Below are 115086 nucleotides of genomic sequence, written 5' to 3'. Positions count from 1 at the left end.
CCTACCCCCGCTTTAATACTGCTGTCTACCAACGTGTTGGCTTTGGTCATATTGTCATAATGAAGGAAACAAGCCAGTCTGTGTCACACATGGGGATTTCAGGAAGCTAATTAACAGGAGGGAGCTGTGGGAGTTTCTGAGAAGCTGAGCTCTGATGTAACCCAAAGCCATGAACTAGTAAGCTTTTAGATGCACCAACCATACATAATTTATGTTTGTCAGTCACATGACAGCAAAGCTCATTTTGCATAATGGATACTTGTGATGGAAAAGTGCTTACAGGGTTTCAGCAGAGCAGACAGACCTTTCATCTATCTGTATCAAAGAGAAATTAAACTATTACGGGAGTTTGCAGTATGCCTGTTGAAAACTCTGAAAGTAAGGCTTTAAAGACGTGCAAAACCTTCTAAGATGACGCTCGTGATCACAGAATCATGGCATCATAGAATGGCCTAGTTGGAAGGGACCATAAAGATCGCCGAGTTCCAACCTCCCCTGCCATGGGCAGTGACACCTTCCACCAGATAAGGCAGCTCCAAATCCCGTCTAACCTGGCCTTAAACAGTTCCAGGAATGGAGAATCCACGGCTTCTCCGGGCCAGTGCCTCACCACCCTCATAGCAAAGAATTTTTTCCTAAAACGTAATCTAAACCTACGCTTAGTTTGAAGCTATTCCCTCTTCTCCTGCCACTACGTGATACTCAGAAGTACCGCCGCACGATCGGCCATTTACACCGCTTTCCGATTTGGACAGGATTCCTTTTCTCGCCGGCAGTTCCTACCAAAAAAAAAAAAAAAAAAAAAAAAAAAAAAAAAAAAAAAAAAAAGATCCCATGTGGCGGCAGAGCAGCGGGCGCCAGGAACGCTGTCGGCAGGGCGTAGAACCCACTGCGGGCGGCGCCGCGGAGCGCCCGAGCCGCGCGGGGCTGCGCGGGGCTGCGCGGGGCGGGCGCGGGGCCGGCGTTACCCGCCGTCCGTTACCCGACGGCCCCGGCACCCACCGGCCCCGGCGCCAGCATCCCGGTGCCAATGGACGACACGGAACAGCAGCTCGTCCCGGAGCCGGCCGAGATAGCTTATTTCGGCCCCACCTCCCTCACCTACCTCCCCGTCGTCCAATGGTGGGTGCTGTCCCCTTGCCCGCTGCCGGGGACTGAGGGTGGAGCGGGGAGGTGGAGCGGCCGTCTCTCCTTTGCCGGGGGTCTCGCAGGATGTGCCTTGCCACGGGGAGTGTAGGAGTCCGGCTTTTAATTCTCGCTGTTTCGCAGGGCGAGACTGTGGTTTGCTGCAAAGGCCCCATCATCATGGTGATGCATAAAGGACACCAAGAAAGCAGGGCAATTTTCCTGAAAGACCATCTTCTGCCACAAGCCTTAGTGGTATGGAGGTGGTTTGACGTGGGGGAAACGGGATTTTGTCTCAGCCTGCCCACTGGCTGGGATCAGGCCCCTGGCAGCCATCCACTTGGTGTGATGCTGCAGGGCAGCTGTCGGGGATCTCCCTGGCTCCGCCACTCGTGTCGGTGGGCTCTTACAGCACACAGCTGGCTGCGAGCACGTGGCACACTGGCACTCGGGGTGGTGCTCGGCGCTTGACATTCTCCAAGGTTATTTTTTCTTGTGCTAAAGGTCGAAGTCCTTAATGAGACACTTTGTGTAGTGGAGGAAGGTTGTCACCATTGTTTTCTTGAGCTTTGAGAAGAGCTTCATCTGCCGTGTGACACCCAAAGAGAAACCAGGGTTACTTTACTTCTCTCCCCAAGCACAGATGAGTCCTGCTAGTGAATAATGTTGAAGCTTTTGTGAAACAGTAACAACACATACAAACTTTATTAACTCCTCACATACAAACATTACACATACAAATACAAATTTCATTAACTCACAGCAAGTAATCTTAAATAATTTTACTCCCCCTGTCAGTCGTACTTAAACAGTGGGAGTTAGTCTGTGTTTTCACTGTGATATAGATACCACTGCTCCCATTTTAAAAGGACTGAAGGAAGAGATTCACACAAGGTCGTTCATCCAACAAGTCTGAGACGCAGCATAAAACTGAATCATAAGCCATCCTTGAAAAGATGAACTAATGATTTTTTTTTTCGTCATGACAACCTTCTTTTCATGTTTTGAAAAATTTTAAATGCTCAGCTTCATTTTACAGTCGGTGCATTTCCAATAGCAAACCAGATTTTGGTCCAGAAATGCTTTAACAGCTGACCTACCAAACTCTATAATGGCCTGGCTGCTGAGGGTTCACACAGGATAGGTGCCAAACCCTAAACACTTGGAGTCTATGTGAGGTTCTAAAATCAATCAGATAAAAATCCCTATACAGTTTGTGGATACACAGTAGATAAATGGAGGAGGTCTTTCCCCCTGTGTCTTTTCTTTAACTTCTACCTTTCTCCCTTACCATGCTTTCCTTTTGATTTTTTTTGTCTTTATTCGCAGTTCTTGTTTGATACATACCATAAAAACCCAGGTTTTAAAAACCTTGGGGCTAATAAGCAAGAAGATAAGTGCTGTGCTCTTTTCTGTGTGGATTGTTTTCCTGATAGAAATATTTTTGTATTATGTGTCAGCACTAAGAAGGTGTTTGACTTACTATTGGAAAAAGACTGGCAGCTTAATAGACAAAAAATTCACAAAATGGAATTCCCAAATACTTTGTCAGTAAGTAGTTAAATGCTGAGGAAAAACTATTGGCAGAAACCAGCTACTGGGGCATGAATTAATTTATGATGCACTTCCAATGACTTTTGTGGTATTATATTAAGGATGAATTTGAACTTAAGAATTATCTCTTCTGCGACTGCTCAGTTGTGAAGGGTTTTGAGATGCTTTAGAAGAAAAAGCATTTCTTCCTGCTGGGAGGCTGAGCTCATCAGGACTCTTATGTAGAATAAATTTCATTTACCTTTTAGCCTGATGATGGGAAATACCCTGTTAGAGCAGCAGATCCCTTATCTTTGGGTGCAGGTTCCTGCTCAGGTCTAGCCATGAAGCCTTTGCTGTTGGATGGTGGGGCTGGAGGTGGTCAGGAGCTGGCACGGAGCCCAGCACAGCCTCTTGTGTTGTTGGGTGAGGAAATGATCTTCAAGGAGGTATAAGTGAGGCATTTGAGGGTCTTTTGCTATGGAGAAGGAAAGCTGGGGGAAGCAGATGGCATTCTTCAATTGATAAAGGAGAGGAGGCACAAATTAACAGGTGAGGTAAACATCATCGAGCTGCACAGAAACCATATTCTTGCTCAGTCTGTTCTAGCAAGCCAATTTGCTGTAGACCTTATCCACTGTCTACTGCCAAAGCCACGAAGATAAACAGCCAGGTTGCCTGAAATCAGGGTAAAAAAAACAGAGAATGCTGATCTAAAATCCACTGACTTATCATATATGGTAAATGTGAAAAGTCTGCCTTCCCAACCGGCTGGATTGTCAGTAAAGGCATAGTGAGTAACTGTCACTGTGCTGCACTAGCATTCAGCTGATAGATTAATTGAATATGCATAAATAATTTGGTAGAATGGAAACAGAGTCAGAGCAAGAAATCACCATGATATGAGCAGTGTGTCATTCTTTGAAAATTAATCTCTCTGCTCCTTTGCTTCAGCTTTGCTCCCATATTTGTACTATAACCTATTATCTTCTGACATCAAAACCATTGGCATTATTTTATAATTAAAGATAATTTTTTTCCTGGTGAAGGTAATATCTTAGGCTAATAAGTAACCAAGTATACATTTTCCTCACCTTATTCACACAAGTAGTTGCATTTACTTGACTATGACCATTCTGATTAGTAGGATGAATCAGGGATTTGACAAAAGGATGGATATTTAAACATCTAAGCCTGTTTCAATCCTGGTAGTTCTGTTAAATAGTAGCTGTAAATTAAAATTCTGTTCTTCTATCAAACTTGTCCTAAAATCAGTGAGGTTATATGAAGACAGAATGTGGTCCTTTTTAGTTTGTGCACTCTGTCCCAAAACACCATACTGCACATTTTAGATGGAAAAATGCTCATATTATTATTTTTGGTATAGTCGATACCTTTCTATTTAGAAGACCAAAGTTAGATCCTTTGATATAACAACATTTTGCATCTGACAAATTCTAATACTGTCTGTATTGGTGGTAATGTTATAATTGTGTTACTGAGTTGAATTGTTCTAATTAAAAAAATACAGGAACTAGTTTATTTCTTAGCAGAATCTCACATGACCTCTCTTACATGTTGAAAACAAAGAAAATAGGGCTTTAAAGTTAAAAATAAGCAGAATATACAGATATATGTATTTATATGAAAAAGTATATTGTTTCCCAGGATACAGATTAACACAAAGGAGGTAGCTCTTTTTGTTTCTATGCTTCTCTAAAATCAAAATGACTATTACAAGTTCACTGTAAATCTGATGAACTATAAAAATCTAACAATTCTTTCTTCTAACTCTGACATAAACCAATTTATGATTTTTGTTTTAAAGGCTAGCTGATAATTTCTATTTGTGTGGAGGATGCACTGTACCCTGTCGGCTACTATATGAGCTCTGTATTGAAACCTGCAATCCAGATTTCAAGATTCAAGTACATCCATCCACCTTTGGAAAGGTACAGAGTAGATAGGATATAGAAGATAAGAAGTAGGGATGCCTAAAGAGAAACCCTGATCATCAGCTATACACACTGCATATTAAAAGACATTAAATAACATAGGGGAATGAATATGTAATGAATTATGCTTGTGCATTTTCTAATGTATTTCTGCTAAGCCTTCATATAGATGCACTTGTACCAGAGGAAAGAGTATTGTTTGGCATGAAGTTTATTTTCTTCAGGGAACTGGGGTATGATACACTAGCAAAGATTTCTTTTGACAATGTATTTTTGAAAGTTTTACAGTTTTCTTTTTTTTAACAGCAGAAAGTTACACAACTCATTCCAAGGAGATGACTCTTCTGTCTTTAAAAGATATCTTCGGTTGTTACATAATTTTATACTTTCCCTTTTCAGTATACTTGAGGAGATTTTGCTTCCAAACATACCCTAAAAAGTTGTTACAGAATCATCCAAGCAAAACAAATGCAAATACAGAACTGAATCTCCTTCTCCACTTGTCTATTACATAGAGGTTGATACAACTCACGGAACAATTAACACTTAGAAATCCCAATTGCAATCAACACCCATAGCTATTCAACCTTTTTTTTACAAATTAAGGAAGATAGAAAGCCTTGTGTATATTTCTTGTTCAAGACTTCTTATTCAGGCCTCAGGGCTTCCTATTTTTTATAGCTAACTTTCTATGAATTCCCACAGTAAAAGCTACTAGGCATTGTTTTAACATAAGCCCAAAATTATTTAAGTACAAGTAGTACCTGAAGTCAATTTCATTTGTGTAGCTAACTCCATTCTAGGAATCATTTATCTTAATTCAGTTGAATCTAATTTTTTTACTGGATAAGTTAAATCACTTCTGCTGAAAATTATTATTTGAGTGAGTGATCGGGTGTGATTTATTACCATAGCTTAATGGATCATCTAAGACTGTGGGTAGAATTTGCCTGGGTCAGCATAGACTTTGGCCATGAAGTTTGTCACCTTAAAAATCTCTAGGTAGCCGCTGGAGAGAAATAAGTAGTTATACGTTTCCTCACACTAAATGAGTCACCTCAGACAGCTCTGATGAAAGGAGCTTCAGAACTGCCATTTGTTTTTTCCCATTGACTACATAGTCTGTAGTGACTATCTTAGACTTCTCTGCCTTGTCGCCACATAGATGAGATTGATCCTATCCTGCCTGTACCCTTCTGGTGCTCCAGCACGGCTGAGTTATCACCTGTAAGCTAAGCTTTTGTGTGGTTTACCTTAATGTGTTTTAAGCTGGGACAGGCACAGATGAAGCATGAGTCTGGTCACATGGAAGAGCTGATGAGCCAGAGCTGCTGTGGGCTGGTGCTTGCAACTATTTGCTCACAGCCTTAACCAACCCAGTGCTTTGCAGTGCAAGTTAACACATCCCAAAGCAGCAAGCTGGGGTGCAGCTCCCCGGTGCCTTGAGATGGTCTGTCCTTCTGCAGCAAGAGAATGGACCTTGTAGCAAGAAGCCGAGAAGAGCAGGAACTGCAGCAATCCTGGTTTAACCTGAGTGCATGTGTAACCAGTTACCACAGCCTATAATGGGCTGAGCTATTAATAATTTACCAAGCTGTAGTAACCTGACGGTGCTCCATGTGTGTGGACTGCAAAGGCTTTTGCAGTCCAGCCCCATGTGGATTAAACTATGTTGATCGAAGACACTACTAATCTCATCTGCCCTATCCCTCTGCCCAAATATATAACTGTCTCTGTAAGAAATGGCAGCAGGAGGAAGGATATGTCTTGTGCCACAAAAGCCCCAGTTTCATAAGCTGTCCTTTTAGAAAAACGGGATTATGCTAAACTACCAATTTGAGAAAGGAGCAGCTGGGGTGGGTGCATGCAGAAACATGCAATGAACAGGTCCATCATAAAAACTAGAGATGCATGTTGATGAGTCCTTTATCAGGCCTTTGGACCAAATACACCAAAACCATTGTGCAGAGTCCAAGCTTTGTGCTGCTGAGTGGAGACTCTCCTCACTCCTCACTAAAGGGAGTAAACCCTCTGTTCCTGCTATATTGGGAATTTTAGAGTCCTGAACCCAGGTGTCCTGAGTTAGTCTTTGTCTTCACAGGACAGCTCATGCAGAATAACCGTGGTGAAGTGGATTATTACCCTGACAGTATCTAATTACTCTGTAGAGCCCATCCTTGACAGATGCTGTGTGACCTCAGTTCACACCACCACAGTGGTCAAAAGGTTGCTTTGCAGCTTGATGATTCAGGTCCTTTTAAGACAGATAAGTCTGGCCCTATCTTGTCAGTACATCTTCCAAGACCGAGTGGGTAGGTGAAACCCCTTGTGTAAGTCCTTCTTAAATGAATAAGGCTTGAAGGTCTGGCGGAGTGTGGTACCATCAGGGCACCTTAAAGTTCCCCCAGCTGATTGATCCTGCCCTGGCTGCAGGGGGTCTCTTGGTGTCAGCACTGTTTTCCAGTGCAAACTATAAAAAAAAATTCCTACCTGAGAGAGGTAATCCCTTAAATTACTTAGCCTTGGATCTGCAAATGTCTGATTGAGTTTAATTCAACAGTTACCATTTGAGAGGTATGCAAGAACAGGTATTAGCCTGGAAATGATGAAAAGCAAAAAAAATGATTAAAGATAAAAAAATGTGGCAGATACATTTTTGCATCTTAGAATGAATTTGCCAAGTATCTTTAATTTTCTGTTTGTTTATACAGCTTATTCAGTTAGTTTTCCCAGGCCTGATGACGAGAAAACGGACCACAGCAGGGAGTATAAGGTATTGGGTTTGTGTCCTTTGAAAATGTTATTTATAACTATTCTAATAAAATTTTAAAGTGGCTGACTTTTCAGCCCCAGCACTGTAATATGGCAGCTGAATTGTTGGTTGCAAGTCTGTAACACAACACAAGATCCAGAGGAATTAATGGTGTAACCAAGGACATTAAAATAGAGTTAATTCCATGAAAACCACCACATCAGATCTGCTTTGGTAAGGCATGAATTCCAGATTGGACTGCTTTTTAAAAGACCTTAGTGCTCCAATTTTTACTGGCTGTTAACAGCATAGTTTGCATGAAGCATCTGCCAGACATCACAGCCTTACTGAGAGCTGTGATGTCTGGCCAAGAAAGATTGGCTCTGGGATGCACAGGAGTGGCAGCCATGATTAATGTCTATATTGTGCTTTTTTGTCTTTACACACATCCATGGAGTGACCCAGCATATACTGATGGTCAATGGAAATGCTGTACAGTTTCAAACCATTTAAATCAGACAACTTCAGGTCCTCCTCCTAAATGTCCTTTCTTTTCCCTTCCCTCTTTTCTAGAGCACGGAGAGTTTAATGCGTTTTCATATCCAAAGTTATGGATGCTGAACATCCAGGCTAGGAGAAGAGACACTTTAAGGTCGTTGAGATTGAATAATTTTACAAACATTTGGTGTAGCAGTCAAGTATGGGCTTTGAGAACAACATGCCCTTACTTGATCTGTGACTTGTCTCCACTAGTCTGGACTTGCTATCAGCTTGAGCCAGGAGATCCTTTATTTTGGGAGTGCCTCACCTCAGACACTCCTAGGCTTCCCCTCACAGCAGACAGGATTTGGGGTAGGTGTTTGGTAGCCTTCATGCTCTCTGTTGCCATCAGGAGAAGGTTACCTGCTCTCGGCTGCAGGTGGCCCCAAACCACGGCACTGCTCCCCTGGCTCCTGGTGGCCCAGCCTGGAGGAGCCAGCTGGTGGCACCTTGGTAGCAGAGATGGTGGCTCTGTTGCTCACTGAGCTCAGATATATTTTAGAGAAGGTCTGGCAGTTTTCTTGAGTTTTAACTTGCCATGACACCGATGGGCCACCCAGTCACTGAACTACTGTAAATGATGAACAGCTGCATTAAGTCCTTCAACTTCTGTGGGGATATGGGGACCTCTGTCCGCTAAGAGCCTGGTTCCTGAGTTCACTAACTGTCCTGTACAAACCTGAGGCACTCCATTCACTGGGTTAAATTTTATTCATTTAGAAGAGGGTATCATTGCAGGACAAAAACTGTTAAAAGGAGTTTGTAAAAAGTTTGTGTAATTATTTTCTGTTTGGGAAAATAAGCATTCAACAGAATTTAAAAAACAAATACAGTTTCTTTTACTTGATCTTTTCTTGGTTAAATAGAATGATCATTTGCTTTCAAAAGAGGATTATGATTTATTTGCTGACTTGTTGAAAATCATTCAGTTCATATTTTTTAATTTCTAGATATCATTATGATGGAATAGCTATCAAGAAGGAGTCTTCCTTTTATGCACGTTTTTGCTGTCTTCTGTATGAACAAAATTATCTCAGGTTTGTTTTTTAAAATGTTTTAATCAAAAAAATACCACATGATAGTCTATATGTTTTCTGTCCATAAAAATCTGTAAATCATCTGTTGAACACTGACAGTAGCATTATGTTTTTCTTCTCATTATAAATACTATGAAAGTCCTGTGCCATTAAGTGCTGTGCCCTAACAAGCTGCATTTTGGAAACAGACACTGCCTAATTAGACTGCCTAAAATCGGACATTTTAGCCACGTAGATCTTAAGAGCAGGAACTCATGCTGAACCTAAAATAACAGCTTAATATGTTGAGACTCTAACTGGGAGCGCAAAAAAAACATATTGAAATGGCTTCTTGACATTCTGTCACCTTCCTCATTAAACAGTAGGCTGAAGAAATGTATTAAAGTATAAATGACTGTGCTGTTTTGAAGAGTCCTACACACAGTCATGTTATCTGGAGTTTTTACTACTTGAAGCAATACTTCAAAAATACTTAATTCACTTGATTTTAAAATATCAGATTTTAAAATCACCTCTTGTAAGAGAATATCAATAAGAAAATGTGTAAGACAAGTAAAAATGGATTGCAAAACTTAAAAGCCTAAAATGAATGTATGGTACTATGGTGGGTTAAAGGGTAGACAGGAGCATGTTGTGGGCAGGAGAGGAAGAATTCTCATGGTTGAGTTAATGGTTCAGATAAACAAACCACAGGCTTGAATTTCTTCCCAGAAAAAAAAAAAAAAAAAAAAAAAAAAGGAAAGGGAAAGGGAAATGCTGTCATTCTGCAACAGTTTTACACTCCCTTACACTGAAGAAAAAAAGAAAAATTAGGTGCAGAATATGCCTTGGACTTTGAAGACCAGGCTCATATTCTCATTCTCCTATAGGTTCTCCTCCTGTAATTAGGTTTCCATTCTTTAATATGGAGATACAGCATTATTCTATGGCATGACTGCTAGTGGCATACAAGTCAGCCTATAAGGACCCAGATATCTGGTGATGCTGAAACTGTTTTAGTGATATTTTATATAATATTTACTTAATTGAGTGCATGCTTTGGGAGAACACGGAAAAATTACAGCCATAGGTTTGTTGCCTTTCTTCACCCATTTTATGGCAGGTAATGTTGCAGAAGTCCACAGATGGACAAGGTTAAATGTTGAGACAAGACAGAGGATCAGGTTCTGTAGATGATCAACTGGCAGTCTGTTGTTGTGAGACTAAACAAATTATTGATAGGAAATTTGAGGCTGGTTTCCCATGTCACGCTTACTGAAGTGATACCCTTCACTTCCTCTGTACCCAGTATACCCAGAACAGGCCTAAGGTTTGACATCCACAATGAGGAAAGGCGTTGTCCACTGTTTAAGGGATACTGCAGGTCTCTGGCCAGGTCTCTGCTGGTCTTTCCTTTTCAGGCAAAGAAAGGCGTTTCCCTGCATCTTCACTTAAAAATGGCAATCTTATTGGGCATAAAAGGAAAGCTGATGGTTCTGGTCATATGAGAGCTGAGAGAAAACAGAATGATTTGAATTGTTGCTCTTTTTTCCTCTCAGTGTAGAAACATGAGGAAAAAATTTATAAAGTAGGAGGAACCAAAGAAGCAGTGTCAGCTGAGTTTGGGGCAGGTGCAGAAAGAAGGACTTTAGCCACTGCTGGGAGACAGACACACCACATATGCCAGCATAGCTTCTGTCTTTGGCCCTCCTCATGGAAATGAGCTATCTCCTCTATGGGCTGGGGAACACGGTCATGCTCGACCGTAGGTGAGCTGCTGCCCTGGCTGCTGCAGGCCTCCTCCTTCTCCACCAGCTGCAGAGGTGCCTGCTCAGACACCTACTCCTAAAAAACTGTATTTAATTTGGCCAAGCCAAGGAATAGGATGTGCATTCCAAGGAAAGGACTGACATCAACCAGCCACCTTCTGATCTTGATATTGGTTCTTAAGATAAACACCTGTCCTATTGAGAGATGATGAGAGAGTTGGCATTCTTCAGCCTGGAGAAGAGAAGGCTTTGGGGAGACCTTATAAGCACCTTCCAGCACCTAAAGGGAGCCAGCAGGAGAGCTGGGGAAAGACTTTGTACTGAAAGAGGGTAGGCCTCAGTTGGATATTAGGAAGAAATTCTTTACCGTGAGGGTGGTGAGGCACTGGAACAGGTTGCCCTGAGAAGTTGTGGATCCTCATCCTTGGAATTGTTCAAGGCCAGGTTGGATGAAGGTCTGACCAACCTGCCCTAGGGGAAGGTGCCACTGTCCATGGTAGTGGAGTTGGACTGGATAACTCTTGACAGTTTCTTACAAACCAAACTATTCTATGATTCTATAACTTTTCAGATTAAAAAAAAAATCAAAGTATAAAGATCATATTCAGACAAAGATTATCTTTCTAGCTGCAGTAGAAAAGTCCCGTAACTACAAAAGTGTTTTGTTTGATGCTTCCTTCATTGAAGACAACTTTGAGAAGACACTAAGATGTTGAGTGAAGCCAGACAGCTGAAATTAGAACAGCTTCCAAGCCAAATGCAGCTGCATGTCCCTGTCCAAAGCCAACATGCAGGCCCCCAACACCTGGGCAAATGGGTGTCACAATTGCTTCTTCGTATCTCATATAGCACAGCAGGAGAAATCAGAGAGAAAGCAGTAGAAAAGCACAAAACACAGCCAGAGAAGGATGAGTAGCACAACTCTGAATGAAATAATTAGGTCACATACTTAAAAACCATCTGCTTCGGCCAAATAAGTGAATTAGTTGTCATTTGTGTGGAGTTTGGTAATTTTTTTGCAATTAAGTCATGAAAGAAATAACGCATCTTTACTGTCCTATCAGTAGGATTCAGTACTTTTTGAAATCACCATTAGTTTTTCATGACCCAATAAAACTGATAAAACCAGCAATGGAAAAGTCTAGATTGGTTTTTTACTTAAAAATCGAAATTTTGAAAAAGTAATTAAAACTTTAAGACTTTTTCACCTGCAAGAAGGAATTGTGTTCTTACTTAAGTAATATGTATAAACACAAGCAGGGTATTTGACCTATAGTCAATTTTTGAGAGTGTATTTGTGTGGAAATTTCCAAATCAGAGTGAAGAATATTTTTAATGTACCATTTTAGTGCAGTCCAGTGCCAGTCTGTTGTCCAGACCCCTCTAATGGGATAACTCCTCTGGCTTGCTGCCATTTCCCTGAGGCAGAGGCCGGGGATATCTGTTTCAGTAGTGAAGGTTTCCTAAATAACTACTGCGCCCTCCCATGCCTGAATAAAATCCAACAGGCAGATGCTTTTTCTGTCACACCAACCAGAGAGGAAAGTGGATCCCTGAGCCCAGCTGAGATCACAGCATCCATCCAGCCTGTGGGTTGGCAAAGAAAAGAATGGTTTCAAAACTATCAACCACTCTTTCTGATTACTGAAAAGGATATTTCTTGACCATGATAGCCAGCAACTGACATGGTGCTGGTTGTGAGGAACTAGGCTTCTGAAGGATCTGGCAGCTTGGGAGCTATGCTTGTTGGTGTCACAGAAATGGCAGTAAGATTATAATGGTTTGCCTTTAAATACAAAGAAAGCATTTGCATTTTGATAGTTGGTGAGACCTCGGGTGTGTCCAGGTTGGAACATATTCTCACAAGGAGTGATGAGGATGGTCTTACGCAGCACCTGTGAATTGGTTCATTTAGAAATCTTCAAGTCTTTGAAGATATGTGTACCATAGCTCTGATGATGGTGCTATGAAAATAGTGTAAATATATGCAACTGTGGTCAATGAGGTCTCCAAATGTATTACAGACTTGAAGGAATATGGCATTTACTGATTTCTATTACAATAGTATATGCAAATAGTAATTGTGTAATAAATAGTAATTGTGTTCCCTCTCAGAATGGGAGCTCTGAGGACAAGCTCTCCCTAAAATGATACCTGGTCTAACTCAGAGTACAGCAGTGTTTAAAAAAAGTAATTGAATTTTGGTTCTGTAGAAGTTGCTTTTTTGATTCTAGTAATAGGCAAGGTTTAGGGTCCTGACTGGCTAGTGAAGCAAACCTATTATTTTTTCATTAAAAAAAAAATTGATTTTGCTTCTAGCAAATTAACTTTTCTAATCTCTGTGTAATCTGACAGTCAACAGCATGCACATTCACCACCTTTCCTCCTTTCATTTTTCTTTTGTCCTTCCCATTTGCGTCTCTGTTGTTTATTTCATCCCCATTGTTGTATTTCCCGTTTTAGCTTTAGCTCTCATCCTATTGCATCGCCCAAACTCTGCGAGAGAGTTGGTGAAACTCCTTGTGTTTTTTTGTTACCCATTTTCCCCTTCTCCCACCCACCTCCTCTTTTGTGTGTTCTGTCTTTACCCAGGCACTGCTCTCCAGAGGAAGTGAGCATCTCTGATGTGCAGCCAAGCACCAGGTGAGTCCCAGCCCCCTTTGCTAACAGTGGGAGCACATAGAACTGTTTGTTGGTGTTCTGTAGGTATTTGCACTTAACCGTCACTGAGCTCCTGGCTGGCTGCTGGGGCACAGAGGACTCCTTGTGTCTCCTCCACATCCCTGTGTCAGGGGAGTGGGGAGCCAGGCTGCACTGGAGACGAGCAGTGCTGATACATGTTGCCATAGTAGCGGCAGCAGAAGATACAGCTGGCCGCCTTCTCAGGGACAGCAGGAGCTGGAAAATATTCATTAAGTTTATTTCACGGGCTTTAGAAGTCTGCAGGAAGGACCTATTTGAAAGAAGTGTTATGAAACATCTCTACTTACATGTGTTTGCGTTGTCCAGTCACCACTTCTAAAATGTTCAGGAGAAAGAGTCACCAGCACTGGCAAACACACTCAGCATGAATGCTGTGCCCTGTCTTGGGCAGCAAAATTGGTTGTTTTTCCGGAACACAACCTTCGTGGCACAGAGTAGGGCAGAGAGAAAGGTGGCAAGGGCTGGTCCTGTGGATGGCAGAGAGTGGAGAAGGAAGCATTTTCAGTGGCTGGAGTTTACAGGCAGATAAGTTGTTAGATTTTGTCCTGTGTCCCTTCAGGACATATGGTTGTGCCCTGGTTTGTAATGCATCACAGCAGTGAAACCCAGTAGCCAGGATCTGATTAGATAGCCTACTACCCTTCCAAACTGCCTTCACTGACAATGAGCAGGTGTCAGCACCAGATGTAAGCTTGACTGGAGACATCCAATTTTTGCAGCATTGCCTCTCCCTCTGCTACCATTAGCCTCAACAAAACAGGCAGGGAGAGAGCTAGAAGAAAGCACAGCGAGAAAGCAGCCTATTGTGCCTGCTTTCAGCAACAAGCCAGTGGTCAAGGCTTTGCAGGTCCAAGTAAATTCTGACTGTGTGGAGCACCATGGCCAACTTGCAAAGTAAATGGGAAACAGTCAGAAACAAAACGTCATCTAAACTTTTGTGTGATGCAGAAAATGTAATCACTGTGAAACCTAAGCAAAAGGATTGTAATGATTTTGTTGTTTTCATATTTGTAATAGTTATTATTGTTCCAAACAACTGCAACTATAAATACAAACCCACAGTTCTGGTGCAAGAAGTTCAAAGACATTGCACTGTTAAATGGTGAATTGTCATTAAAATGAATGTTGCAGTTTCATCTTAAAATTCAGAAGTTGGTCCCAGATTTGTTAGAAAATCCTGGGATTACCAAATGACAGGAAAGAGAGTGGGGTTTGTTTCCCAAATACAATTCTCCAACCTAGCATAGTCTATCCAGTTTGAGCTCATTTTCTTACTAAATACAGAATAAATCAGTGAGCTTTTGAATGTTTGTTTGGTTTTTTCTGTTATATATTTTATCACAGTAGAAGTTCCTGGAGTTCTGAAAATGCAGCTGATTACAAGAAGAATAAACAAAAAAAAGGAACAGTGAGTTTCAGATACATTAGACATAACAAAATGTCAAAATGTGTGTTTAATTATAACTACTATCTAATATGTTCTGATGAAATAGAGCTAGCCCATCTTCTTCAAAATAATCTTGGTCTGTGTAATCTCACTGCATGCTTTCTTTCCCCACTCCTATTTCACCCATTAACTAAATATTTTTGTTGTCTTACCGTCAGCTCCAATAATTTTGTCTATACTGAGAGCGGAAATGGTGGCTGACAGATCAGGTTTTGAATATTAGGGGAGTTAGTGGGGAACAACTTTCCTTGACCACATAAACAGACCCTCATGTTGTTGAGACAGCGTCTTTTCAACATGCTCAGAGTTTGTTGTCATGAGAAGTATTTAAATACTAGGAAATGATTAAGAAAAAGAGCACCATCCCTGCCCACTGAAAAGGGCAGATATGAAACTAACCTGTGGCAGTTCTCCCCTGCACAAGCTGCCACAGGATGGCCTGACACCAGGCTTGTTGGATGTCAGTCAGCAGAGCATGAGCCACAAATTTATGTGGCAAAGTGAGGAACAAATGAGAAGGCTAGATGTCTGTCTTAATTCTACCGAGTGCTCGGGTGGAATAATGAATGCTGTGACAATGACAGCCAGTGGGAAATGTCCTGTCATCCCCACAGCACAGCCAACTATCTGCAGTCTTACTCAGCGGGTTACAAGTGTGACACGAGTGCTATAGAAAATACATACGGAAGATGTGTATAGCATTAAATATTTACTGGTTTTGAAAAGAAATTCATGTACAGCTTAGGATTAAAATATTTCTTGTTTCTTTCACCCACCCCTGTTTTCTAAAAAAAGACAAGTATTTCTCTAAATAAATACATCTTATTATAAAATCATGTCCTACAATTTCAAGGAAATACTTAATACCTTTAACCAAACTGACAAAGTAATTGGCATCTTTTTTTTTTTTTTTAAATTGTCCAACATAAATTCTGATGCATCACGAGTAAGAATTTGCAGTATTATCCATCTGTCATTTATCTGAAGACTGAACAGGAGACATTTCATTACCTTTCTCCTGATTTCAACCAGTTCTTCTTTGGAGAGCAAGCACAAAGTGAATCATACCCCTATGAACAGGTACGTTCAAAGTACATGGCCATAAGACAAGTTAGCTCTTTTCCTGTGAGATCATTTTGTGCCCTCTTTTTGGTAACAGATTGCACTGCTTGCCAATGACTACCACAACTATTGTCAAGTTATTTTACAAATGGTGAGAGAGACCAAGCTTGAAAAGGTATGCCTTTTCTTTAATAACATTTACTCTGACAACAGCAAACAACTGTAAAGGCAAAATTGTGTCTGTAGGTTATTTACTTGATGGTTTGTGCTAAGGTAGATGATGATTTATGGACAAAAGGAGCATTCAGTCAAGTTATTTTAAAATTCTGAATTAACACAATATGCTCTAAGAATCTGAGTTTGTATGCATATCCTGAGCCCTCCTGGCACATCAATAAATCTGAGCTGAGCACAAAACACATAGCCATGGATACATATCTTTAATTATATCCTCATATCCATGGCACAATTCTTTATTTCTTTCCTCTTTTCTACACTGCCTGGTAAAGTTCAGCTTGTTGCGGCTTTCCCTGCACGCTTCCATTTACACTGGAACCCAGCCAGGATGGGCCCAGGCAAAGAGCCCGTCTCCATGGTCATTCCTTTGCTTCTGTGTTTGTGTATTGTCTTACTGAATTATACTTCACATTCCACAAGTGTAAAATCAGTGAAAATTCATAAAGGGCTTTGTGTGACAGGTGGAAGATTGTATCATGTCATTCTGGACCTCTCTGCAGCCTGAGAGAATAGAACTGATGTGCCTGCCAGATGTGTGCCAGCTGTTAAAAGGCTATGATAGGTATCTATTCAAGGTACTGCACACACATTTGCTTGTTGTAATGATGCTATTGCGTGTTTGCCTTTTTGGTAGTTCTGAGGGGAAGGGCCGTCTCTTTCTTTTGTGCTGCACGATGAGATTTTTGTTTATTCCTCAACTCTATCTTTTGGCTTCTCCTGGGACAGCCCAGTATGGGTGTTGGTTTTGAAAGGGTCCAGTGGAATTTAGGATAGCTTCCATTTTGCTCCTATATATTAATTTGAAAGTTCCTAATATCAATGGAGTGTGCTGTTACACATGTGGTCTGTGGCTCTGGCATGAGGTTGTGTGACTGAAATTTCAACTGATGATGGTTTTCCAGATTATGAGAGTTACTTTTCCTTTTGGAACACTACTGCATTTCTCAGTGACCTTCCAAATAGAAATATGCAGTTATCTGATAAAAATACTTCGCTTCCTATTTCCAGAGGTTGTTAAGTATTTTCTAGAAATGAATTCAGGAAGCAACATTTACCCTTAGGATCTTTGTCCTGCTAAAAAAGCTAACTTAGCTCTTGCTTAATTGGAAGAAAAAAATGCGTTTCTTTACACTTACATTTAAATTATCAATGTAATTTTATTTCATGCTGCTGTAAATATCTGTAGTACACCAGTCAAGTGCAACAGCATGAATTTGTATTCTAGGAATTGGAGAACATCCTGCTTCCTGATTTCCTGGAGGAGGTGCCTGCACAATATATAGACTCAATCAGATCATTCAGTGAAAATGTTAAAAATTGGATACTTAATCCTTTGGAAGGTCTTCCATTACTGCTCCAAACATCCAAGTCTAATGGTAGGTTTAAGTAAGGAAGATATTTTCAAAAATAATCTTTGGTTAAACTGCAGAGAAGATTGTATTACAAAACTCTTAAATTATTTTTAAAAAATTTAGCTGATATAACAGTGATAGCAGCAACAACTAGAGTTAGCTGGGATACAGTTAAAAATAAATGGTCTTGCATAACTATTCCCAATTCATGGTAAGTTGAAATGTACTTAAATCTTTTTACAGATCTGTCTCTTGCCATGATTGTTTTGGCCATTAGATGATCAGTAATATGTGGCATGCCCTCTGAAACTCAGATATTATTGTGTCTCTTCATCTTACAAGTGGCTTTATGCTGATAAATTAATTAATGGCTGTAGCAGTCCAATAGAAAAGGAAAAAAGCCATAATCCCATAGGGGAAAAATATGACTGATATTAGAAGACAATTTGAAAAAATCTGTTCTCTACAAAGCTGTGGTATATGTGTGTGTTTGTAAATATGTACACACACACATAAATACCTATTAAGCTGAAGATTGTGATTAAAACATCATGTTGCTCCTTGAGTGAAGACCAACTCCACAGTGGTAAAGCGCTGCTCCTGTGTAGGCAAAAGTTTGTGTTAGGATTCGTATGCTCAGTATTGCAGACAGGCTTAAGTTTGGCATTTCTTACATTTGAATGCTTGACAGAGCAAACACAAGCAATGTGTTTTTAACATGTGTGTGCATAGAAGTGTATGTAATTAATCAGCTGTGACCCTTTGTATATACATCCTGGTCTTTCTGGTTTGAGCAAACATCATAGAAACAAATTTTCACTTGAAATTCATAGCCTGTCTACAGAAGTTGCTTTATACTTGATTTTCCTGCAACTGAGAAACAGTTATATGTTTTACTCTGAGGAAGGGTGTTCTCAGACAATTCTTTTCATAATTACATATAGCACATTATATACAGGATAAAATAGAAGAAACCAACTCCTATCAACAGTGCTGCAGAATTATAGATGCATAAAGGTTCAAAATGTAAACTATCTGAACAAAATACAGCAGGTTTAGATTTAACATTGCTTTCATTTACCTGAAACCATACAGGTAAAAGAGCATTAGTCTTGTATAGGAAGTGTATTATTAAGTGTAAAAAAATATTGAAAGATTTTTTCCTGTACATCATGAATTAATAGATTCCCAGTGAAGGAAGAGTGGCGAGCTGGGCAGCTTCTCCTTGCTAGCTTTGACTGCAAGGGTCCCCAGCCCATCCCATAATTCTGGCTCCTGCTGTGCCCTCCATTACTCTCCAAATCTCCCCTAGGGGACTACTTTCTAATTTAAAAGATGTCTTCATTAATGTATTTTAGACTGTAAAATATTAATGATGTGAAACATCTGCCTCTTCTTTAACAGAAGCTAAAGAGTTTGTAAAAAGGCTCAGAAGACAGACAGATCTTTGCAACATGGTCAAGGTATGTTCCAGAATTTGTGGGGGAAAAAAAAAAAAAGTTGGGAATTTCATTCCTGCCAGTAGTTTGCACTGTTTATGAAATGCTCCACTGTAGAACAAGTGCAGCAGCACGGATGTTCTTAACTGTACACTGACCATGTCATGCTCACAATCCTACCATCTCTTCCCACACTGTTAAGCATGCTGAGGGGACATTTTCCTCCCTCTGGATTCTTCTGAAAGCCTCTGAGATGTAGTTGATGGTAGCCCATGGAGGGGAGAACACAGTAGTTAGAAGGGTCAGATGACAGTTTCCTGTATCTTTGCCCATCCATGCCAAAGTCAGCCAAGACCACTAAATGTAGCTTTTCTTTATGGGAAAACTTCATTGCCAGCAGCATACAAAACACACCTTCCTCTTACTTTAAAAAGTGAAAAAAAAAAAAAAAACCCTCAGGGTGTATGCATAAGGGTGCCTACCCAGGCAAAAAGTTGACTTCCTTGAAGTACTGAGCCCTCACAGTTTCCATTTACTACAGCAGCCCTTGGAGATACTAATACCTGAAAATCTCAGTTTTATGTGCCTCTAAACAGGTCTTCTTATGCATTAAAGAGCATGATCCAGCAAGAATCATGAGTGTCACCCATTCCCAGACACAGACATTTGCATTTGATTGCATACTCAGACTTCAAATCATCCTCCTGTGTTCAAGCCATGATACCGAAGGGCTGGTTGTAGCTCTTTCAGTCTTCCTTCCCTATTCTTCATGCGTAGAAAAGCTGCAGAATCAAAACTGGATTTACACCCTCAAGATTTAGGGCAAGGAGATTCTCTAGAAGAAGCCTCTGGGTGCTCTATGTCCCTTTTACACTGTTTAAGCCACACAAATTGAACACAGCAGACCTGAGAATGAGGGTCAAATTTATACTTACAGCTCTCACAAGTAAAGGTTGTTTGTACCTTCTCTAGAACCTCTTCAAAACACAAGGGAAAAGTGAAAGGGTTTTACTGTACTTGACATTTTGGCGTAGTGAGTTCCAAGGTTTAATTATTTTTTGTATGAAAAAATACCTTCTTTCATTATTTTAAAATTTCTACCCTTCTTTCAAGCAATTCTTCCTGCAAACCTCCATAACATCCTTCCTCAGTTATTTCTCTCTGAAGGTGAAGTTTATCTCATCTTCTCACACAGGAGTAATTTGATATTTCCAATCAACCTTTTCAGTTTTCTGTCTAAAATGCATCTGGAATTTCAACTAAAGACTGATGGTAAGAGCAGGCAAGAGTGCTCCTGATGAGAAGTGCTCCAGAGGCACTGTGCAGTTGCAACCTCTGAATACTGTAACCACACCATCCCTTGTAGAGTACTTCACAATAATTCAGCCATCTGGTGAGAAAGTAGGAACAATTTTGGCAGGGTCAGCATTCAAAAGAAAAAAAGGTAACTTTCCCACCCTATGCAGATAAAGCAGGCTGACAGCTGCTACTACCTGGACATGTAGAAATAATTAGAGCATAAAAAGGTGCAAATTCCCTGTGAGAAAAGAATGTGAGTATGATGCTTGTCATTTTCTGGGGCTGATTCCTGGCCCTGGTAAGTTGTATTTGAGTATTGAGAGGGCTGGCTCTCAGTCATTTTAGAGAATCATGTTTAGTATAGTGAAATCCATGGCTAAAGGGACCAGTCTAAAATGCTGGGGCATGGAGTCAGGTATTAGCAGCCTACTGAAGTTGCTGCCCTAGTAGTTCCCAGCCTTTGGGTCATGTGTTCTTTTTGCAGGCTCTTTTTCTGTCACTGGAAACTCCAAGTCAAATAAGAAGAATGCTTTTGTGATTAACTTATATGAAGGAGATTGCTGAATGAGAATCAGATTGGGTCTGGTATTTCAAAAAATTGGCAGAGTGATGAAAAATAGCTGTATTGGTAATTTTTGCAAAGAAATGGTCAGCTGTATTCATTGCTGCTTATGGGGTCATATTAAGCAACTGGTGAATGGGATTTGTTAAAACATGTATGAGTCCTGAAGTTTTCTGGAATTTTATAAACCAAATTTTTCCTTTGAAAAGCCCAGCTGGACAAGAGCTGTTCACAGAAAAGCCTGAAGTGTAAAAAAGGCTTTAAGATCTTACTGATTTCAGAATGGAAGTGAGAGACTAAATGTATTTGTTAACGAAATTTAATTAATTCATATTTACTTTCCTTGACTGTTTTCATCATTTCATCAAGAATCTTAAGGAATATTGCATATACTCACAACTAACTTAAAAAAGTGAAGAGATGATGAAAAATGTTAGTTTGAAAATTGTTTGCAATATCTATGTCAGTAATACATTTTGGGACAAACATGATGACAGATTCATTCACAAATGACTCATAAGCAGATAAATGGGATAAAATACTAACTAATATAGTTTTAACTAAAACCATATTTCTAGTGATATTTTTACTCTCTCAAAGGCTTGAGCAACTTGAGAAAACTTGCCTTTGAATTAAATTGCAACATGAATTAAGGACAGATAACACTGAAGGAAAGTCATTCCACGCTTTAGACAAAATATCATTATTTAGTGTAATTATAATAACTCTAGGCAAAGCCAATTGCCCAGGCAATTGCCCAGATAATTCAAGTATGTTAGTCTTGTCTGCTCCACCACAGACAACATAGAGCATCATTGAAAAGAACATCTCCCAGAACAAAACTCCCTTGAACACAACTTCAGATTTCCCTCCTTTGATCCCATACTCCCCCACACCCCAATTTGGAGACTGGTCATATGAAGTCCAGTATTGAATAAGGGAAGATTTCCTTTTTCAATTCCCTTATTTGGTTAAGGGCTTGAGAAAATGAAAGGCATATACTGTTTTTTTGTTCTCTACAGACAGTAAGAGCACTCTTGAACAACAACAGCATGGTCACTGTTCTGCGATCAGGCTTGCATGCCATCTTCAATGAGAAATCTCTGGATGTGGCTAAAGACCTCTTTCAAGAGAAGTTTAGGAATCCAAAGAAGGGGCAGAAAAACATACAATTAAAATGTAATTAATTTTTGCTATTTATTGTCTTTCCTCTTCAGCACTAGCTTGTCATTGTTAAAGGTTCAGCATTTCCTCTTGTTTATTCATGACATCTGCCTTACTGGGAATTACGGTCTTCCTATAACCTAAAGGGCTAGAAAAGAGCCAGTGAAATTGAGAATGGAGCATGAGATAATATCCTCCTAACTTTAAAGGTTAAGAACTAAAGGCTTTTGGTTCTGGCTCTCTTAAAGCTTTTTGTGACAGCAGGAGTGGGGTTTGTGTTACAGAATTATGTATCTCCTAGAGGAAGGTTGACAAGCAGGGATATTTTTTCATGGTTTCTTTTGACCGGAAAGATGTTTTCAATCATTGCATTTTCCTCTGTTATTAGTTGAAGCACACAAAATCATTTCTTGCGGCCAGATTTTAAAATACTGTATGCTGAACTGGACAAGGCCTTTTAGCTTTTGTGTTCTTTTGCTGTGTTGCAGCCTGTGGGATCAATGTTGTGCTGTAAAGAATAAAATACGCAGTTTGTATGCAGCCATGACATAATGATTTGACAGCTTAATAAAAAGGAATAGAATGGCAACTTAATTTTTAGATTAATGGTCTGCCATTTAAAATATTAGGAAGAGGTAGGGATGTTGGACTAGGCCGTGCACAGAACTAACCAGGGGAGCCTCAGCTCTTTGTTCCTAGTCCATCACCAACTCATGCACTGACAAGGGGTTTGTCACATACTTTCTGTGACTGCTTTCAGTAGGAATAACAACTTAGCTGCTTCACAGAACCATCAGGAGAACCATTTCAATAATATACATATAAATACTAAACCCAAAAGTACTGCATAGAGCACTTATTACGTTTTTCTGTTATATTATCGATGTTTTTAATCGTCTCAAGGTGGTTTTATTGCATTCGCTGTTTTCATTGCTTTTTCAAACTGTCATTTATAATAAGCAAGGTTTCACTGAACTTATCCCTATGCTTTCTTGAAGGAAGAGGTATATATATATATCCTTCTATTAGAAGGATATAAATTCAGGGACATGCAATTTGGCTTTTGGCATTGGGTAGTAGGTGCCAACCTTTTGGGGGAACAATTGCTCTCATATGTGGCAACATTATCCATATTTCTGTTGGTCTACAGAATATTCTGCATTTTCTGTTACTGTTTTTAAATTTTTTTCTCCCTTCAACAGCCAGACCAAGATTATTTTGTTTTTCTTAACCACATAAAATCTCAGATAAGTAAGTTAGCATTGCCTCTAACCAAATTCCAGCTTTCTCATTGGAACTGCTTTTTCTGGCCACCTTTGCCATGATGACTTGGTCAGTGCAGTTATGCTGGAAATGGACATAAACATGAATTCTGACTGATTTCAATGAAGGGTACTATTCTTCACTACAGAAATGGTATATTGATCAAAATGCTAGAAACAGATGTCTTAATCTATTTTAAGGTAAAGATAAAAGAAGAAAAGAAAAAAAAAAAAAGCTTAAAACTGCAGAAACAAACCAAAAGGCAAACCAATTACTTCAAGTAATGGTCTTCCTTCTGTATTTCATAGGTTTGAAAAACTTCGTTTCTTTACTGGCATCTTCCACAGATATTCGGGATCTCCTGAGCTGTTTGTCTTCAGATCTCCAGACTTTCGTTATTAAGGTATAAAATTAATCATTTCAGAATAGAAGGAGTGATCACATCATTTATCCTGCTGCGTGCTGACTGTCACTAGTCTGCAGGAGCTACATTGCACACTAGCAACCTGACCAGACTGCAGATTTGCATAAATACAATTTATGCATGCTGTGGAAAAAGGGAGAATTAATTGGCATACAAAAATTCCATCTGTGCAAACAACTACAAGCATATTTCTGTGCATATATCCACTCTAGTGGTTTCAGTATCTGCTCTCATTTCATAGACACATATTATCATAGCCCCTAATAAACCAAAATTCAGAAGTAATATTTTGGTATAAATGAAGAGAACACTTCATGGTTCCTTATATCCTTGATTCACCAAACTATTGACTTTTAGCAAGTAGTAAGAACTTCTAGCAGAAATTCTCTAGCTCTTGTGAAAGATTCTAATGTGACTATCCTCACATATGCATCTTTCAATAGATTACCAACTCTGCCACCCTGCTACCTTCAATGATTCAATTTGTGTCACCATGTTGGTACTGCTGCATTTGGTTGGTTACCATAACATTTAACTTGGGTTTGGGTGGTACTTAGAGTTTGGGGGTTTTTTCCCCTTTCTGAAGAAGCAGAGTAAACTGTGCTTACTTGGCATAATTATTTATTCTTATTTTTTTCTTTTTAAATGAAGAATAGTACTTCACAATTCTGTGGTGCCTCCATCTCACATAACCCTCAGCTACTTCATGAGATGATATAGAGAAGATAGAGTAGGACTTTTCCTGGGTGTTCATAAGGCAATAGACACAAGTTGCAACAGAAAATTTCCAGAAATTTCCAACAAAGAAAAAAACCTACCATTAGAATAATTAAGCATAGGAAGAGGTTACCTGAAAAGGCTGTAGAATCTTTATCCAGGAGATATTCAGAACTTGGCTGGACAAGGCCTGAACTGGCCATGCTTTGGACAAGAGATCAGAATAGGTAATATCCAAAGATCTCTTTCATATTAAGATATTTTAGGATTCTAATAGGAAAAAAAAAATGCTTGTTGCTTTTTTCACCTTTGTATGCAGTTTGTACAGGGAAATAGTCTGCCACACAATAAGGAATTCTCTTAACTAACTTTATCATAAACCAATTTTTTTTCTTTATCTGCAGCCAAGCAAGAGTAAGGAGGCATTTAAAGAGGAGGCATCAAATTTCATGTTGAAATGGAACCTCCTACTGAGCAATGTAGGCAAGATTCTGACCATCAACAGGACAGACAGTTTTGGTAAATAGGACCTTTGTGACTCTAATTTGATGTGCCTCATTTTGACCTGATATGGCAGAGGCAACTGACCCAAAAGTACCTAAAGAGGGCAACGAGAGCTGGCAATGTAATGACAGCACAATGGGGAATGGCTTTAAACTGAAAGAGAGCAGGTATAGACTGGATATTAGGAAGAAATCCTTTACTGTGAAGGTGGTGAGGCACTAGAACAGGTTGCCCAGAGCAGCTGTGGATGTCCCATCCCTGCACGTGTTCAAGGCCAGGTTGGATGGGGCTCTGAGCAACCTCTGGAAAGTGCATGGCAGGGGGTTGGAACTAGATGGTCTTTAAGGTCCCTTCCAATCCAAACCACGCTGTGTTCCCGTGATTCTGTGATTTTACCTGACATAAATTCATGCAACATTTAATAGAAGCATATCTTCTCCCTACTCCTTTCCTTTTATCACCATTCTTCTGGTGATGTGGCTAGACAGGTCAGGGAAATGAAATTCTTAGTTTTTGATCAAATCAGTTCTCTGAGCAAAACTCCAGGATGAGCAGAAGAGAGGAGAGTAGGAGCATGCAGCTATAGATGGCAGGAAAGCCAGGACTCCCTCTTTTGGCAGAAGTTGTAGTTTGTGGGGAAACAGGGAAGGGCAGCCTGAGGTGAGAGCCTCTGCTTTCCCTCCATACAAGAGCTGCACACCACAGCAGAATGATTTGATGGTGATCTAGGGCCACTAATACTCCAAACCATAAGCATTCCAGACATCTCAAGTGATAGTTCTGAGTCCCCCAGGTTCTTTCTGTATAAGACAGCCAGAGCAGAGCCACTGCAATAACTAGTTGCCAAAAAGGCAGTTAGTTCCTCTGACAAAAGATATATGCTCCCCTTACTTATGTCTTACACTGACCTAAGTGCTTGCCTAGCCAGCAACACACCTGTTGAAGGTATTAAACTGACTGAAAAATAGTCACTTCTTTAGCTGGGTTATTTTTCTCTCCATCTTAGGGCTGTGAGCTGTCAAATATCACATCCATCATACACCAGTGCAAGGTGGGAGAAAGGAAGGAACTGTGCAGTTGTGTTCACTCAAAAAGGCTTGAAGTGATAAAAACATGTCTTAAATCAGTCCAATGTCTACCCTAACTGCCTTTCTCTTCACTTGTAACACCTTGCAGAGGTGCTATTTCTGCAGAAATGTACTGTCTCCTCTGAGTTGCATCTAATCCCAAACTGTATGAAATAAATGCCTTTTAGATTTTCCAAGGAGCATCTTCCTATTTTTAACTCTACTGTTGGATGCAACTTCATACAAATAGCCAAAGAAAACCTCATTATTTTCTTTGAACTGCCCCTTCAAAACCATATTTTCATGTGGTTGCTATAAATACGTAACAAAGGGGTATGTCAAGGTTGCTGCCTTTTGTGTTCTTCAATAGTCTTACCGCATTAATGTCTGTGGTTGTGCGTGTATGAACACACTCTTCTTCTGCATCAAGTTGCTACCTTTTGCCTTCTGTTTACTTGTAAACTGTCTGGAGCAGGATCAGAGTGTTGTTCTGTGTCTGCAGGGAACATAACACAGTAGGGTTCCTCGTTCATCAGCTGCTGCATTACAGTAATAGTAAAATAATCAGTCCTTTCTCTCTCTCTCTCTCTCTCCAGAGGAGTTCAGCTCAAAACTCCCCAATGTTGCATGCAATATTTTTGGCAATGAATAAATTGAGAATGCATTCCAAGAACTGCACTGGAAGCATAATGTTTATTGAAATCCCCCATGATGACAAAATCCTCTTCCCTCTTTCCACCACAAGAAGAGTTTAATGAATTGCCTCCCTGTTCAGGAGTTTTGTTGATGGATGGGATACAATGGATGGAGCACATCTCTTGGTTTGCTGAGACTTCATTAAACTAATGACATTTTCACTCATTTTATGACAGTTTTCCTACTATACTTCAGTAACACTAAAATTGAATTTATTTCAAATATGAGAGAGTTAAAAATATTTTTAATATTTTGCTGTGATGCTTCAATATTGTGATCCTTATTATCTTCTTTCTTTACTCTTTAAGATACTGTATTTGATCTATCAATGTCCCTTTTTTTTCATGTTTCTATTCCTTTAGGATGCTGAGTTTTAGCAGACAGGCTGAAGCAGTTCTGTTAACAAGCCATCTGGTGTAAAAGTTCAGTACTTGGGATCATTGCTTTCCAGAAATGTCTTAAATCTCAGCTTTTCTTCAAAATATGAACTATGTAGCATCCACACTGAGGAAACAAAACTACTTGGCGAAATGTGTGTCATATTAATCCAGTAACCAAAACTAGTCTTAGTTCTAACTTGATCTCTTGCCTTCCAGCTTGCCACATCCAGCAGACATAATACACTGGCATACTCATACCTCTCAATTTAGGATTGACTTTCATCCTTTTCCATCCCAGCCTCCACTTGGGTGATGCTTAAGTGAGATCAGAGGAATCCTGCAGTTACCCCTCCTGTAAGGCAGCAGGGAACAAGTGTGCTTGTTCAGGGCTAATGGAACATCTTCAGCTCCATCTCCTTTCCAGAAAATGTGCCTCTACACACCTCCCTCTTGGCAGAAGGAGTTTTATGTCATCTCACACACCTCTGTTGCCTTCCAAGGCATCAGGGATGCTCTGCCAAGCCCTGGGCACTGAGTAGTGAGCTGTGCATTCCTCTTCGGCAAGCAAGTTGCTTCAACCTGGTTCCTCTTGAGAACTGTGTTCCTCTGTATTATCCCAAAAGACAACTGGAGTGGTAGCTTTGATTTCGTGCTTACTCTTAAAGAATACATTGAAAACAACTGTAAGACTGTTAGAAACATTCTTGGACTACTAGTAACCAATCTATATAGTTTCAACTCCAACTATAGAAATCCCTTGTTCCGTAGGTAAACAAGTACTTCTTCCTACTTTCCTATAGTTTAAAGATCCTCAAAAGGATGAACAGCAGAAGCAGCAGCTTCTCAGACCCATATTACATCAAAAGAGAGTATTTTTCATTTTTAAAGCTCTGAAAACTGTGGTCATTAATATAAATTGTGGTATCTCCTTGTTGATGTCTGTATAAACTAGTTTGTGGGATGCAGAGGTTATAAATTTCTTGATGAATTCCTATGCAGATTTATGGTGTGGAAGAAGATTTACTGTAAGAGCTTTCAACCAAGGTATGATTCAAAAGTCAATGGCCTCAGTGAGTCTCTCTTGACTTTTTCACTTATGGTCCAAGCTGCAAGGTGGGCCACTTAATGTCATAAATACAACACACACAGATGTCTGTAGGAGGTTTTGCTTGGGAAGAGGTGGAATAATTTATCTGTCTGAGGGGAGAAAGGCTAATATGTGGTTATTGATAAGCCTTGTAGTAGAAGTGAATGTGGAGGAGGAACTTGAAGAGGAAGGTGAATGAATGCAACTCTCCTCTCTAGTTAAATAAGGGGAAAAAATTGCTTATGTTTAACTTTTGCACTGGTGCTTATTTTTCTGGGATATCTGGAAGTACATAATTTAATAAGTACTGCTTGACGAGCACTGGCCCATTACTTTGTCTAGCCTATTACTATAATGAAGCCCTTCAAAAAAGAACACATCATATAGATGAGGTTTAAAATCATAGCAAATGAGGTTGTCATAATTATCTTTGTTTTTCTTTAAATCTAGGATCCTGGCTTTTGTTGAACATGTTACTTGTTGATTTTGCGGCTCACATTTTCCAGTCCTATATAGAAGAGGAGAAGGAAGAAGGAAATGCCTTGATTGCAAAGCAACATGAGGTCCCTGTTATGTGTGTTCATGAGCCCAGCCATCTCTCAGCCTGTTTTGCTGAGGAGGAATCCCAAGCCAGTGCTCCACAGACAGCTCTTGTGATGCAGAACCAGAATAACTTCGGATTAAGGAATGCTTTCCAGAGTTATGAGTTGTTTGGTGAACTCAACGACTGTCAGCAAGGTGAAATTAACATTAACTAAAAAGAAAATTATGGGGAAAGAGGTTATCATTTGGGCAAATTAGGATAGATTGGGAGGTGTGTGGCTGATTGGGGTTTTTGATGCATGTAAAGTAGAACTAACGAAATTCAGGTTTTCATGGAGCTGTGTCCAGTGTCACAAACCTCAACACACAAAGCATCCTCCACATCCTGCTCCCACCCCACAATGATATCAAGGGATTGTAATCTTAACATCACGCATCTCCCCAGCACCACAGGTTCCTGGTTCTCTCCTTAGGTTTCCAGCAGACCTCTGGAGCTTCTTCTGATTCCCCAAGTGTTGTCTAAGGAAGAGCAGTGCTGTTCTGGTGCGCTGGGAGCAGGTCATGGGCTAGCTGACAAACAGACTGCATGTATTTACTGATCAAAAAAGAGAGGGCACAGTGTGGTCTTTCCTCACTTTTGGAAGCACTGAGAAGCTTTCTTCCCTCTGATTATCTGTTACTTTTATCGAAAGATATGAAATATCTTCAAAAATATGAAATCCTTGAGACCCTTTTGCTCTATCATATTTTCTTGCAGTCAGTCCACTGCTCCAAACTTACTGGCATAACAGGAGAGATCCTAAGTCTTCTAGAATACAAAGCTAAAATACAAGAACACATGGGAATACAGATCAAGCCTCTGTGGTTAATACAAGTAATGAATTAGACATTCAGCTGTTTTCATATTTCTCTTCCATGCAGTAAGAGCACTTGTCTTATGTCTCAGAGAACATTGTGTTTTCCAGAAAACTGTGAAAGACAAATGTTAATAGCACCAAGACTCACAGAGAAAATTACATTTTTGGGGTGACACTACTATAGTTATTTTATTCCCAAGAGGTATTCAGTTTCCATGCACTAGCACAGGAGTGGAAATTGACTGTTTTAAAAACATCTTTATTAATTATCAAGACCTTCAAGGGACCCTATTTTTATTAAATATGAGGTATGCTAAGACTAGTTCAGCAAAGAACATTGGAGGGGAGAAAGCAGGCACACAGAGGAGAAACCAAGAATGATTTATACATGTGATGGGCATGATTGACAGCTTTTGTTATTTTTCAAATGTAAAATAATGACCCATCCTGCCATACCACCTTTATGTCAAAATGTAAACTGTGCTGGATGCTGACAATTTGCAAGAGAGCTCTTAATCACTGATGGTCAGAAATGAGGAAATGAACCACTAGAAATTTATTCAATATCTGCCCATTTCGTGTGCTCTTCACAGTGTTGTCTTTTGTATGTCCTATGCCCATTGCAATGCTTTTTGCAGGGGTCATCAGACAAGGCCTGGACCCAGGTTTGATCTGTGTAAAGTGATGTGCTTATAAATATGTACCGGTTTTGAATTTTTTGTACCTGATCACAAGAACAGAACAAGGCTGATTAGAGTGAGGGATGAGTAATCATCCCTTTCAGAGTAAGAGAGGAAGGGTGTAAAATGTGAAATGAGGAGTATGAGGACTTGGGAAAAGGTGTGGATGAGGGAAGGACACAGTGAAAGACTGAGAAAGTGTAGAAGTTTAGAGATCAAAGAACCCAACTGATGATGGGTTCTACCAGTCCATGTGCAAGATGCTAATAACTGGGATGAAAAAGAGATTCTAGTAAGCACCTGTTATGTTGTGGTTCAAGTGCTTACAGTTTGTGATGGAGTTGAAAAACTTGAACCTGCACCTCAAAAGAGCTTCAGGAGATGTGAAAGAGGGAGTGAGCACTTCTGCCAACTCACGTTCTTCAGATGGGTGGTAGCTCCCACCTTGACCACTGCAGATTCCTTCTTTTTATATCAACACTGATGCCACAGGTTGCTGAAAAACACAGTTGCCAAAAGCATCTCTATCATCCACTGCTTTGTATTGTCATCTCTGTAGATCCTCTGACAAGATTTCCGTTGCATGAGGATTTTTGTTCTGTGACTTTTGACCACCAAAAATCATCATTATGCTTCCAAGAAACCATCTGTCCCTGCTCTTGACTAATTCCCTTTTGGCCACAGCCCATTCTGTTGGGTATCTAAACCCTCAGCAGCCATAGCATCATCCACCAGTCACACTGCTGTTTCTTGGACCACATTTCTGCTGCCTGACATATTGCTCAGGTTTATTTCATAATTTTTGTTTTTAATTTCTTCACCTTAGGCAGGCTTGGCAGCTTTCTCCAACTCAGAGCTTTTCATCAGTTCCCATCCTCCACTCCATTGCCAGCACCACCCAACCTACGTAGTTTTTAATCTTGTTCCACAAAGCATTTCTATGCCTTCTCTACAGCCTGTTATGCTGTGGGGAAAAAAAAAAAAAAATCTGTTCATTGCACCTCCACACTCAGCTCATTGAAATTAGCGCTAACCACTCAGTCTTGCTACAAAACCCTGGAAAAATATGAGGGAGGACTGGTAACAGAAATCAGAAAAGAATCTCCCAAGCTTACCCTGAAATCAGCAGTGCCAATATGTGTGGCTTAGCAGATCCCTTCATGATCTTTTAGTTGTCACCTTCATTCTTCTTCTTCCTTCTCCATCTGTTTCTGGTCTTCCATTCCTAGTTGATGCTGAATATAAATTAGCCTCCTTAGCAGAGAGACTATTTTTCCCCATTTATTTTGAACTGCGCAGTAAATTTATGAATCTTACCTTTAAATGGAGTTTAAGTAATTAATACATAGAGTTAATAAATAGAGTTAATACTCCTGAAGACAGAATATATTCCAAGTTGGTGGCCTCTCCCGAGGAAAACATTGATTTTACATGAACAAATGTAGAGGGCAGGGAGCGAGACAGTAGAAGATTTGTACGCACTGGCTTAACAGGGAAGTGTGGCAGATGAAATGCTACAGAGCCAAACAAACATAATATGAACTCAGAATCTATGAAACTAGTGGCAATAACAGAGATGCTCAGAACAAGCCGTAATCTATAAATGTGCAGCTCAGAGAGCATTGGCCAGATCTTTATTCCTTATCACGGAGCTTGCAGTTGCTTTCTTTCAGCATGAATAGCAATATTTTCATCTGGAAAATCCCATTCTAGGCTTCTGCTTTTTGTTCACTTGTTACCAAATTAAAATCCTATTAAACTGCACACCTGCAGTGGGTTTATCTGCAGAGCACTGTGCTGTAGCTTTTGATCCAATTCCACACCTTCGTAATGTACAATATACTGCAAATCAGGGCACAAAGAGACTGAGGGTGTGCTATTCCTAGCTCTGTTGGCAGAGAGCAAATCAAACACTTTGATTTGCTAAAAAGGAAGAAAAACTAATAGGACATAGTTAACTACTTGACTTACAGGAAGAGTAAGTGTTCATCTGCTTGGTCTGTATAAACTAGGATACAGAGATCAAGTGAAATCATTAACTAAAATGACCAAAAAGTGAGGGCAAAATCATGACCCTGATTGAATTCAATGTCAAAACTTCTGCTGATTTTAAGAAAGCCAGAATTTCAGCATGATAAAGCAGTCCCCATCAGGAGAGAGACAGGCTGAGACTATTTGTTTTGAAAATGAATAGAAGGGCTTACAGCTGACACACAAAGTGTGAGAAATGTGAATGACATATTCAAAGTGGATATGCCCCTCTGTCAGATCTTTACCACCCTATGATGAACCCCAATATGCACTTCCTTTTGTTGGGTTTATTTGATGTAAAATAAGGCTGGGTATCTATAAAACACCTCAGGTTCAGCAATTAAGAATAGAGAATATTTTTTGTTCAATGAAAGGAGAAACAAATTATTTATCATTCCTACAGTCAAAACATTTCCCTGTTTCTTTTCTAATTTTCAGCACATCCAGATAATTTAGGAAGAGACAATTTTTATATCATGTACTAAGTTGGATCTTCAAGTTGGAAAGGAAACAATTCTTACTTGAAAAGATGAACTGATATTTTTTTGCCTCCAATGAACAGCAGATCTTCAGAGAAAAGCATCCTGACTATAGCATTCTATATGTTGTGCCATTCTTACGTTTTGATAAAACTTTAAGAAATACTGTTTTCATGCTCTTAAACTTCAGATCTTTATTTTAAAAAATACTAAATGCAAAACTAGGCTAGCAATGCTGATATTTTAAGTTGTCATCTGATTTGATTCAGATTATTTGAATAAACCTTCAGAAGATAAAGGTGAACTACTTTTGGCTTTGTTTTAAGTATTGTATTTCTCTACTGTCAGTAAAGCTGAAAACCTACCTGAGGTAATAATGGTAAATTTATCTGGAAGCTACAGCATAAATGAATGACTGTGTTAATGCTGCTTTATGTCTACAATGTTTAATTTAAAAATTATATTTATTGAATATAAAACCTAGCACTAATTCCTGTTTTAAGAAATTCCTCCTTTGTTTCCCATTTTTGCAGGATACGAGAATCAGTATCTCACATATAATTCTATTAATTGAAATAAAATAGGCTGTATATAATGTTACTATTTTATTATGTTCAAAACTAGGTTGTTTGGGCTTGTTCTGTAAGTAAAGTACAAGCAAAGACATTTATAAAGAGAAACCCTGGCATAAATTTATAAAAAATAGTAAATACAAACTACGAGATTTGTATCTTGCATGCATCAGATTGTGTGAGGAAATTCCCTGAAACACCAGGAAAATAGGGAGTTTAACTATTTTTGAAGAGCATTCCTGCAGTGAGTTTTCTGTGTCTGGTTGCTGTTTCAAGAAGGGACAACTGCTTCAATATTTTAAGACGGGACATATCCTGAATCAGACAAAAACACTTGGGAAGTTTTCACTCATTTTGGGTTTGGAAATCTACATTTACTTTCCCCTTGCATCTCCATTCTTCTGTCTCAGCTCAAGCACTGAAGTGGGAATCAATTTTCAAAAGTGTGGCATTACAGCAGATGTAGACAGGACCATGTGCTAAAGGAAAAGGTAGTAATGCATTTGATTCTGCAGATAAAATTAAGACTTTGGTGCCAAAATTACATTTTCTTGGGAAGTATCTTCACAATCAGAAAAATTGATTAGGGTCTTAATGGCCATTATACCCATTTTCACTCCTCACGTTTTTATGGCGAAGAAAAAAATGGAACAGGGAGTATAGGAAAAAATATAAGCTAAAAATACTCAGTGCTCTCAAGTCCACTTTTATTTGTTAGAGTTTAGATTCTAGATTAGATATGCCTGTTCTCATGGCACAATTAAGAAGTTGTATGAGTAGACTGATCTTGGAATCTGTTCTTAACAGATATAAAAAAGTAAGATGTACCTGAGAACATCTTTCAGATGTACCTGAGAACCTTCTGACAGGCAAGGGCTTCTGTGAGGTTCATTCTTCCCTGTCTCCTATTGAACCTGTGTTCTTTGAATAATTTGCATGAATGCAATGAAAGTTTAGAAGCATATGTTTTAAAGAATTACAACTTTGCATTGCCATATTGAAGAGGTCTACTGCCAAGAAAGAAACTGAATGCATATGTGCCTTTATTAAATTGGGCTATTGATGTAAACTCATATACATGCAAATCTTTGCCTAATTAAAACCTCGCCTGGAAAACGTTTAATAGCAGCTCCATGTATTCGGGTATCAAAAACTCATTCTTGCAAGGACCAAACTAATGCTGCCTGCCACCTCAGACTTGGGGTCTTGCTGTGACTTCACTCCAGTGCCCAAACGAAGCTTTCCCGGCAATGAGAGTGTTCACATGGACACTGTCCCTCGTGGATTGTCTCTTTGTTTAATAAACTGAGAGGTCGCACCGCCTCCGCCTGGACAACTCCATCTTTTTGGTTTTGCGGTGCGTGTAGAGGACCTGATCCGTGAGATTCCTGCTGGAGCGCGCACCCGACAGGGGCTCCAGCAGTCTCTCAGGTGCCCCCGCAAGCGCCCGGCAAAGGCAGGGTTGCCCGTACACCGTGCGCTCCGCGTGGGCTGGGACCGCGAGGGGCCCCAGAGCTGCGCGCCCGGCGAGCCCCCGCCGCGGGAGGCTGTGCCAGGAGTGACCCTGGCCGGTGCGGGCGGAGGCCCCCGCAGGGCCCCGGGCTGGGGGCAGGACCCCGAGGCGTGACGCGGCTCGGGGCGATCGGAGGTGCCGCGAACACGGCGCGGTGGGGAGGGGGCGGTGCGGGGCGGGCGGCGGCCGCGGGAGGGCGCGGCGGGCGCGGCGCGGGCGCTGCCGCAGAAGATGTCGGCGCGGCGGCCGTGGCCGTGGTGGCTGCTGCCGGCGCTGCTGTGCGGCGGCGCGGGGGGGTACGTGGTGGTCAGTTCCGTGTCGTGGCCGGTGCCCGAGGCGGGGGCGGCGGCGGACGAGCTGCACAGCTCCTCCACCGAGGAGGCGCTGCCCGCGCTGCTGGAGGAGGCGGGCGGCCTCTGGAAGCAGAGCTACCCGGCCTCGGCGTACCGCGAGGATGCGGCGCTGGGCTCCGGGCCGGCGGCGCGGCGGCCGGGGCAGGGGGCCGCCCCCTCCAGGATGTTCTCCTACCGGCGGGAGGGCGGCGGGGCGCCGGGACGCGCCGGGACCGCCCGCTTCCTCGCCCAGCACAACACCTGGGGCTTCGTGGCGACGCGGGCCGCCCGAGGAAAGGTACGGTGCCCACGGTGCCCGCGGCGCCCACGCCACGCGTTACCCGCCGGACTAGCGCCCGCGCCGCGCAGAGAGCCGCGCAAACGCTGGAGGAGAAATCGCGCTCGGAGCAAAGGGAGGGAGGATGCACGCTAAAAACCGCACCAGAGAGACACCAAAAAAAGCGGAATCTCTAGGCCAGGAGGCAGAGCTGCATCGCAGGGTTTGGAGAGGGGCTGTTTCAGGAGGATGAGGAAGAGAAGGAGAAGAGCCTGCTGGGCTACCACAAAAACTGCCCGTCCGTCCAGCTATACCAGCTTAAAGGACGATTTCTCTGTCAGGAACATTAAACAAAATAGCTGAGCTGTACCAGAGAATTAGAATCATTATTTTGTCTAGCTTTAAATTATTTCCTTTTTCAAAGTGAAACGTTGGGATGAGACACAGCAACCAGTACCACTCAGACTAAAAGAAAAAAAAAGAGAAATAAATAAAATGGAATAAAACATTCTTAACTTTCTATTGAAAGTATTCACAGATTAATTAGTTTACAATTTTAAATTAAATTTAGAAGCACCTAAGTCTTCAGGAAGCTTGGGTGACTTAGTGTCAGTTAATGTTATTGTGAAATACAAAGTAACAGATTGAAAAAAAAAACCAGCATTAAATGAATTTGTATGTAAAGAGAAGAGGCCTGTAATTCTACATCAGCTTTTGGAAATCCTATTAAACCATATGATCGTAACTCTTTTGGTTTATGCTCTCGCCAGAAACCCTCAGTGGAATTACAGCCATAATACAGTCTGCAGTTATCTGCCTCCAGACAGAACACAGAAGTAATAGAGAAAAATCTGATTCATAACAAAATCTGAAATTCAAGGGATGGTGTTTGCTGCTTTGAATGCTGAACTGTACTGCCTGTGATCACAATTATTTTTAAGAATCCAGAATAATATTAACCTTTCATGACAGACTGCGTATTTTAAGCAATAGGAACATGTCCTGCAATATTATGAGAGCTTTTTTTTTTCAGTTGTAACTCTTAATAATAAACAAGTATTTTTATTTTCTAAGTTATGTAATATCATTAAAGCATTCCTTCTAAGCAGACCCAATAAAGACCATTTATAAGCACTATAAGCATAAAAATTTTAAAGGCATAGAAACATTAAAAATCAGAAAGCATGCTACCCAGGTAACAGCATCATCCAGGGTTTTTTTAATTAACTATTCGTATTTCATTTTACTTTGTTGTAGAAGATTTAATGTATTGACAGATAATTTTACTGTTTAACATCTAATAGACCATGAGGAAAACATATCTGAAGGCATGAAAAAAAGGAGTAATTAACTGAATATCTGTCATTGCTATTTATAATTGGATAAAAAGCACATTAGGAGTATATGTTATTCTGAAGCATATTAATGAGTGTCACTACTGGGCAAGGACATTTTTCCCTGCCTTATAACCACTGTGTGTACACAGGCCAGTGTATGGAAGAAAATATTTTTGAAAACTTGGCTCCTTAGTGTCCCTTCTCTGCCATGGGAGGTGGTTTTACTTTGGCTGGCTTGGTAGTTGAGACACCCTCCACCAGGAATCTGATGTTCCTGCCCAGGAAGCTGAGCTGATGTCCAGTTTGACTTCAAACACAATTTTAGCTCAAATGCATTCTGGTTTTTGCAAACCAATGCAATCACATTGCAAGTCAAAACCAAAAGAGGAGGCAGTATTAGGGTAAAAAGCAGGCTGAATCAAGGCTAAATTAGGCTCTATATCCTTTTGGGTTTGAGGAAAGGTACCAGCAGCGATTTAAACATTTCCTGACATCAATGGCAGGAAAAAAAGATATTCATGCACTTAAGCATTTTAATGTGGTAGTTCCTTTAAGCTTAGTGGGAGAGAAAATGTTCTCTACAGTGTCCTGGACAGGACTAGAGAGAAGAAATAGAGGAGAGATCTGTTTTCATAGAAGCATGATAGATCTAATTTAGAGGAGATAGATCTGGTTTAGAAGAAATTCTGTCTCATGATGACAACAGCAAGTGGGAGCGATGGGGCTGGCTGTTCTCTCTGATAGAGTCCTTGAGGGAATCCCCCACATTGAATACCATCTATGCGTAAAGATGTAACCAGTTGCTTATTTGGATTTTGCAGATCCAAGGTATGCCCTATGGAAACTGTTTACTTCTCAGCGATGGTCCCGTCAATAACAGCACTGGAATTCCTTTCTTTTACGTGACACCAAAGGACAACACTGTGACAGATCTTCTGAAGAATCCCATGGCTTCTCTGACCCTTCCAGAAGCAGATGGAAATTTCTGCAGGTAACAGTTTTATCTGCCACCTACCACCTTCAGTGAGAACACAGACCTCAGAACAGAATGCTGGGTCCCCACCTTCAATGTCCTGCACTTCTTTTTGACTCTCACAATCAGCTACATTCCTGTGTTTTTTTGGTTGGGTTTGTTGTTTTTTTGGGGTTTTTTTTTGGGGGGGGGGGTGGAGTTTGAAAAAAATTCCTCTTGTAAAGCATAGTAGAGAAAAGCGGAGGTGTCACTGAAGTATATTGTAGCATCAACAGCTGGAGTGGCTTTCAGCTTGAACATTAACATACCTTAATTTTAATCTCTTTTTGGAGGTGCCTACATAAAATCTAGGTGTTCAAGATCCTATAATAGTCTATAATGATCTAGCCAATAAAATATATAGAGTTTCAGAGGCTGTCCAATTCACAGTAAAGCAGGCATCTTTGCTCTGCTGAAAACCCTGAAGACCCTGCTGAATGCCTTGACAGGGCTCCAGCTCTCTGGGTTCTGTAAGAGGATTTCAGGCTCTCAGTTCACAAGTTATATGCTCAGGTCTGTGACACTTCATCTGATTTCCACCTCTTCAGAGAATACGACTGAATATGATATCTTTGCAAATTCTTTACACCTTGTATATCACAAATAGTCAGTAAATGACCCCCCCAAACAGAGAAATCTAGGTCTGAGGTTTACCAATCTACATCCAGTCCCTGGTTCTTCTCTCCAGAGACACAGTGAGTTGACTTCTTCTTAATCATGTCACAGAATCTTAGAATCACAGAATGGTTTGTGTTGGAAGAAACTTTAAAGGCTGTCTAAGTCCACCTCCCTGCCACAGACTGGCCACCTTCCACTAGACCGGGTTGTCAAAGCTGCATCCAACCTGGCCTTGAACACTTCCTAGGATGGAGCATCCACAGCTTCTCTGGACAACCTGTTCCAGGGTCTCACCACCCTCACAACAAAGAATCTCTTTCTAACATCTGATCAAAGCCTGCTCTCTTTTAGTTCAAATCCATTATCCCATTGTTGCACTACATGCCCCTGTGAGAAGTCCCTCCCCAGCTCCCTTGCAGGCTCCCTTTAGGTACTGGAAGTCTGCTTGTAAGGTCTCCCTGGAGCCTTCTCCAGGCTGAACAATCCCAACTGCTCAGCCTGGTCTTTGTGGGAGAGGTGCTCCAACCCTGTCATCATCTTCATGGCCTCCTCTGGACTCGCTCCAACAGGTCCATTTCATTCTTTGCGTATAATGAATAACTTCAGATCCCCAAAGCTTTACGTGTGTAACCTCAAAGACTATTCAGTTTTCCCCTCCATTCTTGTCTCCTTGAAGAAGACATATCTCTACCATATGTTTGTTTACAGTCAATCATGTGGCAAACTTGGCTGGGTCAGCCTTGTGTGAAGTGTTATTTACAAAGGCCTCTTTACGTGAGGAGGTACATGACACCGAAATTGTGTCAGACAGGACTCTGTTACCAAAGCAGGTCTTAGCTGACATTGCAAGGAGAGAGAGAGAAAACTGGTAGGAACAGACCCCTTCAGAAAGAAATGGCATTAACAGTTTTTATTCCAACTTAAGGTCCTCTTTGGGGAAGGAGAGGTTTTATCTTCAGACCAGATTTCCCCAGCTCTCAAGCCTAATAGCTGAGAAGAACCCTGGGAAAAGCAGGGAGTGACAAATATAAAACATTACTGTTACACTTGTCTGTATTTGTCTTCAGAATATATTGTTTTCTAGAGAGTTATATGGTGGAAAAATTAAATGTTTCTAAGTCCATGTACAAATGTTTCTACTGTAGAAGCAGTACAAGTAATTTCAGACTGACATCCTATTTATTCCCAAGGAATGGAAATCATGGCTTCCTCTTACAATGTCAAACACCTAATAGGAAAATTCTGTCACCAATATTTGTTAAGGTAATTCAGTCTTGAACACTTGAGGAGGTCAGTGAAGTAGTGAAGTTAACAGTGGAATGGTTCTGCTTATTGCTTACATATTTTCATTAAATATTCTGGATTAATAATTTAGAAAATAAATATATCTGTTCTTTCATTGCAGGCTTAATGGCGTTTATTCCTGCTTTCTGACCTTTTCCATTCAGTCTAATAGTAAACTTACTATCCAGTCCAAGTGCTTAAAAATGAATTTTTAGTCCTATGTCCTACTACTCAATGCCCTATTTTCAGAGGCCCAAGACTCAGAGCAGCTTTCATTGATGATAAGTGGTAGTGTTGAGCACTTCTGAAAACCACATACCCACTTAGGCACTTAAGTGTGGCCTTTGATCCCTGACTTTAAACAGCCACTCTTGAAAGTCTTTGTCTCTTATGTCTTAGCAACATCACTGCCCGATTTACCTGTTTGGGAAGTGACAATTCACCAACAAAAGAGAAATGCTGCATGATTTATAGATATCTGAAATCCATATACACCACAAACCTTTGTGGATATTTATTCAATGTCTTTTTATTACATCGCTATTAATTTTCAAATCCCTACCCTTTTGATCAGTATGCCAGATATTTGCTGCTGCTTGTTTTGCAGCCGGGGCAGCCTGGATTCTGTCATCTGACTCTACAGTCCCCTCTGCAGCCTGAGACTGTGCTTTCTGGTGAAAAGAGCTCTCTGGGCACCACCAAGAAGCTAAACCTGGATTTCCAAAACAGCTTAGTACAAACTAATTACCATTTGCCACATCCCTACTCTCCCTCCCTACCACAAGTCATGTGCTACCCTGCCCCCCATCAGTTCTGGGCTTTGCCTCAGCCTGAGCTGAAACATAAATGTGAAGAAAATTATCCTAACAGCAAGGATAAGTTTTTCTGCCGGTCCTTCTTCTTTTCATCCTGTGGCCGGTACCGCTTCTGGCCATGCAATCCCACCCCCTCCCTCCAGCTGACCATATGGTGGGCCTATTTTAGCTCAGTAAACCAGCAGAAACCTCTTGGGTTTGTTGGGTTGTTTTTTTTTTCTGGATGAGATTTCTACTGGCTTAGTAACTTGAATCAGCTCCTCAAGAGCCAGAGAAGAGCAAAGGAGAGGGGAAAGGAAAAGAGAAGGTGGTGGAAAATAGAATATTCTCGTTTTAGAATGTAACCATACTCCAAATATTGAGCTTACTACTGAATTGAGTGCACAGGTTCAGAGTTTGATCAGTGCTCCATGAATTATTTATTTTGTTTTTACCTTCAGTTTCTTTTTCATTATTTCTGAAGTTCTCATCTGGAAAAGATGTTGGCTGGCATTAATGCAAAGAACAAGCAATATTGTCAATGAAAAGCTGGATCCTTACTTGAGCTACGATTTTTGGTTTCAATAATATGAAATGTGAGCAAGCTTTGAGGCTGTCTCTCAGCAAGGAAGGGTGTGGGCCCTGGACTTTACCTTTCTTCTCTTACCTTCCCCTATAACCAGAAATTAATGGTTAGAAATTAATGTATGTTTTAAACTAGGAATCCATGAGCAATTTCTACACTTAAAAGCAGCAACATCTAAAATTGCAGCCTAGCACACCACCCCACTGTTACCCCACAGAAACGGCTTCTGCAGGCAGTGTGACACTGAAGAAAACAAGGTGTCCAGGCCCTACTGCCAGTGCTTGGGGTGGCCTGTCCCCAGCTTCAGGGTGCACTTGACCTGCTGAGACAGACAGGCTGTGCCATGCAAGCAGCATGCAACAGCATCCTCAGTGCAGAGCTTTATGTGGTGCCTTGAGCTGGGTATAGCAAAAGTCTTCTTTACTAGCACTACATGAGAGGCAAAACCTTTCACTCTGTGAGACCGCAGGTCCTGCTAGTATTAAAGTGGTATCTGTGAGGTTTTCTTTGCAAAGAAAAGTGTCATTCTTGCCAGACATTCTCTTCAAGTGCATCATTAATTGTTTTGGTTTCAAAATAATTATGTAATATAGCTAAATGAATAATATTCTACGTGAGAAAGTTCATGTCCTTGTATGCCAGTAATGCAATTGTAGCTTGTTTTCATGTGGAACTTTATTAGAATTCCATTATTAATCTAGTCTGAGTTGCAAGAATCAAAATAAATGTGAAAGCTGATCGGTGCCTGTAGCCAATGCTCCTGGGAGTATTTGGCACTCTCCTGAAAAATGCCTCTGACCTATTTCATGCAAAAGAAATCTCTGGCCTTTAGAAAGAAAACATAGCTGACATTTCAATGTCTTCATGTACCTAATGAGTTTCAAGTGACCTGTGTACACCAATTTGATATTAAATTTATTTAGTAGCAAATTTCATTTGTTTTGTTTCCGAACAGACTCAAGTTTCAAACCTTGACAATAAATATTTTCCCTTTCAAGGATGTGAGGAATACAGACTGGCCTTTATGGTGCTCCAGCCTCAATATTTAATCAGCTGAAGAGAAAATTTGAAAACCCTAAACTAATAGGAAAAATAACATTTAATATTGAAAGAAAGAGAGCTGCAACGCATCTGACTAGGCACTAATCGGAAGACATTTTAGTATTGCAGCTACAGTTTGGATTCCTCATCTCTGACCTAGAGATTGCCATTTCCCAGAGGGAGACGGGCTGCCCCTCTCTGAGAAGGCTCTGATGGCCAGGATAGAGACAGCATTTGTTAGCAACTACACAGCATTTTATGTAAATGCTGATAAATGGATAATAGAGGCAAGAAAAATTAAATGGTTCAGAGCTATAAATAGACTAAGCTGGTATGTCTATGCCACTGACAAGCTGAGACGATTGAGTTCCATTCTTGCAGCTTTCAGAGGGAGCAAGATCAAGCCCGACATTAAAGAATAGAGCAGCTATTGTTCTAAACACATTTCACAACACACAGACTGCTCAGAGGATTCCTCTTTCCAAGTAAGCTCCTGAGTCTGCCTCATTACAGCTGCAGCCTGGAAAAAAGACAATTAATTTCAAACTTGTGTCAACTCCTTGACATCAGGTTCAGCACATTCACAGGGACACACTGCAGCTTTCTTAGAGAAGGAGCAGTTACATGGCTGCCATGAACTGGTTTTCATACAAGGGAAAAGCAGCAAGCTTTGGCGTCAGTCCACCTTTGTTTTTTTCCTGCTATTAGTTGAGAATGGTGTTTCAAATCCACACTGCAGACCATGAGTGATTTTCATGAATTCAGATTCCCCTTCTAATTTATGATCTCCATCAGGGGTGACTCCATCAGAGCCATTTTACCCACACACCATGCTCATCTGGTGCTTGAGGTAGCAGATTGGCATTATCAGGCAGATGCCTTCAGTGGACATAAGCTGACTCTGTAGGTTTCCTAAATGCTGCATGGAAAATGTTGACAGGAAGTTTTGAGCCACCAAGCCATGAGAAGAGAAGAAGAATTTTGTGGGTCTGGGTTCCTGCTGTGTGGTGGATTGGCAGCATGCACAAACATCCAGCTTCATTCCCTGGGCAGTCCTGAGGGACAATAAGCCTGCCACGGGTGGAAGGCACAACCTTTGGGATATCATATGGCCACTCAACATATAATTGCTGCTCAGTTTGTAGAGTCACTGTTCTTAATACAAGGATTAATATAACAAAGAAATCTGGTACTGCACCTTCACACAAAGAGAAATTACACACACAGAAGACAAAGGCTGAATTCAGACATCCATCAATTTTTGAGATCCACCTCCTGATTCTGTAGCACAGACACATTTCTAGTTCTGGTATTTATATTGTCCCTTTTTAGTCATGTGCAAATAATTATGTCAGTATCTGTTCCTAAAAAATCTGTATTTAAAAAAAAAAATAAAAATGAAGGTACTAAATTAGAAAGTCAAACATGAAACCTACTATCATCATGACCCAATACACACATTACATTTCTAAATTACTATTTTCCCTGTATTCTTAAATAACCAACTTCCTAAAATCCCATTCTAGTGAAATAGTGTTTCTCTGACTCTGTTTACAGAAATAGTTGATGCTGTGATTCTTTTTTTTCTCCATGAATTGTCTATGGTTAAATGATATAAAAGCTTCCTGTCTGAAACACAGAGTTCAGCTGAAGAAATGTATTGTTGTTGTCAACGGAGAGAGGCAAACAGACTGGCTTCACATAACACATTGTAATTAAAACATTTTAGGAAGGATTATCTTCTAGAAAGAATGAAATTATTTAAAATGTTAAAACACATATACTAGGAGCACAGGCTCACTTAGATGAATAGAACAGCCACTGCACCGATACACTTCAGCTCCCTGACTTGACTTCAGATTCAGAACAGAAGACCTCTTCCAAAAGCAAAGATGTTCTAACTAACTTTGCTGGCTCCCAAATATGGCTGATAAAGAAATTCTTGTCAAAATCAGAGCAGGGCAGAACTGCGTAGCCATATCCAGTTGAAGGCGAGCAACAGCTTTTCAGATTATGAAATTGCTTTCAGGGGAGATTTTGTTTGACGTTCATGCCATGCAGATTAGCAGCACCAATACATTCTTTCTGCTTCAGAGACTCCAGTAGTTAGTCGTGAACAAATGAAATGAATGAGGAGAGTAACTTACTTTCCAAAATTAATCACATTTATGAATCAAAATTATATGCACTTTACAGTAATTCTCTAAGGACAGAGCATTCCCTCCCTTCCTTTTTGTAGATTTTAGGGGACAAAAATCCTATAATGCATTTTATATAGTAGAAAATAACTCTGCCTTTTCACCTTCTGCCCAGTTTGGGGCTATGTGAAGAGGAGCCCTGTGTAGGGTGTGACAGAGTCACCTACCTTGCATCCATGGGAGGTGACAGGGATGAGCTGTGTCAACAGCCAATCCCCACCTCCTAATTACATGGGTTTTCACAACTGCTACCTGCTACTGTGCTTTAAAGTAGTAAAAAAATGTAGGGAAACAGTTCTCTGGGGCTTTCTTCTTGGCTCTTTGTCTATTCTTTTCTGCAATAGGAGAAAGCTCTTTCCCAACCTCTTTTCTCTTCAACTCTGAAGAAGTAGAGGAACAAGAGCAGTACTTTCTCACACGGCAGTGAGAAATGTGTTCAGGGGACATTTCATCCATCAGGGAGGATGGAAGGTCTTGTTTCCGCAGGGGCAGGGGGTGGAGGCGAAGGATGTCAGCTCCTTTGTGTGAAAATGAGGCTGGGGAAGAAGAAAAAGAGAGGAATTCTTCTGCACAGATTGCCGCTTCTACACCCAGACTGGAACAGTACTGAACCCTCCTGCCTTCCCCTACCAGTTCCTTCTTGGGAGTACTTGGCTTTCCTTTCCAGTGCCTTCCAAACTCATAATTTGCTTTTCCTGTCAATCTGTGGCAGATCAGTGTCACCTCACTAATGGTGAGGCTGAGAATGAAGATAAAACTCAGGGATACTTTGGTCAGAAACCAGGAGACAGAGCATCATCAGTCAAAGCAGAAATCTCAGCTGTGAAAGGGAATCCTAACCAAGTCCCAACATCATCATCTTATGTGCCATAAAACCACAGCAACCTGAAGTATAGGTTCATAACACCTGGACTTGGATAGTTGCTGTATAAGAACCTTCTAATTAAACTCCAAGAGATCGCTGGTGTAGTAAACAATTTAATGAGTAGGTGGCAGTCTTTACTCTGAACCACTCTTGAACCACGACCCAGAAATTGCGGAAGTGTTACATAGCAAAATAAGTGGGACACGTTCATTAGCAATGTGCTTTGCAGCATTGCATTTTTGTTGGGAAATACTTTTCACTTGGATGCAGGCCTCTCCTTAAGCTCAGTAAAGCTGGCACCTTTGTAGGTGATGTCATCTCACACACTTGGAAGAAAACTGCCTGGACTGGGTCAAAATATGCATACCTACTTTGCTCACTGTAAGCAGAGGAACAATCCTTCTCTCTTCACAGATCAGATGAATAATTAAGATGATCTCTCTTAATGTACTGTTTTCTTATAAAATGCATAAACTGAATCTTCTTCCATTTTAATCTGGCCTTCCTAATTTTTTGCAACAAAATATACATACTTGAAATAAGCATGAAGAAAGAGAATGTGTTCCCTATTGCTTGGTCTTCCTTCACAGTTACCTGCTTTCTCTTCCCCTCAGCTCATATTTTACTACAGCGTTCATGAAGTCCTCTCCATGGAGACAGAAGGCTTCATTCTGGTTGAGACCAACCACCTAAGAAACCACCTTGAGTTTACTTAACAGTGTTACCATCTCTACCCCTGACCCTGCCTCCCCCTCACACCCAGTCAGCAGCACACAAACATTACATAAAGCTCCTCTGCATCTACATGTTCTTGTGCCAGCAAAGATGAAAAGAACTCAGCGATTGAGAGCTGAATATGCATTTATACAGAGGCAAGAAATGTCTAGTGAATGCATGACTAGACCTTTACAGATGCAAGTGCAGAATGTTTTAGTAAATATACCTTTATTATCTTTAATAAAAATATGACGTGAATCCCTGACTATATCACCTTGCTCCAAGGAAGCAAATCCTGCATTTGTATTAGTTGCACTGGCAACAACACTGAAAACTCAAGAACCATTCACTACATTTAGAAATGCTAGCTGTAAGTTGAGTGTCTTTTTATGGTTTAAGAAGTATAAAAGTAATCAAACATCATTAGGGAAATACTATGCCAAAAAACAGAAATGCAGAAACAAATTCACTTCAGAATATGAAGGGTTCCTTTGAAAAAGAAAATATTAATGCTAATGTCAGATTAGAATACAAGGTTCCTAATCTGAAACAAAAAACCTATGGTAAGAGGCAGACCTGAAAGCAACACCAACAACGTAATAACTCTGCTGAACTCAAATTTATCATTGCTTTGTTCAGCTCTTCCAAAACCTCACCTAACATAATCTCAACAAATAATTTGTTTCATTTCCCAGTAAAAACAAACTGACTCTCCAGAATATTATTCCAATATGCAAAATTCAATTTGAATAATTTTTACTAGGAAAATAGAATTATGTGTGTCAATCAGTGTAGCACCCTGACTCATGAGAACATACACAAAACTGTAAACAGAAGAAGCCAGGGAAAAAAAACCCCAAGACATAAAAACACCTATTCAAGCTATGGATGAACAGTGTGTGGGCTTTGTTGTCAGCCAAATATGTTGAGAGCAGCTTTTCATGTCAGCTGGGGAAGAGTCACATCAGACACTAGTCCTATTAGGCAAAACTTTCTCAGCAAAGGCGGGCAGGCTTCACTGCTTAACTACATCAGCTCTATTGCCTCAAAATCAAATACTATGCTTTCAGAATAAACATGGACTTGCACAAAAACATCAAATAATTGTAATCTGAGAAGGTCAGACCAAAACTTATCACTGGTCCTGATCACATCCAAAATCTATCACTTTGATCTGCTCTGTGAAACACAGACATCTTTTAATAACAATCCCTTTCAAAATCCTCTCTTAAAGTAATTAACCACATAGTACCTAGGAGCTGTGTGCAAGAAAGACACTTGCAAATATTCCTGCTTTTCCTGGCTCTTCCATAGTTTTATGATACTGTTTGGCTGTGGTGGTAATTGTATCATATATTCAGATGCACAGTTGTTTTAACGCTATTTTCTGAATTTCTGCTCACAAGAATTCCCTTTCCTTCATCAATATAAATGTTAAACATATACTGAATATATATACATATGCAGAGGGCTTTGGGTACAGTATTAAGATTAGGCATGAAAGATAACAATAGATCAGGAGATTGCTTCAAATGGACTTTAACGCTTCACCATCCCGGGCCAACAGTTGCAAGAGTGTGAATGTGCACTACTCTGGCTGCTGGACATGCAGACCCTCAGCTGAAACCCTCTGCATGTGGGATTGGCTCCTTTCTCTTCAGCTGTATTTCACTGTATTTGCCTTTATTTATTTATGTTTTGGTGGGTGAGCATCTCACTGGGCTGTGGATGCTGGGCAGCCACACAACACCCAAAGCCTATGCAAAAGAAATGCCAGGAGTTCCGGGTGTCCTGGGGCATGGAGCTGTGTTCCTTAGGGACAGAGCACTTTCAGGCCACTGGAACCCAGACATGAAGTGACAACATCAACAGGCACTAGGAGTTAGTGCTGAGGATCTGTGGTGTACCAAGGTGATCATGTAGACAAGTTTGTACTCTGCATACAGACTGGTAGAAATAAACCCAGCGTCTGGGCAGGGAATGCAGATTTTCAGGTACTCAGAACACCCCTTTTATAACTGTAAAAACTATACTAGAGAAAATTAGACCATTATAAGTTGATGTGGACAGAAAGTTTGAACTTGATCTTTGGCCTTGACCCTTCCTCCCATCAGTAAGCATAGGAGAGGAAAATGAATACAAGTGGAATTTGTCCAAAAGTTGTTAAACTGAACATCGCCCTCAGACAACTACTGCTCCAAACTGAACAGGACACCAAAAAAAGTATCCCTGAGACGATGTGACTGCAAATGGCACTTTGGAGGTCAGGCTGCAGACAGTGGCAAGTGCTTACCAGACACAGTCAAGTATCAATCAGCCTCCTGTACTTCCTTAGATATCTCTGTTCATGACCCTCTTTAGAAAAGCAGATATTTTATTTAGTGAGCTACACAGTCTCTCATAACCATCTGTGGAGAATCTGCAGGTGTTAAATTAGCTGCGGGAGGATGCCCATATGTTTCCTGCGTACACTAGACACACATTGAGAAATGTAACCAAAAATGAAGCCATTGCAGATTGCACACAGTTAAGGCTAAAGGGCTCAAGCCAAGATCTTTAAGTAAAATTGTACACAGATGAGATGTAATTTAATGTGATTAAAACACAGTGAAGAAGAAATGCAGCTTTCATTTCCTAATGTAGTTTCTTGGGCTGACATGGGAACCATGGTTCCCTGAGACACTAAGCAGTCTCAAACTGCTGGCAACAGGACTTTGGGCTGCTCAGTATTTGCAAGGATCAAGGCTTTGCCGTCATTTCATATGCCCTTTTTTTTTTCCCAATTGGTAGATTTACTTACGATTTATATCCTTGTATTGTATATGTCAGACTCAGCAATTGCCCTGCAGTTACTAATGGCAGTTATTTATTATTACTATATACAAAGAGTCAAAATATAACAAGTACCTTCTCTGTCTTGGTCTGAAAGCAATTGTAGAACTTTTCTATTTGGTGTAAAGTAGTTGAAAAATGGGTAAAAAATGAACAAGGATTGATTTTCTAGGATAAGCACAATGAAAAGACCTTATGTTTTACATACAGATACACATATTCATACTCTTTTCTGTGGGCATAGGCACAGACTAACCATCTCACTACTTCTGCTCAGAATCCTGAATACAGGTCTGTACATCTGTCTGAGAATACTGCCATTTCATATTTTTTTAAAATCCAATATATACTAATCCAATTTTTGTTATCATAAATTAAGATTAAGCAACTATCTGCAGCAGAGCTATGTGCCAGTTGAGTGTTCCTTCCAGACTTCCCCCCTCCACCTAACAGTATAGCTGAGAGTAGAGAAGACCCACAAGGCTTGGCAAAGCTTTTTATATGTGAGCAGGAGTCCACAGTTCTACAAAATCCCTTAAGAAAGCAAGTAAGCTATTACTCATTAGCATTTTTCTCTATTCACAGAAAAAACGTAATTGATCCAGAGGATCCAAGGTGCGCCAGGCTGACTCTCATGGGACAGATGGTCACGGTGCCTCCGGAGGAAGTAGAATTTGCCAAGCAAGCAATGTTTTCTAGGTCTGTATCTAACAGGCACATATTAGAGTGTAGCCCATGGGTTTGAGACAAATACACAAACGTGGCCGTTTGGTACAGAAAATCTGTAAAATAACAGAGAAGTAACAAGCCTGACCTTTACTTTGGGGCAATGAAGCATGTTGGCTTTTGTGTGGTTTGGAATGACAGACATTTTAACTCTTGAGGAAATGAAATATGGAAATGCAGTTAGTTAGTGTTGGACTCTGGTAAAGCACAGGGTTTATAATCTGGGGATTATGAAGATACATCAGCTGGTTCCAAGGAGACATTATGTAATTCCGTGGTGTATTTGTTATCTTTAATGATTCTACCCCACTTTATGACAGGTAGTGGACTCAGAGACAGAGCAGAGGTCTGCTGCCTTTGGGTTTACAAACATTTTCAGGGTGGAGTTTACAAATTTAATTACATCTCCTAATATCCCAGCTGCTTCAAAGCCATAGTACTTACTGAACAGTCTCCTTTGAATGGCTGCAAGCACAACCCAGATGTGTAGCACACACACAGGATGTGCCCCCATGCCCTTCAGTGGGTCTCCAGAATCACAGGCATGAAAAGCCTGAACCTTAGCTGGGGCACACACCTCCCACACGGGCTGCCAGGGATTGTCCTCCAGGTGCACCTTGCCTGGTCCATCAGATGCTACTGGGAAACTGGGATGAGCATGGATCCAAAACAGCCCAGAGATTATATTCTTTCTGACCTACAGGATGGGGTCAGGGTGGGACACTGCCAGTGTGTGCCATCAATAGCAAAAATGGGACCATGAATGGATGGGGCATATTGACACACAAGCCTTCTTTACAAACTTCACAGAAATTAGATTTCCATGTGATCCAGAGTCCACCAGCACCTCAGCAGAGGACGCTCTGCTGTCAGGGTGCAAGAGCCAGAATGATAAAGTGAGTGCTTCTGGGGCACACCAGCAACATCTGATGCCACTTACCAACCTCAGAGTCATAGGTGCTCAAAGGGACAAATCAGAAAATGGTAGGAAACACCATCTTCCCAATGAGAGGGAAACCAAGAGGTTGCCAAACCAAGAACCTCTGCTGCAGGGTCCTCTGCAGGAGCAGAGCAGTACTGAGCCAACCCTGCCCTGACTTGCACCACTTCCCACCCATGTTTCTGTGAACACTGTGTCTTGAACTGTAGTATCCACTCTGTGCATCGCTGCTGAGCTTCCCACAGCTACACTTGCTGGGGCCTGGGGACCACACATCTGCACCCAGTCAGGGAGAATCAGTCTGACCTAGCTGTAAGGGAGACCAGAGAAATGACAAATACAGAATGAGAAGGCTGTCAGAGGTGACAGCTTGCAGAGGCTATGCTCTACCTGCTACCCAGTTTTATTAGCCCTCCCTCCATACCACAATTGCTACCAAAAATGCAGTATTTTCAGTACACTGTTTCTTTTAAACAGATAAAAGAACAACCCTGACATACATTTAAAGAGTCTTCTCTAACTATTTTTCATTTACTCAGAGACCAAACAACATCTACCTTTACAGACAGGGTTCTGCAGTGGGGGAAGGTGGTGATTGCTGGCTGCCTGTGTTGCAGTTCTCCCCAGGCTGGGGAGTGGAAGATCATAAACCTTACAGCAAGGAAGGGCCAAAAAGATGAATGGTGGTGTTCTCATATCTCAGGTTTCACTCTGGCTGAGCACACTAGGCCGAAGAAAAAAAAAGCACATTATGCATATGCTTTGGCACGTCTTTTAATATTTGTTTTGCTTTTCTTTGTCCTTCCAGGCACCCAGTGGTAAGAAAGTGGCCTCGTAGCTATGAGTGGTTCTTCATGAAAATGAACATTGAATACATCTGGCTTCAAAGCTGGTATGGAGAAGTTTCTCCCATTGCAGTAGAAGAGTATTTAAAAGCGGTTCCAAGTAAAGGATGATTGAATGGGCTTTGAGATAAAAATCTCCTGAGTTTCCTTTCCAGACACTTTTAAAATTATTGGTAGATGGTTTCTTTGCAGTGATATTTTTCTTCTTCTCTCAAAAGGCTTCAAAATAGCCCTGTCCCACATGGAGTGGAGTGAAAATAAATCAACACAGACTTTCAAATTATAAAGGAGAGGTGGATATTAGCCCTACCCTGCAATATACAGACTTGTCATTTCAAGCAGGCAATGCGTCATCTGAATGCTGTTTTTAAAATGCTTTGTATCTGTTTGTTTTGACTTCTATTGCTGTGCACCCACAGAGAAACTTCACTATGTGCTAAATATAATGTTCTGATTCGCAGAAAATGCAAATTGCCTACTCAGAACCCTCTATGCATTGTAGAGGCATTACTGCTGCTTGGTCTCCCTTGATTTGTAAGTACTTTACAGAAACTTAATAGCTGCAAATTTAGGTATTTGAGTTTAGAAACAAATTATTTGCTAAAGCTGTCCTCATTTGCCAACTTCTCTTTTCTATGTGTGTTTTTCCCTAATTAGATAATTTCATATTTCACTTGGAAATTGAGTAAAACTTCTCTCTTTAGCAGAAAAAAATGCAATCAGTTCAAACACCACTGCTCCAATATATCTTGTTTCTGACACAAAGCTGGTTAAACACATTAAAGTCCAGAATCAAATCAGCCCCACAAGGATTATCTCAATACAAGTATAAACATTCTCATAAGAAGAATTTAGGTAAATGTTCTCAGCTAGCCTGTTCCTGTTGAGACAGGAAAAGTATTTTTAATAGCCTGTAGTCCCAATTTTTTTTTGCCTCCCTGCTCCAGCCACTGCTTTATTTTTAACTGACTTGTGCAACTGATTTTTTGTAAGCCCTCACTAACTCACTGAGGGGTGGAGCCTGTCCCTTAACTCTGATTCCTCCCCAAGACTTAAAGGGCTTGTTCATGCATTTATTTTTAAAAGAAGCCTAAAGATGGTAGGTATTTCAGGCCATGAAAAACTGCTTTTCCCGGTGTGGAAAGTGCACACTTTGTTGCAAACACATTATGTATAGGCTTCTCATGTGGTAATACCAAAAGAGTTCAAAGGTATTTTAATTGCTGTCAGCTCTTTCTCTAGATATCCTCCTGGGTAAACGTATTCTGCAGTTCTTAAGGGTATCACAGAAAGAAAATTCCCATGGCTAACCAGCCAAGTCACCACACAGTTTTAAAATTATATGGCTGCTCTCCCTGTTACATTAAAAAGGAGACACGTTGAGATGGGGTTTATGTGCCAATGGAGAAGGTCTTCCAACATCCCTGGGAGTGGACTTGACCTCCTGACATCAGCCTGCACCACATCTGGGCTGGGGAGGAGCCTGGGTGCCTGGGCAAGTGCTCTGAGCTTGTACAGGTTAATCCCTGGGCAGAGCTCAGAGGCAGCTGCATGAGCTATGATCAGCTGGAAGCCAATTAAGTGTAGCTGAGTTTATTTTGGCTCAGGCATGGAGAGAGGGAGTCATTTCCAGAACAGCTGGGCACCGCGCTGGTTTAACTACAAGGGGCCACGGGGTGCCCAACTTAGCCCTAGGGTGAGTCCCTGGCCCCAGGCATCACTACTATTCCTGATATTCTGTAAGAAGCCGAGGCAAATGACCGGGGGAAACTTTGTTTAGACACTCACTAAGCTTTTTTAGTCTTGTCTCATTGCCAGAGACTTTTGCAGAGGTAATTACACAAAAGGAGGAAGTGTCCTGCCTGAATCTATTTCCTTCTTTTTTTTTTTTTTTTTTTTTTCTTGGCAGATGAGCTGCATTTTCACATTTGAGTTTGCCCCAGAATCTAGTATTGTGTAATACTGAAGCAAGATGGCCTGTCCTATTCAGATTTATAGACTACCATCAAGTGAAATCCTCCTTGATTTCCTATAATCTTTGTCCCCTATGGATTTGATGACTTTGTCCATTAGGATTAATGAGACTCTCAAATCTGAATTTAACAGGAAGAATACTAGTCCTTGTAAGATTATTTCACAGATGTAACATTTCTGTGAAAGTATAATTACATATTTCCTTATCCCAGTTCACTACCATTCCCAGAGAAATCTGAAACCCTCATTCTGTCCCCCACTCCTAAATACACACAGATTAAGCAAATCCACAGTACAATCTTAATGTTTAAACAAACTGAAGAATAGAGGAAGAATTTTAGAAGTGCTACTGTTACTATCCTCTCAGTTTCATTCACGTCCCCTGGCAACAGTGACATGGTCCTATGTCCAATCTGTTACCTTATTAACAAGCCTTGAAGCAGTAAGGGATTGTGTCAAGAAGGTTCAGAAGAGCTTTAATGGTTTAAGAAGTCAGTGTGTACTAAGAAAAGGTTTGAATTTACAACACCCTACTTGTTCTAGGCTGCCTCCCTGCACACACAGATTAATTGGAGTAGCTCCTGTATTGTAAAATGATACATTCATCTAGAAGCTTTTCTGTATGGACCTGCCCTGAGGCTCTTGACAGAACCTCAAAACATGAAATGCTGGTTACATATAAAGTGACAAATGGGGCCTCATGGATAAATGCTGTCTTATATCACCTGTTCTCATTTCATGCTTCCTTCACCCAAAGAATAACTACTATGAGAGTCCTTGAAAGTCTGTAGAAATTAATCAAAAACACAACCTGCAGATTTTAAAGGGAATCTTGGAGATTAAAAAAAAAAAAAAAAAAAAAAAAAAAAAAAGGGAGGCGATAGTAGTTTGCTTATTTGGAGTTTATATTATTATTAATAGGCTAGTTCTAATTTTTCTTTAAACAGAAAAAATCTCTCAAGTAATATTGGTCATCACATGGTAAGTGATGTTTATTGAACCTTTTAATCCAGAGTTTTATCTGAAATACCAGAATAAAACCATAGTTCCTTAAGACTGTAGAGTCTGATCTTGCTTCAGTTCAATAGCAAAAATCCCATTTATTTGTTGAGCTTTAATTATTGAATCAAACAAGCATTTTTGTAAGTCTTGATAAGCTCTTATGTATTTATTAATCATTTCAACTAGCTGACGTGTAATTTACATGTGTTCTGTATTTTCATTATTTCTGTAGCTTCTCAAAAAAGTTTTGTCGTTCAACATGTTTAAAATCTTAACTGTGGTCGTGCAATATTTAAAAGATGTATTTAATAATTTCTGTGTACTTGTTGAAAAAAAGAAAAATGAAGTTGAAAAGTTGGGTTCTCACTTCTTGCTAATTTGGGCAAAAGAAATGCATGTACAGGATTTAGGAACAGCTATTTTGAACTGCTGTTCTTATTTAACCAAAGAATGCTCTGCTTCTGATGAAATTTTCATCACTTCAGTGGTTGAAATGCAACCTGTCTCATTTCTGGATGTGTATTGCAATTTGCAATGTATTTTGATTTCTAGAAATACTAAAAGTTGTTAACAAAATGGCCATGAAAAGACATGCAAATAAAAGAAATTTCAAAGCAGAAACTGTATAAGGATATTCTTCAGTACAGCATTTGCCAGAGTAACCCACGTTGTAATGGCTAAGAACAATTACAATTTCTGTCTGATCTGAACATCTGTTTTGGTTTTTTTCTCCCTGAGTTTTCCTGAATCAAGTTAATTTCTTTCAAAATATTTGTGGGAATTGAGACTCTGATCTGCCTTTTCTCTGGGGAGAAAAGTCTAGCCAAGCATCTTTTATCACTCCCTCATCTTCTCATTACTGTGTTCTTTGCTTTCACTGTGGCAGTTAAATGTCACTCTTAAAGTCTGCTCTTCTTTTCTGCACGTAGGAAGTGAGCACTCACCTCTTGGGTGTGGATTAATAGTGTTTTGGAAGTTTCCTCAGTGCTATTTCTTCCATTGTCAGCCTTGCTCTTACAAGTTCTTGTTACAGCATGTTCTCTTCTGTCCACTTTCCCCTGATGCATTTTCTTAAGCCAAGTCTGACAATTTACTTTCTCATCTTGTTTTCCCACATCACCTCCTTTCAACAAAATTCAAGCTCTCATACTAAAATTCCCACTTCATATCCAACAAAGAATAGAACAGAATAGAACAGAACAGAACAGAACAGAACAGAACAGAACAGAACAGAATAGAATAGAATAGAATAGAATAGAATAGAATAGAATAGAATAGAATAGAATAGAATAACAGCCTATGTTAGGATCAAATAACAGCCTGTGTTTCCTATTTACACTTTAAATCTTTCTCTTGTCACTGGTTGGACTGCATTTACTGTAAGAACTGTGTCAACAGTTCCCTAACCTGTAGAAATCTCAGTCAACACAAGCTTCTTATTTCCAGTAATCTGTATTTTTAAAGAACATTTCCTGCAGCTCGTTTCTTCCTTTTTACTTACTGTTTTTACTTTTATCCCATTTCTGGAGTGATGTGTATTCTGATTACACCAAGGATCTTTCATTTATTTATAAAAACAAACAAACCCTACCAAACCCTAATTTTGAACTTTGAACTTTTTTGGAATCACTTTAGTACTTCCATTTTTTAATCTGCTTTTTTGCTAACTACTGAATTTATGCTTCTTCCAAATTGTGTTGGTTGTCATCCTTCAATAAAGCTCACCTTTTGCCTGCCTTTTCTCTGCCACCACCTCCACATGCCCTCTCCCATCCAACATTTTGCTAGATGCTCCTGTTTCCTTATCCTCTTTCCCCTATTTTTTTCAGTAACTCTAATTTTCCTATGTTCTTCCCTCAGCTTCTAAGTTCTCCATGGCCCCTTCCACATTCCTTTGTCTGTTCAGTCCTGTCTGTCTTCTTGATTTTGCCACTTTAATCTCCTTGTCACTATGCTCCGTGCCTTTGGAGAGAGTCCTAACATTGCCAAGTTTTATTTTGGGAGAATGCTAGAGAGTTGCTTTAAGAAATACTTTGGGTTTGAAGGTGTGTGTTTGTTTGTTTGTTTGTTTGTTGAAACACTGCCTCTGGAACCGAAATGGGAACATATTGGCTTGATGCTGACACAGAAGAGGGCAGTCTATCGAGCTCATGGCTTTTTCCAGTGATATCTTCTGCACAAACTGCCAGGCTCTATTAGGCCCTGCCTGTGTCAGCACCCACAACACATAATCTCGATTAGGAAGGACATCAACAAAGTCTGACAATGTTGTCCGACAACATAGGTAACAGTACAGGAACACACAACTTGTCTTCTGAAGGAAAACAACATTTTAAAAAAGGCTGGTAGCTGGTGAAAACAAGTGATTCATTTTAAAAGCTAGGAAAAGGTACAGATGTGTTCCATGAAAGAAATAGGGAAGACTCTGTGTTTATTCAAGAAGAGGTGTATGTTAAATACTTCTATGTAATGGAAAACGAGTCCGTAGAATGATCATGTCTGTTCAGTACCTTAATCTTGTACTTACATACTTTTTCCTCCAGCTACGGTACACATGAAAAACGTCACCATTTTTCATCCTTCTGGAACGAGCCCCCTCAGCACAACAGCACAGGCACCGTGTGTATCTGACTGCGCGTAGCTCCGTTCCCTTTCCCCTGCATGTCTGTGCACCGTTCTGTTCTTTGCTGCCTTCTGGCCACCTCTTGTTCCCTTGAGTCCTTGTTTCTGGTGCTCCAGCCTCCCTCCACTCCTCAGGAAGCCATGCTGCACCCTCGAATGAGGGCGAGGTGTGCCCCGGAGGCTGCGGTGGTGACTCGTTTAACTTGACGCGTGTGCCACTGCTGGGGCTGGTGTGCAGGACTCGGGGCCGCCCCCACGGCGGGGTCCAGGGCCGGGCAGCCCCCGAGGGCTCCTTGGCAGGAGAAGGCGGGTGCCAGGCAGGGCCCGCGGCCGCTCCGTGCTAAAGGCGCTTCAGTTTGATCCCCGTGGGCATCAGCTGCGTGCAGGGGGCCTCGGCTGTGCTGTGTTTCTTAAACAGCCCCGGCAGACCGGAGGCAATGGTCTATATCCTGGCCTGGATTAGAAACCGAGTGGCCAGCAGGGCTAGGGAAGTAATTCTCCTCTTGTCCTCGGCACTGCTGAGGCCACACCTCGAGCCCTTTGTCCAGTTCTGGGCCCCTCCATTCAAGGATATGGAGGTGCTGGAATCGGTCCGGAGAAGGGCAATGGAGCTGGTGAAGGAGCTGGAGCACACGTCCTATGAGAAGCTGCTAAGGGAGCTGGGTTTGTTTAGCCTGGAGGAAAAGGAGGCTCAGGGGACACCTTGTCACTCTACAACCACGTGAAAGGAGGCTGTAGCCAGGTGGGGTTCGGCCTCTTCTCCCAGGCAACCAGCGACAGGACAGAGAGACAGAGCCTCAAGCTGCGCCAGGGTGGGTTTAGGTTGGATACTAGGAGGAATTTCTTCACAGAAAGGGTGTAAGACATTGAAGTGAGCTGCTCAGGAAGGCGGTGGAGTCACCGAGCCTAGGAGTGTTTAAGGAAAGACTAGACGTGGGACTGAGTGTCGTGGTCTAGCTGACATGGCGGTGCTCGATCACAGGTTAGATTCGCTGATCTCAGAGGTCTTTTCCAACCTGATTGATTTTGAGGCCCTGTAGCTGCCGCACCGAGCCCCGGCCGCCATTGGCCCCGCCCCCCTACCTTGTGTGGCGGTCCCCCTCTCTCCCGGCATGCCGCGGGGCGGGGCGGCCCGGCCCGGCCCCCTGCTCGCCCTCAGCCGCGGCGGGCGGGCTCCGCCCCGGGCGGCACCGCGGGTACCTGCGCGGCGCGGGGCGGCCGCGGGGCAGAGCGTGCCGGCGGCGGTGGCGGCGGCAGAGCGACTTGCGCACGCTTCTCCTGTCCGCGGCGGGAGCGGCCGGGCCATGGTGCGTCGCGCCCGGCTGGCGCTGGTGGCGGCGGCGCTGGTGGCGCTGGGGGCGCCGCCGCCGCCGTGCGCGGGCGCCCGGGCGCTGGAGTGGTACACGGCGTGGGTGAGCACGTCCTACGTGGAGCCGCTTAGCAACCGCACGGTGAACGGCCACACGGAGAGCGGCCGCTACGGGGACAGCTCGCCCAAGGAGAGCGCTAACGGCCATGTGGGCATTCCCCGCGGCGCCTCGCCCCGCCACATGGAGGGCTGCGCCGCCGACACCGACTACGACGTGCCGCTGCCTCCCGGTGGCCGCGGGCCCCGCGAAGGCGACCCGCCGACCTGGATCGCCCTGGTGGCCCGCGGCGGCTGCACCTTCAAGGACAAGGTCACCAACGCGGCGCGGAAGCGGGCGGCCGCTGTGGTCATCTACAACGAGGCCCGCTTCGGCAACAGCACCGTCTCCATGTCCCACCTGGGTGAGCTCGCCGAGGGGTCGGGGACATGCTTTCGGGGGGATCGCTTTGTCTAACGCCGGCCCACATCGGTAATGCGGCTCTGCGCGGTGAGGAATGGGGATGTGGGGAGGCAGAAATTCCTGTAAAAATGCTACAGAAAACCGCGCGTTTGTTTTCTCGTCCTGTAAGCCACGCTAGGGAAAAAGCCGGGACCGTCTTCTGTCTCCCGAGTCACGGGCCGGGCGTCAGGGAGGAAATGCGGCACAGCCATCGGGACTGGCAGCCGTGTGGCAGGCTCGGGTGGGAGGCTTGGATTTCCTTTAGGGATACCTTTTTGCCGGTACCCTCCGGCAGAGTGGCTACAGCGGTCACAGGTAGGCCGCTTTCCGCAGGCCCTGGGGAAACGCACCAGGTATCCCGAAGATGCCTTCAGGTGCTTTTGAAGGTACAGCTGTAGCTATTTGAAGATAGCTTTTGGTACAGGCTTTGTTGTAATAGCTTCATCGTCCTCTCCTGCGCAGGTCTGTTGAGAGCGAGAGAGAGGTGTAAGCATCAGGTAATCTTTAAAGGCTTGCAAAGGCAGTAGGAAAACTGAATCCTAGAGAAGGATGTTGGCTTGTCTCAGCGCACTCCTGCTGCTGTGTAGCCTGCAGAAGGGTTCTGTGGTTTTTGCCGAAATAAGAATCCAGGTGTTTTGTCACCACGTTCCCCATTTGGGCTGTGACACAGAAGTCTTGCTGGGTTTTTATGGTTATGACAATATTAAATGCTTAAAGAGGTGAAAAAAGCCTCAGAACTTGGCAGTAAAATCTGTTTGCTTTTGTAGATTTTTGAGAAACCGGAAGGTCTTCAGAGGAGGATGAGAAGACAAGGCAAACTAAGTAAAAAATTCCGTAGATGTGTACTTCACCTGATTTTGGTACAATGAGTTTATTAGTGCCTGGGCTCTCATTCCTGGTTGTGAGGAAGGGAAGGACCAGGCACTAGGATGAAGTAAAACCATAATGTGTTTCTGAAGGATACAAACTTATTTTCTTAGTGTAGTGAGCTGAAAATCTCGGCTAGGGTGCTGTTGCACTATTGGACATGTGATTTATCTATTGGAAAACACGCCTCTCCTCTTGGAATACCCAGTGGCACCAATTGAGGGATTGGAATCATGGTTATTGTTCATCGCCTGCTGCTTGCTCGAGATCAGCCTGGCCTATTTCGTGTTCTTAGTTCACTGTGAAAGGTGGAGGAGAGATACTAGATAAAATGAACCTTTTGATCCTAGGTAGTGATTAAGATACTTTGTTGTGTAATACTGCTTTCATCTGAAACAGTTTTTGTTTCTTGTTTTCACCCAGTATTGGCCAATCAGTACAATTTTTTTTCCCCCTGCATTCTTCTCTATTCCCTGTTGTAACCTCTCCTAAGTAGTATTTGCTCTTTTGTTGAATCGTTTTCTCCTTCTCTCATCTTGCTCATTTTATTTTTTTTTTTTTAATATTCTCTTTTCTGGTGTCATCTTTGTGCTAAAGAAGACCTTCTTGGGCTTAATACTGAGTTTTGGACTTCATTAGTATAGTCAGATCTGCCAGTGGCGTAAAGTGAAGTGCTCTCTGACTGCTCGTTGGTTTTTTTTTTCCTTGCACTGGCAGAATGTTGCTGATGAAAGTTCCACCTATGTAGAGAGTGTGATTTAGTATAGTGCATACAAACAATAATACATTTGTGTTTATACTGACTTCATAAATGCAGGTTCGACCTTACAATGGTTGGAATGGGATTATAATAATATATCGCAATATAATTACGAGCTCTGATGTAGTCAGAAATGTTTGTTTCATGGTTGATGCCTTCAGTCATGTAAATGTTCAGGCACTTTCAGTGCACTTTGGGAATAAAGGGTAGAGGTACTGTTAGTGTTTTAAATCTTGGGACTTTTGAAGGGAGATGATAGAATGTTCTGTGGAAGACTGGCAAGGAAGAACGTGGAAGGTGAAGCTATAGTTTACCAGATCTACGTTTTCATTTCTGTGAAGGGATTTGTGAACTGGCACATAAGGAAGCAAGCTTTCCTTCTGGGAGGAGTGCTGAGGATAAATACTCCAGGAAATCTGCAGTGCAGTAACTAAGGAGTGGAGTTCTGTGCATAAGTAAAATCCGCTTAATGCATTTGCAATTAGCAGCACTGAAAATGATGTGAGATGGAACAGTGGTTACAGCTGGTGGAGATGCAGCCCAATTGTGTGAAGGTGATAGATGGCTTTTGTGATCTCAGTGCCATCTTTTCATTCTCGTCCTGGAAAACCTAGCCTTTGAATTTTCTGGGATGTATGTGATACATGTATGCTATTTTTGTTGGTGATCTTTTGGTGTTTTTAGGCATGTTTCAGCCTGAGTAAAAAGAGAAGTTCTTGATTAGGTGGAGAAATGATTTGTTATAGCTGGTGTCAAAGCATTTTCAAAAAGGACAAATGTTCCAAATAATCTGTATTTTTCACCTTGTGAGCTTCATAAGTGCAGTGAGTAGGGATTTTAACTAAAGTTTTGGAACAGGATAGTCAAGAATTTCAATATGTAGCCTTGAAATCCCATCCCTTCTTCCAAAAGAAGGTTCTGCAAATGTGACTCTCCTGATATGTCTCATTTCAATCCTTTGCTGTCTGTCCGAATTACATAGTTCAAAATGCTGGATGACTTCTCTCCTTGAGGAAAGTAATAGTGACACAATTTCATGTGTGGTTGAGAAGGTTTTTCCATTGGAAAACTCATTTTTACCCAAATGACTTGGGGAGTTGTACTTCATTTACTGAATCTGAACAACATAAATTCAGACTTCAGTTTTACAGACTTGGCAGGAAGTCCTAACTCTGTTCATTTTTGGTGATGATGGTGAACTTAATGCAGTACAGAAGCTTCAAATTGCATTTCAAAACCAAAGTAAATATTGCACATAAATATTAACTGAGAATGGGTTGGAGAGAAATCTGGAGAGGCAAAGTGTGGAGTGTTGTGGAGACCAGACTAAGGAGAGTCAGAGGCTCAGTTCTGGTTCACAAGTTAGGGGGAGGCAGAGGTATATTGCAGTGGAAAGAAAACAGGGTCTTCTGGTTCTATAGTTTTCCTGTTACACTTCATGCTGGGCTCCCAACCATCTCTGTATCCCTCCCCAAGCTAGGATTTGGTGATCCTGATCAGAACATAAGTTACCTTCTCATTGACTATGGAATGAAATGCAGTTGTGCTTGTCACGCAGGGATGGGAGGCAGTGGCTGTAATAGTTTGAGGTAGGTCTGGATTAGGGCTTTAATTCATGGTTTGTGGATTTAAGGGAAGCTTGGGACTTAATTTGAGCATATGACTCTGGCTGCATAATGAAAATGGTCTTTCATTTGCCAACATACATCCAGCTAGTTCTTTCCTCCATTGTCATGTTTTTTTAATGCACATGTATTGAACAAAACAGATGCAAATTACTTTGTACTCTTGATTCTATAAGTTCTTGCCATCTCCAAAGCAGGAGAGTTAGAGTTATTTTGGCATGTAGTTCAACTCTTCGCTACATTGCTTACAGCACTACTCAGGATCCTCAAATGGTGCATAATTTCTGTATTACTGCTGTTTCCTACTGAAACTTTCTGGTACTGTAACTGCTGAAAGGACAGTGGCTTGCTTAAGTAAGACATGACAGTATGATGTTGAGCTGGTAATGCTGTTCTGAACAAGCAGGAGTAACTGCTTCTATCTGTCTTATAGATAAAGGTGCCTGTGTATTGGAACTCAGGTGGAAAGAGTATGTGTACCAGTGGTTGTATATCCGACTTGAGACAGGTGAAAATACAGCATGCACCAGGGATTAGGTGAGATGAGGCTGAGGTGTATGGTTAAGACAAAGCTGGTTATGGGATTGTTAGTGTACTGTTAACACTTGTTTAGAACAGGAGCTAAAAAAATATTTGGTGTTGGTTGTGGCAATATTAGTTGGGTGCCTAGGCTTAAATAAACCAGTGGACTGACCTTAAACATTTTTACTAAGATGGTTGAACTCTGGGAGCTTTCTGACAGTTCTCAGGAGGACAAAAACTAGAGTGTGTCTGTGATCAGTTTCCAGATGACAGAAAAATATCTTCTTCATCTCTAAGCATGAATGGGAGTAAATGTTGTAGTTTGGTGTGCCTGGAATCAAGATCTGTACCTGTCCTACTTTTTCCTCATCGGTAGAGTGCTGATTTCCTTTTGTAAGAAAATACTAGGAGTGGTAGCAGTAAAGCTATCTGCACTGGCAGGAAACATACCTTCATCTTCAGAGTTCCAAATTTGCCTTTTTTTGCAAGTATCCTAAGCATCTACCAGCCCTGATAATGTTAAAAAGCACAGACCAAATTTTGAGTGGACCCAATTTCACTGAAGCATCAATCAAATCTAAAAAAAAAAAAAAATAAATTTACTCTAACAGAGTAAAAATGTGATTATTTCTTGTAAAACAAGAAGGTTATAGAAAGGCAAAGCCAATAGAAGATGGTTTCAGTAGATGCATATATGTGACACTTGGAGTTTTCTTTATAAATGTGATTTGAGGTGTCTGAGTTTTGTGGCAGTTGAAGAAGCTGATGGAATGACTCATCATCATTTCAGTCTTTGAATAATGAGTTTCAGAACAGCAGGCTAAAATTAGCAAGGAATGAGTTAAAACCCTTAGTGTTACAGGCTGCTCAGGGCAACTGCTTCTCTGAGACTGCTCTTGTTCCTTTTGTAATCATGGATTGCAATTATTCTTCTCTTCTCCCCCTTCTGTCTCATGACCTTCAAGGCCACTGTGTTTAGTTGCATGTATTTTTTTATGGCAGGCTCATCACCAAATCTTCAAAACTGTTAAAATGCTTTTAATGGATATTTATTTAAAAATTTATAATATGCTTATGTTAATTCTAAAAGTGGAAAATGTCACACTGTCTAGCAGCCATTGTGCAAAAGTAGCCTGACTTTCATTTCAAGGAAATAACTGTCTGATAGTTGGGCATTCTGGTGACAAAGCAGAGAAGGACAATGCTTATTGTTATGGGGTTTAAAAATACTTCATCATTAGAAATAATGCAGAGAATCAGATAGCAGGATTAAACTGACTTTAGATTTCAGGACCGAGGTGAAAATTTATTGTTTGAAAAATCCAAGCTGCCTCTAATCCTGAAACTTCCTTTTCTTCCTCAAGCTTGGATGGAACCACATAAATCTTTCCAACCTATTTGTACCATTCCCTGGCCATCCTTAGGCACCCCTCCTGTTATTTGTAACTCTTACAATTGATTAAGGAGACAGGACCTATTTTCCTGGTTTAGATATGGGGATAGCAGTTCTAAGCAATGTAAGATAAATTCCTACTTTTATATGTTCTTTTCTTGCTCACTCCCCGTGGAGTTGTGCAGGGTCAGAGAGCAGAGAGTGTTTCACTCTCTTCTCTGAGTTTCATGAGATTCTCTGGTAGTGGTTTTGTGCTGTTTCGACGAGAAGAACAATATTAGTTAACCAATTTGTAGTGTCCGTGGTCTTGGGCTATCATGTGGATCAACACATTGGTGAGCAAAACTGATTAGTGGAGCCTGTTGTCTGTCTGTCTTCAGCTTCACTGCTTTGTGTCTCCAAACACACCCACCAAGCAAGGCAACATAGGTGGGGTGGGTGTTGCTGGTGAGTAGAGTGGGGTGCCTGAGGGGAGGCACAAGTTGGTGTAACCCTATTAGGGAAATCTGCTTTTTTGCTGGGTCAGGATCTGGCAGACACAGGTTTAATGGTTCTTACAGTAGGTCAGCAGAGGTGGGATGGTTGTGTTAAGGTGATGTTGAGAAGGGAAGTTTATCCAGCTAAGGCCTGGAACCTTTAGTTCTCATCCAGACCAAACTATTTATGCCTTATGGAGGGAGCAGTTCTACATACACAAGTGGAACTTTTGCAAATACCCCTTGGCTTGGTAGCAGAGTGGCCAGATTGAAAAGCTGTTGCAGCCAGAATTGCCTCAACTAAAGGAATTTGGTTTAAATAGTAGAAGCAAATAACTCTTTGTCTTAGTAGGCAGAGGTGGCTGAGGCCAGAATGCAGCTTTGAATTTTGAAAATCCCCATTTGATGTGATGGTGTAAGTAAGGAAGCCATTTCTTCTGACATAGCTTCTCCGTAAGGAATCTACCACAGCCAGAAGGGAAAAAGGCTTTAAGCCTTCAGGGGGTGGTCTTGTTGCAGGTAGGTAGTTTTTTGTGAATCTGAAAAAGGTAGCTGTAACATTACAGCTTTAGATTTTCAACTAGGAAAACCTCTCTCTTTTTCTTCCTTTCTCTCTGAATCAAGACTAGTTTTACTTTTTCTCAGAAGCAGGAGAGCAAACTATGAAGCTGTGACTTACCAAGGTGACAGCAGTGTTGGTACGCACAAAGAAAGAGCTATTCAAATAGAAATAGCATAGAACAGTGAAAATGTGACATTTTTAATAGGTACATTTGTTTGTAATTTGTTTTGTAACACTTGGGTTAGATATTTCTGAGAATACTGGATATTCTTCCAGAAAAAAATGGAGAAAAACATTAGTCACAAAGGTCTTTGGATTTTGCTAGTTAGTCTTGATAGTATCTTACTGGTTTTGGTGGTAGTATGTTGCCTAAATGTTTTGGACTTTTTCTGAAATTAGTTTCTTTTACATGGACTGAGAGCTCTAGACTTCTAATATATTGGGAAAAATCCTTTTGTTTACTGCTCCCAAAAGAGTCACAAAGTATTTCTTGACAAGTCCTTGTCATGAAGTCTCATTACATTTTGAATATTTAATATTAAAGAATCTGTAACTATTTCAATGTTTAAAGGAATTTATTATTTAATTTATTATTAAATATCTGTATCTTTTTCTCTTTTGTTTATATATCCAGTGTAATTGGGCTATAGATTCAGTTCAAACTAAATTGAAGTGGCTCTCTTTGATGTTCACATACTCTCTCCATCTGCCACTAAAATTCCCACACTGGCAAATAAAAGACCAGCTGTTACTAAGCTGCAAACTAGAACTTAAACTGCTTCAAGATGGGTTCTGTATGACTTCTCTGGCTTTTTTTGCATGGATCCACATCTTGCCTCACTGTGGAATGATGACTATAGGCCTTGAATAGTAAAGATGCATCTGTTGAACTTTATCTCGTGTTTGAGAGTTTTTGAAAGTAAATAAAGAATTCTTTACCAGTGAACTTTCTATCAATTCTGCTATGCATGAAAAAAGCACTGGAGGTTTTCCTATCACTTTGCTTGCTGGTCTTAACTGAAGAGGCCAAGTTACCCTCAGGTAAGAATGCCTACATGTTTACTGTGACTACTGACTTTTTTTCTTCCTTTTTTTTTTTTTTTTTAATTCCCTCCAACAGGAACAGGAAATACAGTGGTGATAATGGTTGGCTATCCAAAAGGAATAGAGATCTTGGAGCCAGTCCGAAGAGGGATTCCAGTAACAATGAGTATTGTTGTTGGCACACGACATGTGCAGGAATACATTAGTGGTCAATCAGTTGTGTTTGTGGCCATCGCCTTCATCACCATGATGATCATATCGCTTGCTTGGCTCATATTTTACTATATACAGCGTTTCCTCTATACGGGCTCACAGTTTGGAAACCAGGTAAATGGAACTTTAAGAGTATTTACCTTCTTCTCGTGTCAAATCAGTTGCCTAACTTGGATTGTTTATTGAAGCATTCTTGAAGATCTGTGCCTTCTTCCTATTTTGCTAACTGTGAATGCTGCTCAGCAGCAGTCAGTGAGGCTAATAAGCACTGTGCTAATTGGCATCTCAAGTTTGGCTAGTCATAATTAGTAGATGCTCATATGAAGTAATGAGAAATACATTTAGCCACTTGTCAACAACAAAGTAAGGGCAGCTGCTTATGTGATCTGTCACCTAACTGAACTTCCTTCCTTTTGACATGAAAAGTTATTTTTGTTCTTTTGTAATTTTCATTTTGAAAGTATTAACTTCACTAACCAGACTTTTTTAACGGGAAGAAACCATGGTAAGTTTATTTATTTTTTTGTTTTGTTTCCTTATAAAACCCACAAGTTCTTCATTTTAGAATTTTTAGTTCTAAAGCTTTATGAAAACTACTTTTGCTCCTTGTAATTCTACAACTCCAGTGCAGAGTTACTGAATTTCAGCAGACTAGAGGGTGCATGTGTGGTGAGAATCAGCTCTCTTGGGCTACTCAAGGTACTGAGAACAATGAGAGTACTGAGGAGGTTTGGAAGGAGTAATTTTGCTACTTCTTTGGCCTTTTCACATTTCTGTACTTACAAGAAAAAGCCAGCTTTACTTTTTTTCCTCTGAGAAAAGTACTTCATCATAGAGCAGTTTAGGCTGGAAGGGACCTCTGGACTCCTGCAATCAAGAGAGCATCTTACATGGAGTTGTTGAGGATGTAGATATTGAGTTTTGAAAATACCTTAGAATGGCACTTACCTCTGCTTTTCAGCTACTGCAAATACATTAGGTTTCTTCCATGATCATCAGCAGCTCTACCCTTTGCAGGTTCTTTTTTTTTTTTTTTATCCTCAATTCAGAAAAAAATAATTGTTTCAGTCAATGCTTAGCTTTTGGACTTCTCCTGCCTTTTACTTGACAACGTAGATTCTAGCTTTGGGGAGAGGAGGGAAGGGATTTTTGTTTGCTTTCAGAAGTCTGAACTCTTTTTAGGACTTAGAGGACTCTTCTAGGAAAATACTTAATTTCTCATTTCAGTAACTGAGGATAACACACAGGATTTCTGTATTGGTGGTACTCATGGTCTTCCTGGAGTTTTGGTTTCTTCTCTTTTTTACTAAGGTTTAAATCTTAGCATTTACTTTCCGAGAATACTGTTGGGAAAACTAGTTTTTTGATAAGTATTTATAGGAAAAGGGATGTGTTTCTGTGTTCTAACAGTTGTTTGGTGAAGAAATTTGCTTCTTCCTTTTGCCTTTTAGATGGTCCACAGGGAGGAAAGTTCCTGTGCTTTATGAAGCATCATATATTATGTACTTTAGTTTTAAGGATGTGAATGTGATGTTTCACATCACGTGTGCCACAGACTCTCAATAGGATTTTGCTATTGTCATCCAAATGCCAGTAGACTTTTCCAGTGCTTGTCATCTGAATGCTTCTTAAATAAATGAAACTGTCTAGCTTTAGGTTATGCCACTTTCTCAATTCTTTCTCTTCTAAAATGGCCATTGAAAATAAAAATGCAAAGTTGGAAAATGTTCTGACAGTATTAGTTGAGATGCATTATTAAAGTCTTAAAGGAATTTTTGGAACAAAAAGCCACTTTCTAACCCAAATCTTGTTTTGTTTGGCTTACAGACTCAATTAAAATTAAAACTTGTGAGTTAAATATGTTATGCTTTAAAGCAAGCTGCAGTATAACTGCTAAATGAAGATGGGTATCTTAAGAATTATTCTAATATCAGTTTAGCAGTAGAACTATAGAAAATCTCCTTGCTACTGAAGATGAAAACAGGACTGTGCAGAAAACCCTGAGAAGGTGGAGGAGGCTTTTGCTACTGGTTTGGTTAATTTCTGGGAGACCTTGCAGACTACTTATCTTTAACACCATACAAATAAAAAAATCACCATTTTCAGTACTATACATTTGTCAAATTTTGTCATCATAACTGTTACAGAGAAAAGTTGCAATTATGGGTTTGGTGTTTTTTATTCCTTTATGATATTTCTTTACTGAGGGTTGCTGCCAGACAGGTCAGCATCTGTCAACTGGGAGTGTTTAGTTTCTCAGTTTTTTGCAGTAGCTAGCACTTTGTCTTGGACTACAGTACTGCTTTCTTTTCTCGCTTCCCCTCTAAGCATAATTATACTGCATAGAAGTCCAGTATGGTGCATCATGTCTGTAAAGCCTTTCTTGTCATCTCCTTTGCATAATGTGTCCTTTCAGTGCAAAGCTTTGTCCAAGGCAGGAGACACCGTTTAACTGAGGGGAAGTATTAATAGCTACAAGCAGCCTTTTGACCTGGTGGCCAGCTGTAGGCTGCCTGGCAGGATTCCACCTTCTCCCAGGCTGGTGCAAAACGTACGGTGTGCCTGCTCATGGGCTTGCCTAACTGGAAGGTCTGGTTATACGGCTGTTGTTAGAGCTCTGCTTGCCTCTAAAGCCTGCACGGGTTTCAGCTTTGCTGTGTGGGAAGGGCTTCAATGCCGGCAGTCAGGCTGCGGCTGCCGGTGTGCGCGGCTCACCCCGGCACGGCGCCTCAGCAGCGCACAACTTACTGAACATCTGCTGGCTGGAAATATTCTATAAACTAATTCATTGCCCAGAGAGCAATTTATTTTTTTTAGATGCATTCAGAAGACTCAGTAATCCATGTGGAAAGTATTTAAAAACTTTGGAATGTAATTCCTGAAACTACTGTCTATACTAACACTTAAAATCTTATTTCAAGGGACATAGGAAAGAAACCAAGAGAGCCATCAGCCAGCTTCAGCTGCATACAGTGAAACGTGGAGAAAAGGTAATTCAGTGTCTCTGGTTATTGCTGTAAGTTTTAGTAATGGTTGTAAAGGCTTCAAAGAATTTAAACTAAAATTACCACAACATAATTGCAGTGTGACATACAATTTTTGGCCTATGTTAGGGCCGTTGTTTAAAAGGCGGAATTTAAAATTAAAGAGTCATATTTTAACTACTTTTGAAATTAAGGCTGCTTTGTTGCAAATGTCTGGTTAAACAGAATGTATAGGGGGCTGGAAGTGTAAAGGTGAGGAAACATTGTTATCTTTTCAGCACTTGAAAATATCAACAAGTGGATTGCAAAATACTTCCCCACAGTTCTTACTGCTGATGTAATGCTGTTTTCTTAAAAGAACATTCATCTTCTTATTGATCAGAAGGCCTTAAAAATATAAAAAGCTTTGAAAAATAAAACATTTTTTTTACCTTTTGACATACAATGCATTAAGGAGCTGTGTAGGCTTAACCTGAAGCATAAATTTTTTGAAGTACATTTCTATGTTGTGACATAAAGCTAATCTAAAAATTAAAGCAGCTTTCAGGAAGTCAGCTTTGACAGCATATGGCCTAAACTCAGCTGTATTAGAATAACTGAAGTAGAAAAAGCCAACATTTTGAAAGAAAATATTTTAGTTGGCGTTTCGGGAGTGCTGATCCTAGATGCAAAATTAGCTTCTGACTGGATTTCTGGTGCTACATAGGCATTTTTTTCCATCCAACCCTTGTCTTACTGGATGAGTTTTTATTTAAGGACTGATTTACTTGGAGATTAAAAACAGGGATTAGGTTATTTTTAAGTCTATGCATAAAATTAAAGTAAGAAAGGACATTGATATGTAAAAACTTTAAAAGCTGTGGTCCAGCAGAAACTGTTCTGCTCAGGTCATGTGCTACAGGGAATATGTCCTTCATTTAGTAAACTGGTTTTGAAACTTAAAAAATCCCCAAAGTGTCTTTGAACTTACTTGCCTTTTCCTTCTATGCTTTCAGCATGCTTAAATAGTATTTTATGAGTATTTCTTACTTTTTATTAGATTACTTTTTGGTGGAGTTCAGTATATATTTCAAGCTGTGAACAGAGGGATGTTCATATTTTACTTCATACAATGGTGACATCAGAGATCAAGAAAGATGGAATTGAACCTAAACTTGTGTAAAGCTGTCAGAGCATAATGTCAGCATAGGAGGAAAGGGATGTAGAAGGGTCACAATGAAACCTGTGTTAAAAACCACACAGAAGATGTTAACAGCTTTTAAAATTGGTGTTCAGTAAAATCCTCCAAATAGGATTTGTATTGTGTGATTCTTGCAGCATATAGGGAGTTCCTTCCAATAAATAGATCCTTGACTAAAGTAAACAAAATGGGAGAATTTGTTGTTATACAATATGTTGGTTATTCCTATGCATGCCATGTTCATTAAGAAGAATAGAATGAGATAAGGTTAGAATCTCTCTGTTAAAATAGATAGAGCTTTTCTGTGTGGTAAATCTCATCTTAATAATGTGATTTGAATCAACCTGCTGTCAGCAAATTTATGTAACTTATGCAGAGGTATTTTCATGAACTAATAGAAATTTGTCTGGACATTTGTCCTGTCCTGTCTACTCTGTAAATGTACATTTTTAAAATATTTCCTTTCAGCCATTTTAAAAGGGTCTCTTTTGTTATGACATAGTACAGTCTTTTGTTATCCCCAACTGAGGCTGAGATATTTAACTAAAAATAGGTCATATATTAAAAGTGTATTTGCTATCATGTAGATTTTTCCAGAGAAGCTTATGGGATTATTGTAAAATGGGCACTCATTTGAGTATATGCTACATATGGTGTGCTTGGATTTTGCCTCTTGTACAGAATAAAAAATAACTTATTATAGAATAAGCACTTGTCTTAATTTTGCTTACGTAAAAAAACAGTTTTAATGTGATTTACTTAGGAATTTAAGGCTTTAATTGTATACATTGATAGCATGCAAAGGAGGGAAATACTGGCCTTTAACTTGAAAGTTTTCTTGCAGAACAAATTAGTTTGAATGTCTGTATTGAAACTGAAGTCCTTCAGTAAGTTGTAAATCAAAAATATTAAATTTTGTGGGATGAAAGCAGAGGAGTTTTCCTATTCTCTGCTCTTCTAATACTTAGATTTTATACAGCACAATTAATGTTGGATTATTTTTCTTGTATTTGGAGTTATCCATCATATTCGCACTGCAACTCTAAGCATGGCTTCAAGAAGACAGTAAGAACTATTAGAAAAGATATTTAACTCTTAGATAAAAATAGAAGTGGAGAAATGATGTTCTGTCTAGTGTGAACTTGGGGAAAAGTTTTAAACCCAAATTGCATACTTGTGTTCTCTTCTGGCCATGAAGGAATATCTGCTAGGATGTGGTAGAAAAAAAAAGGTGAAGAAGAGATTTGCAGTATTCAACCCCAAAAATCTCTTCCCGCTCTTGGAAATCTTTGGGACTGTTCATTCAGAATTAGATTGCGCACTTTGGTTTGTGCTGAGCTCTTTTAAAATGTTTTCATCTTATAGCTATTTTCAACTGAAACACTCCTATGCTCCCATGAACAAAGCTATTGTGTGAGACTTAACGAATTACTTAGGATGCCATGTATAGGTATTTAAATTAGAAAATCTGTGTTTGGCTGCTTTTAGTATTTTATAACTTGATCAAATCACCCCTTGATAGAATCTCATATTAAGTGAGGTAGATTTTTTTATTTGCTATACCATTTAATATATTTTGCATTCTTTGAAGCTAGCTATTACACAAAACTTGTTCTGTAATGAAGTATGAAGGTAATACACTTAAATGTGTTGTCATGTTTAGGGTTTAGATGTTGATGTGGAAAACTGTGCCGTGTGCATTGAGAACTACAAACTGAAGGACACTGTCCGAATTCTGCCATGCAAGTAAGTTGTCATAGTTCTTTACTCTTTAGCATGTTTTTCTGAAGAAATGGGATGAATTTCCTATAAATTCTCTGAACCTCTGGTGGCAGAGCTGAAGCTTCCATTTGTATGGCCTCTTAAGTGCTGAAGGGCACTGTGAGACCACGTAGCACTTCATATGTATGTGGGAGCAATTGGGAGAACTGTAGGGGTGAAGTAGAACTTGCTTGAATTAGAAATGTACACTGTTGAAGTGGTAACTGCATGGTGTCTTTGTGGTTATTAGCATCTCCTCTTCAGAAAGCTGGCAAGAACCAAAAGGTTTCCAGAACCATGTCTGTCCTAGTAAATTGAGCAGCAGCTAATCATCAAGATTATAAAGGAAAGGTTTATTTTGAATGTGTTAACTAGCATGCTGTTTGAAGGAGGGGTGTGTGGCTTTCATGGTAAGTTCTAAAGAGCATTTCTTTTCTTTAGGCACATCTTCCATAGAACATGCATTGATCCTTGGCTTTTGGACCATCGAACTTGTCCAATGTGTAAACTAGATGTTATCAAAGCTCTGGGATACTGGGTATGTTGCGCACTACTTTAATCTTCAAAGTAGAAGTACAGTCTAGGAGGCAAGACTTCATGTAACTGTTCAGAATGAGAGCAGCTGTTATTTGACAAGACTCAAGAAACTGGGCAAAGATGCAAAGAGTAATTGAATGAAAAGCTGAAAAATAAGGGAATTTTATGGGTAAAAACTTAAGTATATCGAGCAGCTTAAGAATCTCCTTTGATAACCAAATTTTTCTATTTCCAGCTGATGATATTAAGGGATTTGAAGCAGAGGTGAGACTGTTTGCTCAGGCTGCAAAAATATACTGAATTTAATAAATCTAGAACATATATTTGATGTTGTTGAGCACTGTGATTCAGAGAAAGAAATTATAGTTTTTCTACATAGAATGTTTATGTACTTCCACATATGCCCTGTGATTTATCCCTGTAAATGAGCCAGTACTTAAAACCTTCCTAAAGACATTCACCAGAACTCGGTTAAGTAGAGAAAATGATGTGCTCTCATTTCTTTCTGACAGCACCAGAAAAGAGAGATGAAGACACATGCGGTAGGTTACTCAGTCACTGTTGATAAGTAGTCTTGAATTCCACTAAAATGCTAATAGGCAAGAATGTGCCTCTTTTATCTCCTACTGATCTACAGAGATCTCTAGAAAATAGGGGTGGTTTTTTGGTTTCAGGGACTTTCCTTTCATAGACTAGGTCTGTGTTTTGACTACCTTTTCTCTTACTTCATTGCAGAGACTTAGCAGATCTGTGGAAGAGTGTTATGAATTACTGTTTTGTTTTGTCAAAGGGGACAATACTCTTGCTGTGTAATATGTATATCCCAGATTTTAGTGCTTCTCTTTATTAAGTTAGACTTTACCTGGGAGTTGCAATGTCGTTTTCATGTGGAGTAGCTATTGCTACTTTGTATTGTTTTATTAGCAGCTTGGTTTCTGCTCACATTCGGATCTTGGGGTGATGTATCTTGTGTTATATGCAGAAGGACTTAGCTTTTTTTTAAATACAGGCTGGAAACTGAAATACAGGAACCTTCAGAATAATTATATTCCCTGAATTTGTGCTGTTGCAGAGGATACTGGTACTAAACCCAACCAGGAGGAGTAATAACTCCCCTGCTTGTTGGCTAAAATGACTTTTGGAAAGCAGATTGAATGGAATTCATTTTTCTCTATTAAATAAAGAAACCCAGTTCATTTTTCTGATGAAATGAGGCAAATTGGTCCTGCATCAATCGTTCAAGTCTCACTGAAGCTAATAATGTGGGAAACCATTCAGGATTTTTTTTTTATCTTAGTTTTCAGTTTGGTCCAGGTTGCCCAGTCTAGTCAGTGGAGTGATTGCCTGAATTTGTTTTACTGCTGTAAAGAAAAATGCCAAGAGCAAGGCAGCTTTTCTGAGCACTGCACTCTGAACCTGCAGAAAAAAATGTGCAGCCTTATTATAGAAATGTACTAAACCTTCTGCAGAGAGGCTCAAGGCTCCGTTCAGGTATGGACAACAAATACTTCAGATGCTCTTACATTTTTAAAGGCTTGAAGTAGAAAAAAAGGCACTAAGTCCTATGATGTGGCTTTTGTAAAGAGCAGACTTCAGTGGTCTAGTTCTTCATTATGCTATTTTTTATGACAGAAAAACCTGCAGTTCAGCATGTCTCAGTGATTTTGTAGAGCATTACTGAATTTTGTAGTTTCAGTGCTTATTTAACTTGTTTAAGTTTTGGAAACCAAAATCATTAATGCCCCCTCCCATCTGCAAAGATAAAGAAAAATATCACGTGTCTTGTGTTCAATTGTAGCATGTCTATAGCTCATTAAAATTCAGTATGTTTTAAATTATGCTGATTTGATGCTAAAGAAAGAATCTGCCTAGAATTTCTTAAATTTTAAGATGAGCCTTTGTTAGTTGTTCGAGGAAGGGAAAAATACTTGCTAGTAAGCAAAAAGAATAGCTACTTAAACTGCAATATATTTGCTTATGTGTAAATAACATCAGTATACCTATGGCAATGAAGGTAGTCTGTTTAATTGTAGAAACAGAGCTGTATGTATAGGACTTTGATCCATTCTGAAAATTAATTCAGAGTTGAATAGCCCATGCTATACAAAAGGTGAAATAGATCCCTTTGCCTGTGATGTAGATGATGTGTTCCTGCAAAGTGACAAGCCAGCATGTTTGTGGTTTTGGAACAGACTTAAAGTTAGGCTGGAGGTAGAGGAGGAGAGAATTTGGTTCTGATGCAAATGTTTGTTCACCCTAGTAAAAAGCAAAAAAACAAAAAACAACAAATTTGGCCAACTACTATAATGAAAAACCAGGACTTGGAGACTTCTGCACACTCAAAGGATCAATAGGTTTCCTCAGTCTGCTCCTAACCTTCAGCAATACTGTTGCTATAGTGTTGAAATAAACCATCCAAAAGGCTGACTGGGTGGACTCTTCCTGTTGCTGCTCTTGGCTTTGTGGTGGCTTTGGAAAAATGGCTCTTTTTTTGGGTGGCTTTCTTTCTTTGCAGTCAGACAATAACCTTGAAAGTGGACAATATCAACACTACTCCCAGGAATGCACATTTAATAGCTAAAAAAATGGTCTTTTTTCCAATAAGGTGGGCTTACAAAAGGTGCCGTGGAGGAATGTTGACGTCTGATGGTAGACAGAAGTTACAGTTAAATATGCTTAATTTTGAAGGGGGACCCTGAAGATGTACTTGAAATTCCAATTCCTGAATCCATAAGTGGCAGCGTTTCAGTCGGAAGTCTGAGTATTGCTTTGCAAGATGATGACAGAAACGAAGTAAGCGAATTGTCAGCTTCCTCCACTAATGAATCTGTATTGCAGTGTACCAGCTTAAAAGAGGATGCAGGGGAAACCACAGCATTGCTTGGTAAGTAATTCAGTGTTTGACTGGACAAACCTTAGCACTAGACATTGCATTAGAAGCCCTTCTCTGCCTGGTGTGAGCAGTTAGTACTGCAGTGCAGAGTGGACTGAGTGGTGTCACTTACTACTGGTCTTCAAAAACTACAAGCAGATTTTCAAAGAACTCTCTTGAGCTGGAAATAACTGGATTTGGGGGAAAGAAAGATGTAAGCAGTGTCTTCTTAAGAGGATTACCCAGAGAATCTTAGGTAGATATGAGTATGAAGTTTGTTGCCAGAGTCTGGATTAATGTAACAGATAAAGCATATTAAAATGGTAAAACAACAAACAATTTTTCTTTTAATTCCTGATTTCTAGATGTGGATGCCAGTAATAACCGGCATGGAGAACATCTATCTAATGGAAGTTCCCACTGAACTGCTTCATGGAAGAAATCTTGAATAGACTGTTGAAGAACTATTATTTTTTATTTAATTAGTATGGACTTTTGTCTAGTGAACAGAAAAAATAACAATGTAAATTATTTTACCTTTCAAACTTTTCTAGCTGGTGTTCCAAAAGGGCTAATAACTAAGAATTTTGTACACAGGAGGATTTTATAAAATCTCCTCTGGATGTCTCATCCTAAAAAAAAAAAATGCAATAACCCTTTTTCTGTAAGCATTGTTGCAATGTCATTGTGTTCCAGAGGGCTGTAACAAAGATGAAGACTAGGCAGTGAAAGTAAGGTAGAATGTGTTAATGGTTAAATATTTTGGATGCACTATTTACATTCAGTATGTACACATGGAGAGCACTTACAAGCTACGACTATTAAAATGTTCTGAAAGTTCTGATCTGTTGTAATTGGAGGTAAATATTCTTAGAAAAGACATTAACCTTGAGGGAATCAAATAGCTTGATGGATATATTGTGTATCCTTTTCTTGTGATGGAAAAAATGTTGGTTGCAACATGTAACAAATACTTATTCTATCTTGTGATGTGTTCAGCTCAGAGTGAATCCTGAGAAAAGGAAACCTCCTCCATCTTGCTAGCTTTTTATACTGAATTTGGCAGTAATAGGTTGTGCTAGGTGGTCTTCACGTGCTGAGCATGTAGACATTTAGTATATGCACACTGATTACCTCTTTCAATCTTAAACTCAATAGAACAGAGGTAAAGGGCTAATTATGGCTAAAATATATTTATTAGTCTATTTATAAGAATTTACATAATTTCTTCTTGCTCCTGTTCCCATCCTGACCCACTTTATGTACAAATTGAAAGTGTTTCTTAAGAAATACAAAGTTTGGGTTTGTTTTGCTTTTTCTTTTCCTTTGCATAGAGATGCTGGAATTCTCTTGGATATTCCACTTTAGGAGTTTTGACTGGGTTTGCCATTAGCTTTTATTCCTTTCTTTTAGATTAGCAGTATTGTGCCTTATAGTAAAACACTTAAGAAATCTGAAGCATCTGAGTAAATATAACCCCTGGCATCTCCCATTATGACCTCTTATTCAAATATTTATATACTGTAAGTGGTATAAGGAATTGCTAAACTGTTTTGTAAAGAAATATGTATATTTAAAACACTACTTAAGAGTGTTAAGTGAATTGTTTAGGATTTTAGCATTGTCATGTTATAAATAATATGCTACATTCCTCAATTTTCTTTTGTAAAGCTGTTGCTACAGATTGCTTAAAACAGTGTCTTTCACTAGACATTTGTTTTAGAGTGCATTTTGTTTTTAAAATGTATATTTGGAATGTTTTTAAGAAAATATGCAATTCTTTTTCTAACTTATATTGAGCTTCAATAGAAGCAATAACTTTTTTTAATTTTAAAATGAATGTTCCAGAAATGACAGAGGGGGAAATATAATCTGAACTTCTATTTTGCAGAGCAGATGTTTCAACTTAAATTTCCTTCAAAAAATTCCTGTTAATGCCTACTTAAAAAAAAAAAAAAAAAAATCTGTCTCTTCCCTGTAGGAGTATAACTTTTAGATTTACTGGAAAACTGTCAGGTTGTAGTTCTGATGTCACCAGCAGGTGCAAGTTTTTGTGATGCCTTTATCTTACAAGAAGCACATGAGAATGGAATATGGCTGACCAACCATCTCCAAAACTGAATAAATAAACAACCCACAACTAAACCAGACAATGTGTAGGGACACTTATGTCTCCGAAAGAAGCTTATCAACATTTCCAGAACTGCCTTTTTAACTATCTCTTCAATATTAAAAAGTCTTCTCCCTCTTCTTTAACACAAAACTGAACATTGATGTAGTAAATGTTGAGAGGGTTAAAACTCTAGCTCAAGGAGGAACCAAAAGAGAAGTTACCAAGAGAAGTGTTGTCAGTCTGTGGATTGTGTCTTGCTGATACCTACAGCACAGTATTCATTCTGGAGAGGAGAACTGTGGTAAGTACTTGAGCTTTTATGTAATACCTATAAAACCAAAAGCTTTTCATAAGAATTAAGTCTGAAATCTGGCAGAAAGCTGAAAGAAAAGCTAAGGAACCTGCAAACTGAAAAATGTGCTTATAAAATCTGGTTTGTGCTAACTTAGAAAAATATCCGAGTATGAAGACTCCTGAGGTCTGTTTCACTTGCTGGTACTGCACCTGTTTCATTTCTGTCATTCATAAAAATACTTACAGTTGTTTCAGTCAAATAGGTCTGCTCATAGTTGATCATTCATATAGTTAGGTCTTGTAAGGCCAGCTGTGTTGCTGAGGAGTGATGACAATGAAAGGCCGAATTGCAGTGCCTCCAGCAAGCAGTTTGCTCTCCTTGGAAGCACAATGACAAAGATCATCCGAAGCGAATCACCAGTCTGACCTCAGTCAAAAAGCTGACATACATTAGTAAAAGAGAGGTAGGATGAGAAGTACAGGGCAGGAAAAAGACAATCTAGGGAGCTTGAAACATGATCATGAGAAGCTTAGAAACAAGAAGCATTGGACTTGCTGTTCCAGCTCATCTGTTATGGTTGAGTAAATGGGTGTAGGCCGCTGTAAATAGAGATGCACAGACTTTGCTGATCTGGATCCCCACTAACTTAGATCAAACTGGTATTGCTAGTTTCTAACACTTTACCCGCCAAAAGCTTGTATGAAGGTCAGAACTAATGAGTGGTTTTTTTCACCCCCTCCATGAATCCTTTTTGTAGGGTAGGTGCTTCCTGACTCCCTTCCCTTCCATATGGGGAAGCTATAATCTGCCTCTGCTGTTTCAGCTGTGTCCTGCCTAGTGTGGGAGCTGCAGCTGTGTGTGCTGTGGGCTTCCTGCTGCCTCCCCCTGCCCTCATCACTTTCTCTTCCTAGCTGCACAGTTTTTGTAAAACATGCAGGAACTTGACTTGGACACCTCTGTCGCTTTATTATATTTTGCTGTAATTAGGCAGACTGCTTCTTACTGGAGGCATTGCTGTGGTATCATTGTACAAAAAGCTAAATTGCAGAGCCCACATGAAGCCTGTAGCCCCTGAATGGTGTTGCTGAATAAATCCCTTGGGAAAAATCCCTGGCAGGACTAGGGTATACTGGTTTTTGTGGAATAAGTTTTATTAGTGTTGTGTGAATTGGTATGGCTTTGCTACTGCTGCTGTTTCTGTTATGGAGAAATTTTGTGAAGTTAAGTGATTTTTAATTTTTTTAAAAAGAGCTATGAACATGTCAAAATGAACTGCTGTCTTAAAGGAAAAACTGGAGGCCACTCCTTGTTCAGAAATTTTAGTTTATTAATAATAGTCTACAAATGACAAACTGGAAAAAACTGGATAGTAAATAATTGTCTAAACTGTCTTTCAGACTTTATAGCAAGCAAAAATGAACCATAGACATTTCAGCTCTAAAAGCATGTATATGGTTTAATTACTTGCAGTACCAATTTAACTGGAAAGTCAGGATTTTGTTTTACTAATGACTGCTAGACTGGATTCTTCTTTGGCTTTAAGCAATGCTTGGAGAAGGTTCTTAGCCTGTACTAGAGAAGTTTGATAGGATAGCAATAACTCTTTTCCCCTGCCCCTTACCCCCCACATTGCGTGTGAACATAGTCCAGTAGCCTGTTGCCAGTAATTAAGGCTAGATTTTGGAGGTCTACTGGAGGAGTTGTAGGATAATTTATCTACAGTGGAAATGCCTTTAATCCATGCTGACTTAATTCAGTGCATACCGGTATATTTCTGCCAGAGCTGGCCTGTTGGGAGTTCTGGTCCTCTTCAGGTTGTAACTGGCCATTGCAACACCTTTGTCAAGTGTGCAAGGCTGTTTTTTATTTACCTATTGATTTGGGAATGGAATGGTCATTCAGGTTTTCTGCCCATCATGCAAGGTTCCTCTACAACCAGTCAGTTGTAGTTGGGCAGAGTCCAGCAAGACTGTCCCCTTGGGTAAGTTGAAGAGATGCAATTTTATAATGGGGCCATGGTGAATTACAGTTCCTGAAATAGAATATGTCAGCATAAATTTTTTTTAAATTGTAATGCCTGTAAAAAATCGTAATGTTTTTGAGACTGGTCTTTTACTGGATGTGTTCTTTTCTCTCATAGGTGATATGTGAACATTTGAAAATTGGAATTGATTAAACATGCACAAATCAAGCTGAAGGCTTTTGGTTTTGTTCAGTATGGGTCCTGACCTCTCCTCAGCTATCCTGCTGTATTGCAAAACTTGATTTTAGAAAGTTTTTAAAATAGAATGCCTTTATAATTGCATGTATTTGTGTGAAGAGTGCATTGCCTGGGACTGTCCATTATACTTCCATTGGACCTGAAGTTCCCTTTCACTGTCTGAAAATGAAAAATGATAATGTTACTGCATTTTTAAATGAGCATATCCTTAATTCAGAAGAACAAAGTAAGTTTCCATCATTTTGTTAGTCTGAAGCTTAAGTCCAAAACTTTGAAGCCACTTACTTCTACTATAAACATATACCTGAAGAGAACTATTTGAATTTGCTAGTCTGTCAAAAATTATTCACAACTGTCTTTTATTGTAACCTTGAACTAATTTGGTTGCATTGTTTGGATTAAGCACTTGTGTCTTTTCCATTGTGTATGTACAGTTGTAAGAATGTCAAGTTATGCATTGTTGTTGTAACTTAAGCTAAAAGCTCAAATTCCATAATAAATTATATAGACCTTTTAAAAGGCAGTGTCAGAAGCTGGAGGGTTTTGTTCTCTTTGGTGAACTTAAAGTGGATCTGAGACACTCAGCACTAGCACAGCACAAACCAAGCTTTACTTCATGCTGGGTAGCCACAGACAGACCCTTTCAGCATGTACTGCTTTCCCCATGGCACCAGTACCTGGGTGGGCTGGGGTAACCTTGGCTGGCTGCTCAGTGGGGGGGGGAGGGGGTGGGAATTGATGGAAGAACTTGTGGGTCAAGATAAGAAACACCAATTACTATCACAGGCACAAGGGATGTGACTTCATGAAGATTACTTTGAAATGGCAATAAATTAGTTTTAGAGTAGCCTAGTAGAGGACTAAAACTACCCTTCTGTAAGCTGACACTTCTCCCTTCGATGGTGGCAGGATAGAGAAAGGGAGGGGTGAGCCTGTAACGGGTGCTGTCTGTTGTTCCCTCCTCACCCTTTTGTCCTGCTCCATCCTGAGCTCCTGAGGAGCTGGAGTTCTCTAAGAACTGCTTCAGTGTGGATCCTCTCCATCAGGTACAACCCACTCCAGGGTTATCACTGAGCTGCCACCAGCCTGGCTGAGGGGGTCTGCTGTGCCAGCTTGTCCTGGCTGGGTCTGGAACAGGGCAGCCTTGGCCTCTTCTCACAAAGGCCACCCTGCACTTCCCCAGTACCACAAGGTTCTGAAATTATTGTCTCAGACATACCTATGATAAAATCATAAAATTTCTTGATAAACCCCTAATCCTTGGATTTGTCAGAGAACTATAAAAATTATGTGTATCAGTACTACTCAAGCAAATACAATGAAAATGCAGAACAGCTAGACTACAGCTGTAGTATCATAGTAGCAACCTTTGAGGGGGAGGCTTAAATTGTTTTAAACTAATTCTGTAAATGATAAAGTAGATAGCAATGACTCTAACCAGTAGTAATCATTTCTGTATTAGAGCCTGTTACTTCATCATAGTACTGCAATTTATATTCCAAAAACTAGTCTAAAATATATGTATGTTTTTAAAGAGGGGTACTACTACACAGAGTATAGTCAAATTGGGCTTCAGTTGTAGTAGATAGAAAACATTAGTGTGATTTTAAACCAGCTTCTGCTCCAAGTGTTGCCACCAAAAATGCCTGATAGCAAATGTATTGGGTTTGGTAGCAATGCCTAGAATTGGTGCAGACCTTAAATAAGTGTTACTTTAGTAACATGTATTACCTGATACATTTTAACTGGAAAGTTGCAGAAGTCTAACTCCTAATGACTACACATTTCTCACTGGACTTTTTACTGAAAGATTATACTAAATGAAACAGGAGATAGATAGGATTTTCAATCCAAGCACTTTCACAAATTACTTGGAAAGAAAAAGCCAAAAGATCATTTTTACTTTGCATTACTGATCTTCTATTTCCTAAAAATCTGAGAAGCATATGCAGATTTAAAACAGCTTTCATTTAGCAAGCAGCATTAAATTAGAACTTGTTAACTTTCCAAGTTACTTTCCTTTTCAGTCTCAGGGCTTAAATATAACAGCAGCTACTCTATTATCAGCCTAAAATTAAGAGTGCCAGGTTAATACTTAAATTTGCTGTGAATGCTAAGTATCATTTATATTTTCTCTGAAACTAGAGCCTGAATTTCAGGATATGCATATGACATACAAATTTTAACCATAGTGAAAAGTAGTATAAGGCCTAACGCATTTCACAAACTCAAACGTGTGTATCAGAAAATGCCTTATTTATTGTTCAAATGCATAAAATGCTATTTATAATGTAATTAACATAATACATAATTAATCCAGGGATTTAAGTTTAAAATGTACAGTTAATTGGTACAGAACACGAGCAAGAGGAGTTTTTTGCCACTGACAGTCACTTTATTTTGATGTTTTTGTTTCTGATGGATTTTCCCCAGTGTCCAGTGTCTTCAGCAATCTGAAAAGGCCGGCTGCTTCTCGTATCCGACTGAACTCAATGCAGAATGCTTGCACTTCTATAAACAAGTCCTGTACATTAATAATTTTGTTTCTGATTAAGGACTGAAGAAAGACACAAACAAGACGGACCAGGCGGTTCTGAAACATAAGAGAGATGACTTTAATAATCCAAGTAAATGTTTGCAACCAAGTCAGTTAAAGGACTGTTGGCCCTCAGCAGTACAGGTGAGGTGTTGAAGGAGCAGTTTAGCTTCAGCAGTTACCGTGTTCCCAAGCTTTGTACATGCTGCCCCTTCTCTTTCCCATACTATTAACTATATTTAAAAATTTGACTGCTTTATATTTCTTGTACTTCTGGATGCAGAAGCCTTCTCAGGATTAATCCCATGCACAAATGAAGCACCAGATCTACCTATCCACTGTACTTAATTTATTATGTAATCTCTGAATAAATGCAGAGAAGAGATAATAGCTGAAGATGATGTCAACATTTGAGTCTTGCTTAGTCTTATTTTCTACAATAACACCATAAAGAAAACTGAACAAGTTTCACATCTCAAAATTTCTTATCACCACATCATCAAGGAATTAGAGATAGGAAGTGATTCAACCAAACTAATTCCAAACTTCCTTCATGGAATGTGCTCTGTTGCTGAATCAGTAGATAACCCTTTTGCTCTGTATTAGGAAAAACAATTCCAGGGACACCTAATCCAAGAACTCCTGGCTCATTTCCTGCCTGATCCAGTGAAAAGACAGGATCTTAGAAGTGTTCCTCTTTCTTAAGAGCTACTTAGGCAACACCTTGAAGAGCACGATGGGAATTGGAAATGAAAGCTGAGGAATTGGCACTTAGAATTTGTCATACATAGACCCAGTCACCAACAATCTGTTTAACACAGAGCATATTCTTCCCCAAGGACCAAACTAGGTCTTTATCATTAAAGTGCTCTCATAGTTCACATTGTGAGAAAGAGTTGAACTCAAACCTTTCTCTAAAAGCAATTATGTATGTGAATGATGTTTATCAGACAGAATTGAGGGATGTGACAGATTAAGTGTCCAAAGCATTTCAGATTATTTGACAGTGAAAATAAGATACCAGCTATTTTTTTCAGGAACTGAGCTTACTACTGCAAAATTTGCTACTTGTAATGAGAGAATTCAGAGACTGAACAACTTATTTCCTTCACTGTGATCAAAAGGCATCACATGCTTTCTCTGCAACACAAATTAGTTACACGAGTAATTTTAATAATCCAGGAACATGAAACTCGGCAAAAGAACAAATGCAAGATTACTGGCTGACTCCCAGTCTCTGAGGATCATTTCCAACAGTAGTTTTGTACCATGCTTTTCTAACAAAACATCTTGTGTCTCAGCTGCTCTGAGGCCCATACACATTAAAGAATGTTAGATCGCAAGCTGTCTATGCTGCTCAGTGATCAGTGTATGTCCCTTGATCCTCAGAGCTCTTTTTTGTCCCCTGTGTGCCTGAAGCACAGCTGCTACGTGCTCTCAGCAGCCCCTCTGAGCACAGTGTCCCACTCTGAGCATATTCTCAGCTGCAGCCCAGGTCTGCTGCTATTTTCCTACTCCACTACCAAATGTAATAGGCAGAGCTACTCAGCAGGTCACAGATCAAGTCACCCACGTGTGTCTGGCAGAACCACAGAGAAGTATCAGCAGCCACCAAAAGACCACACATGGTCAGTCATCATCTGAAAGGGATTGAGAACAAGAGGGGGGGATTGCTGCTATCTAAAATCACATTGCAACCCTATCCTGTGCACTGCACACAACTTTCATTTCTGTAGCTTAAGGACGCACTAGAGCTGGAGAAGGCACTAGAGGACACCAAAAAAAGCTGAAAGGGAAAGGAACAACAGTTGTCTTGCTGCAAGAGACTAAAGACATTTCGGTCCTTCAGAATCAAGAGCAAAAAGCTGAGGCAGGACTTGGGATTCAAAAAGCCTTGAAGAAACTGAACACAGGGCTGATTTTCACCAATGATGTACTCAAGAAAAGTTCTTCTGGGCACCCGGTGAAACCAAGAGATCAGTTTAGGAGAGAAGGAAATACCTCACACAGCATGTAGACAGCCCTGAATGCCAGAAGTGTGTAAACCTCCTCAGGGAAACCTGTTTCCCCTGACCCTCCCCAGTCAGGAATCCTTGGAGTGGCTACAACTTCCTCAGTACCAGCATGCAAGTATGACAGGCTTGGGAAGCAGAGTGTGGTGTTAGAAAGGCAAAAGGTTTTTAGGTCTTTGAGGAGATCTGCAAGCTGTTATCAGTCATGACTGAAGGGCAAGACTTCCCTCTGAGTTTTGTAACATCACCTCAGAGGTCTGGAAGTGGCTGGCACACTTGTATAAAAGAGAAACTTGAAGTTTAAAACTAAGCAGAATGCAAACTAATTCTGGGGGTGAAGAAAAGGCTCATGGGGTGACAGATAAACCTTCTGAATGTAAGAACTCCAGTCACATAAAACCACAGTTTTGCCAGAAAGAAGTTTTATGTTGTCTACAGAAAAACAGGGAACAGTGATTACCTGTGAAGTCTTATTAAAAAAGTGAAGAACTGTCTATTAAACTCTATAAAAAATTGCATAATGTGTTAGGAAAAAAAGTGCCTTTGAAATAAAAAAGCAGTAAAACAGAATAACTTAATGCTATCGGCCTCATTAAAATCATAGCACATATTTCACAGAGCAATATATGGGATACTTTTTCCTAACCAATTTATTGAAGCACTCACCTGCATATATTTGTCTTTAATCTGTTCACAGGTGGAGATACAATTGGAGATATAAAGATGAATAAATTCAGGTGGGAGATCAACTGCAGTAGTAAGCCTGTTCAAATAAAATACATTCAGTGGTTTATGAAGCCAAAAATCTAGTGTTTCTGTAGCAAAACAAAACATATCAGTTAGACCTATGAGTTTATTCCCAGTTCTGTCATACAGAACTGATTTTTGACAGCTTCCAGACATTTCTAGTCATTTAAATTTCTTAATTCTTGACAGTACAGAAACTAAGTTAGATTGGTTTCTAGTACATCTGACATTTGAGCAGCCACTGCTTCTTCAACCAACAGAGAAATACAGCTCTCTTAAGATAACAACATGCACTAAATGGAGAACTGCCACAAGGTTACAACAGAATCTGACCAAAGTAACTCAAATCAGTCCTATCTCAAGTAGTGAAAGGAGGACAATAGGGAAAAAGGTGAAGGTTTTAGTTTCAAGTGCAGTTTCAATTTTTTGTCCGATTTCCCTTAACAATCAGTGTCTCCCTGTTTGCACTGACAGTTGCTTTGCAGTTTGATAGACGTTGTTCCTGTGGTAGCTATGCTGTGGGAGAACCAGCATGCCTGACTGGTGGTGTAGCTCTCCCAGACACAAGTAAAAGCTCTTCTCTTACCACTCCTTCTCCATGTTGCAATCAATAGCCCCACTTCAGGGCAGTAACTGCTGTCTGTCTGCACCAGTACGGAGGCATTTATTTCAGAAATGTTTCTTTAATCAGAAAATATTTAAGGTGCAATTCAATTCTGCTTCAAAGGGACTGCTGATTGAAGCTTATTTGGTAGTTCATGTTCAGTAATTGCCAAGAAATGGAAGAAAGTAAGCGGGAGAAATGTATTTCTGTAAATTTGTGGGAATTACCTGTCTGAAAAGTTTGCCCATTTAAGAAGCTAGCATTCTGTTAAGAAAATGGGTTGTACCCATCTGCAGAAATTATCCTCAATGAAAACAGGACATGAATGTACAGCAGGGCAGCTGTTTAACAACAGCACCTTTTGTTCACTTAAGCCGCATCAAGAATGCAAGTTGCAATTAAGCAGATTAGCCATGTGGCATTAACTGTTTGTGGAGGATTCTCACAACAACTGCCCTTTGTCCCACTGTAGTCTTCTATCTCCTACACAGACATGCCTCGAGAAGGATCAAAATGAACATTTCCAGATATCCTAACAAAACAAAACTGTTCATTTTACATACTCAATGAAACCTTATTAGATTTGAGATCATACTCACCGATTTACAACTTCCATTGAATGTAAGGACATGTCCATGTTGACCAAGACAGAAAAATACTCTGTTATTTGACTAGACTGCATTAGTTTCAGCAACATTTCTATAGCTACTAAAGGATTGTTTTCAACCAGGTCTGGCAATTTGGCAGGAGTGAGACCGATATGGTAAACAAGCTTGGGGTCCTTTTCCAGTTCACCAAGGAGCTGTGAAGAAGAAGAAAAATCCTCAGTTGATTTTTCCTCAACTATTCATGCTACTGCTTGAAAAAAACTGCTATAATACATCCAAGATGCAGGAGAATCATAGCCCAAAAGATTTAGGCTTTTCTATTGAAAAGCACTAGAGGGCTACTTTAAAATTTTTATGTACAGGAAACTGTGTCCATAAAACCTTTACTAATGCATTTTAAGTCTTTCATCAGTGGGTGGCAAAGAAGGGAGTTAAAAAAACTCCACATGAAAAGTTTCTGTCTCCTTTATTTTCCTGCCCAGTAGAAGGAAATCTCAATTTCAAGTTCACTTGGCAGAAAGACTAGTGCAAATAAAGCTTATTTTATAGTGCCAGCATAATGATTATGAAAAAAGCCCACTGAAATCAGGGGTAATACTATCAAACTGAGGGGAAAAAATCGTTGTTGGTATTTCTGAAGTAACTATTTATCAAAAACTTTCACAGAAGCATGAGCAACTTAGTTCTACAAAGATTCATCCACGCAGAAAAATGTCAGTGCCACTCCTGATCAACTGTAATTACATCCAGTCAATGGTATGAACATTATCTTCCTTATTCAGACAAACCCAAGTCAAAATTCTTGGATTTTTACAATTTTAAAGTTTCCTGAATCCAAACACAGATCAATTGAAGTGCTCAAAGCTTTCTAAAACACGAGTCAATAGCTTCTTAGAGAAGCTATTCTTCTTCATTTTAGACAGGAGTGTGCATCATTCTTACCTGTGTTTGCTGTGGAGAAGTCAAAGGACTTTTAAAAGCTTTTGCCATGATTCTTTTTATCTCAACTCCAGTGCTGTTTTTAACACACATGGACTTATCCCACTGAATTGTGTGATCTGGTTCAATTGGATTTAGCCATGCCAACTCATCCTCACATATATGGAGTGGAGGTGGTGGTCGAATAAACTCTGGTCGAAAGTGACCTAAAATGGCAACAATGTGAAATGTTTTCTTAAACTCTGGGTATTCAGTTCTGTATCAGTAAAAAACAGAAGACGCCCCAAACGCCCTTATTTCTTTAAGCTATTGTAACACTGAGAACAGCGTCACAATCCTACCTGCCTCCCAGAAAAACATTTGTTTCTGATTTTTAATGATTCTGGTACAACCACCTGTTTTTCCTCTTGATTCAGATCACTGTGTTACTAATCCTGTGGTCTTTTTCCCTTCCACAGTAATTGCTTCCCTGGGAGGTGCTACCAGCCAATGCAGATCTCAGTGCAGGGACTAGTGTCTGTTGTTCAACAGATGACACGGGGAAGGGCTTGAAGACAGACTCCAGATTTCTAGAAGTCTGTAAATATGAACCCTAGAATCTGATCTAGAGACAGCCTGATGCAGTTTCACACTTTCATTCACCTTAATGTCCATTTCATGCCTTGATAATACTTCTGAATTCCATTACATTTTATCTGAAGTATAATAACACAGCCTGCCATGAGTTACAGAAACAAAGATGTGAAAATGCACATACTTTCTATAGGAGGCTTTGGACCACTCACTAATGCTTCTGTGATCTGGGAAGCAACAGAGCTGTCAAAACCAGAGTTGGAAGAATCTGGGTCAGGATCGCTGAGAATGCTGGGGAAGCTGGCCTTGCTCTGCGTTGGCAACTCGGACTGACGTTCTGAAAGAAGAATATTAAACCATAACATTGGAACAGAGATGCCAGGAATACTAAAAGTAGTGAGGAACAAGCAGCTTTAGAAAAGAACTGGCTTAAAAAATACACCAAAAAAACAACAGATAATGTCAACATGAAATTTAGTACAGTCGGGCAGTCAGCAGTCTGAGTGCCAGCTGGACAGGCAAGGGACAGAGGGTACGAAGCAAGGAAAAAGAAGAAATAGATGTTAATCTGAAATGTAGTCTTGGCCTTAGAAAAGGCAGGTAACTGATGTAATCTACATTTAAAAGCAGCACATTAGTAGGTTCCCATGCTACTCCTCAAAGAGTTCACCTGCTGTATCTAGTTTTGTAATCACTTCTCAGAGGAGGAAAGTGAAAGATCCATTAAGAGACGATAATGGTCATACTAGACCTGAAGTCAGCTATTCAAATTTACCCAACACGTTTCTGTGGCACTGCCTGAGCTCCTTGCAAGTTGGCTGTCAAGCCATAATCAGTGCTTTAGTGGAAAACAGTGGCGTTTTAATGGTTACATGGTTCTCCAGACATCATCATTATAAAGCAAACATAAAAGGAGCTAAAGCATCCCTTTAGAGGCCAAATTACAGAATATAAACAAGTCACAGAAAAATAACATTAAGGTTAGCATATATATAGCTGAAGACTTGAAGAAATTAGACAAAAAGGAAAATATGGGCCTCACTGCTTGCATTATCAGATTTTTATGTGCCCTTCTGTCAATAATCTATTGCTCTTCTGTATCTGGAGACTTAATGGCTGATCTGATACGTTCTCTACTATTTTGAGAGATCCTGTTTTCCATTGCTTTGGCAAAGAAAACTCCAAAGGAAAAAAAGCAGAAAAATCCCCACTACAGAATACCACTTAACATTCCTCTCCCCACCCTGTTAACAGAGAACACTAAGCAGCAGATTAAGCCTTAAGCAATCTGAAAGTCCAAAATTGCTGGTACCACACAAGAAATCCCTTGAAAGAGTCCCAGATGAAACTAAACACCACTCCATTTCCTGGCTAATTGAGTGAGTGCTGTCATATTTTGTGTACTCTTAACACTTCTAAGCAAATTGTGCTTGCTCCTTTTTGTGCAATCATGTTGACCCTTCCCAGCTGCCCACACACACATATTTCATATGACGCCAAACAAATCTGCAAGAGATTACAGATCTCTCTCAAAACTGTGAGTGACAAGAGGAATCGTAAGAACAAAGTTGTTCATTTTTTCGGCTTTCTATCCTACTTTATCCAACTATTTCAGATAATGCAAACATTTGCATATATGCTCATTGAAGCAGCACAGCAGGGTATATTTTTCTACTAAAGGCAACAACTACCATACTTTTCAGTTACTTAAAAAAAAAACCAACCCCAACATTTTAAAGGCAAAGTCCAAATGAGCTGGTTTATAAAACATATCTTCTACTTAAGCAACTATTTCAAACTTCATCTCATGAGTACTTTCATTCAGCCAGAAGGGTTGATTTAACAAATGAAGTACAGGAGTTGGGGACAGGCATTGGATTTTCTATCCTTCCATTTATAGTCTAGAACTTAAATCCACAAGTCATTAAGTCAGAGATTTGTTTGTAACCTCAATGTGAAATTACTAGTGATGTTAGATGATTACTGACATTTCACTTCACTGATTTGAAAAGCCTGCCTGAGCCCTCAGTTATATGTATTGAAGCTCAGAAGTTCAACCTCACTGCTTCAAGAATAAGGGCTGAATCAACAGCTTCAGGTAAGCAGAAATAAGAATTACAACACGATGATTTAACAGAAACTAATATAGCATCTTCAACTAAGACATTAAATGTTACAAAACTAAACTGAAAACAAATCCTTAGTTTCCCTTTACCTGTAAAAATAAAATAATAAGCTTCATAAAGGAACCTTTCTTTAATTCTTAAATACAATGTATTAAAAGTTTTACTTTCATACAGGTCAATTATCCCCCATCAAATAAGGGTTAGTAAACAAGCACTGAGGAACACTTTGCCAGGAGACCCATCTCTGCAACTAGGAGATCACTTTTTTGATAGGGTAGCACACCAGATGAATAAAACCATATTGTAGGGCAGTACCAATGTTTAAATTAGCTCTCTGCAGACCAAAGGGAGGAGAGAACAGAAAAAGTGTTAATACTCATGCCCAAGAATGCTAAATTCCAGCATTCTACTTTTTTTCTTTTTTTGGGGGGGCGGGGGGGTTGGTGGTGGTGGTAAACCTTAAAAACTAAAAAGAAAATCAAAAATAGAAAATCCACCATAGAGTTGCAAATTAACTGTCACAGTGAGCTCAGATTCTGAGGAAAAGTGTTTTTATTTTCTTTACAAAAAAAGGACTCAGAGAGATAAACTGATAGAAAAAATTAAATGCTTTTTAAATTATTTCATTTTGATTTTGCAGGTATGTGCTAAAGCAAGTCAAAATCATCCTGCTCTGAACAGCCTTGAATTCATCTCAAGGACCATACTTTCGAAGAGCTATCGTTACAGCTGTGATGTTCTGTACATCCTGGGGAAAGGGTGAAAACAAAACACCTCAAGCATTGCATCTTAGTGTCATCATCCTGCACCAGCTTCATCCTGATATTGGATCATTAGGAGAAACAAACTGAAGACTAGTGAAAAAATCATAGACTTTCCAAAATACAACAAACAGAAGAAGCATCATAATTTTAAAACAAGTAAAAGATTTATCTTCTAAGAAAGTGATTATTAAGCAGACAGTTATTCTGGGGACGTACAGCAAGGAGTCTGAGAAAGACAGCACAGACCTTTTTCAGATGCAGCTGGTTTTGTTACATAATTTCTACAACTGCTTGTAAACAATTGTGCACTTCTACTGGATTATGTAAACAATGATTAAATCTTATACAAGCACCATTAATGACTTTGTATTCTACTTTCAGCAATCATTATCTTCTATTTTAAAAATAAAGTATGTGGCCTAGAGCACACATTCACCCAACCACAGTTTTGAGGTTGCTCAGAGAAGCTGTGGATCCCCATCCCTGGAAATGTCCAAGTCCAGGTTGGATGGGGCTTTGAGCAACCTACTGGAAAGTGTTCATGCCCACAATGGGTGAAGGTGGAAGGAGATGATTTTTACAGTCTTTTCCAACCCAAACCATTCTGTGATTCAATGATTTCATTTTTAAAGAGAACAAACTATTCAGAAGGCAAACACAACACCAAGGAGAAAACAAATAAAAACACATAAAAAACCCTTGAGGCTTTTTAAGACATCGCATATGCCTTGCACTAAAAACGACAAGTTAGCTGAGGCTTCACAAAATTTGAATCTGCTAAGGTATTCTACAAAACACAGACAGAATGGACACAAGAAGGACCAGAAAAGTTTGTCTCACCCACAATAGCATGTTAGGGTGTTCAATTTGCATTTTCAAACAATCCCAGTCTGGAAATAGCAGCTAAAGAGGACCCCACAAGACATCTGTAGACTGTGAACAAGGGACAGCATTCCACAGCTTTACCAGCCAATGTCAGAGTCCACAGAAAAAAAAAATTACAACACCAAGACACAACTGCAGGACACAGAAAGTCTAAATGGTGCCCAACCTCAGAGCAATAAATCACACTGTACAGGTAGACAACTGGGATGGTCAGTTTTCAAGCAAGCAGGTCTACTGTCACACACCTAGGGAAAAATGAATTTTTTTGTATTTAAACTGGTTCCTTTTTCCTAACAAAATATAATATTTCATATTAGCTCCAGATGTGACATGAACAATCATGTTCCTCCTCCTGTTCTCCTGCCAAAGGAAAAGCATCACATTGCTTTTCTTTTCAAGCTAGTAAAACTGGATCACTTTCCAACTCTTGAGCTAACACTGCAAGGTCTAACTTTGCAATAAACTGAAGAGAAAATTGTAATAGTCAATTTTCCAGGTACAGCTGTAGTACTGGTATGTAATAGTAGCGTGACAGTTATGCTTGTTCTCTCATGAAAGAAATACTGTAAAGGGTGAAAAGAGATGAAAACACGGAAAAAAACCCCCACACAAATAACTAGAACAAAGCAAACAAACAAAAAAAACCCCAAAAAATCCCCCCCCCAGAAACCCCCCATAACTTTAGATTAAAATCTTCCTATACTTGCAAAATATTCTTGTATTTAAGGCAATTACATATATGCTTAAAAAACAACTTGTTAAGGAGAACAAAAGAGTTAGGTTGCAATCTCTGCCTGAAGTCTCTCTAAGTGCTTGAACAAAGGCTTGAAGACCTTAAAGCATAGTTCAAAGTTCTTCCTATTCAGGACAGACAGGTGTTCCTCAGGTAATCCACAGCCATGTTCCAATGAGAACTTCCACTCCTAAGAGCACCGGAGCCACAAACCTTCCTTACCTGCTAATGCCAGCTGGAGCCCACTGATGTCCACTGACTGGGCCATGTTCCCCACATCCATTGCAGCAATCTGCCGAGGAGTCTTCTTGAACAGCTCTCTAGGAGGGGCCAACATCAGTTGTGAAAGAAAGAATTTTTCTGGAGGAGTTATGGGAGGTAAGAAGCCTGTGGAGATACAATGAAAAAACAATCCATGGTTTTTAATGTAAAAGCTTCTTGCTTAATGTAAAAGTTTCCATGCTCTTCATGTATAACAAGCAAAAATAAGACAAACTGATCTGTCATTGATGGAAAGGTAGGTGCAGCTGGAAAGTCTGACACACACAAAACTGTTTTAATGCAAAATACAGCACTATGTGATCAGTATTACACATCATCACATGCAATGGCTGATACCAAGTCACTCGTGGGAGTTCATTCACACAATTCCCAATCCAGACAAAAAGTGAGTTATTTAGTATGACCTAACATTGCAATTCACAGAATCAGAGAATGGCCTGGGTTGGAAAGGACCTTAAAGACTATCTAGTTCCCACCTCCTGTCCCTAGAGCAGGTTGCTCCAAGCTCGATCCAGCCTGGCCTTTAACACTTGCAGGGATGGGGCATCCACAGCTTCTCTGGGCAACCTGTTCCAGTGCTCCAGCCCTTTAACCAACTTGGTGACCCTCTCTGTAGTCTCTCCAACAGGTTAATTTTTTTTTTTTTTTAGAAACTTACTTACTCAACACTGGTAGTGTCATATTTACTGAAGAGGAAAAAAGTGTTTCATGTATTTCTCTCTAACAGTTTTGTTTCACAGCTTTAAGGCTGTCAGGAGCCTCCTATCACCTCCAGCTTTTTGTGACGGCTTTCTCCCAAAAAATTCCGTGTTATCACAGAATCAATTAGGTTGGAAAAGACCTCTGAGATCATCGAGTCTGACCAATGACTGAACACCACCATGTCAACTACATCAGGGCACTGAGTGCCACGTCCAGTCTTTCCTTAGGAAACACCTCCAGGGAGGGTGACTGCACCACCTCCCTGGACGGCCCATTCCAATGTCTAATCACCATTTTTGTGAAGAAATCCCCAATGTCCAACCTAAACCTCTCGTGGCTCAGCTTTACACTATGTCCTCTTGTCCTGTCCCTGGTCGCTTGGGAGAAGAGGCCGACCCCCACCTGGCTACAGCCTCCTCTCAGGTAGAGAGTGAAAAGGTCCCCCGAGCCTCCTCTTCTCCAGGCTAAACAGCCCCAGCCCCTTCAGGCACTTGTAGGAAGCTGTAAGGTCCAAGCCCAGAGACGCTGGCCGTGCAGGATTCCCACCGCTTTCTCCAAGAAGGTTCCTGCGCCGCCCGCTCCCCGCCGCGCCGGGACACACCTGAGAGCGGGGTGCGCTCCGCCTCGTCGCCGCCGCGCTCGGGCGCGGGGTTGAGGAGGTGGGCGAAGACGGCGGCGAAGGGGTTGGCGGCGAGGGGCTCGGTGCGGTACATCTCCCAGAGGAGGTAGAGCGCGGTGAGGCGCTGCGCGGGGCTGGGCAGCAGGTCGGGCTGCTGCAGCAGCAGGACGAGCACGGAGCCCAGCCGGAAGTGCTCGGCCTTCCCGAAGTAGTGGTGGAAGGCGCTGGAGAGCCCCTCGAAGGTGCTGCCGCCCGCCTCCTCCGACACGATGCTCAGCAGGCTCGACAGCTCCTTCGGCGACAGGCTCATCCTGCCGCCCGCCGCCGCCTCGCCCGCCTCCGCTGCCCCCTGCGTGCCGGGCGCCGGGCTGCCCCCTCCCCCGGGCATCCGATCGCGACCGCCGCCGCTCCGGGCCCGGCGCTCCCTGCCGGCCGCGCTTTACGGCGCTGCCGCGAAAGGCGCCGGGGGCGTTCCGGCCCGGGCTGCGGGGCGGCGCGCGCGCGGCCGGCTGGGCCGGGATTGGTCCCCCCGACGGGGGCGGGCCATTGGTCCGGGCCCGGCTGCGCGCGCTCCCGCGGGCGCCGGCAGGGGGCGCCCAGCGGCGCCGTGCCCGTGCCGAGCGCGGCGCCGAGCGGGGAGCGGGAGGGCGGCGGGGCCGCTCCCGGAGCCAGCACCTCACGGCCCGGGGCTGCTCACGGCCCGCAGCCCGGCCCCAGCGCTGCCTCCCGCTCCCTGCCCGACTGTGGGCACGGGGGTTTTTTTCCTGGCCGAGGAAACCTCGTGGCCGTGCCGTTTAACGGCGGAGCAGTTAGACCATGGATTGGGTTCGCTGAAGGGTCTGGAGCACGAGGCCTAATGAGGAGCAGCTGAGGGTGTTGAGGGTTTTGAACCTGGAGAAAAGGAAGCTCAGCGGGAATCTTTAACACGCTCTACAACCACCTGAAAGGAGGTTGTAGCCGGGTGGGGGTCAGGCTCTTCGCTAACCAGCTACTGGACAGGAGGATGCAGCCTCAAGATGCACCAGGGGAGGTTTAGGTTGGACATTAGGGATTTCTTCACAAAAGGGTTATTAGACACTGGAATGGGCTGCCCAGAGAGGTGTCAGAGCTACCATCCCTGGGGGTGTTTAAAGAAAGACTGGACATGGCCCTTGGTGCCCCAGCGTAGCTGGCAGGGTGGTGTGCAGTCACAGGTTGGACTCGATGATCTCAGAAATCCTTTCCAATCTAATTGATTCTGTGATTCTGAAGAGCTGATGTTCATCCATATCTTCCATGGTCCAGTGCAGTTGAGAATATCCACTTTGCCGGTGGAGCTCTCAGCAGAGATGGAAGGTGATGAGCAGCAGTAACGAGTGTCTGGGAGTCAGGGATCAAAGCACATCCCTATTAAGAGTGATGATCTGTTTCATTGGCTTATCCTGTGGAAGTACATCTCATGGGTCAGCAAGTCACTGGTTTAACCTGAAAAAGTGCTGAGGTCATGCCCTGGAGGAAAGTCTTTCTGTGGAATGTGCTGAGAGGGGAAGAGCTTAGGGAGTCCTGAGAGCAGGCACTGATTCTTCTAGTAGTAGTAGCCCTCCCAAGTCACCCAGCCCTAAAGATCTTGGCTTTCCAGATAGCCATAACAGTGTAAGAGATGGGATTCAGTTTCTAAAGTAATATAAATTGAAGGCTTGTGTTCTGCATATAGGCCAAGTAATGGAGGTGTTCCCTGGTTCACATTTCTGATGGGAAAAAAACCCAGAGCCCAGAGGTGTAAAGGATTCACATACACAGAGAGCTGTTAGAAAATGATGGGTCTGTGAGGAAAACAAGGTCTACAGCCAGGCACGGCAAGCTCTGAAAGCCTCGTTGAAAGAGCAGTTACCAGCGGACAGGATCACAATTGGGAAGCCTGCTTGCAACATACCCTGCTAGAAGAGTAAAGCAGATGGAAGAGGATGCCAGTGAGCTCCCTCACATGGCCAGTGTATTCAAGGAAACAAAGCATTATTTGGAAGTTTAGGCCAACTTAGAGTTTACCAACAACTGCAACAAGGACTTTATTTTTTAGAAAGAAGATGAAAGCATTGTGGAGAGCTGAGGAAGTAAACTCTGTATGTGTGTGGTAGAGTTAGGTAGAAAACTTGGGAAAGCACAGGCCTCAGACCAACCAGCAGGTTTTCTGTTTCTGGTGTGCTGACAAAAGTTGTATTTGTTCAGTTTTGGCATGCAGTTTATGGTGAGAAATGATCACATCTAAAATTGTGCCTTGAATTGAGGGATGGCTTGCTGGGTGGATTAGCATCCAAACAAACCTTTGATGCTTTTGTCCAGGTGATCTTTTTTTTTCCTACAGTCTGCTTCTAACAACCAACTCTGCTGAAGACAGCAGAGCAAAAAAAAGGGAACATTTTTTAGAAAGAGAAAGCTGCTGCTTCTTTTCCTATAGATTTTAGATTTGTAATTCACTCTTTGATCTTGTGCTTACTGGAATAATGGATGCAGAACTGCAGAAATGGACTTCAGAGAAATAAAAAAGTTTCCCTGATGACTGAGATAGCAAAAATATTGTATTACTCATATGTGCTCACTAATGCAGCCATATGAAAGCATTCTATGCTAACTAAAAGGCTTCATCAGAACAGGAAAGCTAACAGTTTAAAAGATGGAATACTTAATAGGAAGTGGGATGGGCACAAGCATCAGTTGACAAAGGGAATTTTGAAATCACAAAGATTTTAAAATGGATTACCATTTCAGAATAGGAAAAACCTTAATCTAAAAAAAAAGAGATGAGGGTAAGATGCTCTTGGGACAGGAAGCATAGTAAACAAAGTAGTGTTTCTGTGACTGCACAAAATATTATATTTTGTGTACATATGAATGTGTTGGACATTCTTGGGCTCAAAACTTGTGTAATGAAGAAGCAAGAGTGTGTAGTACTAGTACAGACTCAAATAAAATAAGTTCTTGGCTGGATCTGAAATGGAAAATGGATTGCAGTACACTCAGGGAGGAAGGTTGGGGCCCCAGCTACCTTGGTGGGCTGGGGGCGTCCATTCTGCAGGAGATGCCTCAGTGCAGCACAGTCTCACGGTATAAAAGGAAGAGTTCAGTTTTCTCCCTTTGCACAACAACGCCTCTGGGAGCAGGCTGAGCATATTCAATTTCTTTTAGATGGCCAGTAGAATAGCTATTAAATGGTCAATACAAGCATAAAATACACCTGTCATTTTTTTATGCTCAACTTTAAGGAAGAACCTCAGTAAAAATCATGCCTTGAGTTCCTAAAGAGGGATAAAAAGATTAGGGCTATACTTAAATTTCTGACTCTCAGCCCCCTTGTGTAACCCTGTCCTGTTGGCTCAAAAATGCTAATACATATTAGCACAGACACAGAGATTCCATAATACAAGTGACATAGGCAGTCTAGTTTGGCAGGTTACCCTTTGCAAATACAAAGAAACCTTTAAAAAATTATTTGGCTGTTAGAATGCAATGGTTTACTGTTTAAAAGAACATCAGCTTTTGATTAATTGTAATGGTTACCGGAAAATTAGATCCCCCAACCGAAGGAGAACAGTCAGATTTGATTTCCTGAGCTAAGGGCAAGGCTGTGCAATTTAACTGTAGAAGTTGCCTTTCCTTCTTTCCGTCTTAAAATTGATTATGTTATTGTTTGCTATTGTGTTTTAGATGACGTATCAGAAACACAAACTGCATTGCAGGTACTATAAAAATAATCCTAATGAAGGATAGATAGAAAAAGACAATACTTGGAAAGAGCAATAAAAGTATTAAAGAACTATCCAGCCAGTATTTTAGTTTCTTATAGCAAAGAGGCTGAATACTCAGGAAACAACTCCCAACAGTCTATCTTTTATCCCCACAGTTCATTTAGGAAGGACACAGTAGGAAGGAATTAAATCACACTTTAAAGTCAAAGGGTGAATTAAAGTGCTTCCAGATTGTTCTGTTTATTCTCATGAGAAATCTCTCTTGTACACAGATTCCTTTCTATAGCAGTTAAAGTGACCTATCCTATCTACAGTGGATTTTAAATAGCAGCATATCAGAGAAAGGAAGGAGAAGATGCATTTTGTATACATCTCTTCATGTGTATCTTTCTAGCAACAGTTGCATGTTTTCTTCCTAGTTGATCTTTTCAATTCAAAATACAAGACAGGACCACCAATACAGAAACAGATTTTGTTATTCCTGGAGTAATCAACAATATTGGCATGGTAACAATGCCTAAAAGTCTTCCTGAGTAACTGTATGAGAACACATCTTCACTTGTTAGTCAGTTTTCTAAGCTGCCAAGACATCTTGCATACCGCTTGAAAAGCACTTAAGAAACACCAAAAATATCATTGCATGAATGGCTTCATAAGTGCTGAATACTGAGTGGGTTAGAAATAAACATGGTCATTGCTGAATTCTTTAACTACTGTGAGTTTTAGTGATGTCTCTGCATTTTAAGCCACACATGATCATACCTGTAAATTAATGTTAGTCCATTCTCTTGATTCCTTGAGTGTTAGATGCTCCCAGAAGAGACAGAGCTTTGCCCAATTAGATTTATAGTGAAACTCCAACAGGGACATACGGGCGCATAAAAGCAACATACAGTATGGCTATTTGCAGATGTGTCTTTGGATAGACTCTTCTTCTGATAAGGAAACCCTTTCTTGATCACTCAGAAACACTTTTTCTTCCAAAAACTGTTTGAAGCAAAATAATGTTCTCATTTGTTCTTTTTTTTCAGACAGGATTTTCAAAAAAATCCATTTGTAATTTTAAAATATCTAAGCGTATGTTCTGTGTAGAAATATTCAGTCTGTGCGTTACTCGGGAACTCTTCACTGTGAACTTCAATGTGAGCACTCAGCATTTTTAATTTGAGATATGCAATTGCACATCTGATACAAATGGAACTATTTCCGTTCACTGGCTCCTTGGCTTGATTTATGCCTTGTGGTTCTGTTTTAATCCAAAATCAATTTCAGTAGAATCTTTACCTATGCAGATAAAATTGCAGGAGGAAGTGCTTTACATTTACGCTACAAATTTGAAATCCACCTTCTGAAAGAATATTCAATAATTCTGAGCTGATTAGAAAGCTCTTGTCCAGGAAGTGGGAGATTCAGGTTTTCTTCATCTCCCTAAAGGGATTTAAACTCCAGCCCAGACTATGGCTATTAGGAGTAGAGGGGAGTGCTCATCTTCTTTGGCTGAAGTTATTTTGCTTTGTTTACAGGCATTAAAAATTCACCACAAGAGGAAGGGAGAAAAAGCAGGATCTGATGGATTTAATCAGAGTGTGACATTCAGAATGGTGGGTGGTCTGTGCTGTGGTCCTGCTCCAGGAACAAGGCAAATGTGCACAAAAGCAATCAGGTGTAAAAGCTTAAAAATACATGTGTGAAGGGACTAGAAAGCTGTTGTCCCTCTTGCCCACCTAAATTGCCAGCCACTGGAAGAGTCACTTCTCCCCAGTCTTTCCCTTTAGAAAGAAAATTCAGAAATTTAGTAAGGAATCTCTCTTAGTCTCATACACATACTTTCACATGGTAATATACTTTCAGTGGCACAGCTTCACACATTTGTCTCTATCCTGAGTTTCATGCCATTCATTTCCTCATGTTCACGTATGTTTCCAACACCCGTTGAGCTTTGTCAAGGGCTTTCTATCCCACTGCATACAACGTTTCTCTTTTGCCTGACTCTTTATTTCCTTTTAAGTATGTTGCACATCCTTAGTGTCTTGTTATTCCTCCCATCTCCTGGTTTATGCTGAAAGCTTTTAAATACGTTTTAATGATCCATAACTGCAATATAATGAGCCTAATAGCATGCTATTGATTTTCATTTGAAACACTGACATTTGAACATTTCAATAGCCTTTTAACAGTGGGTATATTTAATGTGATTCAAAGACAAGGCAATTGCAACACAATATGTCTCTAGTAAAAAAAGTCCCATTCTCTATTTCCTGACCCTCCTTCCTCCTCTCCTGCAATCTTTTTGGCAATCATCCACACTGGAAGTATATAATTTCCAGTGTTTTTAAAAAAGTAATAATACTACTAATAATTTTATTCTCTCATACCATAATACTTGGTGCGAAAAAAATCAAAGGGAAAACCATGGAATTGGAGTATCCAAACACAGCTTTGCTTATCTGTTCTGATCACAATGAAGATATTAATGATCCACATCCAGTGAGTGCTGCCAGAGAATGCAATGCTTTAGCTCTGGACCGACCTGCCCAAGGATGCCCTCTAGACAGTTCTCACGCTCACTTGGTGAACTAAGAAACACACACACACAGAAAAAAAAAGCCATCAGCAAACATACACATCAGCATAAGATAGCAGCTCCCTTTTGATGAATGACTCAGTAGGTAAATCATATGAAGAGTTCTGTTTACAGGAGAGGTTTCTGAGAACTCAACAAGCAAAATATGAAGCAGCTGTACTCTCTCCTGACCAGCCTGTGTGTATGGCTACTTTGACATAAAACTAACAGCAGCATTGCCAGGCTCTACTAGCTGTATATTTTCCTAGTGTTATATGTAAATACCTTCATTTTCCAGTTTGGTGACATGTTTTTTTCAGAGAGTGTTTATCAAAAATTAATACAGGTCAAGTTTGTATCATTGCACCTTACCCTTCTGTCTTTTCACAGCATCATTCATATTCTTTGTCCATCAATCATCTGCACAGCACCATAAATGTCCATGACGCTGTCAAGATTTTAGGAAATACAGCTTCTTCTCTGTGGGTTGATTGAACATAAGGTAATACATAAAGAAAGAGAGAAAAGCAAAGGACCAGGGAAACAAGGAAGGCCTGTGCTTTTGTGAGGTCTTCAGTTTGCTTGCTTTCCCAATGTATAGCTTTTGGTTTGTAGCCACATCAAATAAGAGGATCATCTGACAAGTCGTGACTCAGACCTCATTGCAATTGCATATAATTAGACAGGGGTTTTGCTATCAAACTTTAAAAAATGTCGCTGCTTTCATTATCATTTTGTTCAGATGTTTTTTCAGTCCTGTGGTTTTCTTTCAAGAAGATGATGCAAGTAAGATCAAGAGCAAAATTTCTCAGAATATGTAAGTGATTTTGAAGTCTGAGATGCTTTTTGAATTATTAGTAATTCCCAGAATGCATCTTAGACTGAAATTATGATACACAATTTTCAGAGGTTACCTAAAACCTCAAAACTGTTTATCAAATGAGGTACCTAAGACAGGCATATGCATGTTTTGTTGTTAAAGTGTAAGTTAAGCTCTATTTCTGCCCATACCAGAGACGCTTCCAACTAGAAAAAGTAGTGTATCTTGAATAGGTGGTGATATTAGTAAGTAACTCGGCTAAAAGCAGTAGAGCAGGGCATGGATATTAAACCAGTCAGAGAAGAAATCTCTTATGCATATAGTTGAAAACAGAAGAAATTACTGTTACCTTTTATTTAAGACAGGTCACATGAACAGTCTCCAGAATAAACTAATTCTCCTGGCTGATCGTGGAGGGATTGTAGCATGATGACCTCACACATCTCATTTTTGACCTCTAAATTAGGAGATCAATCCCATCCCCTGGAGAAGCAAGATCAAGTTTGACACCAAGTTGAGGTTTAATTCCTGGACAGAGCCCCAGTCATACATGCAGGCAAGATACTTGCTCCTTTTCTAATCTTCCAATTGTGTGCTGCCTTCCTTTTCCCCAGATTGTGCTGGTCTTTCATATTTTAAACTTAAATTCTCCAGGATGAGGACTGCCTCTAGTGACAGTCCTCAGTATAGCGATTTCTGGGACACTGCAGTATCCCTGTAATGGAAATTCTGGCATGTCTCAGGAAGAAGGGGCTTCCGTGCATAGGCAGTTGAAGCAAAAATTAATGGGTAGTGGAAAATGAAAGGGGTTGTACAATACAACAGCTTCTTTCTGCCCACCTTCCCTGGGGGAAGTCCCCTGTGGTTCCTGCTTGTTGGTACTTGTGTCTTGCAACAATCAGAAGTTTCTAGAGGATGTGGAACTGCTTTGTTCCCTGTCTATTAAACATGACTGTAAAAGCCCAAGTCCCTGGTGCAGCCAGTTCAGTGAAACTGAAAGGTAGTAAATTCAAATCTCATAAACAAAAAGCATTTTATAGGCATATAAAGAATTTACTACTACAGACTGTCACAGAGGCCATGGTTTTAAGGAGGCCTTAGGCATTTTCAAAGATAACAAAATATCTAGAGTAAATTCAGGAAAGGAGAAATTTAGAAGGTGCACAAGTGCTTTTTCATCTTACATAATCTCTTGATGATGGATGAGACCTTTTTGGGGTTTATTTTCTCTGTTGTAACTTGTCTTGGTCACCATCAGACAGGAATTTCTAGACCATAAATCTGAACAAATGTAGCGATTTCCGTATTGCTCACTTACACCAGAGAGAGTCTGCTGACCATAAAGTGCACCAAGGGTTTCATCTAAAGCGCATCATCCTTCACTGATGCAGTAAAACTGCATTCATTCTGTAGGGCTCTGAAAAATTGTCCAATGGGCAGTTGGTTTGCAGGGCAGATGTGTGTACTCGTGGGTAATGTGGCAATGATGTACAAGGCCCTGCATTCATTGCTCCACTCATATGCTTAAAAGAATCCCAGATTGTGCAATTCATGCACCTCCTGCTCTTCCTTTTAATTCTTTGCTCAAAATCCAGTGCAAACTTCCTCTCTCATCCTGACTATTTATAAGTATACATAGAAACAAATGTTTTGTAAAGATGTAAGAGACATTCTTCTTTATTCCCAGGGGCAAATAAAACCTTTTATTTTTAGCCGAGTTTCCTAAGGAAATGAGACTGATGCAATCACATTGTCTATTTGTCTGTCTATCAAACTGGCCCCCTTCCCCCCTTTCCTCCCCACATCAACTTCTCACCATTAATTTCTTCCAGCCAGATCTGAAAGAAAGGCAAAATTCTTTCAGAACTGTTAAAATGCACATGAGTTTTATCAAAATCAGTGGGTGGGCCAGAGGAGAGATCTTATCGGTTCCCTCATGGGAGAAGTCAGTTCTGGCTGAATTCAGTGGGTGGGCAGCAAAGGGCTGTCACCTGAGGCATAGCTGTAACACCACATGATGCCCATTGTCCCCTGAATGTGAAAGAACAGGAGCCACTAAGGTGGGAGTTCAGAGGTACTTCTGAAGAGGCTCTCCTGGGTACCTGGCAATATTTCAGGGGTGGAGAGAGAGATATGGTGGCAAAGGGAAGGGAGGGAATGGGGTTGTAGGAGTTGTGTGATGCAGAGGGCACACTTTAGGGTTTTCTTTATACCCCAAAGGGACTGAATGTTAGGGACATATTCTAGGGAGCTTCTCAGTGGTGGCTCAAGGAACTGAGTGAAAAAGAAATGCAAAGCCAGTGCTAGAGAAGGGGACATGTAAAGCAGTTTTGGTTTTCAGACAGCTTCTCCAACTTAATCTGACATCTGCTAATGCCTTCCTAACATGTTTACTGTAATGTTTGAAAATTTTTTTTGATTGAGAAATTGGTAAGATCATTTAAGAAACTAAGCTTCCATAAGTTTCTCCCTGTTCACTAATATGCTGGTCAGCAGATAACATTTAAACTCAGCATATAACTTTACATGCCAGAACAGAGGAAGATGGTGAGGTGGGTCAAATAAAGTAATAATGGGTAGAAACTTCCTATTTGTAAATATACTGTCAGAAATAACCTGAGTCCCTTCTCCAAAGGGGAAACACTAGATTTCTTCAAGATCTTCGTTTCATGCTTTATGCATCCCATGCTTGTGTCCATAAATGTTTCTGTGTGATCAGCCACCATCTGCAGATCTATGTCCCTGAATGCCAGTTGTTCCTGCATTTCTTGCAGAGATCACACCAAGGACAGACATATGCAGTCAGAGTAGTTGAAAAAGTGCACTCTCCCTCAGCCAGCTACTATTTCACATGTATTAGCTACTGGAGCCTGTGGTTTGGCATCAGCACAAACTTCTTATCACAGAATTAGAAGTTGTCTAATCAACACAAAAATGGTTACTTAAGCCTGGCACAGCCACCTCCTGGTTAGCAGTGGTGATCCATTCGTGCACTGGGTCTCGTCCCTGGTTTATTACAGTTTTGCATCAAAACAAGGTCTTCAGAGGGCTCCAAGTGGGCAGAGTTTCCTATGCAATAACTCTGTAGCCTCTGCTTATCACCCCTACTCTAGATCTTGATGCAGTTTCACAACCCTGCAGCACCAAAGAACTCAACTGGCAAGGGCTGAGGTAAACAACAGCTGTCAACATTCAGGAACGTAAGCAGTATCATTTCTTTGCCAGGCCCCATCCCTGTCAAGTAAGGGTTAAAAAAGACCACTGCTGAAATGCCCTTCATGGTCAGAGCCTTCTGTGTGCATCCTTCTGAAATAACATCACAGTCCAAAACAGGAACAGCTCTTTCAATGGTGCAGCGTCCATGCCTGGGCAGCAGCTGGAGAGGACAGGAGAGAAAAAGCTGAATCAGAAGTATTTTATTTTTAGTACTTTGATAATGGACTAAGAATATCTGTGAGCTGGAGTTGAGGAAAAACAAACACGTCTTTCCCCAGCACATGGTGGGGAAAATAAATAAATAAATATTTCCTTAGGTATTTCATGCTGGTGATACTTTCGAAGTCCTAGCCACCCTCCCAGAACTCCTCATGAGAACTTGCGTCTAGAACTGTGAATCAAATGTGTGCTTTTGGGCAAGTTTGGTTTGTCTGGATATCCACACCCACATATGTAAACCAGAGTGAATCTTACAGCAAGAAATGGGCAGAAGTATAACTTGGCAGCAAATGTGTGGCAGAACTGAAAGCGAAGCAGCAAGTTTCCCAAGTCCCAGGGCTGTTTTGCAGTGAGAAAAGGGCAAAGCAAAAACACTGCTACCTTGATTTCAGTTTCTCCATTAGCTCACTGGTTTTGCCTTGTAGGTGTACAAAGTACCTGTATGGATGTACACATTCCTGTATTTTTGTAGGTATGGTTTTCATCTTTAGAAGATAACATGCCCAAGCAGGATCCTCAGTTTACAATATCCTTCATCTGGCCAGAAGCAGTTGCTGCACCTTCCACAGGCCATGCCACATCAGAGTAAACTCTATGTCCCACTGGCACAAGCAGATGGACTGAGGGCTACTTTAAGATAGTGTGATAGCAGGGCAATACTTTAGAAAATGCTGTTTTGTTGAAGTCCTGAGTCTTGTTGCTGGACAACATAGATGCTTCTGAGACAAGCCACTGTGTCCTTCAGAAGACTTAATCTGTACCATGAATGGAGCAACTCTCATACACCTACCAAGGTGAGTATAACCTTGCAAAAAAGAGCACGGAGAAATGTCAATAGTGTGCTTACATAAATGGTTTCAACTGGAAAAATTGAGTTTGCTCAGTGTGGTTTATTTATGATCTGAACATTGAGAGCATTTCAAATGCCTACTTGATCAACAAAAGAAGAAACCATTCTGTATTTACACAGTCTTGTACCAACCTCCCCTTTCCCAGTAACTCTTAAACCTGTGGCTATTTTCAACCAAAGGAGAGAAAGGGATAGAAGCCTGGAAGAGATGGAGCTGTACAATCTCCATCAGCTGGAGACCTGGACGAGGGGAAGGGCTCTGCCATGGAGTCTGCCCTCATTTTTGCTTCCCACTCTCTCAACTCTAACCAATTTTCCTGCTCTCACTCCTTGGCCATTTTGCAGCTGTGTCAGACCAGCTGGCCCTAGCACGGAGGCTTTGGGAGACAGTCTGAACCACACTGGGAGGAGGGGAAACAGAAAGCATTGCAGGAAGAGGGGCTGAAGATATAAAGGCAACATGGGGACATAGAGGGAGGATACAGGGAGATGATTACAGTAAGGGAGGGGCAGGAGAGCAGAAGCTGTTACAGGTTTTGTTGGTTTTGGTGACTGCTAAATCCTCTTCTTTGACATGTGAGCGGAATGTGAAGGAATTTATAAATAAACAGTAGTAATCAGTGTTTTTCAATTCCAAGGAGTTTATAAACATTCATGAACCTTCATGAGCTGTAGGACAGGTATTTAAGCTGTATTCCATTTTCACAGATAAGGAGTTGAAAGCTCTGGCTCAAGTCCAAAGTTTTCAAAAGCAGAGACTTCTTTTAAGAGCCCTCCTTGATGCTCAGCACCAAACCTTTGAAAGGACTGATTTCACAGTTGTCATCAATGTCAATTATATCTGCAAAGCTAGGTCTAAAGATGCACACTCAAAAGCAGCAGTATCTTTTGAAAATTCAGGCTCTCTAGGCCTGTGGTTTTCTCCCAAGGTATGTAAGGAGAAACTGGTTTATGAGAGAAATAGATTTGCAAAAACATATTTATTTTTTTTCTATTGCACCATGACATAAATGGAAATAAAGACTTTGCTGGCGTAAGAGATGTAGAGAAAGGGCAAAGTAAAACAAAGATTTTTTTGAAAAAAGAGTTCAAGAAGAACCATTCCTCTGTGCAAATGGGAAAGGAAGCAGACCATGTTTTCAAATCTTTCTACATCTCCCATAAAGACTAGGCAGATGGTTTGGGTGCATTTCTGTAAGTGTGTAATGAATATTTTATCCCTGAAAGGAATAGAGAACTTGAACGTGTATGTAGTCACCAACTTCAGCGAGTGAAGAAACAACAGGACTACATTAGAAGCCATGTGATCTGGTATTCTAGAAAAGAAAAAAAAAATAGCAGTATAATAAAAAAGGGAAGAGAGTTCCAGTTATTTTCTCTGGAATCATGCATTCCCAATTTTAATTGTTCTGTGGCCATGCAAAGTCTAACATCTTGTTAGCATACCTGCAAAAACACAGGTGGTGAAAAAGCCTCCAAATTCTGTTAGAATGGCAGGTGTCACATTTAAATTAGCCAGCAGCCAAAACAAAAGGAGATCACAGAGCTTTCACACAGAATATAGCAGTCAGGTAGAATCAGAAATGCAGTGCTGATCAAAGACAGTAAGTTCAAACCCAGCCCTAGACATGTGCAGCACGATTCCTACCCAGCAATATCAGTGATGTACCAAGCTCAGTTCAGCGTAGCCTTGAGTGTCATAGCAGATCAGTGGGAAGATGTAAGAATCACAACGGAAATGCTCCTTTGGGAATCCTCAGTGCATGAAAAAGAGGAAAAGGTTGCCAGAAAAAATATGTTAAAGGGTGCCTCAAAGGCACTCACATACACATTTTAAAACTTGTCTCAAAGTGCTGACTCTTCTGTGACAACCAGGTTTGTGCTGTGACACGGTTTTGCCACTCCTGTGGCTGAAGCTCCCCATAGGTATTTTGAAATCTTCAGGTGAGCAGAAGTGGTGGTTCCTACCTACACCTTATGCTGCACCACCATGCCCAGCACAGGCAGCACGGGCAGCACAGGCAGCACTGGCAGTCCCAGCACGCTCACCCTGACACCACTTGGGTGATAATGTAGTGCTGAGCCCCTTGGTGGAAGGTGCCAGCTGTCTGTAGCTGCCAGACAGGAGGGCAGGATTCACAAAAAATGGAAAACAGTAGAGCTTTATGTAGCTTCAAACTGGTTGTAGGGTCCCTGTGTGCACAGGGTTGTGACAAATCCCATGGAACACGAGTACAGTGTCAGACCTTGTGGCAAGCTGGCAGGATAGTGACCATCATGACTTCAAAGGACATGATATGCTTTCATGTGTTTCTGTCATGCAACTCTTGTGAGGCATCTCTGACTGAGAAAAAGGCACAGTTAATTTATGATTTTAAAAGACCTTACCATCCGCACAAGTTGACATTCCAGGAGATCAAAGGAATAATAGGGTAAGCACCTAAAGGAAATTTTTAAAACAACAAGAACCTCTTGTTCCAAGTGCAGCAAAGAAAAATGGAAATTCTTCCAGTTTCCTAGGCCATACTTTCAGCTAAGGCAAATTGTACCCAGATGCAGCAAAAGACAGTTGTGGTAGAAAAACCACTGCCCATCTCCATACAGAAGCAAGATGGGGCACTATAAACAATGCTGGCATACTTTTGGAGGTGGTTTACTTTCGGGATTTTTTATTCCTCAAACCACTGAAGTATTGCTGAACTCCTGAAGACTTTTGATCTTGGAAGATGAATTAGTATGGGAATTTTGGATCAGGAAACAGCGTCAGAGGAAGCTGCTGCAACAGATGCTAACACTGGCCATTCCCACTACAGGCTTCCTCTGAGACTGCCTGGCACAAGTGAATACCAGCAGCTATGTTTTTGGTAGTGTGTTAGGGCAGCAATAACTTTTTCCTATCAAGGTCATTTGCTATTGCTGCTGAAACACCACTGCCCTACAGAAAGCTGCAATTAGAAAAGGGGCGGGTTGTAACCTCTGTTCAGGAAGTTTTGTCCTCTCTGCCCTGGTTTTTTTTTTCCTTGTCACAAGTTATGGAGCTTTTGCACCTTTACTTTTGATTCTGCCTCCTTCATTCCTGGCTCTGCTATTTCATTCTCTTGTTCAAGGTCTTGTATCTACCAAAAGGTAGAAAAATCACTGGCTACTTGATTCATTCTCCCTAAAGAGCAGAAATGCATTTTAGGAGGTCAACTCTTCCATTCCCACTGCACTGCAGTGACTTACACCAAGCCAGAAATAAATTGTATTATTGGAATGGAGTTTCTTATATAGGGCTTACCAGTCCTCTTCTTTTGTACCAGAATAATTTTAGTGTTTTAGCTCAATGTCAAACTGGGTAGTATATAAAAATCCTGAGAGGATGGGGTCTATGCATACCTACGTCTTGAGAATGAAAATTAGGATGGGCAGGGAGAGTATTCTGGGCAGTAACTTGAGAAATGTCTTCTTCTTTCCATCATAACGGAAGTAACCTGTATTATCTCCTCCCAGCTTCCTGGGGTCATTACCACTGTGCTGAACAGAGGAGTTCTGCACCTACTGAAGGTGGGGAGGAAGGTTGGTGTGACTCAGCTCTGGCACAGTGCAGACACATTATTAAGCACTGGTGGAACGGGTGTCAAGCAGTGGGCAGGGCAAGACGAGGTCTCACTCCCCTGCTGTCCTTTGGAGAAACAGTGGCCATGAAGCCCCTGCCTTGGTTTCCTCTCTTATCACCTGTGTGCTCTGCAGGGATCTGCTATATATGAGTAAAGGGCTAAGAGGTTGTTTTTTTCATCCAGTGTTTTGGAGAACTGGAAGTTTCATGAGACTGTGGTGAGGTGTTTACTGCCTTAAACCACACGTATGAATTATTTTAATCACATGTCCTGAGAGAGGCTGTTTTCTTAGGAAATGTTTGTTAAACACCTTGAAATGTCATGACCTTTCCAGTGTCACACTAACTGTGTGGTTCCCAGAAGAGCTTTGACAGTGCTAAATTGCAGAAGTGGGTTTTGCAACTGGAAGTGAGGAAGTGATGCTGGAAGTAAAATAAGAAGTGGAATCAGCCACATAATCATTTTGGATATTACTGTACTATTGCTGGTACTTGAAATATAAAAATGCACATTATAATGTTATTGACAGGGAAAAAGCCAGGAAATATTATTGCATAAAACTGTGAGTCAAGACTTCTAATGTGTTTTTACACTGTTGCCTATAACTTAATTACACGTGCTCCTGACAGTGTATTATATCTTCTTATATCTTCTTTATTGCACAGGCATTAATTTAATCAGAGATAATAAATGAAACCTCCATAATTACAGGTTGTAACAGTTTTGTTACTTTGCTAGAACAGGCAGGAAGACAAAAACATATGGACCCATAAACATTAACTGGCTTTTGCAATCCAGCCATTACAGGAGAAAGACAACAAAGATTAAATCACTTGGAGATGTAGCTGAGAATGATCAGGCAGTTTTCAGTGTTTCTGAAACTCAGCAGTTCTTGGTGTGGAAGACCTTGACTACTGCATTTCTGCAACCCTTCCAAACCAAAATGCACCTTGTATTTATTCAAAAGATCTAAGCCTAAGAACTGCTTCTACAGTATCCCAGGATCTGATCTGTCTGGCAGTAGGGGTCTTTGCAGTCCTGTTTCAATGGAGGCATGCTGCCAGGATTTGGGATCTGCGTGTGAGCTACCGTGATTTCCCTTTGGGCCCTCTTGTTTCTGCCAAAATTGAAGTAGACTTTCTGTGAGTGAGAAGCAAACATGGCTCCATTCCAACAGCACAATATCTGGGAGGGTGTCTGACAGGAAAAAGCCTTGCAGAAGAGCCATTCAAAGCAGCTTTAAAAAAAAATCCCATCTTGTAGGGGATTTCTTGTGGAGAAAAAAGTCATTACCTGTGCTTAGAAGGTAGAGGGTATCTTGCTTGGTTGCCTAATCTTTCTGATCACAAAGTTAACATCACAAAGTAACTCCATCATATATGAAAATATTTATCTTATACTATTTCTAAAATGCCTTAAGTCTAGTCCTTGGTGTACTATTCACAGTCAAAAACTTCCAGATCAATCTGATTTGCTTAGTAAGGTTAGTACTTAATCTAATCTTCCCTTTTTTTTAAAAAAAAAGCTAAAAAACCTCTCATGCTGCATTCAGTGAATCACCTTTTTAATGCAATAAATATATCATCTTCTTTGTATTTAACACACAGGTTCTTGTAGGCAGCTATTTAGTGCTTCACTTCAGTTGCCAGTTTCAGCCGAGCTACACATGTCACACCACTGCAATGTGAGCTCACAAGTCAGCTTTAAACCCTTAATAATTCCCATTGTTCTTTTCTTAATATGCCTCCACAAGATCTATATTTTTCAAATACTGAACTAGTCTCAAATTAATATGATATATCAAGAATGGTCCCATCAGACTTTTGTAGAGGAGGACTGTTATCTACCTGGTCTGTGATGGAGATTTGCCTACAGAACACAGGAAATATAATCCTACATTTTGTGGAAAGCCAGGCAGTCTGAGCAGTGGGGCATTTTGGATCATGAGAGTTCTTTCAAGAGTGAGCCAGTGCCTGGAGCAGTGTGCCGAGGGCTTACGGCTGCCACTGGGTGCTGACCCAATGTGTCACTACATCTGTCCTTGATTCGGTGTAGGTGGGAGATAGAGTCTTTTAAAAATCCAGCCACGTATCAATATGGTGAATCTGAAGACTTGTGGCTTCATTTCCTCAGCAAAATCCCTTTCCTGCTCTCAAAGTGCTCAGTGGTTTTCAGCCTGGAGATGGTGGGTCTCTGCATTGGCAGATGGCTTCAAGGGGACATGCCACAAAGAAAAGTATTGATGCCTGCTGTCAACTGGTCTACAGGAGGCTGAAGCTGCAGTGGAATACTTTGTGGGCTGTAAAAAATAAAGTGTTGAAAACAGCAGTTGTTGATACATCTCTGTGAGGTGCTTTTTTTTTTTTTTTGTGCCCTGAAATAAGTATGTTTTAGTTATTTTCTCCTAGAGGTATTAGACAACAGTTTGAATTTCCAATGTTATATTCACTAATGTGTACTATTTCCCTAGCACCCTAAACACTATTTCTCTGCACTCACTGCTGTCTCTGATAGTCCAAACTCAGGATCATCTGACAGTTTCAGCAACTCTGTCTTGGGAATTGAATCAGCTCACTGATCATGGTTTTTCAGACACTAATAAAGGTACAAGTTAAAGAATCAAAACTGGAAACATGGAAATGATTGGACTGTGCACCTGCAGAATGATAGCCGAATTCCATTTTTAGGCTCCCATTTTGTGATAAATGCAACTGAATCTCCCTACAGTCTCCTGCCTGAAAGATCAGCCTGTTTCTTCCCCTCAGTCCAAGACATGCACTTTGACCCTAGTTTTCCTGCAGTCACAACCTGACTAAGGAATTAATCTAGCCAAAACCACTTCAATAAAAAGAAGTTTTCAACTAGTTTAACTAGTTAAAGCCATTCACTACAGAAAGTCTGACAGGGGTCAGGGAGGGAGCATGACAACCTGTTTTTGTGGCAGCCCATATGTGCATCAGCTGCAATCATGCACCTGCAAGCCCTGAAGCCTATCCTAGAGCACTGCACACTCAGAGTCTCCCAACTTTGTTCAAGTGTTGCCAGCCCCCTCTGAGGGTTTGGTACCCTCTGCAGAGGGCCAGGCAGGCAGGAGGCTCAGAGCACCACGGCTGCCTCTTTCCTGCCATCATTCTTTTTATGCACAGGAGGAATTTGCCTTCCTTGAGCACCTCAGTGACACCCAGAATAAAAATTATATAGCTTTTTGGTGGATGAAAAATACGAAGCTGTGTGAAGTTAAAGGGCATGACTAGTGCTGGGAAGGCAGTCAAAGACAAAGGCAAGAAGGAAAAGCAAAGTTTTCCCTGTGATTCTTCCCTATGCTGTCTATTCTCTATTTCATGGACACTCAGAATCTCTGCAGATTGTTCTGGGTAGGAATAAATACCTTGCATTGGACTGATGCTCCAACATAATCTGAATGACAGACTCCCTGCCTTGTGCTACTAGTACTGAAACTTAAGGAATATACATAGCACCATAAATAATGCTAACACAGTCATTTCAGAGTGTGTGCTAAGGGTGCTATAAGGCCAGAAACCTCATTTTCTTTCTGTTCTTTCCTTTCAAATACATTTTTATTTTTTAAAGCTATTTTCTTCAGTCTAGCAACCTTAAGTACCTTCAAGCAATTGAGTAACATAGTCCTATCTTTTCCAGACTTTATCAGAGAATAAATAAAAAGGTATATAACTTCTCACAGCACTCTGGTGTTTGTCACATAATCTACTAGGTTCCCATCCTTCCTGGTTTTATGTACTTCTCTAGACACTAGCGTTTTAAAACTATTGCGTCATGGGAGATCCTCAGATCATCCAAATCCTGTTCAAATACTGGTTGTAAAAATAATACATTACTGTAGGACTTTCTTCATGAAATAAACTTATTCTTAGCTGTTGCCAAAGACTGTCTAGTTTTCAGATAGAAGCTGTGCCTCTGGATGTCAGGGACTGCCACGTGCAATGCCATACTGGGAAAGAAGGATGCTCCTCCTTTCAGTAGATGCATTTATTACAATATATATTACAAAGTGTTTTGTTTTACTCTGTCATCCTGAATAAATTTTCTCCCATCTTGTCCATCTTCTTTTTGCTTCTCTGAAGCCATTTCTCAGAGATTTTTGGTAATTATTTTCCACCAGTTCTATGTGTTGGAAAAGCTGCTTAAAAAGCATAAGCAATCCCATTTTGATTGAACAGTTGTTGGGCCAGCTTGGATGTGGTTCCAAAGCCCATGGCTCTGAACAAGTACTGTTGGTGGGGTCTAAGAGAAGCCTGTCTCAGGATGTAATTAACAGAGGCAGGTATGCATGACACTGGATCCTCAACTGCTTTAACTCTTTTGCTAACTTTCAAGCTCAAAAGCACCTCAAAGGTAACTCATGTAACAATAGGCAGAAGTTGGGTCAGTGAAGCTCAGGTCTTTATCCTTAATCAAAATTCTTTACTTAGAGGGATCTTTGCTGAAATTAGGTGTGATTTAACCCACAGTGACTGAGGTCTTTAATCTAGAAGAGTGAAGTTTAGCAGCTTGCTTGGTTCTCTTCTAAATTATGTCTCAAATCAGCCTGCCCAAAACCCAAGACTGAATGCAAAAAAAGCCCCCAGACCAATAACTGAAATTAATATTCAAGTATCTGCAAAAGGAAGAAATATTCACCATCTCACTTCACCAAACATTTAAACTTACAATACTTACATGTCTTCAGGATGGTTTTGGGGGCAGGGGAAGTCTCTGAGCTATTTTTATCCTACAAGAGCATTTAAAGTAATTTCTCCTTACGTTCTCATTAATTTTTAATACATTATTATGTGGATGTCCATCTTCTCCTTTTGACAGCCTTAATTTTTATGTCAGACAAGTAATATGCTCAAAGTACTTGCTTGCTATTCTATGTATGGAAGTGAAATTGTTGTTTCATATAGAACACAGATCACTCAGTGTTTACCAGATTGCAGCTGAGTACAGAATTTTGACTGTTAAATGATCCCGCTGGCAACTCGAAAGCAGTCCACATGGGCACCTCCCAATTCCCAGCTAATAATTCCTGCTGGCTGTGCTAAGTAGCACACTGCAGCATTGGTACCTTTCAAAGAGTTGGTACACAACTCATGTAACAATAGGCAGAAGTTGGGAAAGTGAAGCTCAGGTCTTTATCCCTAATCGAAATTCTTTACTTAGAGGGATCTTTGTGAAATTTAGGTGTGATTTAACCCACAGTGTCTGAGGTCTTTAATCTAGAAGAGTGAGGTTTAGCAGCCTGCTAATTCAGTTGTTGTAAAGTAATTATTCAATATTTGCAGTTAACTGGAAAAGGAATGTGACAGAAAGTACAATTGGTCATGTTTTAATCATAGAATAACAGGGTTGTGTTGCAGGGGACCTAAAGTTCTAGTTCCAACCTCCTTCCCACAGGCAGGGACACCTCTTAGCTCACACCCAGAGCTCCATCCAATCTGACCTTGAACACAACCCGTTCTAGTGTCTCACCACCCTCATTAATGACAATCTGTGTAAATAAAAATGTAAAATATAGTTGGTAATCAGAGGATTACCAACATAACGTGCTGCAGCAGTAACCATTTGTGCAGGTTCACAAACGATCCTGCCAACAGCTCAACCGCAAGCAGTGACAGATTATTTCTTAAAATGAGAAAAAAACCCCGAACTGTAAAATTAAGATTCTGACTTTTCCCTTGCGATACGAGGTTTCAAGCACCGGCCTTTAAATATCAAAGCAGCTGCGGGTTCACGCTTTAAGCTTAGACCTAGAAGGAAACAGGAAAGCAGAGACCCCCCCCACTCCCCCACCCTCTCTCCAAGCCCAGGACACCCTTTCCTTCCCGCACTCCTGACGGCTCCGCGGCAGGGACCTGCGGGGCACATGCCGGGGGTGCGGGAACCTGACCCCGCCGCTGTAAAATTTACAGCGGGAGCCGCCCGGCTGCGGTCCCGGCGGCAGGG

The 115086-nt window shown here is 40.6% G+C and overlaps 4 protein-coding genes and 1 non-coding gene across 6 annotated transcripts; 4 read left to right on the top strand and 1 right to left on the bottom strand.

Moving 5' to 3' along the window:
• Window positions 1-1030: 1030 nt before the first annotated feature.
• RFX8 (regulatory factor X8) lies at window positions 1031-34489 on the top strand. Its single transcript, XM_066177302.1, has 16 exons — window positions 1031-1122; window positions 4487-4610; window positions 7325-7386; window positions 8856-8942; window positions 13283-13333; window positions 14738-14801; window positions 15792-15920; window positions 16000-16077; window positions 16601-16714; window positions 17365-17515; window positions 18896-18954; window positions 21814-21970; window positions 23527-23621; window positions 24764-24878; window positions 28544-28831; window positions 32643-34489. The coding sequence occupies exons 1-16, from the start codon at window positions 1031-1033 to the stop codon at window positions 32687-32689; spliced, it is 1713 nt and encodes a 570-aa protein (XP_066033399.1). The 3' UTR covers window positions 32690-34489.
• A 510-nt stretch (window positions 34490-34999) lies between these two features.
• On the top strand, window positions 35000-54805 carry CREG2 (cellular repressor of E1A stimulated genes 2). The gene is made up of 4 exons (XM_066176605.1): window positions 35000-35398; window positions 37536-37705; window positions 49247-49360; window positions 51136-54805. The coding sequence occupies exons 1-4, from the start codon at window positions 35000-35002 to the stop codon at window positions 51281-51283; spliced, it is 831 nt and encodes a 276-aa protein (XP_066032702.1). The 3' UTR covers window positions 51284-54805.
• A 3239-nt stretch (window positions 54806-58044) lies between these two features.
• Window positions 58045-80523, top strand: RNF149 (ring finger protein 149). Of its 2 annotated transcripts, XM_066176603.1 has the most exons (9): window positions 58045-58540; window positions 65904-66154; window positions 68962-69030; window positions 71868-71950; window positions 72407-72503; window positions 73015-73044; window positions 75191-75386; window positions 75740-77788; window positions 79923-80523. In XM_066176603.1, exons 1-8 carry the CDS (start codon window positions 58075-58077, stop codon window positions 75796-75798), a joined length of 1251 nt encoding a protein of 416 aa, XP_066032700.1. In that variant the 5' UTR covers window positions 58045-58074; the 3' UTR covers window positions 75799-77788; window positions 79923-80523. The 2 variants fall into 2 exon arrangements, with proteins under 2 accessions (XP_066032700.1, XP_066032701.1); XM_066176604.1 differs by lacking the exon at window positions 73015-73044.
• LOC136286180 (small nucleolar RNA SNORD89) lies at window positions 78099-78214 on the top strand. The gene has a single exon (XR_010719817.1). It is a non-coding gene; the product is annotated as a small nucleolar RNA SNORD89 (small nucleolar RNA).
• Window positions 80524-82240: 1717 nt separating the features above from the next.
• Window positions 82241-94554, bottom strand: CNOT11 (CCR4-NOT transcription complex subunit 11). Its single transcript, XM_066176602.1, has 7 exons — window positions 94116-94554; window positions 92753-92917; window positions 88207-88359; window positions 87453-87655; window positions 86502-86704; window positions 85218-85314; window positions 82241-82596 (listed from the first exon to the last, which is right to left on the bottom strand). Exons 1-7 carry the CDS (start codon window positions 94519-94521, stop codon window positions 82399-82401), a joined length of 1425 nt encoding a protein of 474 aa, XP_066032699.1. The 5' UTR covers window positions 94522-94554; the 3' UTR covers window positions 82241-82398.
• Between the last annotated feature and the right edge of the window lie 20532 nt (window positions 94555-115086).

The sequence above is a fragment of the Chamaea fasciata genome, unplaced genomic scaffold (genome assembly GCF_029207755.1).
Source record: "Chamaea fasciata isolate MVZ Bird 193981 ecotype frontalis unplaced genomic scaffold, bChaFas1.0.hap1 SCAF_2, whole genome shotgun sequence".
Classification (NCBI taxonomy): Eukaryota; Metazoa; Chordata; class Aves; order Passeriformes; family Sylviidae; genus Chamaea; species Chamaea fasciata.
This window is presented reverse-complemented; position numbering and strand designations above follow the sequence as displayed.

Coding starts and splice junctions, on each gene's coding strand:
- CNOT11 (XM_066176602.1), bottom strand. CDS start 94,521: ATGCCCGGGGGAGGGGGCAGCCCGGCGCCCGGCACGCAGGGGGCAGCG. Junction 92,918..94,115: donor GGAGCGCACCCCGCTCTCAG/GTGTGTCCCGGC, acceptor GTATCTCCACAG/GCTTCTTACCTCCCATAACT. Junction 87,656..88,206: donor TCCAAAGCCTCCTATAGAAA/GTATGTGCATTT, acceptor TTGCCATTTTAG/GTCACTTTCGACCAGAGTTT.
- RFX8 (XM_066177302.1), top strand. CDS start 1,031: ATGGACGACACGGAACAGCAGCTCGTCCCGGAGCCGGCCGAGATAGCT. Junction 7,387..8,855: donor ACCACAGCAGGGAGTATAAG/GTATTGGGTTTG, acceptor TTTAATTTCTAG/ATATCATTATGATGGAATAG. Junction 16,078..16,600: donor GAGAGACCAAGCTTGAAAAG/GTATGCCTTTTC, acceptor TTTGTGTGACAG/GTGGAAGATTGTATCATGTC.
- RNF149 (XM_066176603.1), top strand. CDS start 58,075: ATGGTGCGTCGCGCCCGGCTGGCGCTGGTGGCGGCGGCGCTGGTGGCG. Junction 58,541..65,903: donor CGTCTCCATGTCCCACCTGG/GTGAGCTCGCCG, acceptor TCCCTCCAACAG/GAACAGGAAATACAGTGGTG. Junction 71,951..72,406: donor GTCCGAATTCTGCCATGCAA/GTAAGTTGTCAT, acceptor TCTTTTCTTTAG/GCACATCTTCCATAGAACAT.
- CREG2 (XM_066176605.1), top strand. CDS start 35,000: ATGTCGGCGCGGCGGCCGTGGCCGTGGTGGCTGCTGCCGGCGCTGCTG. Junction 35,399..37,535: donor CGCGGGCCGCCCGAGGAAAG/GTACGGTGCCCA, acceptor TGGATTTTGCAG/ATCCAAGGTATGCCCTATGG. Junction 49,361..51,135: donor AAGCAAGCAATGTTTTCTAG/GTCTGTATCTAA, acceptor TTGTCCTTCCAG/GCACCCAGTGGTAAGAAAGT.